The following is a 144179-nucleotide window of genomic DNA, read 5'->3' on the forward strand; positions in this document are numbered from 1 at the left end:
GGCCCTTCATAAAGAGGATTGTTAGTCACCATGGATCTGACAGCCCCCACTCCCCCCTCGTGGGGGATGGAAGTGTATAGACTGTCAACATCCATGGTGACCAGCAAATCATCTACACATAGATCAGTATAACTCCGAAGAGTTTGTATCAAACTTGCTGAATCCTGTAGATATGCCGGGATGCCTTTAACTACAGGTTGTAGATGGAAATCAATGAACATAGATAGACTGGATAATAGAGAATCCCTGGCAGACACAATCGGTCTGCCAGGAGGATTATCTAGAGTCTTGTGCACTTTTGGCAACAAGTATAGCACAGGAATCTTAGGATGGTTAGTAATTAAAAAATCACTTTCCTGTTCAGAGAGTATCCCTGATTCCAGACCCATATATATCTGTTGGTCTATAATTCTTTTATAAGTAGCTGTTGGGTTACCTTTAAGTTTCAAATATATCCCTGTATCCGAAAGCTGACGTAGAGCTTCTGCCCTATAGTTAGTGTAATCCTGTATGACTATAGAGCCACCTTTATCCGCTGGGCGGATGATAATAGAATTATCATCTCTCAGCGATTTAATTGCTAATCTTTCCTCAGCATTTAGATTGGGATATATTGTGCCTGTTTTAGAGTTATTGATGTCATGACATATCACGTGATGACGTCAGGGGGTAGATGGAAGATCTGCAGGAGCGGGAAGATGTGAATGTTAATGGGTATATAAGGCTGCATTTAAATGTATGTTGTTAGCGATTTTCTACTTTGGGAACATGTTTGTCCTATATTGGTGATGTTAGCAGAACATTTGACAAAGATGTCATAACGACATCGAAACGTTATGGATGTAATTGCTTTTTAAATCTATGAATTAAAAGTTGTTTTTTACTAAAAAAGACCAGTGAGTGCCTTCTTGCAAACGAGAAATAGATACAATTTATATTTGAAGTGCACCCTGGCAGTTGTGGTAATGTAAGACTGTGCTTATCTCTCTTTGGAGGATATTTGTATTTTGTTTTTTGAGATGAGGCACTCCACTTTTCTAAAATAAGATATTTGTGATATAATTAAAAGTGTTATCAGAGAGAAGAAATCACTAACACTGTTTTGGCTTGTTTCGCCTGTGCTTGTTTGCAAACCCTGACAGACATCCACTTCAACATGGCGACTGGTATACCGGATATGGAACATCTTTATATGGACGAGGACTTTAATACAGAGGCTCTAGGATTCACAGATGAAGGCGCCGAAAGAATAAGAGTTGTGGATGACCTGAGTGAGTTAAGGGGAGATACCCCTATAAATATATACCATAAATTGTTAAATTTGAGAAAGAAAGAGATAGACTACCACTTGCATGCGGTGTACCTCTCGGGGTATCACCGAAAAAAAGTATATACCAAGGGGCTTCAGAATAAAAAATGTACCTACACTAGGCCGCCAGAATATGGAGTTCTGCAGAAAGTGGTGTGCAATATTGAATAAGTGCTCCTATGACTTATTACTTTTAGTCATAGAGGAGGTCAGCAGACTAGAAGCGAAAATCAAAGTGGAAATTGAGACCACTAAACTGCAGAACTACCAGATTATGGTGGAGGATAGCTCACAGGATTGGGTTACCAAACTTGACAACATGGTAACTAAATACAGGAATGAGCTAATAATGTTTAAAAATAAGAAACTGAACACGGTAGAAAATGATTACAGAGATAGACATGTTTACCGTTGGTTATATGGTAAGGATGAACTGCCCAGACACAAACGTAGAAACACACGTGGTAGGAATGCACTCAGTATTGTTGATAGTAGTGGGGGGGATTCATCTGGCAATGAGAGTTCAGGGGCCAATGCAAAAGGGTCCTCACAACAGCAGTCTTTTTCCGGGGTGGCTACGAGATCCGCGGCAAAGCCGCCGTTACCCGGCCAGAGGGATATAAAAGAAAGAGAAGACCACACAGTAGGCGAGGGAGACACGCGCAAAAAAGGAACAAAGAAAAAATAAACATCATCTTTAATCTTAGCTCCAGGGAATTGAGTAAAAGTGAAATATCTGTCCTTAATCGAGGTCTCTCTTTTATACCTACCCCTAAGTGTGACACTTTCAACACTATGGTAGATATTCATAAGTTTCAGAGACAACTAAAACTGAAAGAATTTTTTAAGAATGAGACCATGGAACCAGTGTCCACATTCAGGAAACCATCTTCTTTTGAACCTCCTGGAACTCATCATTCTATCAGGGGATTCACAAGAATGATATGTCATGACATCAATAACTCTAAAACAGGCACAATATATCCCAATCTAAATGCTGAGGAAAGATTAGCAATTAAATCGCTGAGAGATGATAATTCTATTATCATCCGCCCAGCGGATAAAGGTGGCTCTATAGTCATACAGGATTACACTAACTATAGGGCAGAAGCTCTACGTCAGCTTTCGGATACAGGGATATATTTGAAACTTAAAGGTAACCCAACAGCTACTTATAAAAGAATTATAGACCAACAGATATATATGGGTCTGGAATCAGGGATACTCTCTGAACAGGAAAGTGATTTTTTAATTACTAACCATCCTAAGATTCCTGTGCTATACTTGTTGCCAAAAGTGCACAAGACTCTAGATAATCCTCCTGGCAGACCGATTGTGTCTGCCAGGGATTCTCTATTATCCAGTCTATCTATGTTCATTGATTTCCATCTACAACCTGTAGTTAAAGGCATCCCGGCATATCTACAGGATTCAGCAAGTTTGATACAAACTCTTCGGAGTTATACTGATCTATGTGTAGATGATTTGCTGGTCACCATGGATGTTGACAGTCTATACACTTCCATCCCCCACGAGGGGGGAGTGGGGGCTGTCAGATCCATGGTGACTAACAATCCTCTTTATGAAGGGCCACCTGTGGAATTTTTATGTGAATTGATTATGTTATGTTTAGACAAGAACTACTTCAGGTTTGAACGTGACTATTACTTACAGATCTCTGGGACAGCCATGGGTTCAAACATGGCACCCTCATATGCAAATTTGTACATGGCATGGTATGAACAGCAGGCCATGAAACCACATGCCCATCCCCACATCAGGTACTATGTACGTTACATTGATGACGTGTTCCTGGTGTGGAGAGGGGATGCAATTGAGTTAGAGCAATGGGTGTCAGGTTTGAACTCCATGGACTGTCCCATCAGATTTAAACTGGAGTACAGTGATACGGAGTTACATTTCTTGGACCTTAATATAATTAAGGTATTAAATGATGAGCAGTGTATATTTGGTACTTCCTTATATACTAAGGAAACTGACCGGAATTCCTTATTGGAAGCCAACAGCTTTCACCCTAGGCACCAGAAAACAGGGCTTATTAAATCACAACTCACTAGGGTCATCCGCAACAACAGTGATGTACCCACGATGCTAAATCAACTAGATGAGATGGAGGAGAAGTTGGTAAAGAGGGGTTACAACAGTAGAATGGTCCATAACACAAGAGTGGAGTTATTGGAGGGCACGGCCACCAATGTTAATAAACCAAAACACATTACCACAACTCAACAGAATTTTATAAGCACTTATACTCCTATGAGTACAAAATTGACCAGATCAGTACGTCAACACTGGTCAATCTTGGAAACGGACACGACACTCCCTTTTTATGGCACCAGGCCACCACGTATGGTGCACAGACGGGCTGAGAATTTACGGGATCTATTAGTGAAGACTGATCCAGTCAGCTGTTACCAGAAAGATACATGGCTAAAGCCCTCAAGCAAGGGCTGTTATACCTGTGGAGGCTGTACGACGTGCAATGGCATGATAAGAGGGAAGACCTTTCAACATCCACACACGAACAAGCGTTACACTATCCGTCATCGGCTGACTTGCACCAGCACACATGTCATTTACATGTTGATTTGCCCATGTTCCCTGGTGTACATTGGGAAAACTGTCACGAGCTTCAGAGATAGGATGGCAAACCATCGATGTGCCATCCGCGAAGCCTTAAAATCGGGTGAATCGGATCAACCTGTGGCACGCCATTTCGCACAACACAGACACAGTGTTTCAAGTATGAAAACGATGGTCATTGATCATATTCCACCATTACCAAGAGGTGGCAACAGAGCAAATCGATTGCTCCAGAGAGAAACTAAATGGATCCATATGCTGGACACGGTCATACCAAAGGGATTGAACACTAATCTGGACTTTGGACCATTCTACACTAAATAACCCATAAATTGAACATGGACATATATTTTCATCTACCATCCCTATATGCAAGAATATATTCCAGAAGTCCACATGAATCTTCATTCTAGTGGGTACACACTGGTTTCTATCCATTCCAATCAGGCATGAAGGCGATGGTTTTTTATGCATCAAAAAATTATGCTGACGTGGAGTTTAATGTACATACCAGAGATAATGTTTTATCAGGGAATATAGTGTTAACTTTGTCAGTCAGGGGTTGCAAACTATTAGCATGGGCGATATCTGCGAAACAGTTACATTGTTTTTAAGATTGTATATATTCAATGTGTCCCTTTATTCTTGGGCTGTTATGTGTGGGGATAGTATCGATCACGGCTAAACCACTCGTGGATTTGTAATTGAAAGGCACAGTTGTGCTTCATATGAAGTTTACCTTCATCCGCAAGTTGTCAGATCGTTTGATACCTATCTTAACACATACGCATTATATTGGGACTAACACAGTTTGTTGGTGTTTATGTTTTTCTTCCTGGTTGTAGGTTTCCATGACAGCCGCCTGATGATCAGCCTATATGATTAGGCTATAGTCATGTAGTCACATGATGACAACAGTGGGAGCGGCTAAGAAAAACACAGTGCAGTGTGTTTACAAGCGGTTGCCATGGAGACACATGGCCAATTGGAAACGAGTGACGTCCCACGCTCACGCTCGCGTCTGAGCGTGATGACGTCAGGGGGTAGATGGAAGATCTGCAGGAGCGGGAAGATGTGAATGTTAATGGGTATATAAGGCTGCATTTAAATGTATGTTGTTAGCGATTTTCTACTTTGGGAACATGTTTGTCCTATATTGGTGATGTTAGCAGAACATTTGACAAAGATGTCATAACGACATCGAAACGTTATGGATGTAATTGCTTTTTAAATCTATGAATTAAAAGTTGTTTTTTACTAAAAAAGACCAGTGAGTGCCTTCTTGCAAACGAGAAATGGATACAATTTATATTTGAAGTGCACCCTGGCAGTTGTGGTAATGTAAGACTGTGCTTATCTCTCTTTGGAGGATATATATATATATATATATATATATATATATATATATACATTTATTTTTAATTCACAGGGTGTTTTTGGACACTTATTATGTGCTTTCGATTTCTTCCGTGCATCTGATCCTCCCGTTGCACCGATTTACAAGTTGTTTACCGTTGCCTTGACAACGGGTTGTCTCTGGTCAAAGACAGAGTCGGATCAGGATGACGTCCTACGCAGACGTCGATGACATCTTTGGTGACAGTCAATGTGGGGAGCGGAGGCTTGGAGTGTGATCGTGAGTAACGATGTAATGTGCTCATTAAGGTGATTAGTTAGGGTATATAAGTTGGGTATGTATATTGTAATTTTATGTCTGCACGGTCTCCATTGAGAAAGGCTCCAGGAGGAGCCAAAACGTTTGGAAAAGGCTTTTGTCTTGTTTGTTATTAAACAGCTGATTTGAAAATGTATCCCTGTCTGCTGTGCCTGTTTTAAGTATCTCCACACACAGTGGCTAAGCGTGAGATTCTTTGGGACTGCATGTATACATTATCTAACAGAGCACCAGTGTCTGTACTTGCTGGAGTGTGCCATTTCCCATTTTGCTTTTTTATATATACATGTCTATATATGTGTACATGTGTCTGTAAATACATAAATACACATTTAAATACATATGCACACACATATAGACAAATTATATATATATATATATATATATATATATATATATACACATACATACAAAAAACTGAAGGGGACTGCACTCCAAGACCGGACCGGGTACACATCCCATGACCCAGCAACATGCTCAGCCCTGGGTGCTCAGTGGCACTCACAAAAAGCTGTGCTGTCACAGGGTCACAGGCAGTTAACCCCAGACAGGAGTGGGAGCAAGAACCATAGGGAAATTGCAAAACAAATTAATACAACACATAAAGAAAACCCTGCACTCACCAGCAAGCTCACAGTAAAGATTTAAAAGCAAAAATGGAAAGGTTAGTTACCGTATCTGGCTAAATGGGACAAGCTCAGGTACCACGCCAAGGTCCTTTCCAATACCTGAGTCCCTAACACAGCCACACAATGCAAGCTCTCAAATCCAAACAAACTGGGAACAAGGAAGGGGTGCACAGGCATATGTAATCCCCCAGAAATATACAAAACACGGACGGGGACTGCAGTCCAAGACCGGACCGGATACACATCCCATGACCCAGCAACATGCTCAGCCCTGGGTGCTCAGTGGCACTCACTGATCTTTAGAAAGTCCATATAATGGCGAGAAAAACGGTATATAATAAATGTGGGTACAGTAAATGAGTAAGAAGAAAATTACAGCTAAACACAAACACCGCAGAAATGTAAAAATAGTCTTGGTCCCAAACGGTCAGAAAATGGAAAAGTGCTGTGGTCCTTAAGGGGTTAAGTAATGTTAGCTTTTTTATTTTAATTGTTTGTAACTTAGTATTTTTTATTTAGGTAAGTGGGTTAATTTAGGGGGTGTTAGGTTAGGGCGTGTTAGGTTAGGGGACTTAGTAATTTAATTAGTTATTTGCGTTGTGGGGGTTTGACGGTTTAGGGGTTAATAGTTTTATTAGGATTATTGTGTTGTGTGGGTTTGGCAGTTTAGGGGTTAATAGTTTTATTAGGATTAATGCGTTGTGTGGGTTTGGCGGATTAGGGGTAAATTGACTTATAAAGTTTGTTGCCATGTGGGTTAATAGTTTTAATAGGTACTTTGCGATGTGGGTTATGGCAGATTAGGGGTTAATAGTTTTAATAGGGACTTTGCGATGTGGATGAATTGCGGATTAGGGGTTAATACATTTATTAGGTAGTTTGCGATGTTGGGATTGGCAGATTTAGGGGTTAATACTTTTATTAGGTAGATCGCGATGTGGGTGAATGGCGGATTAGGAGTTAATAGTTTAATTAGGCATATTGCATCCCCCAGGTTTTCGGTTTAGGGGTTAATACTTTTATTAGTTCCTATGTGGGTTTGATAGCAGATATAGGGGTTTTATGTGTCAGGTTTATTTTTGGGAGGCGGGTTAGACTTTCACTGGAGATTTTACTTTTTATTTTCTTAGGCGCCGGCAGTTTCTAAAGTGCAGTAAGTCACTGGCGACTCCAGAAATTTGTACTTATATTTCTGGTCATCGCTAGTTTATCCGACTTACGGCACTTTATGAACTGCCAGCAGGGTTTATGTGATACCCCGATGTGCGAGGTGAAATTATGGGCGGCGCAGGTTTCAGCAGTTGCGATGAAGCTTGCGCCGCATATGTAATCTCGCCCCCAGTCGTAATCTGGCCCATAGTTTGTAATGACAAGTAATAATATCTAATAATAATATATATTACCAAAATCAAGGGAGTCTAACACCCTTATAATAATAATAATAATAAAAATAACTGGATGCATAATAAATACACCATAAATAACATAAATACTAAGTGAACCTAATTGTGGAATGTTATATCTGTGGTATCTGTGTAGATGTGAAAAAACAACCCATAAATAAATAAAAATAAATAAAAAATAATTGAATATAAATGTCTATGAATGAAACCAAAGTTGCTAAAGGGAACCTTGTTTATTGTGGATAATGTATTTTATCATATATAAAGGTATAAGCACATGTAAGGGTTAATCACTATCCTTTAGAAAAAAAAAACCCATATCTATAAAGTAAAGATTGTGATTGACCCCTTAAAGGGTCATGAAACCCCCCAAAAATTATTTCATAAATCAGAAAGAGCATACATGTTTAAGCAACTTTCTAGGTTTCTTCTATTATATATATTTGCTTCATTTTCTTGTTATCCTTTATTGAAGGAGCAGCAATGCGCTACTGGGAGATTGCTGAACATATTAGTAAGCCAATAACAGGCATATATGTGCAGCCCAAAATCTTGCTTTTCAACAAAGGCTACCAAGATAACAAAGCATATTAGAGAATCAAAGTAAACTGTAAAGTTGTTTAAGGTGAGTCATGAAATAAAAAATGTTGTGGTTCATGTTTCTTTAATTACCTGTTATTTTAAAAGATTTTTTACATAATGTTGCCAGTTTAATTTGAGTGGTTTACAGGGGATCTTCATTTCTCAGCTGATAATCACTAGGCTGGCTGTTTCATAGGAGTTCTCATTTTCTTCGTGACATCAGCCTGTTGCTGTGGGAATGGCTGGTATTTCACAATATATAATCTACTAACACACAGACTGAACCGCAGAAAGACGAAGCACTAAAAAAACACAAAAAAACACAAGAGCAACTGCAAAAGAACAATATTTCCTGCATCAATGCCTTTTTGGAGAGGACAGATTGACTTAAAAAGCAGTACAAGGTGAGTGTTTCTTTTTAACGTCCTTAAATATCAGAATGTTGTTAAGGTATATTGGTGCTACATTAAAGAAACGGTTTCAGATTCCTTGTGGTATACTGTAAAAAGGAGACTAGAAAATGAGTGTTTGATCTTTATTTGGACTTGACAGATATGTTTGGTTTTTCTTAGGGTATTAATTTATTTAAAAAGATTTGTTTAAGCTACAGCAAATACCTACTCATTTAATGTTATTGTTATAATCAATAAAATGAAAGGTTCCTTTTATATTTATCACTTTGCATTGCATAACATACATATTAAAGGGATATTGCACTGTAAAATATTATTTCCTTGAAGGGACAGTAAAGTCTAAATTAAACTTTCATGAGGACATGTAATTTTAAATAACTTTTCATTTTGCGTTTATCATCAAATTTACTTTGTTCTTTTGGTATTCTTGTTTGGAAGCTAAACCTAGGTAGGCTCATGTGCTAATGTCTAAGCCCTTGAAGCCCGTCTCTTATCCAAATGCATTTGACAGTTTTTCACATCTAGAGGGAATTAGTTAATGTGTGCCATATAGGTAACGTGCTCACTCCCGTGGAGTTCTTTATGTCAGCGCTGATTAGCTAAAATGCAAGTCTATCAAAAGAACAAAAGATAAGGGGGGCAGTCTGCAGAAGCTTAGATACAGGGTAATCACAGAGGTAAAAAGTATATTAATATAACAGTATTGGTTATGCAAAATTGGGAAATGGTAAATAAAAGGGGTTATCTATGTTTTTAAACAATAATGTTTTTGGTGTTCACTGTCCCTTTAAGTGTGTTTCCAATGATTAGTTTTATTAACTGTACTGTAGTGTGGTTGTGTACAAATAGCTCATGTATTTTGTACTTTTGAAACAGCTATTTTTCCCTATTGAAGTCCCCTATTCTGAACATTTCAATACTTGAGTACTGTCTAGAAAAGCTATGCAAACAATAGGCAGTAGTAAAAACCCAACTCCTAGTGGAAGGTGGAAGTGAGAGAGCACAGACCTATGAAAGATGTTGTTACAGCTTCTTTGAATACATTGAATTCTTATCAGATGCTTAACTGAGTAAAATGTCCCTTTAATACTATTAAAGTTATTGCTAATCCTGTTAAATGCTTTCACGTTGTTTATTTATATGGAAGGTTATTTTTGTGGAATGTCCCTTTTAATACTGTTAAAGCAATTGCTAATCCTCAACAAAACATTGCTGTTTTATGCAATTCATTTGTGTGGTCTATTTATATGTGAAAGTTATTTTTATACCAAATGTCTGGTGAATACAATTTTTTTTTCACTAACAAAGGTGGAAGTGAGATAGATACATTGAATTCTTATCTGCTGTTTGCCTGGGTACAATGTTGCTTTAAGTTATTGCTAATCCGAATAAAAACATTGCTGTTTCATGCAATTCATTTACCTGGTCTATTTATATGTGAAGTTTATTTTTATACTAAATGTCTGCTGAATAAAAATTTGTTAATTAACAGTAATATAAAGTAATTAGAAGTAATACAAGTCAATGTTACATAACATGAAGACTTCAGATGGTTCAGCGGGCACTGCATATAAACAAAGATAGCAAAATATATTAAACTAAATTTGTGTTGCAAATTTGACAATGTTGCCACTTGTACCTTATTCAAATACTTAAATGTCTACTATAGCTGCTGATGTATTATATGGTCTGTGGGTTCCATATAAATCATTAAAGGGACACTAAATCCAATTTTTTTTTCTTTTGGAATTCAGATAGAGCATGCAATTTTAAGCAACTTTCTAATGTATACCTATTATCAAATTGTCTTCATTCTCTTGGTATCTTTAATTGAAATGCAAGAATGTAAGTTTAGATGCCGGCCCATTTTTGGTGAACAACCTGGGTTGTTCTTGCTCATTGGTGGATAAATTCATCCACCAATAAACTAGTGCTTTCCATGGTCCTGAACCAAAAAAATAGCTTAGATGCCTTCTTTTTCAAATAAAAAAAAGCAAGAGAACGAAGAAAAATGTATAATTGGAGTAAATTAGAAAGTTGCTTAAAATTGCATGCTCTATCTGAATCACAAAAGAAAAATGTTGGCTTCAGTGTCCCTTTAAGCTGTTTTTTTAAATTAGATTTTTAATAATTTCTTCATGAACTACCTTTATCCACATATATAATTGCAACACAATAGGGCAACCATAGTTTAACTTCGGTCAGGCAGTCTGTTTTAAAAACGTTTTTCTCAAATACAAAAAAACTCTTGATTGGCTGGACAAGTATGGCAGGGTACCACTGTCTGACTTTAAAAAGGACCCTGTGTGCAATATAAAACATTTTAGGCAATGCTATGGCCCAAATTGCTGCACAAATCTTCAGGGGATTGGTAGGGAGTTAGTTCTATTGCAACATAATATTCTCAACTTTATTTGGTTAAAATACACTCAGTAGATGCAGGAATTTAAAGCTTCAAAGTCATTCGGCTACATTACGAGTTGTGCGTTAGGCTTAAAAAGCAGCGTTGGCCGGTTCCAATGCTGATTTTTAATGCCCTCTGGTATTACGAGTCTTGAAATGACAGGCTCACCGCTCACTTTTTTGGCCAGACTTGGAAATACCGCAAATCCACTTACGTCAATTGCGTATCCCATATTTTCAATGGGACTTGCATAGCGCCGGTATTACGAGTCTGACCAAAAGTGAGCAGTAGACCCTCTCCTGTCAAGCCTGGTAGAGTTTTACACTACAATGCCGTAGCATAAAACTCTTAACTAAAGTGCTAAAAAGTACACTAACACCCATAAACTTCCTATTAACCCCTAAACCGAGGTACCCCCACATCGCAAACACTAAAATAAATATTTTAACACCTAATCTGCCGAACCGGAAATCGCCGCCATTATAATAAATATATTAACCCCTAAACCGCCGCACTCCCGCATCGCAAACACTAGTTAAATATTATTAACCCCTAATCTGCCATCCCTAACATCGCCGACACTTACCTACATTTATTAACCCCTAATCTGCCACCCACAATGTCGCCACCACTACTATATTAAATGTATTAACCCCTAAACCTAAGACTAACCCTTACCCTAACACCCCCTAACTTAAATATAATTACAATAAATCTAAATAAAATTACTACAATTACCTAAATAATTCCTATTTAAAACTAAATACTTACCTATAAAATAAGCCCTAAACTAGCTACAATATAACTAATAGTTACATTGTAGCTATCTTAGGGTTTATTTTTATTTTACAGGCAACTTTGTATTTATTTTAACTAGGTAGAATAGTTATTAAATAGGTATTAACTATTTAATAACTACCTAGTTAAAATATCGACAAATTTACCTGTAAAATAAAACCTAAACTAACTTACACTAACACCTAACACTACACTATAATTAAATAAATTAACTAAATTAAATACAATTAATTACAATTATTATATTTAAAGTACGAAAAAAGAAGTCTTCATGCAAGCCGGGCAGAAGAGGTCCTCCAGATGGGCAGAAGTCTTCAAGACATCCGACGCGGAGCATCCTCTTCATCCAGAGCCTTCTTACTAAATGACGGTACCTTTAAGTGATGTCATCCAAGATGGCGTCCCTTCAATTTCGATTGGCTGATAGAATTCTATCAGTCAATCGGAATTAAGGTAGAAAAGATCCTATTGGCTGATGCAATCAACCAATAGGATTGAGCTTGCATTCTATTGGCTGATATGGACACGCTCTGTACCGGATGGATGAAGATAGACGATGCCGTCTGGATGAAGACTTCTGCCCGTCTGGAGGACCTCTTCTGCCCGGCTTGGATGAAGACTTCTGCCCGTCTGGAGGACCACTTCTGCCTGGTTGGGTGAAGACGTCTCACGGTAGGGTGATCTTCAAGGGGTTAGTGTTAGTTTTTTTTAAGGGGGGATTGGGTGGGTTTTAGAGTAGGGTTGGTTGTGTGGGTGGTGGGTTTTAATGTTGGGGGGGTATTTGTAATTTTTTTTACAGGGAAAAGAGCTTTGGGGCAATGCCCCGCAAAAGGCCCTTTTAATGTCTATTTGTAATTTAGTGTAGAGTAGGGCTTTTTTTTTTATTTTGGGGGGCTTTTTTATTTTGTTAGGGGGATTAGAGTAGGTGTAATTAGTTTAAAAATCTTGTAATTATTTTATTATTTTCTGTAATTTAGTGGGGTTTTTTTTCGTACTTTAGATAATTTTATTTAATTGTAATTAATTTATTTAATTTAGTTAACTTATTTAATTATAGTGTAGTGTTAGGTGTAATTGTAACTTAGGTTTTATTTTACAGGTAAATTTGTCTTTATTTTAACTAGGTAGTTATTAAATAGTTGATAACTATTTTCTAACTATTCTACCTAGTTAAAATAAATTAGTTATATTGTAGCTATCTTAGGGTTTATTTAATAGGTAAGTATTTAGTTTTAAATAGGAATTATTTAGGTAATTGTAGTAATTTTATTTAGATTTATTGTAATTATATTTATGTTAGGGGGGTTAGGGTTAGACTTAGGTTTAGTGGTTAATAACTTTATTATAGTGGTGGCGAGGTTGTGGGCGGCAGATTAGGGGTTAATAAATGTAGTTAGGTTGCGGCGACATTGGGGGCAGCAGATTAGGGGTTAATAAATATAATGTAGGGTTCAGCGATGTTGGGGGCAGCAGATTAGGGGTTCATAACTATAATGTAGGTGGCGGCGGTGTCCGGAGCGGCAGATTAGGGGTTAATAATATAATGCAGGTGTCGGCGATGTCGGGGGCGGCAGATTAGGGGTTAATAAGTGTAATAATAGGGGCGTTTAGACTTGGGGTTCATGTTAGGGTGTTAGGTGTAGACATAAAAAGTATTTCTCCATAGGAATCAATGGGGCTGCGTTAGGAGCTTTACGCTGCTTTTTTGCAGGTGTTAGTTTTTTTCAGCTGGCTCTCCCCATTGATTCCTATGGGGAAATCATGCACGAGCACGTTTTAGCAGCTCACCGCTAACGTAGGCAGCGCTGGTATTGAGGTGAAATGTGGAGCAAAATTTTGCTCTTCGCTCACTTTTTTGCAGTTAGCGCCAGGTTTCTAAAAACCAGTAATACCAGCGCTGTCTGTAAGTGAGCGGTGATCTTAAACTGCTTGTTAGCACCGCACCCCTCCTAATGCAAAACTCGTAATCTAGGTGATTGTATTTTAATGTAACTTACACATGCACAGTAGAAAATATGAGTTAGTTGTCATGAAGCTGATTGACAGCGGATAACTTATTTTTATTTGGTTTAAAATGTTATGGTGACCTGAAAAAACAATTTATTTTTTAAATTACTATTATCTGAAACTGATATATCAACATTAGAAGATATTTTGATATGATTAGTTCATTCAGTTGTTTTAACTGTACGAAGCCTAAGGCATTGGGAATTTCTATGCAATTGAAAATCAAAAATAGTTTAACTGGATTTTTTAATATATGGTATGAGCACAGATTTCTATGGGTGTTTATTTGCACAGAGATCTCATTTGTGTACCTGTGTCTAAGATGGACCATGTGTCCAATTCATTAAGTGACTACATTGTGAAACAGAAGACAGCTACAGAAATTCTCAGGAGTCAGAACAGTTCTTGAAAAAAAGCACTTAACTTCAATTTTTAATGGTTGTGCACTCAAAGCAAATCAAGACATGCTCATTACCAATTTGCTAACAAATGTTTATAGGAATTGTAGTTTATGGGAATTGTTGTTGGTTATTGGTATGTATGGTCCTGTAGCCTTGGCAGGAAATGAGTCCCTTCAAGTGTGTCATGTAGTGTGTGTATATACATAAGTGCTACTCACACACACACTTCACTACACTTAAACACCAAACACCTTTGCACACACATTTATACAATATTTATACATTTATGTAGATGTATTTTTTTTTTTTCTTTATTAAATTTTTATTAGAATTTTCAGTAATGAATCAAATAAAAAATAAAAAATGCAAAAACGTTGTGATTACACAGTATTTGACAGAATAATAAAAGAATAAACAGACTCAAAGTCATTAAAATGTCCATTATGGTAATTCAACTTCTGTAGTCTGAGTCTTCCTTCACAGTTCAATAAATGTATGGCTCCAGAAAACATATTATATATCTACTACTTCAATGTGACTCTGAAGCTTGAATTAACCGTGATCACATTGTTCTTAATAGTATTAACGAGTGAGACAGAAACATTCTTAAAATAACATAAATATAAACAAGAAACAACAACCTACTGCAGAGCACGCCTAATCTTTTTCTTTACCTATCTAGAAATTTTGAGAGGGATGTCATAATAGTACAAGTTAGTTAGGACATATATTTGGGTTTAACTATTCAGATGGGTATAAAATATATTGTTTTCACTATGTGGGTTTAAAGGTATTTAATAGAGCCGATATAAGATTCCCAGTAAAACAGCATATCGTTATATAATGACATCTGGTTTGTTTTAAAATAGTAGTATCTCTCTAACAACAGGGCTCCATTCACCTTCTCTCTCCACTCAGCTAATGTAGGAATCTTGTCAGATCGCCACGCAGCTGCTATAAGCTGTTTAGCTGAATTAAGCATGATATGCCCAATGTTCCTTCTTATTTTACATTTGATATTGCCTAACATATTAAATAGGCAGCCTTGAGGGGAGAAAGCAACACTACACGACAAAGCCAATTTTATCTCGTCTAGTATCCTCCTCCAATATGTGTTTATTTTAGTACAAGACCACCATATGTGACCCATAGTACCCTCCCCCTTCTTACATCTCCAGCATTTTTTATTAGCTGATGGGAAGAGATGTTTCATTCTATTTGGTGTTAGATACCAACGAAACAATATTTTGTAATTTGTTTCTAATTCTGCAGTTGTGTGCGCTGAATGAGCTATGGTCCTAAATATATTTTTCAATGTAGATGTATTTATATTGTTACTCTATATAGTATAATGAAATTTCTCCTAGAGCCTCCATTGTAGTAATGAATCATAGTTACAATAATTGCAGTGTAATTAAACTGAGGGTTAATGGGCTATTTAATGGGGTCAGAAACTCCATATTGTCTGGTTATTGCAACCAGCCTTCTGGTACTGCTATTATTTATGGAGCTGTCATGGTGCATTGTCACTAAATAATATTGTGCCAATATGATCCAGTTCTGATAAAAAGACAGAGTTTCAAAACAGAATCAAAGTAAAAACTTCTTTTTTTTAATGAAAAAAATTAAAATACTTAAACATGGTTAACACTAGTAAAGTACAAATACTTTTTACTTTTGCTTTAGGCCTTAGGCCATATTCCTATACTTTGACTATGGCCTTATAACCAAAAAGACACAGTTTTTGAGTGCTGTAAACATAATAGTCAAATGCCAAATCAGCATCTATGTAATTAATACTTGGAGCACTCTAAGAGGATATACATTTGGTATTTCACCAAGAGCATCTATTGATTTATTATTTATTTGTTATAGGCACCATGTAAAACATGGGTGGAAGTGTACTTGTAAGCATTACAATGGATGGATGTCAGGACCGCACTGCAAATAAAAGACCAGCCCTATTTTATATATATATATATATATATATATATATATATATATATATAAAATTATTTTTTTACATTTAAACATCTCTTTATTGAAAGTTCTCCAGATTAAAGAAGCTGTTTACACAAACAGGTTATATTCAAATATCTTCACATTTGATGTTCTGTACCAAGCTTACTTTTACAGATGTATTTTTCTAACAAATAAAACTCATTTAACAAGTAAATTAAAGATACAAATACTCAACTGTCAAAACTTAAAACTTACAATAATGTCCCAAGTGGAATGCCAGACTCCTGGTCAGATCTTTTGAACCAATATTTTGATGATGCTAAATCATAACATTCTAAGGCCTGTCCTCTCCCCCTCTTGAAAGCAATCCATCACATCCACTCCCTCAAAGGTACAACAGGTCGCTACAAACCCAATAGGCCTGTGCCCAGTTTATAAAGTGTAAGAATTTGGGGAGGTCCTAGATCCTTACAATACAAGGGATTTTCCTTCCTCAACGGGTTGTGGGTCTAAGGTGGAGTCGTACCAAATACATTTTATATCTAATAAGGTATTTAACTTCTGTCTTTTAAAATAGCCAAACTCTTCTAACAAAATTAGATCTGACACTCTTGATTTCCAGACTCCCACTGAAGGTATATCTGGGGTTTTCCATTTATGGGCTATAGACGCTTTTGCTCCATTTAGACCTATCTGTAAGAGGGTTAGTCTTAATCTACAAGGGAAGACTGGCATTTCATTTAATAAAGCCATCTTTGGGGTTAGGCAAACTTCTCTTGTTAATATACTTTTGAAATGTGTTTCTATTCCCTTCCATAGTGGTTTCAGCTTTTCGCATTCCCACCACATGTGGATGTAGTTACCTCTTGCTGCACACCCTCTCCAGCACTTCTCATTTGCTCCTGGATAAATTGAATGCAGCCTGGCGGGGGTCAGATACCATCTTAATAATACTTTGAAATTAAGTTTGAGCATTTTTGGGGACTTTTTAGTGCTTGTGAAGATTTTTTTCCAGCTGTCTATGTCTATATTAATACCTAGTTCTTCCGGCCACCTGACAGAGTAAGTGGGGAGTTGTGTGGCTTGAGGTGCCTGTAATACTTTCTGGGATGTTGATAATGCATGAGTAATAATCTCCTTTCTGGAGCAGAGCTGTTCAAAAGGAGACAGAGGTCTCAGATAGATAGTCTGCTTTGTGGGGCGAGGTATGTATAAAGTGTGAAAGTTGGTGGTATTTCAACCAATGTGCATAGTTTCCCATAGCTACCTCCCTAATTTCCTCTCTGTTTCGAAGTCTACCCTCACTAATGAAGCTGGCAAGGGGGGTTGTATATCCCCATTCTGCTAATCTTTGGCATCCCCTGTCCAACTCTCCTATCAACTCTGCATTCATAGGTATGGGGAAAAGTGGTGATCTAGCACCGGTAATATGGGGCCTGCGAGAAATGATCCCATCCCACGACTCAAACATCTAATTATGTACATCTAGCCTATGACACAGAGGTGGTCTCAGGTTTTTGGGTATCCAGCACAATGCCCCGACCTTAGGTACCTGCATTATATGAGAATCTATGGTGACCCATGCCTTGCTGTTGCCTGCTCCGTACCAATCTAGCACTCTCTGCAAAGTGACTGCCTCAACATAGTCTGAAATACGAGGTACCCAACCCTCCATTTATCAGAGATTTGTACATGGTATCCTTATTTATGCTTGGTCTGCTTTGACCCCATATAAATGTATTTATCAATTTTTGTAACCTGTCTAAAAACCATCTTGGGAGAGCTAGGGGGAGTGTCTGCTAAATATAAAGTATCGTAGGCAGTGTGGTAATTTTAATACACTGAATTCTCCCCCACCATGAGATAGGTTTACTTGCCCAATTATGTAAGTCGCGTTGTGTGCCTTGTAATAGGACTGTATAGTTTTTTTCAAATAGGGTTTTAGAATTCGGGGAGAGGTGAATACCCAGATATTTTAAGGTTCCAGTTTGTAATTTTAAAGGACAAATGGATGCCAATGACTGAAAGGTTGAGATTGGTAGATTAACATGTAAATTCTCTGACTTAAGGGGGTTTACCAAAAAATTTGAAAATTGGCCAAATATTAAGATTTCTTTCATAATTTCTGGTACTGATTGAGAGGGTTTAGTTACAGAGAAAAGCACGTCATCTGCATATAGCGCAATTTTAAAATCATGTGGTCCTATTGCAATTCCTTTGATGTTTTGTTTTTTCCTAATTCGTGCTGCAAAAACATCCATCGTTAAAATAAATAATGTCAGGGAAAGCGGGCAACCTTGCCTCGTACCATTATTAATGTTAAATTTATGGGACAGTAAACCGTTTGCTTTAACTTGGGCTGAGGGTTTTTTAGAAAGGCTGAATATTCTCTAAATCATCTTAGGTTCAATTCCTATCTCTCCTGTCTCCCGTCAGAAATCTCCAATCTATCGGATCGAATGCCTTTTCAGCATCGTTCACCAGGAGTATGGATGGTATTTTATTATGCTTGGTGTAGCTCATCAGTGTTAGGGCTTGGAGGGTATTGTCCCTCGCTTCTCTCCGAGGCATAAAGCATACTTGATCGGTATGAACTATGTCCTGCATTATATTATTGAGTCTTTTGGCCAGTATTTTCCCTAAGATTTTTATATCTGTGTTCAGGAAGGAGATGGGGCCATAGCTGCCTGGGTCAGTGGGTGGCTTGTTGGGTTTGGGTATAACCGAGATATGGGCTGTTAACATGTCTTTGGGCAAGACCTGAGAGCTGTCAATGGTCAGGAAAAGGGATTGTAAATGGGGTGCCAAGATGGTTCTATATTTTTTGTAGTAAGCATAAGAAAAGCCATCGGGGCCTGGGCTCTTCCTAGAGGGAAGTTCCATTATTGCCTTTAGTATCTCCTGAGTCGAGATCGGGCTTTCTAAGTTATCCTTTTGAGTCCGATCTAACTTCGGAAGATTTGCACTAGCAATGTAATCATTCAGCTGGGCCGTATGTGTATGTGATTGAGTGGAATCCAGGTTGTAAATTTTAGCGTAGAATTCCCCGAAAAGATTGACTATATCTCTACTGTCTATGAGTTGTTGATTATTTGGTGTGATGAGTTTGTCAATCTGTGATTAGCCTATTTGTGCCCTCAGTAATTTAGCTAAGTATGAGCCCGATCTGTTACTCTCGTAGAAGTATGTTTTCCTTAACGAAAGCGCCTTCCTCTGAGCCTCTTTAGTTAGAATGTCGCGTAATTCTAGTCTGGTTTTAATGAGGAGTGTCAGTGTGTCGCGGTCTTGGGGGGAGTTTTTATGCTGCAATTCTAATGAGTTAATTTTTGATGTCAAAGTGGTTGTAGTGGAATTATATATTTTTCTCCCGTGTGCTCTTATCTTAATACATTCTCCTCTTATTACTGCCTTATGTGCTTCCCATCTACAACCTGGCAAAATTTCTTTGGAGTCATTGTGTTGGAAGTATTCCGTAAAAGAGAAAAAACTTAGACATATTCCCACTGCAGGACTGGTGGTGTCTCAAGGAGGTTTGTTCATGGATCCATTGGCACTCGGTGAGGGGTGGTGTAGGTTTTTCTTCCTTTTAGCCACTGTCACCCATTCCTGGCGCTGGGGTTTCGGAGCTGAATTCTTTTGGGGTAAGTTGTTGGTAGTCTTTTCTGATAATCTCGGTAGAGATGGAGGAGGGATGTTTAACTGTACACAGAATTGTTCCAAGTCTTCTGTATCTCTATAGATAAAAGTCTTATCCTCTTTAACACTCTAATGGAGAAAGGAAAGCCCCACCAGTAAGGTATCTCCAAGTCTGTTAAGTGTAGTGTGAGGTATCTTGCTTCTTTCCTCTTTGCAAGGGTGATGGGGCTGAGGTCCGCATAGATCTGAAGTGTGTCTTCACCAAATTTCAGCAGGGATATATTTCATGCTGCTTGCAAGATTTTTTCTTTATCGATTTATTTATGGCACCTTAGTATTATATCCCTCGGCGGGGCTGTTGCTGCAGGCTTTGGCCTCAGGGTTCTGTGCGCTCTGTCCAGGTAAACGATGTCCTCTCCCGCACTGCTTAGCAGATATTTAAATATATTTTGTAAATAGGATAGGATTTGAGCTGCCTGAATAGTTTCTGGGACCCCTCGTATTCTAAGGTTTTGACGGCGGCCCCTATTATCTAAATCCTCTACTTGCGATTGTAGTTTCACTATGGCCTCGTTTTGTTGCTGTATTGCTGTGGTCATTGAGTCTGAGCATTGTGTATTTTCCTCCACCTGTTCTTCAAGGTGCACCAGTCTAGTGTCAAGATCTGCAACATCCCTCTTTATTTCTGCCAGGCCATCTTTAATTAGTTTACTAACTTGTGTCATGAACGATGAGAGGTCTGCTTTAGTCGGTAGTTCTTGTTGTAAGTCAGCTTTAGTAATGTATCTATCCTGTGCATTATCAATTGTTTCTGGGCCTTCCAGCTCCTCTGATGCATCCTGTGTGGAGAGATCTGTGTCCACTGCCTGGGCCGACTCAAATGGTTTGAAAAAGCTATTTAGTTTGCCCCCCCCCCCTGGGAAGGGCCCTTATTGCCCTTTTCTGGGCGGTTAGCCCTTCTTGCTGCCATTTTGATACCCACGAACCGGTGAATTTCTGTTTTCCTGTTTTACTCCCCTTCTCACTCCAGTGCTATGTCAGAAGATCAATTATAAGGGGTTCCAGTGTGACGTCGCTCTGTAAATGGTGTGTTCAAGTGTTTAAAGTTAATGGTGCAATGCCCTGTTAAGGAGTTGATGCCAGATCTGACCAGGGGAGTCCAGGTGTGCTTCCACTTTGTTGGTTTAAAGCCCTTAGAAGCCTTTTTGTGTGACAAATATGGAGGCTGTTAAAGTGGTTGTAGTGGAGTTATATATTTTCCTCCCTTGTGCTCTTATCTTAATACATTCTCCTCTTATTACTGCATTATGTGCTTCCCATATACAACCTGGCAAAATTTCTTTGGAGTCATTGTGTTGGAAGTATTCCGTAAGTGTTTTAAGTATGGTTTCCGATGAGGATGGAAAGTGGAGTATGGATTCATCCAGTTTCCAAAGAAACGGGGTCTGTGGCTTATCTGGCCACTCCAGCTGTATGGAGATCTCTGAGTGATCTGACCAAACCGTAGCCCGTATATCTGAATCTTTCAATTGTGATAGATGGGCCCTGTCTATATAAATGTAGTCTATACGTGTATATACCGACCAAGGGTGGGAATAAAAGGTGTAATTTCTTTGTGTTGGATATTGCACTCTCCATGTGTCTATGAAGCCGAATAGCTGTATGAATTTGTATACCATGTCGGGGGGTCTAGTTCGGGTTTGTAGGGAACCAGTAGATGTGTTTAGTGTTGAATCTATAGTTATGTTCAAGTCCCCTACCACTATCAAAAGTCCTTTTTTGTGTTTGGAAACCAATGCTAAGAGACGCTGAAAAACCCCCTGACGTCTGCTATTTGGAGCGTACACATTGACCAGTGTGATCAGTCTATTAAATAGAAGGCCCACCAGGATTAGTATCCTCCCCTCTGAGTCAGTGATTCTATTTAGGAGCTGGAAGTGTAGATGTTTGTAGAATAGTATGCCTACTCCATTTTTTTAATGGAGTGTGAATGGAAATATCCTAGTGGGAAAGCTCTTGATTTAAACTAGGGTTACTTTTCGGCCACAAAGTAGGTTTCCTGCATAAAGATTATTGAATCCTTATGTTTTGTTAGAGCCCTAAGTGCTATAGCTCGTTTAGTGGGTGAATTAAGGTCCTTAACATTTTGGGAGATTATGTTAACAGTGTGGTTATCCATAGTTGGTATGGGGTGTGTAAGCTGTGAGTGTATAGTATAGGCTTACCCATTCAGACCCCGGTTCCCACTTTTCTGAATTTCGATATAACAACAGGCAGGACCAGGCAAGTTGCAGGATGAAAAGGCCAGGTGACATATCCCTTCTGATATTTGAGAATAAGTGAGTACGTGAGAAAAGAGTAACAAAAAAACATAAACAACAATGAACATAACAAAACAGTTGAAAAATCAATAACTGTGATGCATGGTAATTTAAGTAAACAAATATAAAGCACATATTAGCTCTAACCATGCATACATTTTGGTGTGGAGGATAATGGAATGATCTCATTTCCATTCAACTCAGAGTGGGCAATTAAAAAATAATGTCAAACATGTGTTCAGTGTAACGACAAATTGTTATTCTATGTCAGTTCTTACTTTCCTTATCTTAGGGAAATAAAAGAGAAAAAACTTAGACATATTCCCACTGCAGGACTGGTGGTGTCTCAAGGAGGTTTGTTCAAGGATCCAATGGCACTGGGTGAGGGGTGGTGTAGGTTTTTCTTCCTTTTAGCCGCTGTCGCCCATTCCTGGCGCTGGGGTTTGGGAGCTGAATTCTTTTGGGGTAAGTTGTTGGTAGTCTTTTCTGATAATCTCGGTAGAGATGGAGGAGGGATGTTTAACTGTACACAGAATTGTTCCAAGTCTTCTGGATCGCTATAGATAAAAGTATTATCCTCTTTAACAACTCTAATGGAGAAAGGAAAGCACCACCGGTAAGGTATCTCCAAGTCTCTTAAGTGTAGTGTGAGGTATCTTGCTTCTTTCCTCTTTGCAAGGGTGATGGGGCTGAGGTCCGCATAGATCTGAAGTGTGTCTTCACAAAATTTCAGCAGGGATATCTTTTGTGCTGCTTGCAAGATTTTTTCTTTATCAATGTATTTATGGCACCTTATTATTATATCTCTCGGCGGGGCTGTTGCCGCAGGCTTTGGCCTCAGGGCTCTGTGTGCTCTGTCCAGGCAAACGATGTCCTCTCCCGCACTGCTTAGCAGATATTTAAATAGATTTTGTAAATAGGATAGGATTTGAGCTGCATGAATAGTTTCTGGGACCCCTCATATTCTAAGGTTTTGACGGCGGCCCCTATTATCTAAATCCTCTACTTGCGATTGTAGTTGCACTATGGCCTCATTTTGTTGCTGTATTGCTGTGGTCATTGAGTCTGAGCATTGTGTATTTTCCTCCACCTGTTCTTCAAGGTGCACCAGTCTAGTGTCAAGATCTGCAACATCCCTCTTTATTTCTGCCAGGCCATCTTTAATTAGTTTACTAACTTGTGTCATGAACGATGAGAGGTCTGCTTTAGTCGGTAGTTCTTGTAAGTCAGCTTTAGTAATGTATCTATCCTGTGCATTATCAATTGTTTCTGGGCCACTGCCTGGGCCGACTCAAATGGTTTGAAAAAGCTATTTAGTTTGCCCCCCCCCCCCCGGGAAGGGCCCTTATTGCCCTTTTCTGGGCGGTTAGCCCTTCTTGCTGCCATTTTGATACCCACGCACCGGTGAATTTCTGTTTTCCTGTTTTCCTCCCCTTTTCACTCCAGTGCTATGTCAGAAGATCAATTATAAGGGGTTCCGGTGTGACGTCACTCGGTAAATGGTGTGTTCGAGTGTTTAAAGTTAATGGTGCAATGCCCTGTTAAGGAGTTGATGCCAGATCTGACCAGGGGAGTCCAGGTGTGCTTCCACTTTGTTGGTTTAAAGCCCTTAGAAGCCTTTTTGTGTGACAAATATGGAGGCTGTAATCATGGCCGTAGCATGTGTGAGCTTTCCTGGACGTAGTCTATTTTAGGCAGGCAGCTTCCCAATGAGGTCCATTGCTTGAGCGAGGCACAGACAGCTGCTGTCCACTGGCAGTTGTAATATCGTCAGATATTTGTCTGAGAACTAGCACTAGGATTGTGCACTAAAATGTTTTCTAGCATGATTCAGATAGAGGATACAATTTTAAACAACATTCCAATTTACTTCTATACACTTTAATTTTTAGATATACTTTTTTTCAGAAGTAGCAATGCACTTGGGTGAGCCAATCACAAGAGGAATCTATGTGCATCCACCAATCAGCAGCTACTGTGCCTATCTAGATATCAAAGGATATCAAGAGAATAAAGCAAATTAGATCAAAGAAGTAAATTGGCAAGTTGTTTAAAATTGCATGCTTTTTCTAAATCATGAAAGAAAAAATGTGTGTTTCATGTCCCTTTAAGTTATACCAGCTATATCCCTTCTTAGGTGTATAGTATGTAATAAATAATAGGTACAAATTTGATTCTCTCCAAGATGATGACAATATGGCATCATTTACTTTTCTAATAGAGCTGCCAATAGTATAACCATCTATATCTCCAAATATATTTTGCCATTTAAAAGCAATATTATTTAGATTTCTATCTCCCTTCAATGAGGAGAGGATTTTGTACCATGCGGATATAGAAAAAAAGATATTTAACCATTCCGATCCATGAATCTAGCTTACCCCAGCTCCAGTCCCCACACACATAAAGATATAATATTTGAAATATAATGCCTTATCTGTAAATATGAAAAAAAGTCTTTGTTTTCCAGGGGGAATTCCTTTTTTTTTTTTTTTTGCAACATGTAACAGTAAAAAAAATTCTGTTAATCATGTCAACTTACACTTAAAATGAGAAAGGGACAACCACTCCTGCACTGTGTGACCAAGGAAGGAATACAGTGGCTGATATGATCAAGCACTCATTTGTTAATGTTTAGAAAACATAGCACAGGCCTGCACATGGTATATACATGACTATGTCACTTTAAATTACTGCACCGCAGTCTGCAGACTATCCACACTTCTGTCACTGACTGTCTCGCTCTCTCTGCTCCTCATGCAAATGAAATGGTGGGTACAGGGCGGAGGAGGAGTCTCTAATACTGCCTGGTGCTTGCAACAGTCTGTAATTATTTAAAGGCTGATGACTGAAACCCTATGCATTGTGTAATGCAGAGCAGATACAGTATATTATTACTGAGTTAATACCTGGGTTGGGCTGTATTGGAGAACATATCACGTGATGTTTGTGTTAGTGTCACTCATCTATTCACTATCAGAGCTAGAGCTTCTATACTTTATAACTGTCATAACATTCAAATTAACTAGAAATTTAAAAGTCTATTTAGAGGATTAATATTTATATACTTCTAGTGCAGTATCAGTTGATGATAAATATTAAAGGGACAGTCTACACCAGAATTTTTATTGTTTAAAAGGATAGATAATCCCTTTATTACCCATTCCCCAGTTACATAACCAACACAGTTATATTAATATACTTTTATCTCTGTGATTACCTTGTATCTAAGCCGCTGCAAACTGCCCCCTTATTTCAGTTCTTTTGACAGACATCCATTTTAGCCAATCAGAGCTGGCTTACTGGAACTCCACGTGCATGAGCACAGTTTTATCTATATGACACACATGAACTAACACCCTCTAGTGGTGAAAAAACTGTCAAAATGCACTGAGAGAAGAGGCGGAGGCGGCCTTCAAGGGCTTAGAAATTAGCATAAGAACCTCCTAGGTTTAGCTTTAAAATAAGAATACCAAGAGAACAAAGCAAAATTGGGGATAAAAGTATATTGGAAAATTGTTTAAAATTACATGCCCTATCTGAATCATGAAAGTTTAATTTGGACTAGACTGTCCCTTTAACTATTAAATCTAGATGAGCTGTTGAGTATATTTGGGTTTAAATTTAAGTAGTTTTACTTTATTTTATACAGAATGGAAACATTTTAGGGAGACAAGTGAGGTCTTGCTAGAGGGGTTAGAACATAAGTTGAATAAATGTAAACAAGTGTAAATACAAAGTGTGAACAAACAGTTAATATAAGTAAATACAAAAATCCTTTTTTTTACTATTTAATAAATTTTCGTTACTGTTAATGCCCTGATTGGTTGCATCGCTCTCCTCTCTTCTTACTGATTGGTTATTGCGATGTCACTAAATAGTGTCACACAATTGCAGCTATATACAAACAATGTCACAAAGCCACTGTAATATACATAGGGTGTGGACAACTGCACAAAGTCACACAGCCACTTTCATACAGACACTGAACTCAATGTAACACGGCCACTGTCATATACACATGTAGTGTCACACAACCACTGTCATAAACACATGCATGTCACACAGCCACTGTCATGCACAGACACTTCACACAAGGTCACACAGCCCCTATCCTACACACATTCATGAACAAAATGTCACACCACCACTGACAGGACAGCCCTTGGATTTCTCACCATATTCAGTAGGCTCTGGATCTTTTTGGAAAGTGAAATGTGCTACTGTCCTGCTCGGGGCTCTGAAGTTAACTTTAGGACATTGTAACACTTGGCAACACACAACACTCGAACTGCTGCTATGATCAGACACTATTCACAAACTAGCGCTGGGGCATGGGATATACATTGCTAGAATCATGATTGGCTACACTCTAGGGAGGCAGGTAATGGCCTGCCTCCCTTGGTAAATGACAACCAATACTAGCAAGGGGGGATGTCTGCAAGTTGTCCTTGGCGACAAGAGTTTTTTGGACTGTTTCAGGTTTAATATGAAGCCAGATTACGGTATTGATGTGATTTGGAGAATTGCGGTGAAGTTTTCACTTGTCTGACAGATTGTAAATGTGTTTCACTTAATGCTTGGGAATGTGTTGAACTTAGTTTTCCCAACATGGGATTTAAAAATTCAGTATAAAACCTTTTAAAAAACTTACTTAGAAATCCCCAGTTTTACACTGTTGACGAGGTTAGGCTGGGACACACATTAAAACAGGCTGAGAAAGCAGGAAAAGCAGAGTAGGAGAGCTGGGTATAGTGTGTGATCTGGGCTGGTATTGACTTGTAGGAGGGCAGAATGGGAGGCGATATGGGTAGGACAACCCACCTATGCAGAGTGAGTCCCACTACCACCAAGCAGCATTTTCTTATCCGGTGAAGCAGAAAGCACAGAGGATACCTCCCACCATGAATAGAAAGCTGGTTAGCAGGATGCATGGACTCTGCCCAAATAAAATGGAGTATTTGGGCGCAGACCGTCTTTCTATTCACGGTGGGAGGGAGCCGCTGTACTTGCTACTGCACTGGACAAGAAAACGCTGCTACTAGACTAGTCCATTCAGCACAGCATGGCCATCCCTCCATCCATAGCCGACACGGCTGCCCCCTGGCCCCCCTCAGCCTGAGCTCAGTCACCGTTGTGCTTGCCTTGCCTGAGCCTCCTCTATGTGGCTGACACTCCAGTCTCACTGCCGCGTTGCATACTTCTACTGACTAGACTACACTTGCTGTCAATCAGGAGGAGGAAGTTCCAGGTGGCAGCTGGAAGATCAAAGAAAGTTTGTGCTGGAAGGAAAGTTTGGAAACAAAAAAAAATTAAAATGAAAAACTAAACAGAACCTGAAGTTGTGACCCCCTGAGGGAGGGACCTCTTTGGCCCGGTCGCAGTCATGACCTCTGTATCACTGGTAGTTCGTCACTGCTGGGTGAAATATTTATACATTGAGCTAATTTAGTGAGTCCCATTAGGGCCCATCTATTAAATACCAATGTATGAATTCCTGCTGGAAAATCAGGGTTTCCCCTTATAACTTGATCATTAGAAATATTATAATTAATACCTAATAGGCAAATCTTGCGCCAAGCTATTAGTAAATTATATATGGAATTTAAGTTTTTAATTGTTTTGGGGAGGGACTTGGGGTTACAATGAAGAATAGATATAAGTGAGTATGGATATATGACATTCTCTTCTAATTCAAGATGTGAAAAATAGTTAGAATTTCCAAGCCACCCTGCTACAATTTTCTCCAGTGAAATTAAGTTGTATAGCTCTATGTCTGGTAATGCCATTCCCCTGTACTTTTTAGGGAGAAATGTTTTTTCAACTCTATTCTGGGATTTTTCCCCTGCCAAATAAGTTAAAGAGACACTCAATCAAAATTAAACTTTTATTATTCAGATAGAGCATGCCATTTTAAACAACTTTCCAATTTACTTCCATTAGCAAAAGTGCACAGTCTTTTTATATTTAAACTTTTTGAGTCACCAGCTCCTACTGAGCATGTGCAAGAATAAGTGTGTATGCATTTGTGAATGGCTGATGGCTGTCACATGGTACGTGTACGCATTTGTGATTGACTGATGGCTGTCACATGGTACAGGGGGAGTGGAAAAAAACATAACTTTTAAAATTGTCAGAAAAAATATATACTACTCATTTGAAGTTCAGACTAAGTGCTATTGCATTGTCTTGTTATCTTGCATTTGTTGATTATGCAAATCTACTGTGTTGACTGGTCCTTTAAGGTAAATCTGAGTAAAAACTTTGTATATCTTTTTTTAAGACACAATGGGATATTTTGTAAAATATAAAGAATTTTAGGAAAAGGGCTATTCGTCTTGACAGAGACAGAGGGAGATTATGCTAGTTCTTCATATCCTCCCTATGCTTATGGTGTTTAGCTGTGAGATATGAATTTCGAGATATTTAAAAGATTAAATTGCTGTTTCAAATGGTATAGTCATCTTAGAATTGTGTTCTTTCTTTAACTAGAACATTTCTGATTTTGTTGCATTTACCTTATATCCAGCAAATAAAGTAAATTGATCAATACTTTGTAAGAGCTGTAGAATATTTTTAGAAAGATTAGAGATGTAAACTAAAAGATCACGTGCATAAAGGACGACATTTGACATTTGCCCAAAGGGATGTAATATTACAAAAAATAGCCTCAGATAATGAACTTACAGAGATTAATGTTTTTCCCAATACCCCCACAAATTTGAATGATTTATGTGTCAACTTAGAGAATCTCCTAATAAAAGAACTTAAAAACACTATAGAAATCAAATATACACAAAAATATATTGACAATAACATGGTCCATAGAGGACTGAGGCTTAAGAAAAATTGTACTTTTACCCTCACTGAGGAACTATCAAACGATTGGTTTGAAGTTCTTGAAACAGCCTCTATAGACTTAATGAAAATCATTGTCAAATCCAGGAATATATCACTAAAAGAGACCAAAGCTGAAATTGACCTACATAAAAATAATTTTAAAACATTTGAGAATAACCTAGAATTTCAAAATATCCAAAAAGATATATTTAAGAACATCTCTACCTTTAAAGAAAATATTCTAGAAAGTAAATTGTCCAAATATAATAGAGATTTGGAAGATTACGCACAAGATATACAAGAAATAGAAATTTCAAATAATATTGATCTTAACAATGATAATTCAGATAACCATAACATAAGTGCTAGAAAAGATATAGCTCATATCTTTGGTAAAAATAACCAACACAGCATTAAACATTCCACTTACCCCTCACTTAACACCTCAAAACAAAAGAACCCATTTGAGAAAAATAAAAACATCCCCATTAGACATAATGAAGAAAAAACAAAAAATTATCACAAAAAACCTTATCCAACTTATAATACCTCTTATAACCATCCAGAAAATCCAAGAACATATAACGATCAATATTATTTTAATCAAAGAACTGAAAGAAACACTATACAAACTGAAAATAGATCAAGCAGAAAACCTTCATATAACAACACATATGATTCCTATCCAAATAAAAATTGGTCGTATGATACTAGAAATGACTATCCCCAGAGAAGGAACTATAACCAATATAATAGAAATTATGGAGATAACAACTCCAATTTCAGAGACAACCACAATCATAGATGGAGGAGTCAAGATCATTATAAAAAAAAAAACAAGGAAATTACCATAATTATAACCACATGCACAACTATAATTATAGGCAATACAACCAACCTACATATAAACCATATTCCAACTCCAACCATCAGAGTAGAGATCACTCTAGTACAAACCATGATTGGAGAGTACCAGTCAAAAATAGATTTCAACCCCTGGAGAATGAACAAGAAAACCCAAATTCTCCTGACTCTCACGAGATGCATCAGAATGTTTTTTTTAGAGAACACCCCTTTGGGGGAAGGTACCTCAAAAACCACCACTTATCATACAACATTTCAAAGAAATTTAAGAAGCAAAAGGGGGTTAGAGGCAGGAGGAACAGAGGACATTGTGGACAAAACACCAAAAAGACAGAAATAACACAAACAGGAATATTTAACATAAGCAAATATCCGTTAGATACAGCACAAGAAATAATTCTTAGTAAAGGTCTGTCTTTTGCACCCTCTTGCAAATTAAATAAGTTTGAAACTCTAATCAATATAAACCAATTCATCCGCAAACTTACTCTAAAAAGATACTTCATTAAAAACCTGATGGAAAATAAAATCCTTAAAGAAAATGAATCTAGATATAAACACACTGATTTAAAAGCTTCTTCTACCTTCTTTCCTACAAGTGAAAAAAGTGAACATATAAAATTGTTTGAAGAAATGATAAAGAGAGATGTGGATAAAATAGACCAATCTAAATACATAAATGGGAATATGACACAGAAATAACTTAATATTGTGCAAGAACATAAAAATAATAAAGACATTACAATAAAGCCTGCTGATAAAGGTGGAGGCATTTCTACTCATGGATACCTCCTATTACTTAGAAGAATCTTACAGACTTCTACAAGACACTACCACATACAAAAAACTGTTACACAACCCTATTCAGAACCAAAAAGAAAAATTAGGTCAATTACTAGAAGAAGCTTTTGATACAGGATTACTAACAAAAAATGAATTTGATTTTCTTAATATAAAAAACCCCATTACACCAACATTTTACATACTTCCCAAAATTCATAAACATCTCATTAAACCCCCAGGACGACCAATCATATCAGGCATAGGATCATTAACTTCAAACCTTTCCCAGTATGTTGATTAGTTTCTGCAAAATTATGTCACACAACTCCCCTCTTACCTCAAAGATTCCACTCAGTTGCTAAACATCTTAAAAACAACAGTATGGAAAGATAATTATCGCTTAGTGGCATGTGATGTCAACTCTCTATACACCAAAATAGACCATCAAAAAAGCCTTAAAGCAAAACAACATTACTTGGACCAAGACCCTAATTTACATCTAGAACAAAATAAATTAATATTAAATTGTATTAACTTTATTTTTGTATAATAATTCTTTTCTTTTTAATGGAGACATATACTTACAACATAAAGGTACTGCTATGGGTACAAGGTTCGCACCCAGCTATGCTAACCTATTTATGGGTTATTTTGAGAACATCTTTATCAATAATGGCCAGTGGGGGGCGAACCTTGTGCACTATTATCATTATATAGATGACCTCTTTATCATTTGGAGAGGTGATCTAGATCTACTTGAACTCTTCATAGAGGATATGAATACAAATCACTTAGGACTCAGCTTCACATATGAACATAGTACAAACTTAATTCATTATTTAGATATTGAGATAGAAATAATTGAAAGAGAAATTACGACAAGAACCTTTTTTAAGAAAACTGACGCCAACAACTATATCCACAATAATAGCTGTCATCTATCCAAATGGAAGTCAAACATTCCGAAAGGTCAGTATCTTAGAATCAGAAAAAACTGTTCTGATATTGACCGTTTCTCATCACAGTCTGAAATATTAACAAAAAGGTTCAAAGAAAAATGTTATAATCCATTATTTCTGGACATAACCAGATTAGAAGTCCTGGAAATGGACAGAGACACTATACCTAACCCTATACCAAAACCCTGTTCTAAACTCAAAAACAAAGACCCATTTTTCATTCCATTCATAACACAATACAGTTCACAGCATAATGAGATTAGAAAGATTCTTACTAAACACTGGCACTATATCCAACAAGATCAAATTTTAGGACATAGAGTAAAAAACAGACCAGATATCATTTTTAAAAAGGCAAACAATTTGAAAAACATATTAGCACCAAGCGAGTTCAAAAACTCCAAAGACTCCAGTTTCTCAATAACCAACCTTAAGAAAGAAAAAGTAGAAGGTTTTTTTCCCTGTCTGTCATGCAAGTCTTGCAAACATAGCACAAAAACCAAAATAATCAAATCTAATAATAACACTAATTACATTAATATTAAAGAGATCATCCGATGCTCCAACAAAAATGTAATCTATTGCATTCAATGTTTATGTGGCCACCAATATTTCGGACAAACAACGCGAATGCTGAAAGATAGGATTAGAGAACATCTCTACCACATTGAACATAAAACAACAAACACAAAATTATATAAACATTTTTCAGAGCATCACAAAGGCAATACTAAGCACATGAAATTCAGGGGAGTTAAAAAAAGTTTTTTTAAATCCAAGAGGAGGTAATATAGAAAATCTTCTATTAAGAAAAGAAGCAGAATATATATATGCTTTTAAAACCCTATATCCACATGGACTTAATAGTGAGTTTGACCTAAATTTTCTAATTTAAATTTAAACTTTGAAACATCTGTCAAAGGGGAGAACAATTTTCCTCTAACAGTTCCCTATACTAAGATCTTTTGTGAACTTATGTTCTAAATACTATTTTTTTTATAATTTCCAATATGATTATAAGTAAGTGCATTTATATTTGAGAATAGAAACCCTCCCCGTTCTACTATTAGTACACTTCACCCTACCTTTATACAAATTATTCCAATATTAAATATTGAATACAGCTAATCTATTTTTATATAGTTATTTTTATATAGTCACTTTTTATATAGTCATATTTTGATAGTATTCTATTCATATATATAATTTTTATTTCCATTTTTTTAATTTCCATTTTTATTTCTCTAAAAAATATTTTTTCTATATACTTAGGTACCAATAACAAATACCCATACCTACAATATTTAAATCAATCTGGATATTTTATTTTAGTTAATCCATATCATTAGGATCGATATCTGATTCATTTTAAAAATATACATTTACAATTGACTAAAAAGGCTATCAAGAAGAGATACATATACATATATATATATATATATATATATATATATATATATATATATATATATATATATATATATATGTATATAAAAATGGTGTTTATAACAAATAAACAGAAATAAGACTCTGAACTAAAAACTTCAGGACATTGCATTTTATTCACATAAGTAGGTCTGATATCATACATCATTTTAAATACACATCCACAACTTACAAAAAAACATGTACATATTAGATCATACATCTCACTTTATTCAGATAGATTGTTCATTAAAATTACCCATTTTTTAAAGATGTTTTAACACCGCTTTTTGCATAAATGTATTTATTTAATTTGATACATAAAAAAATTCTTTTTATTTTAAAAAATAGAATATCGATAAGTTAAAATGTATCCTTTAGATAAAAATTAAATATTGTTTAAGATTTTATTGATCGTATCATATATATTCATGTCCTTTTTTATTGTTCATTATTTCATATTATTGTTCAATACAAAAAGAAACTTTTTTATACACATTTTATAAATTCTAGTAATGTAAATATATTGTTTGATATGACAGCGCTCTGAAAAACCACTATGAAACCAACATCACCTGTAACACAATCAATTACAATCTAGGAAGGAAACTATAGGCTGAAGAAAAAATTGTATCTGACCAATAGGATACCTTCTAAGCCTTTAAAAGAACCATTAACGGACAATTTGGGCATCTTGATAAAGGCTACGGCCGAAACGCGTAGATTTGCCCACAATCATTGCCAAGTCATTTGGTACTTTGCCCAAAAGGAACTTTATACTATCATATAAGCTATCATAGCTTTCTATCTACAGATTATACTAAAGTGTAACGCTAAATGCTAATTGCTCTAATCGTCCAAACCTGTTACTTAGAGCATACAGCAGCTCTGTTTGGAAAAACATATGCAAACCCTGCAAAGGGAGGATTCTGTTTCACCCAGACTGCTTGAATTCATGGAAAATAACAGCTCCATTTGAAAACTGGCACCGCTGCAAACCTTATGAAGGTGGTTTTTTTGCAGCCCGGGCAGGATCCCAACTCATCCAGGTCGTCTGGATTTTGGATAATTTACAAGCTCCTTGAAAAACTAAAAAAAACTTCAAATCCTTTAACAGACACGTCAGCTAATATGATTAGCTTTTGGACTGCACCTGGAGCAACATAACAACTATCACTTTTTGTTACACAGCATATCTCTCACTCCTCAATATAGAGGCTAAGCGGTCTTCACCAATCAGGTAATACTACCATCTAAAATATGGACTGGTCAAATCATCTGTGACCCGGACTCAAAACTGTGAGTACACTTGTTTAAAATCTGAAACGAGTATTACTGAATTCAGAACTTCTATACTTCTTAACCACATTTGAGAAACACTCACCCTAGAGCATAAGCTCGAATTTGTAAAGAACCAACTTTGAATTACCTTATATATTAAAAAGCGCATAAAAGCACTTTCTCTTAACAACACTAAGACTTTTCGGCAGCTAGAATTGCAAACCTTAAAGAAGCATATACAAGAGCATGTTCTTACGATACTAAGACTATAAACAGCATTTTATCTATATAATTGCTATTTATCCGTTTTTTTATCCAATTTTTTACCTAAAAATCTTTTTTATCCACTGCAGTGAGGTCCACTTTTTATCTATTAATAATCTATATTATTATATTTTTTTTTTCCTCTGAGCTCAACTTATTTATTTATTATATGTAATAAAATTGTAATTCTTAGCATATTGCATCTGTTATATGTATTTGCCTATATCGCACTTTTTTCAAATATAATTCCTGATACACCCCTAGAAGGTTATTATGAACTCCTACCAATTATTGGTTTCATTTTCCATATCCTACACCGTTTTATTATCCTACTCAGAGTACAATAAACATTTGTACTTAGGAATTTATATACACCATTTTTTTAGAATTTTTTAGATTTAATATTCACAATTACTCTCTCCCTATTTTCTAATAATCAATATATTCTTCACTTTTTTCTTTTCACGTACCAAATATTGTACACAAAATTTCACACATTGATTATTGTACATAAACCAGCTCCCCTTACCTGCCATTTTATTATCATAAAGAGCGACATTAACTTCCTTTTTTACCTATCTTGATACCATCAATTTGTTGTTGTATAGTAATGGCAAGAGATTCTATAGCTAAAATGAACAGAAGAGGAGTAAGTGGGCAGCCTTGACGTGTGCCTTTATTTAATGTGATATTCTGGGACAGTTGTCCATTTATTAATAATGATGTCTTAGAGTTGCTATAGATATTTTCCACAAATTATGAGAAATGGCCTTGAAAACCAAATCTTTTTAAGGAGAAGAATATGTGATCATAATATACTGAGTCGAACGCCTTCTCTGCATCCAGTGAAATAACAGCCATATCTTCCATAGGGGCCAGGTCTATTTTTTCTTTTGTTTGAAGATAATCTATTATCAGCAGTAATATACGTAATCTTTGCTGAAGCCTTTCTAACTTTAAGAAAACCCACTTAATCTTTTGTATTCGTTTAACCAAAATTGATGTTAAAATTTTATAGTCAGGGTTGAGTAGAGCAATTTGTCAAGGATGCAGAGAAAGCACTTGAACAAGGTTCACCATCTATAAAATAGCTATTGTAGAGAGGTAAGATTGGGTTTCAAGATAAAACTCATTAGGCAGGAGATAAGGGTCAGGGAATTTATTTAAAGACATTAAGTCTATAGTATCTGAGATTTCTTTTTCTTTGATTGGAGTATTCATTTTGGATAACAATTGTTCAGAAGAAATGTAAGGATTCCTAATTTTGTCACAAAATTTTGATCTGTTATCATGATCAACTTCCTTATAAGAATATAGATGTAAAATTTGTCCTGTTTCCTACAAGTTTTGTTATCATTGTTTTATCTAAATGAATTGTATCCATGGACAGCGCTGCGGAATATGTTGGCGCTTCATAAATAAAGTATAATAATAATAATAATCTAAGTAATAGAATGAAAAAAGAGATAACATTTATTTAGAATTCTTATACAAATTGCCATTGGATTGAATAGCCTCAATACCTCTATTTTTAGACTGATTTTTAACCAATCTAGCCAAAAGCTTACCCAATTTATTCCCATACCTGTAATATTTCGCTGGTAGGCTTAATTCCTTTTGTGTATTAGAATAAATCACAAAGGTATCTCGCCCTAATATATTTATCTCAGTTCTCCTTGGGGGGTTTAAAATAAAGGTGTTGTATGAATTGACTTTTCTCTCTTCCTAAACTTATTTTTAAGGCCAATTTATAAGCAGTGATATCCACTGTTAAAACTGGCTTTTCCACTTGCCAAAAACGCTCAGCTTTATCCATATGAACTTTGTTAAAAAAACCAATAATCATTCCATTTCTTAATTAGGACATCTTTAAATTTTAAATCTTTAAGTAGATATTTAGGGAAATGAAAGCGATGAAAAAAGGAATTAAAGGAATAAAAATACCCAAAATAATCAGGGCATGATCTGATCGACAGAATGGTGAAATGGTTGCATTAATTCCAATATTTATTAAGCTGTTGCTAGCTAGAAGTATATCTATTCTTTAAAGTGAATTATATTTTTTAGACATGCAGGAGTACCCTTTGATGTCTGGGTTTTGTTCCCTCCATACATAACTCCAAGGTTAATAAAAGGTTTCCTAAACTGTCTGTTTTCATTTTTATCCCTATTAGTTTTAACCTGATTTTTACCTTGTCTTAATTTATCTATAGAGTATTGAGGTTCCATATTAAAGTCTCCTCCTATAATAAGGTGACCTTCTACAATATTTAGTAGTTTAATCTGAAGGGAGTCCGAGAATGTTCGATTAAACTGATTAGGTGCATATAAGTTACATAATGTATATAGTCCATCTTTAGTTTTTATCTTTAATATAATATATCTCACTTCTTAATCAACAAAAGAAAAAATAATTTACATTCCAAATTTTTCCTGAACAAGAAGACCACTCCCCTTTTTCTTGCAATTGAAGGGGAGACAATCACCTCACCTACCCAATGAGTCTCAAGTTATTAAGGCTTCCACCACCGAGTTTCTTGCATAACAAGCAATTTCAGAGTGTATTTTTTTAAGGAGTCGCAGGATAGCCTTCTGCTTATTAGGGAAAGTTATGCACCCACATTCCAGAATGTAATTACAAGTCTGCTTTCCCTATCCATTGATTATCTCGAACAGGAGATTAATGGAAGAAGGAGGAGAGAACCAGAAGAAGAAGAGAGAGGAAGAAAATAAATTAATAATAATAATGCCCATAACTCTAAAATAATCATATACAACCCCCACACTATGTTCCAACCCATAGCTAAACCTTTCAAGAGCAATTAAAGCATTTTTCCATCAAATTACCTCGGTACTTTTCTTTGAATTTAAAAATCATTCTGCATCTTTGGTGTTTTAATAAAAAGTGGAATGTGTTATTATCAATAACTTTCAGTGTCGCTGGGTATATGACTGTAGCCCTAATGCCTTCTTTTAACATTCTACCAGATATTGGGGTTAACTCCTTTCTCTTACTTACTGTTTCATATGAAAAATCTTGGAAAATCCTTATTTGAACATCCTCTATTTGAACTAACTGCTTCTTTCAAAAATACTCCAACAAATTTTTTTTATCTTGGAAGATTAAACTTTTGGCAATGACTGGTCATCTTTGTTGGTTAAAATTTTACAAGTTCTATGCGTTCTTTCTACTGTAATTGGAGTACATGAGGCAGGAGTTTCTAATATAGAAGGACGTGTGGCAGAAACAAATTTAACTAGATCTTCATATAAATTGGATTCCGGGACCCCAATAATGCTAATATTCCTTCTGCTGCGATTCTCAAGATCTTCTAAGTTTGAAGAAGACCAACCCTATTTTCTGTTGAGTCTGCAAAACGTATATGCACCATTTTTCTCAAGATGATTATTGTGATACTCCTTCCCCCATTAGTTTTGTTCAGAGCTAAATTATATTAGTTTATAATAAAATAAAATGCAAGATCAATGTTATATAGGTATCCTACAACCCAATTTCATCCATGAAATAATTATCCTTGGTGTGATCTTGAGAAGACACTCAAAACAGTGTGTCACTATGTTTCACAGTGTGACTTGACTAGACACTAAAAACCCCTCAAAGGAGGCTACTAACATGGTACATGGTCTAGGAAATAAAACTTAAAAGGAAATACTTTGTGACCATAATATGTATAGCTCAGAGGAGAAAGTAATAGCGTTGACAGAACTGCATCACCTCACCAGCACCACCCCCTTTTAATTGTAGCGGACCAGCCCCAGCTACTGCAGCCCACTGGGAAATGTGGTGGTGTCCTGGTAGGCTTATTTAGTCTTGATGGATCTAATGAGACTGTGGTGGGCAGAAATCTAGGAAATGGAGCAGTAGGAGGCCCCTGATGAAAAATATGGACATTGTAGGGTGATGGATGGTGTGCTTCAGCTTAGTGTGTATAGAATATTTGGTCTATGACCCAAGAGGGTACCACAACTGTGGGCTGTATGTATTAAGCAGCAAATGATGCAGTGAGCAGGCTCGCTCATGTGAGCCTGATTTCTGCAATTAAAGAAACAGTGGTTATCCCACTGCTACTTCTTTCCATTGCCGTCACCTCTGAGTTGGAGTATAGAAATTACCCTGCACACGTTCTTTCGGGGTAATTGAGAGGCCTGTACAGTGTCCACTGCTCATTCACCATGAAGACAGGCAATCTCGTCCCCTTGCAGCATAATACATGGGCCCATACGTAAACAATATACGAGTATAATTGTCAAGGCTCAAACTACAGGCTCTGAAATTCTTAAACTTGATGTTAGCACAGGCTGATACACTGCAAGATGAGATAATGCACACAGACACATACAGGGAAAACTGCCATGGCAAGCTAAAGAGACAACAGTCAAAATGAAACAATCTTGTTTTAAAAATACTTTCCTATTTACTTCTATTATCAAATTTGCGACCTTCCTTTGTTGAAAAGCATACCTAGGTTGTGACAGGAGCAGCAATGCCTGGGGCTAGCTGCTGATTGGTGCCTGCACATATTTGACTCACCTGATGTTTACAACTAGTTCCCAGCAGTGCATTGCTGCTCCTTCAACAAACAATACCAAGAGAATAAAGCTGGTTTTACAATAGAAGTAAATTGGACAGTTGTTTAAAATTGTATGTTCTATCTGAATCATTAAAGGGACATTGAACACTTTGAGGTGGTAATATAAAATTATAAATTGTATATATAAAACAACTCTGCAATATACTTTCATTATTTATTTTGTCCTCTTTGCCTGTAATTCCATTCTGAAATTGTGAGCTTTTCAGTTCCTGTTAGAAATGGAAGTGCAGAACACTGTTAAATCCAGCACAACCATTGGCTGCACATTCTAGTGACCTATTTATAACTGACCCTAATTGGCCACAGCAGAGAAGGTAACACAAGTTACAACATGGCAGCTCTCAGTGTTTTAGACACACTAAAACTTTACACTTATTTTGTCACTTTTTAAACAACTAAGGAAACTTTAAAAAATACATCTACATGTTAGTCATGGACTAATCTTTTCTTTGAATGCATCATTCTATCTAGCATGTATTTAGTGTTTAATGTCCCTTTAAAGAAACAAAATTGGGTTTCATGTGCCTTTAATTTTCTATGTATATAGAAAAGAAGCTGTAAGATAATATAGATATGTAAAAGAGAAACAAAATCCACTACAATTTCTCCATACTACAAGGTGGAGAAAATATGGGAATATCATATTTACTAGTTGGTAGACAACTTGTTGAGTTACTTAGCCTATCCATATTTGTGACTGGATGGAGCTATTTAGGCAATAAGCAAACAGGCCAGAATACAAACAAACCAGAATCTCAATGCTCCATATAACATCTTTCAATGGGCCAGGATTGTATTGCACTGGCATATGTATTGCTGTGCGAGAATATAGAAAACATTGCATGTTTTTATGACAACTACAGAGTCTTCTGCTATGCTTAGATGAGACTCCCTTCATTGTGAGCGAACTGACCTTTAAGTGGCTTGTAGACCTGTCACCAGTTATGCAGGAGGCCCCAAATGTATCCGAGACCTCAATGTGTTTCTCTTGCTTACTTCTCTCGATTCTGAGGGCAACTGTGAAATCTAGAATGTCATTGTCTTGTCCTCACTATATTAATAGGGAGGAGCATGGTATAGGTAAAGTAAACACACAAACACAAATATATATATATGTATATATATATAACAAGTTGCTGGGGGATTCACACTCTCACTTCCTCAAAAATAGCCAGGTTGTCACGAACAGAGGTATCAATAATGAAGAAAAAGATCCAAACTCACTGGACTTTCAAACATCAGGTGTGGTTTATTGTAACATTTCGGGAATCAAACCGTCCCCTTCATCAGACCAAACTTAAGTGAGCAATAGTGTGGGCTTAAAAAGGCCAATAACACTTCCCTCCGGAAGTGACATAATAAGGTATCTCTATGGTAATCACTATAGTAACACTGATTGTAACAAAATATATAGTGCACACATCAAAAATACATTATGTATCGTATGAACAGTGCTACTAAGAGAAATCAACATAATCAAATAATGCATATATAACACAGATACTGGGTATCCATACAAATCAACACATTGTCTTTAGTATAATGATGCATTTAGGATCGGATTGTATGAGATCATCATTAGTTTATAATCACATTACCCCCCCTGAGAAATCTTCTGGCTATACTGGGCATATCTTATATGTGTATAATGAAATATGTCTAACAATGCAGCTCATACCTTTGCTATCGCTCTGCTAGAGAAGCTGACAGGCAGTTCACAACCGGATTTGGCGTGTCTTCCATTCCGTGATGTGAGGATACATTTCCATATAAGCCCCTCCAGCCAATGAGGAGTAACCAGCCTCCTTATGTGAACATAAGACACTCATTACACTGTAATTCATGTGCAAACATACTTTGGGTACTATATTGCTAATGTTAGTTCTATTATGTGCATCTATTACTGTATTTAAACGGAACATTGTTTATAAGTAACCTGTAGCACTTCAATAGATTAGCTGTATGGTTGGTCATTAGATGTCGTCTGGGAATTGGTGTCTATCTTATATGTACACACAAATAATCATTTAACCGGGTGCCCCCATATGTCTGTAATGTTTTTACTCTGTCATATCCTAATAGCCTAAAAATGATTTATTTAAGACTATTCACAGAGCTCACATTCATAGACCAAATAAGTAATATCCACATGACTTAAAACATTATTATTATGCTTTAAAGAAATTCTTATCATTGCCAAATATAGATGGATATAAGCACTATTTATAATTGACTATATGGCAAAAGGTATGTGTTACTGGCCCATCTGGTAATCAGAGTATATAATTATACGGTTGTGTCATATCAGGTTAGACTTAATCAGCATCTGCTTGCAGATGTTCAATATAGAAAGGATAATAAGGTAGATCATATTGAAATAATATGTATACAGTTATACACAGAGTCAGCATTACTCATTATTTGTTACCCATCTTGGACATAACTATAGAAAGCAATGCCAATCAAGATTGATGTTCAGTCCATTAGGTTGGATAGTGTTCAGATGGTAGATCCATCTGGCCTCTCTCCTGAGCAATAATCTCCCTCTAGCTCCCCCTCTCTTAAGGAGAGGGAAGTGATCAATCAATCTAAAACATAGATCTGATACTGAGGCCTCTAGTTATCAAGCTGTCAACCACAAATACGCTGGAATTCTGCAGCGTATTTGTGGCGAGCCTGATTTGCCTTAGTTATCAAACCCTACAGACCGCTAAAAGTAGAATATAGTGACGTAACATACGATCCGCCGGACTCAGTCCGACACAGATTGATGCTTACATTACTACAGATGTTCCGAACGCAAGTTTGGCACAATCTGACTACTTTTGCTAGTTATTAAATAACTAGCAGGTACGCTCACCACTATTCCGGCCCAGCGTACCTGGTTTTCAATCCGTCGCCCTGGAGGCCGCGGATTCCTTAGGAATCAATGGGAGTTGGAAAGCAGTGAAAGCTCATGTTCGCTGCTGCCCGATATCCCATTGATTCCTACGGGAATGTCTACACCTAACACCCTAACATGTACCCCGAGTATAAACACCCCTAATTTGCCCCCCCTACACCGGAGCCACCTACATTAAATTTATTAACCCCTAAACCGCCACTCCCGAAGCCCGCCACAACTAAATAAAGTGTTTAACCCCTAAACCGCCGCTCCCGGAGCCCACCGCCACCTACATTATATTTATTAACCCTTAATATGCCCCCTACACCGCCGCCACTATAATAAACATATTAACCCCTAAACCAAGTCTAACCCTAAACCTAACACCCACTAACTTAAATATAATTTAAATAAATCTAAATAAAATTACTATCATTAACTAAATTATTCCTATTTAAAACTAAATACTTACCTATAAAATAAACCCTAAACTAGCTACAATATAACTAATAATTACATTGTAGCTAGTTTAGGGTTTATTTTTATTTTACAGGCAACTTTGTATTTATTTTAACTAGGTACAATAGTTATTAAATAGTTATTAACTATTTAATAGCTACCTAGTTAAAATAAATACAAAAGTACCTGTAAAATAAAACCTAGCCTAAGTTACAATACACCTAACACTACACTATAATTAAATAAATTCCCTAAATTAACTACAATTAAATAAAATTAACTAAAGTACAAAAACAAACAAACACTAAATTACAGAAAATAATAAAATAATTACAAGAATTTTAAACTAATTACACCTAATCTAATCCCCCTAATAAAATAAAAATCCCCCCAAAATAATAAAAAGCCCTACCCTATACTAAATTACAAATAGCCCTTAAAAGGGCTTTTTGCGGGGCATTGCCCCAAAGTAATCAGCTCTTTTACCTGTAAAAAAATGACAATACCCCCCAACATTAAAACCCACCACCCACACACCCAATCCTACTCTAAAACCCACCCAATCCCCCCTTAAAAAAACCTAACACTAACCCCCTGAAGATCACCCTACCTTGAGACGTCTTCACCCAACTGGGCCGAAGTCCTCAACGAAGCCGGACAGAAGTGGTCCTCCAGACAGCAGAAGTCTTCATCCAGGCGGCATATTCTATCTTCATCCATCCGGAGCGGGTCCATCTTCAGGACATCCGACGCGGAGCATCCTTCCAGGCCGACGACTACCCGACAAATGAATATTCCTTTAAATGACGTCATCCAAGATGGCGTCCCTTGAATTCCGATTGGTGTGATAGAATTCTATCAGCCAATCAGATTTAAGGTAGGAAAAATCCTTTTGGCTGATGCAATCAGCCAATAGGATTGAGCTTGCATTCTTTTGGCTGTTCCAATCAGCCAATAGAATGCGAGCTCAATCCAACTGGTTGATTGGATCAGCCAATAGGATTGAACTTCAATCCTATTAGCTGATTGCATCAGCCAATATGATTTTTCCTACCTTAATTCCGATTGGCTGATAGAATTCTATTAGCCAATAGGAATTCAAGGGATGCCATCTTGGATGATGACATTTATAGGAATATTCATTAGTCGGGTAGTCGTCGGCCTGGAAGGATGCTCCACGTCGGATGTCTTGAAGATGGACCCGCACCGCTCCGTATGGATGAAGATAGAAGATGCCGTCTGGATGAAGACTTCTGCCTGTCTGGAGGATCACTTCTGCCTGGCTTCGTTGAGGATTTCGGCCCGGTTGGGTGAAAACGTATCAAGGTAGAGTGATCTTCAGGGGGTTAGTGTTTTTTGTAATTTAGTATAGGGTAGGACTTTTTATTATTTTGGGGCCTTTTTTAATTAGGGGGATTAGATTAGGTGTAATTAGTTTAAAATTCTTGTAATTATTTTATTATTTTCTGTAATTTAGTGTTTTTTTGTACTTCGGTTAATTTTATTTAATTGTATTTAATTGTAGTTAATTTAGGGAATTAATTTAATTATAGTGTAGTGTTAGATGTACTTGTAACCTAGGTTAGGTTTTATTTTACAGGTATTTTTGTATTTATTTTAACTAGGTAGGTATTAAATAGTTAATAACTATTTAATAACTATTGTAGCTAGTTAAAATAAATACAAAGTTGCCTGTAAAATAAAAATAAACCCTAAGATAGCTACAATGTAACTATTAGTTATATTGTAGCTAGCTTAGGGTTTATTTTATAGGTAAGTATTTCGTTTTAAATAGGAATAATTTAGTTAATTATAGGAATATTTATTTAGATTTATTTAAATTATATTTAAGTTAGTGGGTGTTAGGTTTAGGGGTTAATATGTTTATTATAGTGGCGGCGGTGTAGGGGGGGCAGATTAGGGGTTAAAAAATATAATGTAGGTGGCGGTGGGCTCCGAGAGCGGCGGTTTAGGGGTTCAACAATGTATTTAGCTGCGGCGTGCTCCGGGAGCGGCGGTTTAGTGGTTAATAACTTTATGTAGGTGGCGGCGGTATAGGGGGCGGCAGATTAGGGGTTAATAAGTACAATGTAGGTGGTGGTGGGCTCGGGGAGCGGCAGTTTAGGGGTTAATACATTTATTAGAGTTTAGGGGTTAATAACTTTATTTTGTTGCGGGGGGGTCCAGGAGTGGCGGTATAGGGGGTAAACAGTATAGTATAGTGTGGGTGTTTAGTGACAGGGTAGCAAGAAAGCTGTGAAAAAGCCGAAGAGCAGCAAGATCGATGACTGTTAGTTATCAACAGCCTGCTGCTCATCTCCCCGTACTTGGTGCACGGCTTTTTGACAGCTTTTTTGATAATTTTGGAGAACGTATTCAGGTCCACGGCAGCGATGCTAGGCGAACTTAGGCGAGCGTATTGGTGTCGTCGAATGCAAGAAAGTCGATGGCTTGATAAGTAGGGGCCTGAATGTCTATGTTCCAGGAAGTTCCTAGCCACTGGCTGGTCAGTCTTGCCCTTGTCAATGGCTGCCCGAATGGCAGAGCGATGGTTTGGTATTTAATATTTACATTTAGCATGATGTATATTTTATTGACATGTTGGATGATTACAAGTATATTATGCAGAGCAAAAGGGCAGCATCTTTTTAAAGGGATGGTAAATAATATATCTATATAATTTAAAATCTAATTCCTTATAATTTAAAGGGACAGTCAAGTCTAAACTTTCATGATTGGTAGGGTATGCAATTTTAAACAACTTTCCAATTTACTTTTTCAGCGAATTTGCTTTGCTCTCCTGGGGGTCGATCCGATAAAAATCGTCGCCCGCAAAAGCCGGCGACGCCAATAATTGCGCGGATTTGGTATCCTATATACGGCGTAAGCTAGAAGTTACGCGCGTATATTTCTGCCGTCGCCCGCAGTTTTTTGGGCAATAGGCAGGTATACCAAACCCGCGCAGTTTGGTATCCAATATGCAGCGTAAGGACTTACGTGGCGAAAATGGAGAAAACTTACTCCATTTTCACCTCGCCACAAAAAGCAGCCGTAAGAAGCCTTACGCTGACTATTGGAGCCCCGTAACTCCCTAAACTAACTAGAAAATAAACCTAACACCTAACGCATGCGCAATGTCTATCTCCCTGTCAACCGCGATCTGCTAAAATAATCCTAACACCTAACGCATGCGCAATGTCTATCTTCCTGTCAACCGCGATCCCCCCCCCCCCCCGAAATCCCTAATAAAGTTATTACCCCCTAAACCGCCGCTCCCGGACCCCGCCGCCATCTACATAAACTAACCCCCTACTGTGAGCCTCTAAAACCGCCGCCATCTACCTTATCTATCCCCTAATCTGACCCCTTACACCGCCGCCACCTATATAAAAATTATTAACCCCTAATCTAATCCCCCTATACCGCCGCCAGCTATATTAATATTATTAACCCCTAATGTAAGCCCCTTACACCGCCGCCATCTCTATTAAAATGATTAACCCCTAATTTAATCTACCTACCCCGCCGCCAGCTATATTATCTATATTAACCCTAAGTATATTATAGTTAATATAGTTATTACATTATATATATTAACTATATTAACCCTAATTATATTAGGGTTAATATAGTTACTATAGTATTTATATTAACTATATTAACTCTATCTAACACTAACACCCCTAACTATATTTATATTAAATTAATCTAATTAATTTATAAACTAAAATATTCCTATTTAAATCTAAATACTTACCTATAAAATAAACCCTAAGATAGCTACAATATAATTAATAATTACATTGTAGCTATGTTAGGGTTAATATTTATTTTACAGGTAAATTGTTAATTATTTTAACTAGGTATAATAGATATTAAATAGTTATTAACTATTTAATATCTACCTAGTTAAAATAATTACCCAATTACCTGTAAAATAAATCCTAACCTAAGTTATAAATACACCTACACTATCAAACAATTAAATAAAGTACAAACATCTATCTAAAAATACAATTAAATTAACTAAACTAAATTACAAAAAAAAACAAACACTAAATTACAAAAAATAAAAAAAAGATTACAAGATTTTTAAGCTAATTACACCTATTCTAAGCCCCCTAATAAAATAATAAACCCCCAAAATAAAAAAAATTCCCTGCCCTATTCTAAATTAAACATATTTCAAAGCTCTTTACCTTACCAGCCCTTAAAAGGGCCTTTTGTGGGGCATGCCCCAAAGAATTCAGCTCTTTTGCATTCAACAAATACAATCCCCCCCCCCCCCCATTACAACCCACCACCCACATACCCCTATTCTAAACCCACCCAAACCCCCCTTAAAAAAGCCTAACACTACCCCCCTGAAGATCTCCCTACCTTGTCTTCACCACACCGGGCCGAACTCCTGATCCGATCCGGGCGATGTCGTCCTCCAAGCGGCAAAGAAGAATTCTTCCTCCGGCGACGTCTTCCTCCAAGCGGCAGCAAAGTCTTCTTTCTTCCGGCGGCATCTTCAATCTTCTTTCTTCGCTCCGCCGCCGCGGAGCATCCATCCCGGCCGACTGCTAAACTTGGAATGAGGTACCTTTAAATGACGTCATCCAAGATGGCGTCCGCCGAATTCCGATTGGCTGATAGGATTCTATCAGCCAATCGGAATTAAGTTAAAAAAATCTGATTGGCTGATTGAATCAGCCAATCAGATTCAAGTTCAATCCGATTGGCTGATCTAATCAGCCAATCAGATTGAGCTCACATTCTATTGGCTGATCGGAACAGCCAATAGAATGCGAGCTCAATCTGATTGGCTGATTGGATCAGCCAATCGGATTGAACTTGAATCTGATTGGCTGATTCAATCAGCCAATCAGATTTTTTTAACTTAATTCCGATTGGCTGATAGAATCCTATCAGCCAATCGGAATTCGGCGGACGCCATCTTGGATGACGTCATTTAAAGGTACCTCATTCCAAGTTTAGCAGTCGGCCGGGATGGATGCTCCGCGGCGGCGGAGCGAAGAAAGAAGATTGAAGATGCCGCCGGAAGAAAGAAGACTTTGCTGCCGCTTGGAGGAAGACGTCGCCGGAGGAAGAATTCTTCTTTGCCGCTTGGAGGACGACATCGCCCGGATCGGATCAGGAGTTCGGCCCGGTGTGGTGAAGACAAGGTAGGGAGATCTTCAGGGGGGTAGTGTTAGGCTTTTTTAAGGGGGGTTTGGGTGGGTTTAGAATAGGGGTATGTGGGTGGTGGGTTGTAATGGGGGGGGGGGGATTGTATTTGTTGAATGCAAAAGAGCTGAATTCTTTGGGGCATGCCCCACAAAAGGCCCTTTTAAGGGCTGGTAAGGTAAAGAGCTTTGAAATATGTTTAATTTAGAATAGGGCAGGGAATTTTTTTTATTTTGGGGGTTTATTATTTTATTAGGGGGCTTAGAATAGGTGTAATTAGCTTAAAAATCTTGTAATCTTTTTTTTATTTTTTGTAATTTAGTGTTTGTTTTTTTTTGTAATTTAGTTTAGTTAATTTAATTGTATTTTTAGATAGATGTTTGTACTTTATTTAATTGTTTGATAGTGTAGGTGTATTTATAACTTAGGTTAGGATTTATTTTACAGGTAATTGGGTAATTATTTTAACTAGGTAGATATTAAATAGTTAATAACTATTTAATATCTATTATACCTAGTTAAAATAATTAACAATTTACCTGTAAAATAAATATTAACCCTAACATAGCTACAATGTAATTATTAATTATATTGTAGCTATCTTAGGGTTTATTTTATAGGTAAGTATTTAGATTTAAATAGGAATATTTTAGTTTATAAATTAATTAGATTAATTTAATATAAATATAGTTAGGGGTGTTAGTGTTAGATAGAGTTAATATAGTTAATATAAATACTATAGTAACTATATTAACCCTAATATAATTAGGGTTAATATAGTTAATATATATAATGTAATAACTATATTAACTATAATATACTTAGGGTTAATATAGATAATATAGCTGGCGGCGGGGTAGGTAGATTAAATTAGGGGTTAATCATTTTAATAGAGATGGCGGCGGTGTAAGGGGCTTACATTAGGGGTTAATAATATTAATATAGATGGCGGCGGTGTTAGGGGCTCACTTTAGGGGGTTATAGATATAATATAGCTGGCGGCGGGGTACGGGAGCGGCGGTTTAGGGGTTAATAACTTTATTAGGTTGCGGCGGGGTACGGGAGCGGCGGTTTAGGGGTTAATAGCTTTTTTATTGTTAGGCTAGTGAGGGGGGATAGCGGATAGAGGGTTAGACAGTGCGGGCTATGTTAGGGAGGCGTGTTAGACAGTGCGGGCTATGTTAGGGAGGCGTGTTAGACAGTGCGGGTGTTTTAGACTTTAGTCAGGTTTTATAGGCGCCGGCAGATTCTAACGTGGCGCAAGTCACTGGCGACGCCAGAAATTTGTACTTACGCAGATTTCTGGACATCGCTGGTTTGTGAGACTTACGGCACGTTAGCATCTGACGGCGACCTATATGGGATGGCTCGAGTTGCGAGCCATATAGGGTTAATATTTATTTTACAGGTAAGGTTAGATGAGACTCCCTTCATTGTGAGCGAACTGACCTTTAAGTGGCTTGTAGACCTGTCACCAGTTATGCAGGAGGCCCCAAATGTATCCGAGACCTCAATGTGTTTCTCTTGCTTACTTCTCTCGATTCTGAGGGCAACTGTGAAATCTAGAATGTCATTGTCTTGTCCTCACTATATTAATAGGGAGGAGCATGGTATAGGTAAAGTAAACACACAAACACAAATATATATATATGTATATATATATAACAAGTTGCTGGGGGATTCACACTCTCACTTCCTCAAAAATAGCCAGGTTGTCACGAACAGAGGTATCAATAATGAAGAAAAAGATCCAAACTCACTGGACTTTCAAACATCAGGTGTGGTTTATTGTAACATTTCGGGAATCAAACCGTCCCCTTCATCAGACCAAACTTAAGTGAGCAATAGTGTGGGCTTAAAAAGGCCAATAACACTTCCCTCCGGAAGTGACATAATAAGGTATCTCTATGGTAATCACTATAGTAACACTGATTGTAACAAAATATATAGTGCACACATCAAAAATACATTATGTATCGTATGAACAGTGCTACTAAGAGAAATCAACATAATCAAATAATGCATATATAACACAGATACTGGGTATCCATACAAATCAACACATTGTCTTTAGTATAATGATGCATTTAGGATCGGATTGTATGAGATCATCATTAGTTTATAATCACATTACCCCCCCTGAGAAATCTTCTGGCTATACTGGGCATATCTTATATGTGTATAATGAAATATGTCTAACAATGCAGCTCATACCTTTGCTATCGCTCTGCTAGAGAAGCTGACAGGCAGTTCACAACCGGATTTGGCGTGTCTTCCATTCCGTGATGTGAGGATACATTTCCATATAAGCCCCTCCAGCCAATGAGGAGTAACCAGCCTCCTTATGTGAACATAAGACACTCATTACACTGTAATTCATGTGCAAACATACTTTGGGTACTATATTGCTAATGTTAGTTCTATTATGTGCATCTATTACTGTATTTAAACGGAACATTGTTTATAAGTAACCTGTAGCACTTCAATAGATTAGCTGTATGGTTGGTCATTAGATGTCGTCTGGGAATTGGTGTCTATCTTATATGTACACACAAATAATCATTTAACCGGGTGCCCCCATATGTCTGTAATGTTTTTACTCTGTCATATCCTAATAGCCTAAAAATGATTTATTTAAGACTATTCACAGAGCTCACATTCATAGACCAAATAAGTAATATCCACATGACTTAAAACATTATTATTATGCTTTAAAGAAATTCTTATCATTGCCAAATATAGATGGATATAAGCACTATTTATAATTGACTATATGGCAAAAGGTATGTGTTACTGGCCCATCTGGTAATCAGAGTATATAATTATACGGTTGTGTCATATCAGGTTAGACTTAATCAGCATCTGCTTGCAGATGTTCAATATAGAAAGGATAATAAGGTAGATCATATTGAAATAATATGTATACAGTTATACACAGAGTCAGCATTACTCATTATTTGTTACCCATCTTGGACATAACTATAGAAAGCAATGCCAATCAAGATTGATGTTCAGTCCATTAGGTTGGATAGTGTTCAGATGGTAGATCCATCTGGCCTCTCTCCTGAGCAATAATCTCCCTCTAGCTCCCCCTCTCTTAAGGAGAGGGAAGTGATCAATCAATCTAAAACATAGATCTGATACTGAGGCCTCTAGTTATCAAGCTGTCAACCACAAATACGCTGGAATTCTGCAGCGTATTTGTGGCGAGCCTGATTTGCCTTAGTTATCAAACCCTACAGACCGCTAAAAGTAGAATATAGTGACGTAACATACGATCCGCCGGACTCAGTCCGACACAGATTGATGCTTACATTACTACAGATGTTCCGAACGCAAGTTTGGCACAATCTGACTACTTTTGCTAGTTATTAAATAACTAGCAGGTACGCTCACCACTATTCCGGCCCAGCGTACCTGGTTTTCAATCCGTCGCCCTGGAGGCCGCGGATTCCTTAGGAATCAATGGGAGTTGGAAAGCAGTGAAAGCTCATGTTCGCTGCTGCCCGATATCCCATTGATTCCTACGGGAATGTCTACACCTAACACCCTAACATGTACCCCGAGTATAAACACCCCTAATTTGCCCCCCCTACACCGGAGCCACCTACATTAAATTTATTAACGCCTAAACCGCCACTCCCGAAGCCCGCCACAACTAAATAAAGTGTTTAACCCCTAAACCGCCGCTCCCGGAGCCCACCGCCACCTACATTATATTTATTAACCCTTAATATGCCCCCTACACCGCCGCCACTATAATAAACATATTAACCCCTAAACCAAGTCTAACCCTAAACCTAACACCCACTAACTTAAATATAATTTAAATAAATCTAAATAAAATTACTATCATTAACTAAATTATTCCTATTTAAAACTAAATACTTACCTATAAAATAAACCCTAAACTAGCTACAATATAACTAATAATTACATTGTAGCTAGTTTAGGGTTTATTTTTATTTTACAGGCAACTTTGTATTTATTTTAACTAGGTACAATAGTTATTAAATAGTTATTAACTATTTAATAGCTACCTAGTTAAAATAAATACAAAAGTACCTGTAAAATAAAACCTAGCCTAAGTTACAATACACCTAACACTACACTATAATTAAATAAATTCCCTAAATTAACTACAATTAAATAAAATTAACTAAAGTACAAAAACAAACAAACACTAAATTACAGAAAATAATAAAATAATTACAAGAATTTTAAACTAATTACACCTAATCTAATCCCCCTAATAAAATAAAAATCCCCCCAAAATAATAAAAAGCCCTACCCTATACTAAATTACAAATAGCCCTTAAAAGGGCTTTTTGCGGGGCATTGCCCCAAAGTAATCAGCTCTTTTACCTGTAAAAAAATGACAATACCCCCCAACATTAAAACCCACCACCCACACACCCAATCCTACTCTAAAACCCACCCAATCCCCCCTTAAAAAAACCTAACACTAACCCCCTGAAGATCACCCTACCTTGAGACGTCTTCACCCAACTGGGCCGAAGTCCTCAACGAAGCCGGACAGAAGTGGTCCTCCAGACAGCAGAAGTCTTCATCCAGGCGGCATATTCTATCTTCATCCATCCGGAGCGGGTCCATCTTCAGGACATCCGACGCGGAGCATCCTTCCAGGCCGACGACTACCCGACAAATGAATATTCCTTTAAATGACGTCATCCAAGATGGCGTCCCTTGAATTCCGATTGGTGTGATAGAATTCTATCAGCCAATCAGATTTAAGGTAGGAAAAATCCTTTTGGCTGATGCAATCAGCCAATAGGATTGAGCTTGCATTCTTTTGGCTGTTCCAATCAGCCAATAGAATGCGAGCTCAATCCAACTGGTTGATTGGATCAGCCAATAGGATTGAACTTCAATCCTATTAGCTGATTGCATCAGCCAATATGATTTTTCCTACCTTAATTCCGATTGGCTGATAGAATTCTATTAGCCAATAGGAATTCAAGGGATGCCATCTTGGATGATGACATTTATAGGAATATTCATTAGTCGGGTAGTCGTCGGCCTGGAAGGATGCTCCACGTCGGATGTCTTGAAGATGGACCCGCACCGCTCCGTATGGATGAAGATAGAAGATGCCGTCTGGATGAAGACTTCTGCCTGTCTGGAGGATCACTTCTGCCTGGCTTCGTTGAGGATTTCGGCCCGGTTGGGTGAAAATGTATCAAGGTAGAGTGATCTTCAGGGGGTTAGTGTTTTTTGTAATTTAGTATAGGGTAGGACTTTTTATTATTTTGGGGCCTTTTTTAATTAGGGGGATTAGATTAGGTGTAATTAGTTTAAAATTCTTGTAATTATTTTATTATTTTCTGTAATTTAGTGTTTTTTTGTACTTCGGTTAATTTTATTTAATTGTATTTAATTGTAGTTAATTTAGGGAATTAATTTAATTATAGTGTAGTGTTAGATGTACTTGTAACCTAGGTTAGGTTTTATTTTACAGGTATTTTTGTATTTATTTTAACTAGGTAGGTATTAAATAGTTAATAACTATTTAATAACTATTGTAGCTAGTTAAAATAAATACAAAGTTGCCTGTAAAATAAAAATAAACCCTAAGATAGCTACAATGTAACTATTAGTTATATTGTAGCTAGCTTAGGGTTTATTTTATAGGTAAGTATTTCGTTTTAAATAGGAATAATTTAGTTAATTATAGGAATATTTATTTAGATTTATTTAAATTATATTTAAGTTAGTGGGTGTTAGGTTTAGGGGTTAATATGTTTATTATAGTGGCGGCGGTGTAGGGGGGGCAGATTAGGGGTTAAAAAATATAATGTAGGTGGCGGTGGGCTCCGAGAGCGGCGGTTTAGGGGTTCAACAATGTATTTAGCTGCGGCGTGCTCCGGGAGCGGCGGTTTAGTGGTTAATAACTTTATGTAGGTGGCGGCGGTATAGGGGGCGGCAGATTAGGGGTTAATAAGTACAATGTAGGTGGTGGTGGGCTCGGGGAGCGGCAGTTTAGGGGTTAATACATTTATTAGAGTTTAGGGGTTAATAACTTTATTTTGTTGCGGGGGGGTCCAGGAGTGGCGGTATAGGGGGTAAACAGTATAGTATAGTGTGGGTGTTTAGTGACAGGGTAGCAAGAAAGCTGTGAAAAAGCCGAAGAGCAGCAAGATCGATGACTGTTAGTTATCAACAGCCTGCTGCTCATCTCCCCGTACTTGGTGCACGGCTTTTTGACAGCTTTTTTGATAATTTTGGAGAACGTATTCAGGTCCACGGCAGCGATGCTAGGCGAACTTAGGCGAGCGTATTGGTGTCGTCGAATGCAAGAAAGTCGATGGCTTGATAAGTAGGGGCCTGAATGTCTATGTTCCAGGAAGTTCCTAGCCACTGGCTGGTCAGTCTTGCCCTTGTCAATGGCTGCCCGAATGGCAGAGCGATGGTTTGGTATTTAATATTTACATTTAGCATGATGTATATTTTATTGACATGTTGGATGATTACAAGTATATTATGCAGAGCAAAAGGGCAGCATCTTTTTAAAGGGATGGTAAATAATATATCTATATAATTTAAAATCTAATTCCTTATAATTTAAAGGGACAGTCAAGTCTAAACTTTCATGATTGGTAGGGTATGCAATTTTAAACAACTTTCCAATTTACTTTTTCAGCGAATTTGCTTTGCTCTCCTGGGGGTCGATCCGATAAAAATCGTCGCCCGCAAAAGCCGGCGACGCCAATAATTGCGCGGATTTGGTATCCTATATACGGCGTAAGCTAGAAGTTACGCGCGTATATTTCTGCCGTCGCCCGCAGTTTTTTGGGCAATAGGCAGGTATACCAAACCCGCGCAGTTTGGTATCCAATATGCAGCGTAAGGACTTACGTGGCGAAAATGGAGAAAACTTACTCCATTTTCACCTCGCCACAAAAAGCAGCCGTAAGAAGCCTTACGCTGACTATTGGAGCCCCGTAACTCCCTAAACTAACTAGAAAATAAACCTAACACCTAACGCATGCGCAATGTCTATCTCCCTGTCAACCGCGATCTGCTAAAATAATCCTAACACCTAACGCATGCGCAATGTCTATCTTCCTGTCAACCGCGATCCCCCCCCCCCCCGAAATCCCTAATAAAGTTATTACCCCCTAAACCGCCGCTCCCGGACCCCGCCGCCATCTACATAAACTAACCCCCTACTGTGAGCCTCTAAAACCGCCGCCATCTACCTTATCTATCCCCTAATCTGACCCCTTACACCGCCGCCACCTATATAAAAATTATTAACCCCTAATCTAATCCCCCTATACCGCCGCCAGCTATATTAATATTATTAACCCCTAATGTAAGCCCCTTACACCGCCGCCATCTCTATTAAAATGATTAACCCCTAATTTAATCTACCTACCCCGCCGCCAGCTATATTATCTATATTAACCCTAAGTATATTATAGTTAATATAGTTATTACATTATATATATTAACTATATTAACCCTAATTATATTAGGGTTAATATAGTTACTATAGTATTTATATTAACTATATTAACTCTATCTAACACTAACACCCCTAACTATATTTATATTAAATTAATCTAATTAATTTATAAACTAAAATATTCCTATTTAAATCTAAATACTTACCTATAAAATAAACCCTAAGATAGCTACAATATAATTAATAATTACATTGTAGCTATGTTAGGGTTAATATTTATTTTACAGGTAAATTGTTAATTATTTTAACTAGGTATAATAGATATTAAATAGTTATTAACTATTTAATATCTACCTAGTTAAAATAATTACCCAATTACCTGTAAAATAAATCCTAACCTAAGTTATAAATACACCTACACTATCAAACAATTAAATAAAGTACAAACATCTATCTAAAAATACAATTAAATTAACTAAACTAAATTACAAAAAAAAACAAACACTAAATTACAAAAAATAAAAAAAAGATTACAAGATTTTTAAGCTAATTACACCTATTCTAAGCCCCCTAATAAAATAATAAACCCCCAAAATAAAAAAAATTCCCTGCCCTATTCTAAATTAAACATATTTCAAAGCTCTTTACCTTACCAGCCCTTAAAAGGGCCTTTTGTGGGGCATGCCCCAAAGAATTCAGCTCTTTTGCATTCAACAAATACAATCCCCCCCCCCCCCCCATTACAACCCACCACCCACATACCCCTATTCTAAACCCACCCAAACCCCCCTTAAAAAAGCCTAACACTACCCCCCTGAAGATCTCCCTACCTTGTCTTCACCACACCGGGCCGAACTCCTGATCCGATCCGGGCGATGTCGTCCTCCAAGCGGCAAAGAAGAATTCTTCCTCCGGCGACGTCTTCCTCCAAGCGGCAGCAAAGTCTTCTTTCTTCCGGCGGCATCTTCAATCTTCTTTCTTCGCTCCGCCGCCGCGGAGCATCCATCCCGGCCGACTGCTAAACTTGGAATGAGGTACCTTTAAATGACGTCATCCAAGATGGCGTCCGCCGAATTCCGATTGGCTGATAGGATTCTATCAGCCAATCGGAATTAAGTTAAAAAAATCTGATTGGCTGATTGAATCAGCCAATCAGATTCAAGTTCAATCCGATTGGCTGATCTAATCAGCCAATCAGATTGAGCTCACATTCTATTGGCTGATCGGAACAGCCAATAGAATGCGAGCTCAATCTGATTGGCTGATTGGATCAGCCAATCGGATTGAACTTGAATCTGATTGGCTGATTCAATCAGCCAATCAGATTTTTTTAACTTAATTCCGATTGGCTGATAGAATCCTATCAGCCAATCGGAATTCGGCGGACGCCATCTTGGATGACGTCATTTAAAGGTACCTCATTCCAAGTTTAGCAGTCGGCCGGGATGGATGCTCCGCGGCGGCGGAGCGAAGAAAGAAGATTGAAGATGCCGCCGGAAGAAAGAAGACTTTGCTGCCGCTTGGAGGAAGACGTCGCCGGAGGAAGAATTCTTCTTTGCCGCTTGGAGGACGACATCGCCCGGATCGGATCAGGAGTTCGGCCCGGTGTGGTGAAGACAAGGTAGGGAGATCTTCAGGGGGGCAGTGTTAGGCTTTTTTAAGGGGGGTTTGGGTGGGTTTAGAATAGGGGTATGTGGGTGGTGGGTTGTAATGGGGGGGGGGGGATTGTATTTGTTGAATGCAAAAGAGCTGAATTCTTTGGGGCATGCCCCACAAAAGGCCCTTTTAAGGGCTGGTAAGGTAAAGAGCTTTGAAATATGTTTAATTTAGAATAGGGCAGGGAATTTTTTTTATTTTGGGGGTTTATTATTTTATTAGGGGGCTTAGAATAGGTGTAATTAGCTTAAAAATCTTGTAATCTTTTTTTTATTTTTTGTAATTTAGTGTTTGTTTTTTTTTGTAATTTAGTTTAGTTAATTTAATTGTATTTTTAGATAGATGTTTGTACTTTATTTAATTGTTTGATAGTGTAGGTGTATTTATAACTTAGGTTAGGATTTATTTTACAGGTAATTGGGTAATTATTTTAACTAGGTAGATATTAAATAGTTAATAACTATTTAATATCTATTATACCTAGTTAAAATAATTAACAATTTACCTGTAAAATAAAATAAACCCTAAGATAGCTACAATATAATTAATAATTACATTGTAGCTATGTTAGGGTTTATTTTATAGGTAAGTATTTAGATTTAAATAGGAATATTTTAGTTTATAAATTAATTAGATTAATTTAATATAAATATAGTTAGGGGTGTTAGTGTTAGATAGAGTTAATATAGTTAATATAAATACTATAGTAACTATATTAACCCTAATATAATTAGGGTTAATATAGTTAATATATATAATGTAATAACTATATTAACTATAATATACTTAGGGTTAATATAGATAATATAGCTGGCGGCGGGGTAGGTAGATTAAATTAGGGGTTAATCATTTTAATAGAGATGGCGGCGGTGTAAGGGGCTTACATTAGGGGTTAATAATATTAATATAGATGGCGGCGGTGTTAGGGGCTCACTTTAGGGGGTTATAGATATAATATAGCTGGCGGCGGGGTACGGGAGCGGCGGTTTAGGGGTTAATAACTTTATTAGGTTGCGGCGGGGTACGGGAGCGGCGGTTTAGGGGTTAATAGCTTTTTTATTGTTAGGCTAGTGAGGGGGGATAGCGGATAGAGGGTTAGACAGTGCGGGCTATGTTAGGGAGGCGTGTTAGACAGTGCGGGTGTTTTAGACTTTAGTCAGGTTTTATAGGCGCCGGCAGATTCTAACGTGGCGCAAGTCACTGGCGACGCCAGAAATTTGTACTTACGCAGATTTCTGGACATCGCTGGTTTGTGAGACTTACGGCACGTTAGCATCTGACGGCGACCTATATGGGATGGCTCGAGTTGCGAGCTGAAACTGCGGCGCAAGCGAGGGAACCGGCGTCGCCCGCAGTTTCAGCTCGCAACTCGAGCTATCCCATATAGTTCGCCGTCAGATGCTAACGTGCCGTAAGTCTCACAAACCAGCGATGTCCAGAAATCTGCGTAAGTACAAATTTCTGGCGTCGCCAGTGACTTGCGCCACGTTAGAATCTGCCGGCGCCTATAAAACCTGACTAAAGTCTAAAACACCCGCACTGTCTAACACGCCTCCCTAACATAGCCCGCACTGTCTAACCCTCTATCCGCTATCCCCCCTCACTAGCCTAACAATAAAAAAGCTATTAACCCCTAAACCGCCGCTCCTTTACCCCGCCGCAACCTAATAAAGTTATTAACCCCTAAACCGCCGCTCCCGTACCCCGCCGCAAGCTATATTATATCTATAACCCCCTAAAGTGAGCCCCTAACACCGCCGCCATCTATATTAAAATTATTAACCCCTAATGTAAGCCCCTTACACCGCCGCCATCTCTATTAAAATGATTAACCCCTAATTTAATCTACCTACCCTGCCGCCAGCTATATTATCTATATTAACCCTAACTATATTATAGTTAATATAGGTATTACATTATATATATTAACTATATTAACTCTAATTATATTAGGGTTAATATAGTTACTATAGTATTTATATTAACTATATTAACTCTATCTAACCCTAACTAAATTTATATTAAATTAATCTAATTCATTTATAAACTAAAATATTCCTATTTAAATCTAAATACTTACCTATAAAATAAACCCTAAGATAGCTACAATATAATTAATAATTACATTGTAGCTATGTTAGGGTTAATATTTATTTTACAGGTAAATTGTTAATTATTTTAACTAGGTATAATAGATATTAAATAGTTATTAACTATTTAATATCTACCTAGTTAAAATAATTACCCAATTACCTGTAAAATAAATCCTAACCTAAGTTACAAATACACCTACACTATCAATAAATTAAATAAAGTACAAACATCTATCTAAAAATACAATTAAATTAACTAAACTAAATTACAAAAAAAAACAAACACTAAATTACAAAAAATAAAAAAAAGATTACAAGATTTTTAAGCTAATTACACCTATTCTAAGCCCCCTAATAAAATAATAAACCCCCAAAATAAAAAAAATTCCCTGCCCTATTCTAAATTAAACATATTTCAAAGCTCTTTACCTTACCAGCCCTTAAAAGGGCCTTTTGTGGGGCATGCCCCAAAGAATTCAGCTCTTTTGCATTCAACAAATACAATCCCCCCCCCCCCCATTACAACCCACCACCCACATACCCCTATTCTAAACCCACCCAAACCCCCCTTAAAAAAGCCTAACACTACCCCCCTGAAGATCTCCCTACCTTGTCTTCACCACACCGGGCCGAACTCCTGATCCGATCCGGGCGATGTCGTCCTCCAAGCGGCAAAGAAGAATTCTTCCTCCGGCGATGTCATCCTCCAAGCGGCAAAGAAGAATTCTTCCTCCGGCGACGTCTTCCTCCAAGCGGCAGCAAAGTCTTCATTCTTCCGGCGGCATCTTCAATCTTCTTTCTTCGCTCCGCCGCCGCGGAGCATCCATCCCGGCCGACTGCTAAACTTGGAATGAGGTACCTTTAAATGACGTCATCCAAGATGGCGTCCGCCGAATTCCGATTGGCTGATAGGATTCTATCAGCCAATCGGAATTAAGTTAAAAAAATCTGATTGGCTGATTGAATCAGCCAATCAGATTCAAGTTCAATCCGATTGGCTGATCCAATCAGCCAATCAGATTGAGCTCGCATTCTATTGGCTGTTCCGATCAGCCAATAGAATGCGAGCTCAATCTGATTGGCTGATTAGATCAGCCAATCGGATTGAACTTGAATCTGATTGGCTGATTCAATCAGCCAATCAGATTTTTTTAACTTAATTCCGATTGGCTGATAGAATCCTATCAGCCAATCGGAATTCGGCGGACGCCATCTTGGATGACGTCATTTAAAGGTACCTCATTCCAAGTTTAGCAGTCGGCCGGGATGGATGCTCCGCGGCGGCGGAGCGAAGAAAGAAGATTGAAGATGCCGCCGGAAGAATGAAGACTTTGCTGCCGCTTGGAGGAAGACGTCGCCGGAGGAAGAATTCTTCTTTGCCGCTTGGAGGATGACATCGCCGGAGGAAGAATTCTTCTTTGCCGCTTGGAGGACGACATCGCCCGGATCGGATCAGGAGTTCGGCCCGGTGTGGTGAAGACAAGGTAGGGAGATCTTCAGGGGGGTAGTGTTAGGCTTTTTTAAGGGGGGTTTGGGTGGGTTTAGAATAGGGGTATGTGGGTGGTGGGTTGTAATGGGGGGGGATTGTATTTGTTGAATGCAAAAGAGCTGAATTCTTTGGGGCATGCCCCACAAAAGGCCCTTTTAAGGGCTGGTAAGGTAAAGAGCTTTGAAATATGTTTAATTTAGAATAGGGCAGGGAATTTTTTTTATTTTGGGGGTTTATTATTTTATTAGGGGGCTTAGAATAGGTGTAATTAGCTTAAAAATCTTGTAATCTTTTTTTTATTTTTTGTAATTTAGTGTTTGTTTGTTTTTGTAATTTAGTTTAGTTAATTTAATTGTATTTTTAGATAGATGTTTGTACTTTATTTAATTTATTGATAGTGTAGGTGTATTTGTAACTTAGGTTAGGATTTATTTTACAGGTAATTGGGTAATTATTTTAACTAGGTAGATATTAAATAGTTAATAACTATTTAATATCTATTATACCTAGTTAAAATAATTAACAATTTACCTGTAAAATAAATATTAACCCTAACATAGCTACAATGTAATTATTAATTATATTGTAGCTATCTTAGGGTTTATTTTATAGGTAAGTATTTAGATTTAAATAGGAATATTTTAGTTTATAAATTAATTAGATTAATTTAATATAAATATAGTTAGGGGTGTTAGTGTTAGATAGAGTTAATATAGTTAATATAAATACTATAGTAACTATATTAACCCTAATATAATTAGGGTTAATATAGTTAATATATATAATGTAATACCTATATTAACTATAATATACTTAGGGTTAATATAGATAATATAGCTGGCGGCGGGGTAGGTAGATTAAATTAGGGGTTAATCATTTTAATAGAGATGGCGGCGGTGTAAGGGGCTTACATTAGGGGTTAATAATATTAATATAGCTGGCGGCGGTATAGGGGGATTAGATTAGGGGTTAATAATTTTTATATAGGTGGCGGCGGTGTAAGGGGTCAGATTAGGGGATAGATAAGGTAGATGGCGGCGGTTTTAGAGGCTCACAGTAGGGGGTTAGTTTATGTAGATGGCGGCGGGGTCCGGGAGCGGCGGTTTAGGGGGTAATAACTTTATTAGGGATTTCGGGGGGGGGGATCGCGGTTGACAGGGAGATAGACATTGCGCATGCGTTAGGTGTTAGGTTTATTTTAGCAGATCGCGGTTGACAGGGAGATAGACATTGCGCATGCGTTAGGTGTTAGGTTTATTTTAGCAGATCGCGGTTGACAGGGAGATAGACATTGCGCATGCGCTAGGTGTTAGGTTTATTTTCTAGTTAGTTTAGGGAGTTACGGGGCTCCAATAGTCAGCGTAAGGCTTCTTACGGCTGCTTTTTGTGGCGAGGTGAAAATGGAGTAAGTTTTCTCCATTTTCGCCACGTAAGTCCTTACGCTGCATATTGGATACCAAACTGCGCGGGTTTGGTATACCTGCCTATGGCCCAAAAAACTGCGGGCGACGGCAGAAATATACGCGCGTAACTTCTAGCTTACGCCGTATATAGGATACCAAATCCGCGCAATTATTGGCGTCGCCGGCTTTTGCGGGCGACGATTTTTATCGGATCGACCCCCTGGTATTCTTTGTTGAAAGCTAAACCTAGGTAGGCTTGTGCTAATTTCTAAGACATCTAAAGGTGCTTCTTATCTCAGTGCATTTCGACAGTTTTGCACAGTTAGACACTGCCAGTTTGTGTGCCCCATATAGATAACATTGTGCTCACTCCCAAGGAGTTATTTATGAGTCAGCACTGATGGTCTAAAATGCAAGTCTGTGAAAAGAACTGAGATAAGGGGCAGTCTGCAGAAACTTAGATACATAATAATGAGAGAGGTACAAAGTGTGGTAATAAAACAGTGTTGGCTATTCAAAACTGGAGAATGAGAAAAACCTAACAGCCTACTCGCACACAAACCCAATCACATTTTCTCATGTGTGCTAACTCGACATGAAAATATGAATATTTCACATTCCAATTAGTATTTTGGTACAATATATATATATTCTGCACTCCATCCTTTTCGTCTTTTTCTGTAATGCCTGGGTGACTCCTCAATAACTCTTTATACACATCCATATGAAAAATAGAGGGCACTCACAGGTCTTTTTATAGTTGATTATTTATTCAGTAAAAAAATGACATATTTCAGGTCGACGTTTCAGCTCCACAATTGAGCCTTTCTCAAGATAATCTACAATGTAAATATTTATATATAAGTAAACATATACTGTATTTGTTAAAATACAAAATGTGAAATACAAAATACAAAAAAACACTGTTTTATTCCCTTTACTGTAACCATTATAGTGCTCACAATATTTGCAAAACATTTCTAAAAAAGTTCATTTTTTTAATTACAATTGAAAAGTTTCCCTATTATATTTGGTAGTTTTAAGTAATGCATATTCATGTGAAAACTGTTAAGCACATGTTAAAATTGATTGGTTCAGCCAATAGGATTGAAGTTCAATCCTATTGGCTAATTGGATCAGCCAATAGGATTTTTTCTACCTTAATTCTGATTGGCTGATAGAATTCTATCAGCCAATCAGAATTGAAGGGGCGCCATCTTGGATGACGTCATTTAAAGGAACATTCATTCTGTTTAAAGACGTCGCCAGAAGAGGATGCTCCGCGTCGGATGTCTTGAAGATGGACACGCTCCGCGCTGGATGGATGAAGATAGAAGATGCCACATGGATTAAGACTTCTGCCCATCTGGAGGACTTCTTCTGGCCTGTTTTGATGAAGACTTCTGCCCGTCTGGAGGACCACTTCGCCCGGCTTCGTTGAGGACTTCGGCCGGGCTGGGTGAAGACTTCTCAAGGTAGGGTGATCTTCAAGGGGGTAGTGTTAGGTTTTATTAAGGGGGTATTGGGTGGGTTTTAGAGTAGGGTTGGGTATGTGAGTGGTGGGTTTTAATGTTGGGGGGGGGGTATTGTTTTTAATTTTACAGGTAAAAGAGCTGATTACTTTGGGGCAATGCCCCGCAAAAGGCCCTTTTAAGGGCTATTTGTAATTTAGTATAGGGTAGGGCTTTTTATTATTTTGGGGGGCTTTTTTATTTTATTAGGGGGAATTAGATTAGGTGTAATTAGTTTAAAAAACTTGTAATTATTTTATTATTTTCTGTAATTTAGTGGGGGTTTTTCGTACTTTAGATAATTTTTTTCAATTGTATTTAATTGTAGTTAGTTTAGGTAATTAATTTAATTATAGTGTAGTGTTAGGTGTAATTGTAACTTAGGTTAGGATTTATTTTACAGGTAAATTTGAATTTATTTTAACTATGTAGCTATTAAATTGTTAATAACTATTTAATAACTATTGTACCTAGTTAAAATAAATACAAAGTTGCCTGTAAACTAAAACCCCCCTAAGTTAGCTACAATTAACTATTAGTTATATTGTAGCTATTTTAGGGTTTATTTTATAGGTAAGTATTTAGTTTTACATAGGAATAATTTAGTGAATGATAGTAATATTTATTTATATTTATTTAAATTATATTTAAGTTAGTGGGGTTAGGGTTAGACTTAGATTTAGGAGTTAATAATTTTAGTATAGTGGCGGCTACGTTGGGGACGACAGATTAGGGGTAAATAAGTGTAGGTAGGTTGCGGCGACATTGGGGGCGGCATATTAGGGGTTAATAAATATAATGTAGGGTTCGGCGATGTTGGGGGCAGCAGATTAGGGATTCATAAGTATAATGTAGGTGGCGGCGGTGTCCGGAGCAGCAGATTAGGGGTTAATAATATAATGCAGGTGTCGGCGATGTCGGGGATGACAGATTAGGGGTTAATAAGTGTAAGATTAGGGGTGTTTAGACTCGGGTTCATGTTAGTGTGTTAAGTGTAGACATAAAAAGTGTTTCCCCATAGGAATCAATGGGGCTGCGTTAGGAGCTTTACGCTGCTTTTTTGCAGGTGTTAGGTTTTTTTCAGCCGGCTCTCCCCCATTGTTTCCTATGGGGAAATTGTGCACAAGCACGTTTTGCCAGCTTACCGCTAACGTAAGCAGCGCTGGTATTGAGGTGAGATGTGGAGCTAAATTTTGCTCTACGCTCACTTTTTTGCGGCTAACGCCGGGTTTCTAAAGACCCGTAATACCAGCGTTACTGTAGGTGAGCGGTAAGGAAAAACTGCTCGTTAGCAACGCACAGCATTACCGACAAAACTCGTAATCTAGGTGTTAGTTTGTGTGTGTGTGTGTGTGTGTGTGGCTTGTTCACATCGCCATTATCCAAATGCTGTATGGTTTAATCAATCCACAGCTGATTTAAATACCCACAATGGCCAAACCTCTATGATGCAGAATGCATCACTACTAAAGGGGCGTGAAGATATTGCAGAGTGATACAAATCATTAAACCACTGATCTAACTTATTATGCCAGGCTGAATATATCAATATTTTGACAACTGCTTATTATATTTTATGCTTATGTGTGGATAGTAATATTGCCTCATACTGAAACAATGTATGTTTATTACGGTTTCATGTTAAAGCATCCATTTCCTACAATTCATAAATTCTCTTAATAGCCCATTCTAAGATTCACAGTCTATCATGCATTGTGTAATGTTAAAACTGGAACAATATTGCATGTGCATAAACCTCTGTATCCTCCAACGTAAAAATGCTCTCAACATTTCGCTTTAAGATAGTAGGTAGATCCTAGGATTAATGAACAACGATATGTCACAGTTTACCATGTTGTTTTAGCTTAAAAAATTGGGTATTTTGAAACTTTAAATTCTAACTTTTACATTTTACTGGTTACTAATAGTCCCTAGGGACTCATAGAAAATATTTAAAGTGATAATTCACATGTTTTGGAACTCTACATCACAACAAATGATAATACCAGTATGGATGTATAGAAATGTGAGTATAGAAATATAAGTATTAGACACCAATCTCAGAATACAATATCTGACCTAGTAAAATAGTGAATAATCTAAATGCATATTTAGACCCTTAGGGTACATAGTATCCAATCTGTGTATCCACTGTTCCTTTTTCTTTTTTTAATAATTCAACATCCCTATTTCCTCCTTTCTTTAAAGGGGGTATTCTATCTATTAAAGGGACAGTCTACACCAGAATTTTTATCGTTTTAAAAGATAGATAATCCCTTTATTACCCATTTCCCAGTTTTGCATAACTAACACATTTTTACTTTTAACCTCTGTGATTATTTTGTATCTAAGCCTTTGCAAACTGCCCCTTTTTTCAGTTCTTTTGACAGACTTGCAGTCTAGCCAATCAGTGCCTGCTCCCAGATTACTTCACGTGCACGAGCACAGTGTTATCTATATGAAATATGTGAGCTAACACCCTCTAGTGGTGAAAAACTGTTAAAATGCAATCTGAAAGAGGTGGGCTTCAAGGTCTAAGAAATTAGCATATGAACCTCCTAGGTTAAGCTTTCAACTAAGAATACCAAGAGAACAAAGCAAAATTGGTGATAAAAGTAAATTGGAAAATTGTTTAAAATTACATGCTGTATCTGAATCATGAAAGTTTATTTTGGCCTAGACTTTCCCTTTAACATAGTCCTAAGCATGGAAACAGTATGTTTGTTTTCAAGGAAATGACGGGTTACTGGTTGATCACTAATCCCATCCCTATATGCAGCCCTTATTGCACTTTTGTGATTCGCTAAATGTTCTCTGAACGGGGTGCACGTTTTTCCAACATAAAATTTCCCACATGGGCAAACAATTATATAAACAACGTAATCTGATGTACTTGTTAGTCTATGTCTGATGCCAATTTTTTTAAAATTATGACGATGAGAGAATTTATTGCCAGCTATTAAAGTATTACATGTAACACAGTTTCCACACTTAAAACATCCTACCTTGCCTTTGGGTAACCAATTCTGAGATTCCTTAGGAACATCATGCTTAACCAACAGAGTTTTTAGGCTTTTGCCTCTTTTATATACCAGAGCTTTTTTTTACTATAGAACTTTCTGGTGTGTAGGTAGTGATATAATTAATCTGATTATTTTCACCCTGTTCCTTTTTAGGTTTGGCTTTATTAATAAGCATTTGTTGATCAAATTGTACAATTTCTGTCCATATTTTTGTGATATCAGTTTCTTTATACCCCCTTTGTACAAATATATTTTTCATAATATTATACTGTGCCCATTTATCTTGTTCACTAGTGTTATTCCTAATGACTCTCATTAGCTGTTATTTCAAAATGCCCAGTTTTTATTGTGGTGGATGCTAGCTTTGGAATTTCAGAACGGTATTCCTATCAGTAGGTTTAGAGTATAATTTAGTATGTAGATCACAGCCTGTGTATGTATACATTTTATAGATACATACATCTAGATACTTAATTTCATGTTGGTCATATTCCATGGTAAACTGTAGATTTGCCAAATGTCCATTAAGATTTTTATGTCATTCTTTGAGTTCTGTCTCATCGCCTCCCCAAATTATAATCAAATCATCAATATATCTCTGATAAAATAAAATATTGTGATTATTTTCTAAAAAAACATATCTATCCTCATACTAGGCCATGAAAAGATTGGCAAAAGAGGGGGCCATTGGTGAACCCATCGCTGTACCGATAAGTTGTAGGTAATAGGTGTCTTCATACCTAAAATAGTTAGGAGTCAGGCATATATTTAAAAGTTTAATAATTCATTCTATAGGGGGACCCATGTATTCCGGATCTGTTGCTAATTTTTGTCTAACTGCCTTCAATCCCAAGGCATGTGGTATAATTGTATAAAGACTAGAAACAGCTAATGTAACCAGTATAACATCTTTATTAAATGTGTGTTGTTGAAGTAATTTAATCAGATCCATTGAGTCAAGTAAATAAGCTTGTTTTTTTTAACAGTATCCTGTAGATGGTAATCCACATACTGTGCCACACTCTGGTATAGGGAGCCTATTGCCGAATGAACAGTGCTTTTTTATTTATTTTTGTATTTTGTATTTCACTTCTTGTATTTATAAATATATATATGAGTATATATAGGTATAGAAATATACATATATATACAGTACACCCCTCACATTTTTTAAATATTTTATTATATTTTTTTATGTGACAACACTGAAGAAATGACACTTCGAACAGCTTGTATAACAGTGTAAATTTGTTGTCCCCTCAAAATAACCCAACACACAGCCATCAATGTCTAACCCCACCATTTTTTTCAAGCACTGCCTTAACCCTCTTGGGCATGGAGTTCACCAGGGCTTGACAGGTTGCCACTGGAGTCCTCTTCCACTCCTCCATGACGACATCACAGAGCTGGTGAATGTTAGAGATCTTGGTATTCATGGTTCATGTTGGCATTCATGGTTACCTCAATGAAATGTAGCTCCCCAGTGCCAGCAGCACTCATGCAGGGTCAGACCATGACACTCCCACCACCATGCTTGACTGTAGGGAAGACACACTTGTCTTTATACTCCTCACTTGGTTGCCGCCACACACACTTGACACCATCTGAACCAAATAAGTTTATCTTGGTCTCATTGGACCACAGGACATGGTTCCAGTAATACATGTCCTTAGTCTGCTAGTCTTCAGAAAACTGTTTGCGGGCTTTCTTGTGCATCATCTTTAGAAGAGGCTTCCTTCTGATGACAGCCATGCAGACCAATTTGATGCAATGTGTGATGTATGGTCTGAGCACTGACAGGCTGATCCCCCACCCATTCAACCTCTGCAGCAATGCTGGCAGCAGTCATACATCTATTTCCCAAAGACAACTTCTGGATATGACGCTAAGCACATGCACTCAACTTTTTTGGTCAAACATGGCGAGGCCTGTTCTGAGTTGAACCTTTCCTGTGAATCCGCTGTATGGTCTTGCCCACCGTGCTGCAACTCAGTTTCAGGGTCTTGGCAATCTTCTTATACACTCGAAATCAATCCTAGGATTGAAGAATTGTACACCTAGGTAGCACTCTTCCCCTTATTCACGGGTGGCACAATTGGGCAGAGACTGGATATCTTGGGAGAGAGAGTGCTAGGGGATATTTAAAATATAACCTTTATTTCTTAATTTAAAACAAAAACAAAAAGTTTACACACAATTCACATATATACTATGTTTAAAAACACAGGATTTGGTCGGATTTTAGGTAATCCAATATTTTATATTTACATATAGTGGTTGTCTTTTACATTGAACGTTTATTAATATTTCTTAAGTCAGAGATATCTGTAGGGATCAGTAAGAATCTGATTTTCTTGTAGAATAATAAATCTGTTGTTCCTGAACTTGTGGTTTAGGTCACAAATTGGGTGGTCTTATTGGATATTCTGTGGGTGAGTACACAGTAATGCAATTTTTGTAGGAACTGCTCTGAGATTATAAGCAGCAAAGTCTGGTTTGTTATTCTGTCTTAATGCATGTATTGGGATTTGGATTTAGCAAATCTAATATTACTGCTTGATTGAAAAGAAAATATATATGCAGTATTAGTATAGATATAGAGTAGATGTTGTTCTTAGCTTATGTTATTGAGCTAAATCTACTATTATAGCAATTTTAGTTTGAATATACAGAAATCGTGGTTAGATATATTAACAGACTGTGAGATTGGACTATTGTGACTGCTATCTATATGTGTTCAGGGTTTTGCCTAATATATTTCTCTTGAAACAACAATGTATTTCTTTACTGTTGTACTGAACTTTAATGTTTTATAGCTGGTTCATTTAAACCTAATTATTGGCAAAAATGCTGTTAGTCACATTTTTCTCATTCAGCGCTACTTGAATTTACTTTGCTTATAAAGTCCTATAAGTAATAGGTCGGCTGAGATAGATATTCTCACTGTCTTGTTCGTCTAGTGTAGACTCAGTTTTGCTGCTGAATTCAATACTTATTCTATTGGTTTCTAATGTTCCATATAAAGATTGCTACATATATTAACATATGTGTGCTCAAACAGTTACTCGATAATCACTAATTGTGCCACAACTTCTGATTAAGTTACACGTAAAAATCTCTATGAAAACTACAAGATACTGCAATATAGCTGCAGCGGTAAGAGGGATTCGTTCTGATACTTATAGTAAATCTAGTATTTTGTTTTTATTAATATCTGTATACTTTTTTTCTACCGGTAATCTCTGAGTATATTTCTAAGTTTGTACAGGCACGGCTTGCGGTTTGGCGTTTTCGGTATATGTAACTTATTGAATATTGGGGTATTATATCTAAATCCCCGATTTTAGTACTGATATACTTATATTGCCGCCGTGCCGCAACTGCCGATTACTCGTGTAAAATCCACGGTACTAAATAGAGCCTTGTTTAAGAAATTCTAAGCTGTAGTCTAAATGTTTAACAACCCACAAACTTCATACTGTTATTTACAATAAGGACCAAATGTCCTGCTAGTTAAAAAAGTTTTTAGGAGGCATTCACAACAATCGTTTCCCTAACATGTTTCGCCACTAACGTGGCTTTTTCAAAGGGTACGGCGCGGCCGGGTTTGTGTCTTTTTATTGGCTCGCACTCGTTCTCCTATTGGTTGTTCTTTTGACAAATCAAGAGGTCCGTTGCAAGGAACCTATCACTCGATGCAAAATAACTTGTACATATGTGCAGTTGGATACGATTGGAAGAAAATCTTTTCTCAGTCTTACTATGTGTATTCTTTTGAATCTGTATGAATGAAGATTCGTAGGACATAAGTACAATTATAATTCGTTTCTTATGTTATTTGTAGCGTGAGATCTTATGAGCTAAAAGTGTATATAAAGAATGAGAATTTATTAATTGATTGTATGTTGTTTGTACTGATTGCAAGTACTGATTTTTGATGATGACAGATATTATCCAGTGGTAATTTGGATACAAAGTTTATGGCACAGAACAAGTTACTTATAAGGAATTTTTCTAGAGAGAGAGTTTAAGAATCAATATATGTTTTTGAGCTTATCATATTATATTAGCCTTGTTATTAGTCTAGTTAACCCAGATGGGATATAATAATGTTGATAAATTTAAACGTAAATAGATGTACTGATTTTAGCTAGTCATTTTAGCCTTCAGTATAATGACACTAATGATAGTGTGTGACAAAATAAAATAAATAGTGATGAATAAGAGATTTTAGTGAGATTGTTTTTGTAATTACAGTTGTAATTGCATGTTTTGACAAATTGTCATATATATGTATTTATTTAAATAATAAGTTGTGTACTTTTATTACTATATATATAGGTGCACCTTATAAGTGTGAGGATAGTATCTACTTATATATCGATGTACTACATTTCAATCTTAATATTTTTCTGCAATTGTGTTGTGACATTTTTGGGGTTGGGGAAAATGAATAAATAGAGACAATGCTTCTCAGTGATATTTTGAATCATTTCAAATAATAGTGTGTCTGAGTATCTGACACAGATGTGAACATTCGTGAATAATATTGTTTTGTGAGAACAAGTTATAAATACGTGTTCTTATAAGAAGTGAGGATAATAGAATAGTTTAGTGGCATTGTAAGTAACTGTGAATTTGGTGTCTAGTAGGTGGAAACTCTGTGGCAGATGGGTCAGTGGAGATGTGAGTGTAGAATTAATTAAGATTTGTGAATTATTTCTGGTGCTTGAAAATTCTAATTTTAATTGTTGATCTTGTTTTATTATTTACTCAGATTTGACTTATTATTCATATTTATAAATATGAAAAGTAATTATTGTGCTCATTAAGGCCATTGGGTTGTATAGAGTTAAGTAGATATATCCATCTACTTTCGTGTTGGAGCAAGCTGGTTTCTTTGTCTCCTCCTCTGATTCCAAAGTTGACTTTTTGTATACCACAACATTTTAGCCCATCTGGTTTGCCTTGATGGAATTTGTAAAAGTGATGGGCTACTGATGAAATGGTCTTTTTGTTCTTTAAATCTTTGGCTGCATTTCGGATATTGCGCACATGTTCCTGTACCCTCGTGCGTAATTTGCGTGTTGTCATTCCTACGTAGATTTTTGAACATTGACATTGTAGGACATAGATCACTCCAGTGGTATTACAGTTGATGAAAGATTTGATTGGATGCTTTTTATCAAATCTGTCCGTGATAGTTGTTGTTTTTTTCAGAAATTTACAACTGATGCAATTTCCACAAGGGTAGGAGCCAGTTTGTATGCTGCCAGCCGTAGTTTTCTTTTTGTGAGTATAGTGGCTGGGGCTTACTAAGTCTTTTAGATTTTTTGTGCGTCTATAACTGATATCTACTTTGGGTCCTATGAACTGACCCAAAGTATTGTCTGCTTGCAAAATGTGCCAATGTTTGTTGATTATTTCGATTACATCCTTGCTTTGTGCATTATAGGTTAATATTAATCTGGTTTTGCTGTCATTTGTGCGAATCTTAGGTTTCAATAACTTCTCACGTTCTGTTTTTCTTGCCTTGTTCTTTGCCTTTTTGATCAAAGATTTACTGTACCCCCTCTGGCTAAGCCGATCTGTTGTTTCTTGAGCTCTGATTTTATATAAATCTGGTTCTGAACAATTTCTTTTGACCCGCAGAAATTCTCCAGTGGGGAGAGATTTGATTGTGCTTGGAGCATGTGCACTTGTATTATATAGAATAGTATTGGTTGCTGTTTTCTTTCTATACAAGTCTGTCCCCAACATGCCATTACTTTTTTTTAAAATTCTCAAATCTAGAAAGGAGATTTCTGTTTGGCTGGATTCATAAGTTAATTTTATATTCATGGTATTCTGGTTTAACCTCTTTAGGAATATGTCCAGTTTTTCTTTGGGTCCTTCCCAGATTAGTAAGATGTCATCTATGTATCTTAGCCAGAGGGGGATGTGTTGAGTAAACTCATCATTCTCATCAGTGAAGACAGTATTGTGCTCCCACCAACCCAGGAATAGGTTGGCGTAAGTGGGTGCACAAGCTGTCCCCATCGCTGTCCCCCTTGTCTGCAGATAGAATTGATTGTTGAAAATGAAATAGTTCTTCTTTAGTACAAATTCTAGTAATTTCATCACAAAATTATTGTGATTTTCGTCCTCTTCTGTTCCTAAATTCAAATAGTATTGAACTGCTTCTAGTCCTAGCTCATGTTGAATGCTAGTATAAAGGGCCTCAACATCTGCGGTGACAAGCCAAGATGTGGCTCCTAATTGGATGTCTTGTAAGTGCTGAAGTGTCTCCATAGTATCTTTTATATATGAAGGTATTTCTGTTAGGAATTCCCTTAATCGCTGGTCAATATATTTACTAGCTTTCTCTGTCAAGTTTTCATTGCCTGATACTATGGGACGGCCGGGTGGATGTTTGGCATTTTTATGTACCTTTGGGATCAGGTAAAAGGTGGCTACTTTTGGATGATTCACAGTCAGGAATTTTTTCTCTTTTTCACTGATAATATTGTTCATCTTGGCTTGAGTAATGAGTTCTTTATATTGTGTGAGAAATTGTTCTGTTGGATTGCTCCACAGTTTTTTGTAACAGGTTTCATTAGTTAGCTGTGTATTCGCCTCTTTTAAATACCTCTCTGTAGGCCAAAGGACAATATTGCCTCCTTTATCCGCCTGGCGGACTATTACATCATCCTGGTCTGAGCACTGACAGGCTGATCCCCCACCCATTCAACCTCTGCAGCAATGCTGGCAGCAGTCATACATCTATTTCCCAAAGACAACTTCTGGATATGACGCTAAGCACATGCACTCAACTTTTTTGGTCAAACATGGCGAGGCCTGTTCTGAGTTGAACCTTTCCTGTGAATCCGCTGTATGGTCTTGCCCACCGTGCTGCAACTCAGTTTCAGGGTCTTGGCAATCTTCTTATAGCCTAGACCATCTTTATGTAGAGTCACAATTCTTTTTTTCAGATCCTCAGAAAGTTCTGTGCCATGAGGTGCCATGTTAAACTTTCAATGACCAGTATGAGAGAGTGTGAGAGCGATAACACTAAATTTAACACACCTGCTTCCCATTCACACCTGAGACCTTGTAACACTAACAAGTCACATGACACTGGGGAGCAAAAATGTCTAAATGGGCCCAATTTGGACATTTTCACTTAGGGGTGTACTCACTTTTGTTGCCAATGATTTAGACTGTGTGTTGAGTTATTTTGAGGGGACAGCAAATTTACACTGTGATACACTGTACACTCACTACTTTACATTGTTGCAAAGTGTCATTTCTTCAGTGTTGTCACATGAAAAGATATAATAAAATATTTACAAAAATGTGAGGGGTGTACTCACTTTTGTGGGATACTGTATATAGGAATATCTATTTAAAATACTTAGAACATATCCTGCTTTGTGCGGAACATTGGGATGTCAAATATTTACATTGAAACACAGTATAACACTTTATTAAACATGAATATTGCATAAATATGCTTTTACATGTTTTTATCTAGTTAACTGCAAAGGGTTCCAATGCAATTTTATATATGTTTATATGTGTGTACATATTACGAGTTGTGTCGGTATTGCTATACCGCAAGCATTTTAGCCTGTAACGCAACGTCCATTCCACACTCAAAAAAATTACGTTTTTTGTGGGATTTTCATAGCGCCGGTATTACAGGTTGTGCGGTCCGGCTAAAAAGCTTGCTTTACAACCTATACTGACACGATCCATACCGCCATCTGAGAGCAGTAGTTATGAGTTTTTTGTACCGCCATTCTTTGAGTTCTGTCTCATTGCCTCCCCAAATTATAATCAAATCATCAATATATCTCCGATAAAATAAAATATTGGGATTATTTTCTAAAAAAACATATCTATCCTCATACCAGGCCATGAAAAGATTGGCAAAAGAGGGGGCCATTGGTGAACCCATCGCTGTACCGATAAGTTGTAGGTAATAGGTGTCTTCATACCTAAAATAGTTAGGAGTCAGTCATATATTTAAAAGTTCAATAATGAATTCTATAGGTGGACCCATGTATTGTGGATCTGTTGTTAATTTTTGTCTAACTGCCTCCAATCCCAAGGCATGTGGTATAATTGTATAAAGACTAGAAACATCTAACGTAACCAGTATAACATTTTTATTAAATGTGTGTTGGTGAAGTAATTTAATCAGATCCATTGAGTCAAGTAAATAAGTTTGGTTTTTTTAACAGTATTCTGTAGATGGTAATCCACATACTGTGCCACACTCTGGTATAGGGAGCCTATTGCCGAATAAACAGTGTTTTTTTTATTTTTTTTAGTTTTGTATTTTGTATTTCACATATTGTATTTTAACAAATATGATATGTTTACTTATAAATATTTACATTGTAGATTGTCTTGAAAAAGGCTCAATTGTGGAGCCGAAACGTCGACCTGAAGTATGTCACTTTTTACTGAATAAATAAAGAATCAACTACAAAAAGACCTGTGAGTGCCCTCTATTTTTCATATGGATGTATATATATATACAGTATATATGAGTATATATAGGTATAGAAATATTACATTTTTGTAAATATTTTATTATATTTTTTTTTATGTGACAACACTGAAGAAATGACACTTCGAACAGCTTGTATAACAGTGTAAATTTGCTGTCCCCTCAAAATAACTCAACACACAGCCATTAATGTCTAACCCCTTAATGGAAATGTCCAAATTGGGCCCAAAGTGTAAATATTTTGTGTGGCCACCATTTTTTTCCAGCACTGCCTTAACCCTCTTGGGCATGGAGTTCACCAGAGCTTCACAGGTTGCCACTGGAGTCCTCTTCCACTCCTCCATTATGACATCACGGAGCTGGTGAATGTTAGAGGCTTTGTGCTCCCCCACCTTCCGTTTGAGGATGCCCCACAGATGCTCAATACGGTTTAGGTCTGGAGACATGCTTGGCCAGTCCATCACCTTTACCCTCAGCTTCCTTAGCAAGGCAGTGGTCATTGGAATACTGCCCTGCGGCCCAGTCTCCAAAGGGAGGGGATCATGCTCTGCTTCGGTATTTCAGAGTACATGTTGGCATTCATGGTTCCCTCAATGAAATGTAGCTCCCCAGTGCCCGCAGCACTCATGCAGGGTCAGACCATGACACTCCCACCACCATGCTTGACTGTAGGGAAGACACACTTGTCTTTGTACTCCTCACCTGGTTTCCGCCACACACACTTGATACCATCTGAACCAAATAAGTTTATCTTGGTCTCATCAGACCACAGGACATGGTTCCAGGAATACATGTCCTTAGTCTGCTTGTCTTCAGCAAACTGTTTGCAGGCTTTCTTGTGCATCATCTTTAGAAGAGGCTTCCTTCTGACGACAGCCATGCAGACCAATTTGATGCAGTGTGCGGTGTATGGTCTGAGCAATGACAGGCTGATCCCCCACCCCTTCAACCTCTGCAGCAATGCTGGCAGCACTCATACGTCTATTTCACAAAAACAACTTCTGGATATGACGCTGAGCACGTGCACTCAACTTCTTTGGTCGACCATGACGAGGCCGTTTCTGAGTGGAACCTGTCCTGTTAATCTGCTGTATGGTCTTGCCCATCGTGCTGCAGCTCAGTTTCAGGGTCTTGGCAATCTTCTTATAGCCTAGACCATCTTTATGTAGAGTAACAATTCTTTTTTTCAGATCCTCAAAGAGTTCTGTGCCATCTCCATCCAGGCAGCGAGAAGTCTTCATCCAGGCTGCAACATCTTCATCCATCGCGGGGACGTCTTCTATCTTCATCCCGGCGGTGCGGAGCAGAGCGGCGAAGACATCCGGCGCAGAGCGTCCTCTTTATACGGTCCCCAACGTACACTGAAGCTTCAATGCAAGGAAGCCATTTTAAAATGGCGTACCTTGCATTCCTATTGGCTAATTTGATTCTTCAAATTCAAATCAGCCAATAGGATAAAAGCTACTGAAATCCTATTGGCTTTTCAAAACAGCCAATAGGATGAGAGCTACTGAAATCCTATTGGATGTTCAAATCAGTTTAAACTTAACTTTTGTTTCTCCATACACATCAATGATGTTGCATTACGGAGATTTTTCATTCTGCACTTCAGGTTTTTTTCTAACACTCTCTCCCCATTGATGTCTATGGGGTAAAGCATGCAAGAGCACATCAAATCAGCCCTTGTATTTTGTGCGGTATGGAGCTTAACGCTACCATATCACACGCACAAGAAGGCTTTTAAGTAATGACAGCGTTATGGAGAGTGAAATAACGCAACTTTCTTTCATGTAATTAGCAAGAGTCCATGAGCTAGTGACGTATGGGATATACATTCCTACCAGGAGGGGCAAAGTTTCCCAAACCTCAAAATGCCTATAAATACACCCCTCACCACACCCACAATTCAGTTTTACAAACTTTGCCTCCTATGGAGGTGGTGAAGTAAGTTTGTGCTAGATTCTACGTTGATATGCGCTCCGCAGCAAGTTGGAGCCCGGTTTTCTTCTCAGCGTGCAGTGAATGTCAGAGGGATGTGAGGAGAGTATTGCCTATTTGAATGCAGTGATCTCCTTCTACGGGGTCTATTTCATAGGTTCTCTGTTATCGGTCGTAGAGATTCATCTCTTACCTCCCTTTTCAGATCGACGATATACTCTTATTTATATACCATTACCTCTGCTGATTTTCGTTTCAGTACTGGTTTGGCTTTCTACAAACATGTAGATGAGTGTCCTGGGGTAAGTAAATCTTATTTTCTGTGACACTCTAAGCTATGGTTGGGCACTTTATTTATAAAGTTCTAAATATATGTATTCAAACATTTATTTGCCTTGACTCAGAATGTTCAACATTCCTTATTTTCAGACAGTCAGTTTCATATTTGGGATAATGCGTTTGAATCAATCATTTTTTCTTACCTTAAAAATTTGACTTTTTTTTCCCTGTGGGCTGTTAGGCTCGCGGGGGCTGAAAATGCTTCATTTTATTGCGTCATTCTTGGTGCGGACTTTTTTGGCGCAAAAAATCTTTTCTGTTTCCGGCGTCATACGTGTCGCCGGAAGTTGCGTCATTTTTTGACGTCCTTTTGCGCCAAAAATGTCGGCGTTCCGAATGTGGCGTCATTTTTGGCGCCAAAAAGCATTTAGGCGCCAAACAATGTGGGCGTATTATTTGGCGCCAAAAAATATGGGCGTCGCTTTTGTCTCCACATTATTTCAGTCTCATTTTTTCTTTGCTTCTGGTTACTAGAAGCTTGTTTATTGGCATTTTTTCCCATTCCTGAAACTGTCATTTAAGGAATTTGATCAATTTTGCTTTATATGTTGTTTTTTCTCTTACATATTGCAAGATGTCTCACGTTGCATCTGAGTCAGAAGATACTTCAGGAAAATCGCTGTCTAGTGCTGGAACTACCAAAGCTAAGTGTATCTGCTGTAAACTTTTGGTAGCTATTCCTCCGGCTGTTGTTTGTATTAATTGTCATGACAAACTTGTTAAAGCAGATAATATTTCCTTTAGTAATGTACCATTGCCTGTTGCAGTTCCCTCAACATCTAAGGTGCAGAATGTTCCTGATAACATAAGAGATTTTGTTTCTGAATCCATCAAGAAGGCTATGTCTGTTATTTCTCCTTCTAGTAAACATAAAAAATCTTTTAAAACTTCTCTCTCTACAGATGAATTTTTAAATGAACATCATCATTCTGATTCTGATGACTCTTCTGGTTCAGAGGATTCTGTCTCAGAGATTGATGCTGATAAATCTTCATATTTATTTAAAATGGAATTTATTCGTTCTTTACTTAAAGAAGTACTAATTGCTTTAGAAATAGAGGATTCTGGTCCTCTTGATACTAATTCTAAATGTTTAGATAAGGTATTTAAATCTCCTGTGGTTATTCCAGAAGTTTTTCCTGTTCCTAATGCTATTTCTGAAGTAATTTCCAGAGAATGGGATAAATTGGGTAATTCATTTACTCCTTCTAAACGTTTTAAACAATTATATCCTGTGCCGTCTGACAGATTAGAATTTTGGGACAAAATCCCTAAAGTCGATGGGGCTATTTCTACCCTTGCTAAACGTACTACTATTCCTACGTCAGATGGTACTTCGTTTAAAGATCCTTTAGATAGGAAAATTGAATCCTTTCTAAGAAAAGCTTATCTGTGTTCAGGTAATCTTCTTAGACCTGCTATATCTTTGGCTGATGTTGCTGCAGCTTCAACTTTTTGGTTGGAGACTTTAGCACAACAAGTAACAGATCATGATTCTCATAATATTATTATTCTTCTTCAGCATGCTAATAATTTTATCTGTGATGCCATTTTTGATATTATCAGAGTTGATGTCAGGTTTATGTCTCTAGCTATTTTAGCTAGAAGAGCTTTATGGCTTAAAACTTGGAATGCTGATATGGCTTCTAAATCAACTCTACTTTCCATTTCTTTCCAGGGTAACAAATTATTTGGTTCTCAGTTGGATTCCATTATCTCAACTGTTACTGGTGGGAAAGGAACTTTTTTACCACAGGATAAAAAATCTAAGGGTAAAAACAGGGCTAATAATCGTTTTCGTTCCTTTCGTTTCAACAAAGAACAAAAGCCTGATCCTTCATCCTCAGGAGCAGTTTCAGTTTGGAAACCATCTCCAGTCTGGAATAAATCCAAGCCTTCTAGAAAGGCAAAGCCTGCTTCTAAGTCCACATGAAGGTGCGGCCCTCATTCCAGCTCAGCTGGTAGGGGGCAGGTTACATTTTTTCAAAGAAATTTGGATCAATTCTGTTCACAATCTTTGGATTCAGAACATTGTTTCAGAAGGGTACAGAATTGGTTTCAAGATGAGACATCCTGCAAAGAGATTTTTTCTTTCCCGTGTCCCAGTAAATCCAGTGAAAGCTCAAGCATTTCTGAATTGTGTTTCAGATCTAGAGTTGGCTGGAGTAATTATGCCAGTTCCAGTTCTGGAACAGGGGATGGGGTTTTATTCAAATCTCTTCATTGTACCAAAGAAGGAGAATTCCTTCAGACCAGTTCTGGATCTAAAAATATTGAATCGTTATGTAAGGATACCAACGTTCAAAATGGTAACTGTAAGGACTATCTTGCCTTTTGTTCAGCAAGGACATTTTATGTCCACAATAGATTTACAGGATGCATATCTGCATATTCCGATTCATCCAGATCATTATCAGTTCCTGAGATTCTCTTTTCTGGACAAGCATTACCAGTTTGTGGCTCTGCCGTTTGGCCTAGCTACAGCTCCAAGAATTTTTACAAAGGTTCTCGTGCCCTTCTGTCTGTAATCAGAGAACAGGGTATTGTGGTATTTCCTTATTTGGACGATATCTTGGTACTTGCTCAGTCTTTACATTTAGCAGAATCTCATACGAATCGACTTGTGTTGTTTCTTCAAGATCATGGTTGGAGGATCAATTCACCAAAAAGTTCATTGATTCCTCAGACAAGGGTAACCTTTCTGGGTTTCCAGATAGATTCAGTGTCCATGACTCTGTCTTTAACAGACAAGAGACGTCTAAAATTGATTTCAGCTTGTCGAAACCTTCAGTCACAATCATTCCCTTCGGTAGCCTTATGCATGGAAATTCTAGGTCTTATGACTGCTGCATCGGACGCGATCCCCTTTGCTCGTTTTCACATGCGACCTCTTCAGCTCTGTATGCTGAATCAATGGTGCAAGGATTACACAAAGATATCTCAATTAATATCTTTAAAACCGATTGTACGACACTCTCTAACGTGGTGGACAGATCACCATCGTTTAATTCAGGGGGCTTCTTTTATGCTTCCGACCTGGACTGTAATTTCAACAGATGCAAGTCTCACAGGTTGGGGAGCTGTGTGGGGATCTCTGACGGCACAAGGAGTTTGGGAATCTCAGGAGGTGAGATTACTGATCAATATTTTGGAACTCCGTGCAAATTTCAGAGCTCTTCAGTCTTGGCCTCTTCTGAAGAGAGAATCGTTCATTTGTTTTCAGACAGACAATGTCACTACTGTGGCATACATCAATCATCAAGGAGGGACTCACAGTCCTCTGGCTATGAAAGAAGTATCTCGAATTCTGGTTTGGGCGGAATCCAGCTCCTGTCTAATCTCTGCGGTTCATATCCCAGGTATAGACAATTGGGAAGCGGATTATCTCAGTCGCCAAACGTTGCATCCGGGCGAATGATCTCTTCACCCAGAGGTATTTCTTCAGATTGTTCAAATGTGGGAGCTTCCAGAAATAGATCTGATGGCGTCTCATCTAAACAAGAAACTTCCCAGGTATCTGTCCAGATCCCGGGATCCTCAGGCGGAAGCAGTGGATGCATTATCACTTCCTTGGAAGTATCATCCTGCTTATATCTTTCCGCCTCTAGTTCTTCTTCCAAGAGTAATCTCCAAGATTCTGAAGGAATGCTCGTTTGTTCTGCTGGTAGCTCCTGCATGGCCTCACAGGTTTTGGTATGCGGATCTTGTCCGGATGGCCTCTTGCCATCCGTGGACTCTTCCGCTACGTCCAGACCTTCTGTCGCAAGGTCCTTTTTTCCATCAGGATCTCAAATCCTTAAATTTAAAGGTATGGAGATTGAACGCTTGATTCTTGGTCAAAGAGGTTTCTCTGACTCTGTGATTAATACTATGTTACAGGCTCGTAAATCTGTATCCAGAGAGATATATTATAGAGTCTGGAAGACTTATATTTCTTGGTGTCTTTCTCATCATTTTTCTTGGCATTCTTTTAGAATTCTGAGAATTTTACAGTTTCTTCAGGATGGTTTAGATAAAGGTTTATCCGCAAGTTCTTTGAAAGGACAAATCTCTGCTCTTTCTGTTCTTTTTCACAGAAAGATTGCTAATCTTCCTGATATTCTTTGTTTTGTACAAGCTTTGGTTCGTATAAAACCTGTCATTAAGTAAATTTCTCCTCCTTGGAGTTTGAATTTGGTTCTGGGGGCTCTTCAAGCTCCTCCGTTTGAACCTATGCATTCATTGGACATTAAATTACTCAATAAGCATTATTACTATAGTATCATTTCTTGATATTGTCTGACATAGTATTATTATCCACCTTACTGTCACTTTAAATTTTCGCCTAGCAGTATTTATATATATTTTTCAATTTTCTTTTTTAACTTAATAATCATTTTATTTAAGGGTAACAGGTGGTTTATTTATTATTCATATTATATATATTTTATTTTTTATTGCTTAACATGTTTGCAGTGTTATTTGTTTTGTTTTTCCATATGGCAAATTATCATATGTATTACCTGTTTCCCTATTAAAGTTTAAAGACCATGGATTGTGAACTGCTCTCACGCATCACTCCTTACTGCACACCCACTTTTTTCAGCCAGTATAGGTCCTCTTACTATTGGACCGGCAATTAAATGGGAGTGTTCCCTGCCTAGATATAAGGCTCTATTCAGTCTGTGTGCAGTATGGTCACTGATGAATATGTGATATATCCACAGGAAACGCGTCTGACCTTATTAACTTTTATTCCCGGTGGAGCCAGCCACCATACACTTCTGGCCTTGTAATGTGATGTTTATTTATGCATTGCATTAAATCTACCTTTTGAGCATTTTACTGTGTGCCTTCAGTTTCTTTAACGCCGGGTGCGCTGACTCCTTGTGTTTGACATTAAATTACTTTCTTGGAAAGTTTTTTTCCTTTTGGCAATCTCTTCTGCCAGAAGAGTTTCTGAATTATCTGCTCTTTCTTGTGAGTCTCCTTTTCTGATTTTTCATCAGGATAAGGCAGTGTTGCGAACTTCTTTTGAATTTTTACCTAAAGTTGTGAATTCTAACAACATTAGTAGGGAAATTGTGGTTCCTTCATTATGTCCTAATCCTAAGAATTCTAAGGAGAAATCATTGCATTCTTTGGATGTTGTTAGAGCTTTGAAATATTATGTTGAAGCTAATAAGTCTTTCCGAAAGACTTCTAGTTTATTTGTTATCTTTTCTGGTTCTAGAAAAGGCCAGAAAGCTTCTGCCATTTCTTTGGCATCTTGGTTGAAATCTTTAATTCATCTTGCCTATGTTGAGTCGGGTAAATCTCCGCCTCAAAGGATTACAGCTCATTCTACTAGGTCAGTTTCTACTTCCTGGGCGTTTAGGAATGAAGCTTCGATTGATCAGATTTGCAAAGCAGCAACTTGGTCCTCTTTGCATACTTTTACTAAATTCTACCATTTTGATGTATTTTCTTCTTCTGAAGCAGTTTTTGGTAGAAAAGTACTTCAGGCAGCGGTTTCAGTTTGAATCTTCTGCTTATGTTTTTCATTAAACTTTATTTTGGGTGTGGATTATTTTCAGCAGGAATTGGCTGTCTTTATTTTATCCCTCCCTCTCTAGTGACTCTTGCGTGGAAAGATCCACATCTTGGGTAATCATTATCCCATACGTCACTAGCTCATGGACTCTTGCTAATTACATGAAAGAAAACATAATTTATGTAAGAACTTACCTGATAAATTAATTTCTTTCATATTAGCAAGAGTCCATGAGGCCCGCCCTTTTTTTGGGTTGGTTATGATTTTTGTATAAAGCACAATTATTCCAATTCCTTATTTTATATTCTTTCGCACTTTTTTAACACCCCACTTCTTGGCTATTCGTTAAACTGAATTGTGGGTGTGGTGAGGGGTGTATTTATAGGCATTTTGAGGTTTGGGAAACTTTGCCCCTCCTGGTAGGAATGTATATCCCATACGTCACTAGCTCATGGACTCTTGCTAATATGAAAGAAATGAATTTATCAGGTAAGTTCTTACATAAATTATGTTTTTTTGGCGTTAGTTTCACACCCTGTTTAGCGCAAAACTCGTAATCTAGGTGAATGATTGTAACTGTATTTTGTAATGTATTTTTTTGTCACACTTTTTTGTTTTGCAAAACAGTTAAAGGGACAGTAAAGTCATAATTAGACATTCATGATTTAGACTGAGCATACAATTTTAAAAAACTTTCCAATTTACTTCTATTATTTAATTTAATTCATTCTCTTGCTATCCTTTGCTGAAAGTTTATCTAGGTAAACTCAAGAGCAGCAAAGAACCTAGGTTCTAGCTGCTTATTGGTGGCTGCATATATATGCTGATGTCCTTAAAGGTATATTTACAAAATGTATTTACATCTTTAAAAGAGAAATATAGTTTAACAGATTGAAAATAAATTAAAAATAGAATAGATACATATATGCAACAGTTAAAGGGACATTAAACCCAAAATGTTTTCTTTCATGATTCAGACAGAGAATACTATTTTAAACATTCCAATTTACTTCTATTATCTAATTTGCTTCATTCTTTAGATATCCTGTGCTTAAGAAATAGTAATGCACATGGGTGAACCAATATGTGAAGAGACCAATCTAGATATGCTTTTCAGCAAAGATATCAAGAGAATGAAACAAATTAGATAATACAAGTAAATTAGAAAGTTGTTTAAAATTGTATGCTCTTTCTAAATCATGAAAGTAAAAATTTGGTTTAAGGTCCCTTTAATGTTTTATAAAGAGGTTAACATTCATTTGGGAATTTAACCCATACGGGATCTTCGTTTTTAAATGATCCATACGGGATCTTGGTTTTTAAATGAAACATCCAAAACATCTAAAAAATGAAGATATTTTACCTCAAAATATTATTGGTAGCCACATCCCACTGTAAAGGGACTTTGAGCAACCAGTCATGATGCTTGTCCTGGGAAACTGCAAGGGACCATGCATGTGGCAATGTGCAGCACAGTCACGTTGTTTCCCTCCTCAGTTTAAAGAGGTTTACTGTGAAATCTCACAAGATCACAGTGAAACAAAGTGTTAAAGGGGCAGTGTAAACACAATAGATCATTTTGATTACTTATTGTTACATACCAGAGAAACATCCTGCAACCAATCAGACACCTATAAGCTTGCAAGAAGTACATTTAAATATTCATGGTTTGTTATGAGTCGAAAATGCCCGCCAAGCTCCACCCACCTACTGCATGTATATTTTGGTATGTTAAGTTTCTCCAATCACGATCAACAATTAAATAAGTTTTCCTACTTGCACATGCTGATTTGTGCATGTGCAATTTGAAATAGCTAACTGAAAAATATTAAACGTGCACTGCTAAACTGGCATGCAAGAAAACAGCCAACTGGCCAAGAAGAAATCTGAGGGCGGGGCTTGGCAGACATTTTCAGCAGCTAACAATGTAAAGAGCAAGTATTGGGTCTAGACTGTCCGTTTAAGTATATTTACATTGGAGTTTAGAGGATATGAGTGTTCCATTCAGTTGACACAAGGTCAAGAATTGCTTTAAGCACTGCTGAAGCTGATTGGCTGTTGTTTTTGTTGTTTTATTTTTGTTTTAACAATGCAGATGGCATTTAAAATAGTAGATATGAATCACAGAGCACTTACTCTGGTGAGCTGAAGAAGTTTAGAAGTAAAATACCTTCTTCTACTTTACACGGATTGCTTCCTGTCAAATATAGTTTTGCAGACACTACTTATAATTTATAACATTAGGGGATTATATTCTTTTTGTATAAAAAAAATACCAGAAGCTGTCTGAATCCCAACAAATAATTTTGTTTACCCACCTTTGCCTGGCAAGAAAAGCATTCTATTGCTTTGATAGTCATAATGTGCTCTCTTTTCAAAAGCAGATACATTAGAAAAGCTGTGTTACTAATCTAATAATACAATATGACTCAACACTTATAGTCACTACAAAAAATGTATATTTTACATTGTTCCCTGGCAACTGTTGATGAGAGAGGCATGCTGGCGCTTAAGTTTTTTGCAGTGTATTTTAACATAAATCTAGAAGATATAAAATATTATCCAGATAAAAGTAAATATGACCTTAATGAAGTAAATTAAATCATACTTAAGCTAGAAAATGAGATTTCCAATCAGAGTGAAACATATAATTGATGACAAATGTCACAGTGATATTCTTCTATGTAAATGAAAATGTGATTATGCACATTTTCTTGACTATTGTGCATTTTATTTGTATAAATGTTTACTTTCTGCTGATAGCTTGCTGTGTAAATCCAGTGGGAAAATAACTTGAAATTCTAAATACTAAACAGTAGATTTGAATAATTGACAAAAGCAATAAAAATACAATGCAATCGCACTTACTTTGAATTTGAAATATTTTCTTGCAAATTTCAAAGTTAGTCTAATCCCCACACCAAATCATGTGAGAGCCATCAACCAATCACAAAATGCATATATGTATATACTGCACACTTTTACACATGCTTAGTAGGAGATGGAACCTCAGAAAGTGTGTAGATAAAAGAATAAACACATTTTTATCATGAATGTATATTAGAAAGTTTTTTTTTCTAAATTGCATGCTTTATCTGACTAATGACTTTCACAATTATTTAAAGGTACAATGATGTTTAAAAAGCATTTAAAAGAGATCATTTAAAGGGACACAAAACACAACTTTTTAATGATACAGACAAAGATTGTTATTTTAAACAACTTTTCAATATACTTATATTATCTAATTTGTTTTGTTCTCTTGGTAATCTTTGCTAGGCTCAGGAGCAACAATGCACTATTCAGAGCTAGCTGCTGATTGGTGGCTGCACACATATGCCTCATATCATTGGCTTACCTAATGTGTTCGGCCACCTCCCAGTAGTGCATTGTTGCTCCTTCTTCAAAAGATACCAAGAGAATTAAGCAAATCTGATAATAATAGAAATCAATTGGAAAGTTGTTTAAAATTGAATGCTTTGTCTAAATCATGAACGATTTGGGGTTTCACATCCCTTTAAATTTTACAAACAATTTTGTTCATGAAGATGAGGTATTTGAAGTCTTGATAATATAATCTGATTGACCTATAAAATGTTTTTACACAAGGATGTGCTAATTAAGCATTCACAATATGCACCAAGTTATTGTTATTACCAAATTAAACATATTCCTCTTAAAACAACATATCGTCCAACCATCCCAGATATTGCTAAATTATCATGGGTGGGGTTGAGACATCTTCCTGCTGTCCCTTCCGCAGCTTCACTTGTCAGGGCAAATGTCCTGGTTTCCAAAGACTGCCCCAGGTCGCCACATGACTCGCAACCCCACCCATGACAAGCCTGGCACCACCCACGAGACTCCAGTGGTGCTCTTCTCCTGTAGAGGCTCAATTCACAAACTACAGGTGTGCCACTTTCTACAAGTCTTCCTCACTTTCCTCTCCTGGCAAGCATCTAGGAAATGTTGAAAGGTATAGACCAGGGCTGCCCAAAATATGACCCAAGGTCCACATCCATCCCTCCAGTAGTGCATTGCTGCTCCTGAGCCTATCTAGGTATGCTTTACAACAATGGCTACCTAGATAAAGATGCAAATGTTTATAGCAGAATCATGTGACAATAATGTGATGCATCAATAATATACTCTGAATATGTGACAAGTTCTGGACTTTTTGTCACTGAATCTTTGATACTTGATGGTGGCTTTCTGAGCTCATCTGCAGGGCTGGAATTGGGCCACCGGGACACTGGGAAAAATCCCAGTGGGCCGGCAGCTGCACAGGGCTGGATATTGGGCCACCACATAGACAAGAAAGATAGTAGGCTCAAGCAGCTCAGCTGCAGATTTGGCCGCCACCACCGCTCCGCCTCCACTCCAATAGGCAATGGCATTAGGAAATGCAAGTGTGGGAGTCAGGGGGTGGGGTGGACCTATGTAGTGAACATCACATCGGCATCGGCCCTTGCAGGAGCGTGGCGGCATGGCTCGTTGGATTGCGCCTTCTCTGAGCCACATGCAGAGGATACTGCAGTCCAGCAAACTTTCCATGCAAGCTGCCTCACTTGGCTTTATATAGGATGTTCATATTCAAAGCCATTCTAATCAATTTGAAAACGCTATGAAAACTCATGCATTCATGGCACGTTATCACTCCCTATATGTTGAATTTTCGACATAATCCCCTAGAAAACACTTTTTGAGCAGCTTTTGAGAAGATTGTTGGACTTTTCTAAATCAAAAGCTTTAAACAAGCAAACAGGTTCTTAATAAAGCAGCATTTCAAAGGCACTCAGGATTAATAAAAACTAACTTTTGTTAATACATAAAAAAAGATAGCAGCATGCCATAGTTAGACAGTAATGGGCGGTGCTGCATTATTGCCAATTAGATGTGCAGCCCACTTAAAAATGCACCTTGCAAGGGGGGCTGGTGGATGGCCCAGGAAAACATAAGTTAAAAAAAAATACTTGCCATATTTATACATTTTTGAGAAAAAGTGATCCATGCATAAAGAAAAAAAATATTATTTCTGCTCTTGAAATGGATATTCTTTACTACTACTTTAACTTTAAGTGATTTATTGAGTCAGCAAAAGCAAAAAGGAAGTTTAATATTGGAGAAGGAAAATCCTTTCTCTGCAGCAAATCAAATCACATCATTTTGCAGTAAAGAACAAAGTAGCCAAGGAATATTCCAGCCAAGGAATATGCCGAAAAGGACCGTTATTTGCCTAGAGGGGTCCTAAACAAACAGACAACATTTCAAGCTACTATCTGGCACTTAGTCATGTCTCTTGGCGGGATTACTTTGTTCTTTGATGTCATTGGGGGTGAGGTATCCACTGTCTGCATGTTAGAGAAGAGATTAAGGTTTGGTGCTGTTTTACATTCTTAAGAGATAAACTTCCTATGTTAACTAGCATAACTACTCAATAAACAAACAACAACAGGTTTTGGGCTAAAGATCAGTCATGGTCACTATTATTGTATAAATAAACTCCTTAATTACGGCTAAATATGCCAATCTAGGCAACTCTTTATTAAATAACAATAGAACTTGTATCAAGTTCTTAAACTGGTGGCGGCAACAAAGTAATAGCTTAACACCTACGGCCAGGGCCCTACTTGGTGTCTGCAGCGTGGCACGGATTGCACGCGCCCAAATGGCAGACAGAGAGTCAAAATTAGTAGAGCTATTTGGCCTACGATTCGTATGGGGAGTAACCCCTAGGTCAGCACCTAGCAGGCGTCACCTCCCCCATCCTAGGGCATCACTCTTCTCTCTCCCTGCCCGCTCTCTGGGCCCTGACTGACCACCAGCTAGGGCATAAACAACCATCCTAGCAAGGCGACCTCCTCTAGCGAGTCGTAAAAACACGCAAGAAACAGGTGGAAGGCTACAATTAAAGCCTGGGCTTAGAGGGCTAGCTCACATAAACCTACCCATGCCAGTGTAAACCCTAAAAACACTTTTTTTTTTTTTTCCTAAGAACAAATTGTTTCCCTTATATTTATATATATATATATATATATATATATATATATATATATATATATATATATATATATATACAACTGCTAAAAGAGCTTTTCGGATTTCCCCAAGGAAAATGTCCAATCCAACATCCATTAGATGGACTCCATCGGGCGATAAAGAGCCTTGTTTTCAGCCGTTACTGCATAATGCCCTATGACAAAGCCATCTAACGCCGTGATCGTTCTCCCTATTTCCCTGTTCAACTTTTTCCGCACATTGTACGCTGCCCTCTGTGTGACAATATACCTCCAACATAGTTGTGCAATTATGTTGGACCACCCAATTTTAATATTCTGGAGCCATGCACACACCCAACGGAGATCTGACACTATTTTCCTAATTAAATCTAGAACCGGAACTGACCCCAGATCATTGCCTCCCAGGTGCAAAACAATAATGTGAGGTTGCCCCCACCTCCTATGAGCGTCCTGAAGAAGGGCTAGAAACTCGTTCCCAGTTAAACACCTGCGGCCCAGCCACCGAATGCTAGCTCTGGATGAGGGAAATCCTAACTGCTGCCCGTCTGGCAAACGCAGAGCCCTGATGAACACCTAATGCACAAATGAGTGCCCTATTATGCAAAATGCGTACCGGGGGAGAATTCTTCCCTGGAATAACAGGATACACAAGCTCAACTACAAATGCTAACCCCTACTCCAGCATCAGAATTTTCAAATTCCCCTTCTGCCTAAGACAATAGCTAGCCATGTCCCACAAGAAAACTTGTGTATTAATTCTGAGCACCAGCTAACGGCCGAATATATAACTTATATCTGCCTGATTTCCACCGCCCCAACCGCTAGATATCTGCACCAGTGGAACCACTGCTATCCGCGATTGTGGCTGCCCCTATCCTGAATGAATGGGAAGCTACTTTCGACGGGTCAAGGCCCAATTCTGCTGCCGCCTTAGCGAGCACATTCTTAAACTGGAAAACCGATAAGGAAGAACCCACCTCATGTATGAATAATTGAAGAGGACCCTGCGGCCTCAATTGACAATATTCCTCAAAATTTCACTCAAGACAACATTCAGGAAGTTCGTGCATAGTCAAAGGAAGAGTTAAGTCCCCTTTTCCTCTTGATCAGTTTTAGATCTAGGAAACAACAGCATCAATCCGTTCTCCGCTGGCCTGACGTGTTCCCATTTAATTCCCCCAGTATTGCCTGCTTGAGAGGAAGCAACTAATTCCCCTACTTTCAATGCTCCTGCAAAAGCAAAAGAGAACGCCATTCGAAAAAGCAAGGTTTCGAACACTGATGAGCACACTACCTGCAACTTCCCCACCAACTCCCGTAAACATAAAGGCGTGATGGGCTACCTATGATCCTTGCTGCGTGGGATCAGCCACTCCCACCCTTTCAGGACCTGCCTCACCAGGAATGTACCCAAGAAATCAGCTATGTCAAACGTCTTATTGAAGAAGGAAACTGCAAACAGCCTACACCGCACAGCTAATCTAAACACCCCAGCCTTGCACAAGCATGCCAACCAATCCAGCAAATGTACCTGGGTAGCCACCTGCACCAGGAACCCCTGCTGCCTGGCAAAACTGTCCCAAGCCCTCCAGTGGTTTTCATAGGTTCTCCATGTCTTGGGAGCCAAAGACTAGGGGGATAATATTTTTTCAGCCCCGTCATCTGCCAAAGAAAAGGTGGGCAAGTTAGTCCTGCCTGTTCGGCCCTTGGGGCAACCTTTCTAAATTGATCCCAGTTAAACCTAGACAACGCATCAGCAATCACATTTTTTACCCCAGGCACGTGACTAGTGGTGAAGCTAATATTCAACTGTAAGCAGCGCACCAGCTGTCTCAATTATGTGACTACCTTTGGTGATGATGCGGACAAACAATTTATGGCATACACCACACTCATGATATTCAACCAAGAAATAACTGACCTATTGGCCAGTTTATGCCCCCACAGCTCAATTGACACGATGATTGGAAAAAGCTCCAATAGCGTCAGGTTCCTCGTGAGACCCGCCGAAACCTAGTCTAACAGCCAAGGGGCCGCACTGTTCAGGTAGGCCCCATACCCAACTCCTCCCACTGCATCCATAAAAAAGGTGCAGCGATTGGTTTAAAATAGGGTCCTTCCTCCATAAACAGATACCATTGAATTTCTTCAGAAATTCCTCCCAAACTATGAGATCCTCCTTCATCTCACTGGACACCCTAATCTGGGACCTTGCCCCTCTTGGCCCCTGAAGTTGACTCTCCAACCTCCTATTAAAGATCCTCCTCATTGGTATTGCCCTACCAGCAAAGTTCAACAGACCCAGCAGGGACTGTAATTCCTTAAGGGAAATAAAATCCGGACTTGCCACTGACAAAATCACCTGAAGCAGGTGGTCGACCTTGTCCCATGGAAGTCTGCAAACCGCAGCCCGTGTGTCAATTTCAATGCCTAAGAAAGTGAGACATGTGCAGGGTCCCTGCGTTTTATCCCCCGCCAAAGATACCCCAAATCTTCTCAACATATCCTGCATGATTGCCATCAACTGAGCACATTCATCAGAATCAGCCCTTCCCACTAGCAGGAAGTTGTCCAGATAGTGGGCTACGGCCCCACCCCCAGACATCTTCTGTACTACCCAGTGCAAAAAGAAGGTAAAACTTTCAAATTGAGCACAAGACAGCGAGCACCCCATCGGAAGACATAAATATTTTGGGGAGTACTCTGTGCAGATGATTGGGCCCCTGAGGGGTTCCCTGCAATCCCGCCCTGATCACCTACCACACACATACCCAGAGCAGCCGCAACCGCCCTCCGAATCACCTCTTCATTCATACCATCATTTTGGCTCTGCACCAACATAATGCCATCCCTATTCGCACCTGCTGCAGTCCCCTGTGCCACAATATTACCAGCCTCCCCCCTCATATTTGAAATGCCACTTTTCCCACCATACACATCCATTACACCCGTGCCCGATAACATGCCCTCTTGTTCCACCACAGTTATTCCCCTGTGGTTCCAACTGCCTGTGCTTGCCACATTTCTCCTTTTTTAGCTATTGTTGCTCTTCTCCCCCCCCCCCCAGAGTTTTTCCTGCAGCCTTGCGACCCTGCACTCTGCCCCCCCCCCCTCCCACTAGGAGCCCCATTCTCTACATGAAGCCTCCCCAACTTACTAGGGATGGCTCCGTGCGACAACAGACTCATGCTGCGGGTACCACTCGCCCGGAAGGGGAGAGGCCAATACCCGATGGAGGCCCAGTGATGCCTGCAGACTCTGCACTACCACCACCCCACCCCCCAAACTCAGCCCCGCCCACACCAGCAGAGCTCCCAGGGGACAACGTCCCCCCAGGGGTTTCGTGTTTATTTTAACTCCACTCTGTTAATTTCAGACTATCCACTAATTGATATTTTTATTTGTTGTTGTAACATTTGTTGTAACATTTGGGGCATATTGTGGGAAGGATGGCGAAGGGATATATAGCATATTTAGTTTAAAAAAGTGGCTTATCTACCCTAATATATGGCAATACAGGAAATAGTTCCTAAATAGAGGCTCTTACATTTACCTAATATCGTTGATTTTTTCCCCTCCTCCTCATATGTGATAGACAACCTAAAATCCGCAACATTGAAGTACTTTATGCAAGTCACAGTTACAGAGTTGTATTTTTAACTATTTTTCTGGCACGCTAGATACCACTTCTTTTTCTGCTGCCTTTTTTAACTATAACTAGTAAAATTTAAATTTTAAGTGGAAAAATATATACTTTATGTGTAGAAAGAGCATACTTTTCCCTATTCTCTTAATATGGTTTTTTCCATGATTTAATGTTGTATTATGCTCTAAGCACACTCCCTGCCAGTTACCTCCTTCTATAATATAGACAACAAGGTCAGCTGGGAGACAATAGAATGTTTTGCCTTTTCCAGCAAATCTGGGATCACTTCCCTTTGTTTTGTTACCCATAACATCTCCCTCTTTTAGTGTTAATAAATCAATATTGTGAAATTTGGATGAGTCCTTGTAATAACACATTCTACAGGTTAAGTCTCTTGGGTGGTTGTGAATGTCTGCCACTACGGGTGAAGGCTGGCCCTCCTTGTACAAAGAGTTTCTTAGCCCTCTCTGAGGTTACTGGGCTCTTCTCAATACTTGCTGGCATGCTCTGTGCTTGGCTGCCATGAGGTATACCTGCTTAATCAGGACTGTCATTAATATTAGTCTGTGGCATCACCTCTGTACATTCCTTACTGCCAATGTGTGAGTGTGCCCTTATAATATCAGATGAGTCTGGTCTGTCAACTGGATATTGAGAATCAGGCTGCTCAGCCACTCGCAGATCCACACGATTGCGGCGATAGAGGGCTCCTTCAATGTCCACAAGATAGGTCTTTTTGCAGACAGGTCCCCATTCTCCAACAACTTGTTTGATCTCCATGCAGTGCTTTCATACAGATTCGTTCCCCAATATTCAATTCAGGAAAATCTCTGGCAGATGTGTCATATCGTGCCTTGAACACTTGCCTCTTAAGTCGTAACTTTTCTGGTATACCATGTATCACAGAGGGTTCAAGTAGCTTGTTGGCAACTGGTAATGAGGTCTTTAATCTCCTTGACATCAGTCTCTGTGCCGGACTACTATCCATGCCCTCGGTTGGAGTGTTTCTCAAATGTAAGATGGCTTTCCACAGGTCTTTACCATCACTTTTTGCTTTCTTGCATACATTTTTAACAATCTTCACAGCAGATTCAGCTTTGCTGTTAGCCTGTGGATGATGTGGTGAAGAAGTCACATGCTCAAACTCCCATTCAGTGGCAAATTTCCTGAATTGTAAGCTTGCAAACTGAGGGCCATTATCAGAGATCACTTTATTTGGTTGTCCATGACTTGCAAACTGAGCCTTGCACCTCTTAACTGTAGTTTCAGTGGATAAGTCAGGAAGAAGTTCAATTTCCCAGAAGTCTGAGTAATCGACTAATATCAGACACTCTTTTCCTGTGTAGTTGAATAAGTCTACACTGACGATCTGCCAAGGACGTGTAGGTATCTCATGTGACATCATGGTCTCTTTTTGTTGCAAATGTGCATATTCATTGTAAGTGGGACAATTGCTGACAAAGTCTTTGATTTCACCTTGCATGTTGCGCCAGTAAAGAGTATCACGAGCTTGTCTGTAGCATGCCTCACCCCCAATGTGACTTGAGAGTATGCATAATAAATAACATCTCTGCTCTAAGTGACTTTGGTATTATGACTCTTGGACCTTGTATAGGATAACATTTTGTATGCTGATCTCATCTCTGAAGGACTAATATTCCTTTACAATTGCAGGTGCTGCATCCTTTTCATCCGGCCACCTACTCAGAACAATAGACTTCAGTGCTTGTAAAGTTGCAACTCTGTCTGTGTGCTGTATGAGCTGATGTAGCCGATGATCCATGACATTTAGATAGTCCGCTTGATTGATTTCAGAAAAGAAAGTTTGTTCCTGTTGCAAACAAACTGTATGATGCTCATGCTCACCTCCGGGTGCCACATGGTCCATTGTAGCTCTACTCAGGGTATCACTGATATACATTTCACATCCTGGCTTGTAGACAACATTGAGGTTGTAATGCTGCAATGTAAGCATCATGCTCTGCAAACGCTTGGGAGCACATAAAAGGGGCTTTTTGAATAAGGCTATAAGTGGTTTGTGATCAGTTTCAGCTCTGATTGTATCCCGGCCATAAAGGTAATGATGAAAACGCTGGCAAGCAAACACATTGCTTAAACATTCCTTTTCAATTTGAGCATAATTCTGCTTTGAGCATAATTCAGACAAGTGCGGCATGAATTTCGCTAGGTATGTGACAAAGCCAATAAAACACTGTACCGATTTGGCGTCACCAGGCTGTGGCATGTCCACAATGACTATAATCTTATCTGAGTCAGCTTTTAAGCATTGTGAGGACAGGATATGTCCATGCAAATGAACTTCTTGCACCTTGAACTGCAATTTATTTACGCTGAGTCTCAGCATCACCTGCCTGCAACAATCCAGTAGCGCTGTTAGCTTCTCATCATGGTCATGCTCAGCTTCTTCATCTGTATTACCACAGCCAACTATAAGAATGTCATCAGTTATTGGCTCAATTCCATGGAGCCCACATAATAGTTCATGCTGCTTTCGCTGATACACCTCCTGTGCTACAGAGACTCCAAATTGCTGTTTCAGCCATCTCTTTCTGCCCCAACGAGTCCAGAAGGTGGTCATGTAGCTACTCTTTTCATCCAGTTTGCACTGTAAAAAGGCATCTCTCGCATCAACAAGCGTTAAAACCTGTGCTTTGGGTAGTTTGTGCACAACTTCGTAAAGTGTTGCCACTAAGTAGTATGACCGTTTCAGGGCCATGTTCAGAAACTTGGGATCAATGCAAATTCTTATCTTCTCAGGCTTCCTAATAACTACCATGTTGCTTATCCAATCCGTAGGCTCTAAAACTGAAGTAAGATGTCCTTCAGCTTTATACTTATTCAGTTGTGCTTTGACCTGCGGCTTAATGGCTACTGGCACATTGCGTGGGGCACATTTTACTGGTGGAATGCTAGGATCAAGTTCAAAATGTACCTCTCCTGGAACAGATACTACTGGGCCATCAAACACATCACTATAGACACTTAGGATTTGCTGTTTTGTCAGGGATTTTGCAGGCTGATTTATCGGCATTGTGTAGCTCAGCAGGAATGGTGAACTGCATCAGACCCAGGCACTCACATGTTGAACCAGACAATAGTGGTTTCTGATTGGCCTCAACAATCTCAAATTCAAGTTTGTGAATACGTTCACGTATGCTGCATTCTGTTTGGAAAAGTCCCAATGAATCCATTAGTTCCCCTGAATATAACTTCAATTTAGTGCTACTTGGCTGAAGAGGTACTCTAGGTGACAGTTTCATCTTGTCTTTTAAACTCATGACATCACATGTTGCACCTGAGTCCAGCTGACAGGGTTGGCATATATTATTTAGTCTGAGATTTACAAACCATTTTTGGCCCTTAAATTTTACAGCACCAATGCATTTTTTTGAGTAAACCACCTTAGTGCTATGTAAATGTACATCCTCAGAATCTTACGTTTGCTCAATTGTGTGCAGCTTTCTTGCTTCCATTCTACTTGACAGACATACTCCAGCAAAATGATTTAGTCTACCACATGCTCTACAGATTTTCCAATAAGCAGGGCACTGTTCTTTCTCTCGTACATGCACACTGCCACAGTACTTGCAGGATGCAGGCTTGCTCATAGGTGAGTTGCGTAGGTGATTTTTGTGCTGAAACTTGTGCTGGTGGTTCTTTAAGCTTAGCTGTTGCTTGGAGGCTGCTTTGATACTGTCAGTCTGTTTATCCTGCTCCATAGCTCTCATATGTTTGTCAGTAAGTTCTGCAGTGCAACATATCTTAATTGCTGCTTGTAGGTTGGAGTGTGCTTTCACTATTGATACCTAGAACTATTTTGTCATGAATAAGTTAATCTCTCAGAGAGCCATACTCACAGCTTGCAGCTTTTTCTCTTAGCCGTGTGACAAAGTTGTCTATTGCTTCACCATCTTCTTGCTTGCAGCTGCCAAATATATATCTTTCATATATGACATTTTTAGAAGGTCTGAAAAAAGCTTATAATGCATCTAGGATGGCTTTTGTGTCCCTCTTTTGCTCCTCTGTGAGGTTCAAATTATGCTTGTAAATATGGTGGCATTCACTGCCCATCACCCTCCTCAGTGTGGCTGCTTGCACTGCTGCAGGCTTCTCATTTAACCCTGTGGCTAGGGAGTGTGATGAGAGCAGGATGTGATGTCACTAGCATGTGGGCGGGGCTTAGGTCCGGTGTCTGTGTCACAGTTAGTTTAGTACAATCAACCTGTCTGGATGTGTATTGCTATGCTCTGTAATAAAATAGAGTTGTACCATCATTGCTGTGTCCTGCATATGTCCTGCATCTCATGACATGGTGTCAGAAGTTCTGGACTGCGCTTCTGTTCCTGATCGATTGCAATGTCAAAGTTTACCCCACCTGAGCCTTTTGACTTTTCTCAGCCTGCAGCTTGGCCCACATGGCGTCAGCGGTTTCAGCGCTTCAGGATTGCATCCAAACTGAACAAGGAGAGTGGTGAAGTACAAGTTAATTCTCTTTTATACTCCATGGGGAAAGATGTAGAGCCAGTGTTCAATGCTTTTACTTTGCAAGAAGGGGAAGAAGTTAACTTTGATATAGTTATGGATAAACTCAGTGCCCACTTTGTGCCCAAAAGAAATGTGATTCATGAGAGAGCTTGTTTTCACAAACGTAATCAGCGTGTGGGAGAATCTGTGGAGTCATTTGTGCGCAGCCTGTATGAATTAGCTGAATTCTGTGAGTTTGGTGTTGCTAAAGAAGAGCAAATCAGAGACAGAATAGTTATTGGAATTGCAGATGCTGAAGTCTCCCTGAAGCTGCAGTTAGAGCCTGATTTAACGCTAGAAGGGGCTATTAGGATGGCCCACCAGAGTGAACTGGTGAAAAAGCAAAGTGCTGATCTGAGGTCTGAGAGTATTGTGGATGAAGTGCAACAGTCTAGAAAAATTACTAGTGAAAGGCACAGTGTGAGCGGTAGATCAAAAGTACTGGAAAGGCCTAGAAGTGGATGGGCGCAACATGGCCGATGCACACGGTGCTACCGGGCTCATGATCAGAGTGCCATATGCCCGGCCAGAGATAAAAGATGCAGAAAATGTAACAGAATAGGCCATTTTGAAGTGGTGTGTAAAACTGAATACATTAAGGAGATGCAGGTGGACAGTGACCAGGAGGGTCAGGAAGTGTCTTTTGTGGGGTCTGTTGTGGAACGGACAAGCTCAGAGGAAGATTGGAAAGTTACTTTTACTGTAATGGGAGCCAATGTTGATTTTAAGATTGACACAGGAGCTGATATCACTGTAATGTCTTTTGCTGAATTTATGAAACTGCCTCGACAGCCCCAGCTGGCGAAGGTTACGACAAACGTCCATAGTCCTGGTGGCCGCATTGATTGTGCGGGGAAATTTCTCGCCAGCTGTGAGTACAAACAAAAAAAGTTCACCATGTGGGTGCATGTGATCCGAGGTCAGTGTGTTAACAGTTTATTGAGCAGAAAAGCAGCCTGTGACTTGGGCCTCGTGGCCAGAGTGAATGAGGTCTCTGAAGATATGTTTGGCGAGTTGGGCCTACTGAACTGCAAACCTGTCCGTATAGCACTTAAAAGTGATGCAGTCCCATACAGTATTTCTACTCCTCGTAGAATTCCGTTCCCGCTCATGCCTCAAGTGGAGAAAGAGCTCATGCGCATGAAGTCTATGGGGGTTATTGAAGAGGTTGTTGAAGCAACTGATTGGTGTGCCCCCATTGTTCCAGTTGCAAAGAAAAATGGGAAGGTGCGCATCTGTGTGGACCTGAAAAGGTTGAATGAGGCAGTGAAGAGGGAGAGATTTGTGCTGCCGACGTTGGAAGATATAGCCCCGAAGTTGGCTGGGGCGAAGTTCTTTTCCACATTAGACGCTTCTAGCGGCTTTTGGCAGATCCCCCTGGATCCAAAGTGCCGCAAACTGACTACCTTTATCACTCCGGTAGGTCGGTTCTGCTTCTGCAGGCTTCCCTTTGGGATATCCTCCGCTCCTGAGATCTTTCAAAGGGAAATGAGTTCTCTCCTGAGTGGCCACGTGGGCACAGCAGTCGTCATGGACGACATTCTAGTGTATGGGTCTACAGTGGAGGAGCATGATCAGCGTTTGAGTTGTGTGCTGCAGGCTATCAAAGAGTCTGGGCTGAAGCTGAATAAAGAAAAATGTCATTTTAGGAAAACTGAATTATGCTACTTTGGGCATATCATCAACGGGGATGGCATCAAGCCGGACCCCGAGAAAATTCGGGCTATCGAACAGATGGAAAGCCCTTCTGATGTACATGAGCTGAGACAGATATTGGGCCTTGTAAATTACGTGGGCAAGTTTCTTCCAGATTTATCTACAGTTTTACACCCTATCACAGAGTTGCTTAAGAAAGATGTTGCCTGGGTCTGGGGACCCTCACAAGAAAAAGCGTTCCTGCATGCTAAGTCCCTGCTGGGGTCTGCCCCAGTGCTGGGGTTCTACGACCCTTCAAAAAAGACTGTGGTTAGTGCTGATGCAAGCAGTTATGGGTTGGGGGCTGCACTCCTGCAGCTGAATGACAACAAACTACAGCCCATCGCCTACTGTTCCCGCACACTGACGGCTGCGGAGTCAAAATACGCTCAAATTGAGAAAGAGTGCCTGGCTGCAGTTTGGGCCTGTGAGCGCTTTCAGCGTTATCTAGTGGGTTTGGAGAAATTTAGTCTGGAAACTGACCACAAACCGCTAGTCCCTCTTATCAATTCTTATGACATCGACAAAACACCCTTGAGATGCCAGAGACTTTTAATGAGACTGCTCAGGTTCAATGTTCAGGCAGTGCATGTGCCGGGGAAGCAGCTGGTTGTGGCAGATACACTGTCCAGGCTCCCGCTGGCTGCTGCTGAAGAATCCTCCACAGAGTCGGATGTAAAAGTGTATGTTGATTCAGTTCTGGCCTCTAAGTCCATTTCTTCAAGGAAACTGGAAGAGATAAAGAAAGAGACATATTTGGACACAGATCTGCAAGAAGTTATAAGGTACATAAGAGATGGCTGGCCCGAGAGCCGGGCAGCCTGGATGTCTTTAAATGCTTACCAGCCAGAGAGGTCGCAGCTCACGGAGCTGGAGGGGTTGGTGCTGTTCCAAGACCGTATTGTAATTCCTGTCAGCATGAGGAAGGAGATGTTAAACAGGATTCACGATGGCCACTTAGGCATTACAAAGTGCAGAGAAAGAGCAGCTACAGCTGTGTGGTGGCCTGGGATCAGCTCCGACATTGCAAATCACGTGTCTAAATGTGCCTTTTGCCGGGAACGCCGGCCTACTCAGAGAAGGGAGCCCTTAATGTCTACTCCGCTGCCTGCGGGGCCGTGGCAGAAAATAGCTGCTGATTTGTGCGAACTGCACGGGAAAAAGTTTCTTGTTGTTATCGACTACTATTCCAGGTATTTGGAAATAGCACCCCTGAATGATATCACAAGTCAGGCCGTTATCATTCGCCTGAAGAGCTTGTTCGCCTGCTGGGGCATTCCAATGGAGCTGGTGAGTGATAATGGCATGCAGTTCGCTTCTACTGAGTTCAGTGCTTTCAGCAGGGAATATGATTTTGTACATTCCACGTCAAGTCCACATTATCCGCAGGCCAACGGAATGGCTGAAAGGGCAGTTCAAACAACAAAATTCATTCTAAAGCAATCTGAACCGTACCTAGCCCTCTTGTCATACAGGGCGACGCCCATTCAAGCCACCGGGTTTAGCCCGGCACAGCTGATGCTAGGACGCCAGATTCGCACCACTTTACCCTCAGTGGGTGTCTTCAAGCCGCCTGGCCCTGTTCCTCGGGACGAAGTCCTTAGGAGGGATGAAGAGGCCAAAAAGGGTTATCGTTTCTTCTACGACAGGAGACATTCTGTCAGGCCTTTACAGGAACTGAAAGCGGGCCAAAGTGTCAGAATTAAACTGGATGATGAGAAGAAATGGAAGACGCCTGCTACGGTAGTGGGCCGCTCTCCAGAACCAAGGTCTTACACAGTCCTTACAGAGGGAGGGACGGTTACACGCCGTAACCGAAGACATCTTCAGCCTGTACCTGAGAGTCTGGAACCGGATACCTCAGTACCACCGCCGGTGGGATCCCCTGTTCTAAGAGAGGTGCCTTCCCCTCAGCAAGATCATAGCGGGGATATATCTTTGCCTCCAGCAGACTCTTGTTCACCATCTTCTGTATCAGAGGACAGTTCATGCAAAGTTACATCAAGCGGAAGAGTGGTGAAACTTCCGGCCCGATACAGGGACTGACTTTAGCTAGAACAGTGACCAGAAGTATGGGCAGAATAATCCCATGGTCACTGTGGACTAGGGTAGTCTACCCCGATGTCCAAGTCAGGATGTAATTTATTTGTTCATGTTTTCTAATCTATCTGTTTTTATAATGTTCAAAAACAAAATGTTGTTGTATACCCTGTTGGTGTACCTTGTTATTTAATATATGCGAATGTATGCTTTGCCTTTGAAAAAGGGGAAGATGTGATGAGAGCAGGATGTGATGTCACTAGCATGTGGGCGGGGCTTAGGTCCGGTGTCTGTGTCGCAGTTAGTTTAGTACAATCAACCTGTCTGGATGTGTATTGCTATGCTCTGTAATAAAATAGAGTTGTACCATCATTGCTGTGTCCTGCATATGTCCTGCATCTCATGACAGGGAGTAATCCTCAAACTCAGCTCTGAAGTTGTCCCAGTTACTGCTGCAATCCCCACTCACCCTCATTGCCTCAGGCAGTGGAATGCTGTTAGCAGCTGCCATGATACTGTTTTTCTTGCTTCCAGTGCTCAGCTTTCAGCACAGGACTGCAATTGCTACAGGAAGCACAATCGGCTCTAAAGTCTCTCACTGCAAGACTGGCAAATTCTTAGCATCAAATGTGTAAAAACAGCGCAGATTCCGATACTTCTGACACCATGTTACATGTGTAAATGATAACAGTACAAGGTATTAGTGTACAGAAGCCATGATATTAGCAGAGGATTAACAGGAACAGGAAATGCAAAACAGGAAACAAGTGCAATAGAAATAAATCATAGAGTTGCATATAAGCTAAACATAACACCCATAACAGGGGCTGCCGGGGGCCTAGCTGGAGGGGTAGGGGCTACCACATCCTCGGATTCAGATCCACCACTTCCTCTTGCAGATCCCCGCATGCCCGGCACCTCCTGCACGACCTCACAATACCGCTTTGTTGGCACCGACTTCCTCCTGGAACACTCCATCTCTGTAGCACTGAAGAATAGAATGAAAGCTCCCTTAAAGTCTAGAACCAGGAACAAAAGAGGCCAGATCCACTGCAACCAGAACTTATAAAGGTAAGCAGAAACACCCGCCCCCACACTTGCAACAATGTACCAGACCTAGTACACTCCAGACTTCAAGGGGCCTATTTATTATGTGTCTGTCCGACATGATCCAATCAGCGGATCATGTCTGACAGACATCGCTGAATGCGGAGAGCGTATTCAGCATTGCACCAGCAGCTCTTGTGAACTGCTGGTGCAATGCCACCCCCTGCAGATTCGTGGCCAATCGGCCGCTAACAGGGGGGTGTCAATCAACCCGAACGTATTCGATCGGGTTGAATTGCGGCGGTGTCTATCTGCCTCCTCAGAGCAGGCGGACAGGTTATGGAGCAGCGGTCTTTAGAAACACGAGGCTTTAAGCTCCATACGGAGCTTGATAGATAGGCCCTTTATACTTCCTTTCAAACTCCAGTGCCTGCAATTATGAGTAGGGTGGCCATATTGCCGCTTTTAAACAGGACACGTATGAAAATTACATATGTCAGGGTTCTTATAATGAAACATTATTCAAAACTTTTCTTTAAACAGCCCTGACATATGTATTTTTCCTAAGTGTCCTGTTTTAAAGCGGCAATATGGCCACCCTAATTATGAGCCACCCCAGTGATTAACAAGTTCCTAAAGTAAAACCTGGCCTAGGCAGATACTCCATGCCTGGGATCCAGAACACAGTTTACAAATGGCACAGTTTTAAACATTTTTTTCCTCCTGGGGTTTTTGACAGAAAAGGGGATACTACATATAATGCTTGTTCTTATCACAAATGTCATTGAATATCTCAATCATTAACTACATGCACCACAGCTTGTATACAGCACTAATAATCAGTCAGTCCTTTCACTTCATCTGTCTGTTGTACAACAGACACACTTCATTCTTGTCACTGTTCCTTTGGCTCTGAACGCAAAAGATCTTTTATCTTTTAAGTCAAGTATGAGCTCTATCACATCTTCACTATTCTGTACCTCGCTCTAATCAATGTAGCAGGCTGGCAGGTTTGTGATGGAGAGTGAGGTTTGTACATAGCCCCTGCTTCTGTTCTGAGGGGCCTCATTTTGTCTTATTAATACATGGTAAGGTGGAAAATGTTGACCTCAGATAAAAGAACCGTGGGATTTTCTACTAATAAATGATTTTTCCTTCTCCACTCTGCTTCTATAATTCTCTAATTGTTTTTTTTTTTCAAAGTAATGACATTGATTTGGGGTTTTGTCTTAATCTGTTCAAGAATTCAAAATAATAGAGAATAATAATGGGGGTAAGGCAGACAAGGTTTGACACTTAAACCCATAAGCAAAGGCACATTAGTTATTTGATTCATAGGGAGTCTCTTTTCTTGGTGCTTCATATTAGAACCAAATACACCACTCTGTAACTTATGTGCTTGGTGTTTCTTCAGTAAGTGTAATAGCAATGTGGATAACTAGGAACATAAATGGGACTAGGTTTGCCACCTCAGCTATGTTTTCCTGGACACATATGAGTTACACATTCTTCAGGTTATGCTGGGAGGAACAGGAATAGCGCTGTCCAGGGTCACTAGTCATGTGCTGTTTAGGTGCACAAGGCATGTTGTCCTCTGCACAGCCTGCAGAATGTGTAACTCATACGTGTCCAGGACAAAATGGCCGAAGTGGCAACCCTTCTTGGGATTTAGCACCTTGCTTTCAGCCTGCTAGTGTTTTTATCTTGCTGTTTTCTAGGTGGCGGAGAATGTAAAGGACCACTTAGAACAATGTTGAACTTAAACTGTGTTCAAAAAAGTTCTCTTACTTGAAGAGAATAATACTCATATGCTAAATCACTTAAAACTGATGCAGTATAACTGTAAATGGCTGACAGGAAAATATCACCTGAGCATCTCTATGTAAAAAAGGAAGATATTTTACCTCACAACTTCCTCAGCTCATCAGAGTAAGTGCTGTGCAAAAAGTTATACTTCAGCTGCTGCCCAGCTGCAGGTAAAAAAATAAATGAAGAAATGAACTGCAGCCAATCAGCATTAGCAGTGCTGAGGTCATGAACTCTTTTACTGTGATCTCATGAGATTTCACTTAACTCTCATGAGATTTCCTAGTAAACTTTCTTAAACTGAATAGGGCAATATAACGTGAGTGTGCACAAAGCTCGCTCCTTTGCCTGTCCTGGAACAGACATACTGATTTGCTGCTTAGAAGTCCTTTACAATGGGATGTGGCTACTGAGGAACTTTTGAGGTAAAATATCTTTCTTTTTTACATAGAGATGTTCAGGTGATATTTTCTGGTCAGCTTTTCAAGTGTTTCAACATTTGGGTATCATGGCCCTTTAATGTTGAAAATAATATGGTTTTGTACTTTCTACTAATTCAGCTGTCTCTGCTATATTGGTGGAGATGGGTAATCTTGTGCAAGTATGAAACACAAATGGTTGTCTTTTAGTTCAGTGTTTCTCAACTCTAGTTGTCAAGTACCCTAACAGGCCAGATTTTTAGGATATCTGAACTAGGGCACAGGTGAAATAATCACCTGATCAGTAACCATGGTTATTAACCTACTCTCACCCATCAGCTGATTATTTCACCTGTGCTCCAATTAAGTTATCATGTTAGGGGAACTTGAGGAATGGAATTAAGAAACACTGTTTTAGTTGATGTAAAATAAAAAGTTAACTAGCATGTCCCTTTAAGAAACCTACAGTAATGTTATGGTATATCTTCATCTCAGTAAACATCTTCAAATTGCTATGTACAAGACTCAAATAATATTACAAAACTATTTTCATTTTCAGGCAGAAACATTCAAACTTATGAACTTTGATAGCTAGTATCTTTCTCTTCCAACATTTGTATCTATGTCCAATCAATTGCAGATACGCTATGAGTGCTTGCTCTGTAGGCTCTGTTCACAGTAGTCATTTTACTGCCTAAAAAACAACAAAAGGGATTATGTATTGAAGGTATGCAAGGGATATAATATTCAAAAAGCTCTATATAAATGGGTTTGAAGAATTGTGTCTACGTTTATATACACCCGGATGATCTTAAAGGGACATGAAACCCAACATAATTCAGATAGAGAATACAATTCTAAAAAACTTTCCAATTTACTTCTATTATTTAATTTGCTTCCTTCTCTTGTTATCCTTTGCTGAGAGGTTTATCTAGGCAAGCTCAGGAGCAGCAGAGAACCTAGGTTCTAGCTGTTGATTGGTGGCTGCATATATATATTGATTGTGATTGGCTCACCCATGTGCTGAGTTAGAAACCATTAGTGCATTGTTACTCCTTCAACAAATGATACCAAGAGAATGAATCAAATTAGATAATAGAAGTAAATTAGAAAGTTGTTTAAATGTGTATTATCTATCCGAATCAGGAAAGAATTAAAAATTTGGGTTTTGTGTCCCTTTAAGATGTGTGCGCTTTTCAGAGCACAGATCTTTAACCTTTTAAAGCCGTTATGCTGTTCAATTCCGTCATAATTAGACTGGGCTTTAAAGCCGTTATGACGGAATAGAACGTCATAGCTAACGGCTGTCCTGAAGCCTTCTGTGCTGTCAGGATTTGATCGCGGTCTAGAGGGCGTTCCTAGGGTTGTAGGGACGCCCCCCAGATGCGATCCAATAATTGAAATCTTGCGATCGTGTCTTGCGATTTGTCTACATCGGAACAATTGTACCGATGTAGGCACTTTAGCCCTGACACAAAAGGGTTAAAAGATCTGTGATGTTTCTTTCAGTCGGGTTAAAAGGCATAAGTAAGCAGGGAGCAAATTATCTTCCTGCTTTGTTGTGCGTTGTCCCAGCAGCCCCCTGGACCAATCAGTGGAGCTGTAATATATTACACTATGTCGGTGAGCAAAGTAATAAAATAGAATAACCTTGGGGAAATGTTTAGGGGAGCTGCACCTCTGTCAGTTGCAAAGAGAGGAGGAACCAAAACTTGAGACAGAGAAGAGCAGTTTTAAAGACAAAAGAAAAAGGACATAAACATTCCCAAGGTGGAATTTCTTGATTGGAGACAGCCTGGAGTCAGTAGAATTACTTCACAGAAAATGTCAGCATAGCAGGATATCTGTCTGTTGTGGTGCACAGCTTGTAAAAATGTTCATAACAAACTCATAAACACAAACTCATACACTTAAAGGGACAGTAAAGTAGAAAACAGATTGATTGGATATAGCATGACATTTTAAACAACTTTCCAATTGATTTCTATGATTAATTTTGCTTTGTTCTTTTGATATCCTTCTTTTGCTATCCTTTGTTAAAGAGTAATTCAAAGTGAGCTCAAGAGAGTGCATGTGTCTTTAGCCTTCTGGCAACAGTGTTTTCAACAATGGTTATAGCAATGTTATACACTGTTGCAAATGCTGCTGACATAGAATACAAAAGATACGTGCACACTCCTAAGCTCCTATAAGCAGACTCAGGTTTACTCTTCAACAAAGGATAGCAAGATAATGAGGCTTATATTATAGCAATGTTATACACTGTTGCAAACACTGCTGCCATAGAATACTAAAGATACGTGCACACTCCTAAGCTCCTATAAGCCTACCTAGGTTTGCTCTTCAACAAAGGATAGCAAGAAAATGAGGCCTATTTGATAATACAAGTAAAATGGAAAGTTGTTTAAAATTGCATGCTTTGTCTGAATTATGAATGTTTAATTTTGACTTTACTGTCCCTTTAAAGGTAGTTTTATGGGTCAACACATTTTATACATGTGTCCTCATATGCTGTGGAATGCTTACAAAAAAGGATCTGCCATTTTTAAATGTGAAGGAAACAGTAAAACAAAAGTGGAATCAAACAGGTGTATTAGAAATATGATTCCTATGATATTTGTGGTGATTTTATTATTATTATTATTATTATTATTATTATTATTATTATTATTATTATTATTATTATCTGTAATTTATAGAGTGCCAACAGATTCCGTAGCGCTAATTGTTTTTTTCATTGTAACTGTACTGAATTCACTAAAATGGCACTTTATGTTAAGTCTAAATATGTTCCTAATAACTTGTTATACCAGCTAGTCCAGCTACATACTGTTAAATATTTTGTTAAACTTTAGGTTTATTCTTACAATTTAAATAACGTGTTTTGCTCATTGAAACACAACCACCTGACCCATAGTGAAAATGTTAGTACCTAAGTATTTGCCTTTGTGCATATAAATAGTGTTACGTTAAGCAAGTCTGCTCTTCCTGCAGGTGTATCCCATTTGAATGGGCATGTTCATGAAAAAAAAATAGGTTGTGGTACCAATGAGCAAAACCAGCAATTCTAAATAAAAAATAAACTAAAAAGAGCCATTTCCCCATGCATGTATTAAACTGCAGCATGTATAAGAAGTCACTGGAAACACATTAAGGAGAAACACAATTACAGTACAGTGTCCTTTTTAAAGAGACATTAAACACTTTGTGATGATAATATAAAATGATAAATCATATTTATATAAAAATCTCTACACTATACTTTCATTATTTATTTTGTCCCCTTTTCCTGTAATTCCATTCTGAAATTGTGGGCATTTCTGTTTCTGTTAGAAATGGAAATGCAGGACACTGTTATATTCCACACAACCATTGGCTGCACACTCTAGTGACCTATGTATAACTGTCCCTAATTGGCCACAGCAGAGAAAGTAACCTAAGTTACAACATGGCAGCTCCCATTGTTTTATAGGCATTACAACTTCACACTTATTTCTCCAACATTGGTGTGTCCGGTCCACGGCGTCATCCATTACTTGTGGGAAATATTCTCCCCCACAGGGAAAGGCAAGGAGAGCACACAGCAAGAGCTGTCCATATAGCTCCCCCTCTGGCTCCGCCCCCCAGTCATTCTCCTTGCCGCTCTGAACAAGTAGCATCTCCACGGGGATGGTGAGGAGTTTGTGGTGTTTAGTTGTAGTTTTTATTCTTCTATCAAGAGTTTGTTATTTTAAAATAGTGCTGGCTTGTACTATTTACTCTACAACAGAAAAGTGATGAAGATTTCTGTTTAAGAGGGCTATGATTTTAGCACAAGTAACTAAAATCCATTTCTGTTACCACGCAGGACTGTTGAAACCAGAGAACTTCAGTTGGGGGTAACAGTTTGCAGACTTATCTGCTTCAGGTATGACTAGTCTCCTAACAACACAGGCTAATGCTAGATGACAGTCATTTTTCCCCTCAGGGAAAACGGTAAGCCATTTTTCTTTCACCTCAGCAAAAAAGATAATAGGCTTCCCCTTTTTGATTTTTCTGCTGGTAGACACTGTCAGGGGCCAAATCGATTGTTTTTTATTACAATATGATGGCAATTGAAATGTTTTATAAGCTCATATACACTTGGGGACGTTTTTTATTGATCTGGCTTGCTTTAGACACCTAAATCTAGTCAGGAAGGCCCCTTCACTCTAGTGTACTGAGGGAGGAGGCCTCATTTTGGCACTTCAGTTAATTTCAAGGCAGTGCATGCAGTTCCATGTGAGAGGGTCCTGTGGCTCAGAAAGTGACTCCAGAAGGCTTATTTCTGTGGATGATTGACCCCTAAGAAAGGTAAAAGCTGCAGCAATGCTGTAAGCAGGGATTGTGGTGTATAAAAACGGTTAAATCCAACAATTAGCTCCGGTTTGCTTGTTTTAAGAGCTAGAGTCTCCATATTTGCTGTGCAATACTTTCTAAGCATTAAGACACTGGGGTCCAAAATTCAATATTAAACAAGTTCCTCAGTGTTCCATCCTTCAAAATGGAAACCATTCGGACAATCTTGCCGACAATCCAGCAGGGTCAATATTTGACTACCGTGGATCTAAAGGATGCGTATCTGCATATTCCAATCCACAAAATTCATCATCAGTTCCTGAGGTTCGCCTTTCTGGACAAACATTACCAGTTCGTGGCTCTTCCATTCGGTTTAGCCACCGCTCCCAGAATTTTCACAAAGGTGCTAGGGTCCCTTCTAGCGGTCCTAAGGCCGAGGGGCATCGCTGTAGCACCTTATCTAGACGACATCCTAATCCAAGCGTCGTCTCTTTCCAAAGCAAGGGCCCACACAGACATTGTGTTGCCTTTTCTCAGATCTCACGGGTGGAAGGTGAACATAGAAAAGAGTTCACTGTCACCGTCCACAAGGGTTCCTTTTCTGGGAACATTAATAGATTCTGTGGAAATGAAGATCTTCCTGACAGAAGTCCGAAAGCTAAAGCTTCTAAACGTTTGTCGAGTTCTTCATTCTATTCCTCAACCCTCCATAGCTCATTGCATGGAAGTAATAGGACTAATGGTCGCAGCAATGGACGTGGTTCCTTTTGCTCGAATTCATCTAAGACCATTACAGCTGTGCATGCTCAATCAGTGGAATGGGGACTATACAGACTTGTCTCCCCAAATTAAAGTAGACCAGGTAACCAGGGACTCACTTCTCTGGTGGTTGACCCAGGATCACCTGTCTCAGGGAATGAGTTTCCGCAGACCGGAGTGGGTCATCGTCACGACCGACGCCAGCCTCTTGGGGTGGGGCGCGGTCTGGGACTCCCTGAAAGCTCAGGGCCTATGCTCTCGGGAAGAGTCGATTCTCCCGATAAACATTTTGGAACTAAGAGCAATATTCTATGCGCTCCTGGCTTGGCCTCAGCTAACGGAAGCCAGGTTCATAAGATTTCAGTCGGACAACATAACGACTGTTGCGTACATCAATCATCAGGGGGGAACAAAGAGTTCCCTAGCGATGAAGGAAGTAACCAAGATTATCCAATGGGCAGAGAATCACTCCTGCCATCTATCTGCTATTCACATCCCAGGAGTAGACAACTGGGAGGCGGACTATTTGAGTCATCAGACTTTCCATCCGGGGGAGTGGGAACTCCACCCGGAGGTCTTTGCTCAGTTAACCCAATTATGGGGCATTCCAGACATGGATCTAATGGCGTCCCGTCAGAACTTCAAGATTCCTTGCTACGGGTCCAGATCCAGGGATCCCAAGGCGACTCTAGTGGATGCATTAGTGGCGCCTTGGTCGTTCAACCTAGCGTATGTGTTTCCACCGTTTCCTCTCCTTCCCAGGCTCATAGCCAGGATCAAACAGGAGAAGGCCTCTGTGATTCTGATAGCTCCTGCGTGGCCACGCAGGACTTGGTATGCAGACCTGGTGAATATGTCATCGGCTCCACCATGGAAGCTACCTTTGAGACAGGATCTTCTAGTACAAGGTCCATTCGAACATCCAAATCTAGTTTCTCTGCAGCTGACTTCTTGGAAATTGAACGCTTGATTTTATCCAAGCGTGGGTTTTCGAATTCTGTGATAGATACTCTGGTCCAAGCCAGAAAACCTGTGACTAGAAAGATTTACCATAAAATATGGAAAAAATATATCTGCTGGTGTGAATCCAAGGGATTCTCCTGGAGTAAGATTAAAATTCCAAAGATTCTCTCCTTTCTCCAAAAAGGTTTGGATAATGGGTTGTCAGCTAGTTCTCTAAAAGGACAGATTTCTGCTTTATCTGTCTTGTTACACAAACGACTGGCAGCTGTGCCAGATGTACAAGCTTTTGTTCAGGCTTTGGTTAGAATCAAGCCTGTTTACAGACCCATGACTCCTCCTTGGAGTCTAAATTTAGTTCTTTCAGTTCTTCAAGGGGTTCCGTTTGAACCTTTACATTCCATAGATATTAAGTTATTATCTTGGAAAGTTCTGTTTTTGGTTGCTATTTCTTCTGCTAGAAGAGTTTCTGAATTATCTGCTTTGCAATGTAATCCACCCTATCTGGTTTTCCATTCAGATAAGGTTGTTTTGCGTACTAAGCCTGGTTTTCTTCCAAAAGTTGTTTCCAACAAGAATATTAACCAGGAAATAGTTGTTCCTTCTCTGTGTCCGAATCCAGTTTCAAAGAAGGAACGTTTATTACACAATTTAGATGTTGTTCGTGCTTTAAAGTTCTACTTAGAAGCAACAAAAGATTTTAGACAAACCTCATCTTTGTTTGTCGTTTACTCTGGTAAGAGGAGAGGCCAAAAAGCTACTGCTACCTCTCTCTCTTTCTGGCTGAAAAGCATTATCCGATTGGCTTATGAGACTGCCGGACGGCAACCTCCTGACCGAATCACAGCTCACTCTACTAGGGCTGTGGCTTCCACTTGGGCCTACAAGAACGAGGTCCTCTCTGCACACTTTTGCCAAATTCTACAAATTTGATACTTATGCTTCTTCGGAGGCTATTTTTGGGAGAAAGGTTTTGCAAGCCGTGGTGCCTTCCATTTAGGTAACCTGATTTGCTCCCTCCCTTCATCCGTGTCCTAAAGCTTTGGTATTGGTTCCCACAAGTAATGGATGACGCCGTGGACCAGACACACCAATGTTGGAGAAAACAGAATTTATGCTTACCTGATAAATTACTTTCTCCAACGGTGTGTCCGGTCCACGGCCCGCCCTGGTTTCCTAATCAGGTTGAAAATTTTTTTTTCTTTATACACTACAGTCACCACGGCACCCTATAGTTTCTCCTTTTTCTCCTAACCATCGGTCGAATGACTGGGGGGCGGAGCCAGAGGGGGAGCTATATGGACAGCTCTTGCTGTGTGCTCTCCTTGCCTTTCCCTGTGGGGGAGAATATTTCCCACAAGTAATGGATGACGCCGTGGACCGGACACACCGTTGGAGAAAGTAATTTATCAGGTAAGCATAAATTCTGTTTTTGTTACTATTTAAACAACTAATGGAATAGTTATTCTTATACTAATCTTTTGGATCAATGTATCATTCTATCTAGCATCTATTTAGTGTTTAATGTCCCTTTTAATATAAGCGTAATTATCACTGATTACCTTACTGTAGTATTCACAAATAAAGAAAAAAAATTGTATCTGCTATGGCAAAAATCAAAAGCATCATGCAAAAAACTTGCAGCACGGTAGCTCACTATTTTCGAATTGATTTATTTTTTCTTAGCCATTCAAATCTATTAGAATAACAACTACTTCCTTCTAATGTTCATTAGCTGTTAACTACTAATGTTCATGGCAAATCAAATAACCATTAGCAGGATATTCCTTCCAACCAATGAATCTTAGCAGCTAGGTAGCAAAATATAAAACTGGTTCGGCTTTATTAGGTTCAAATGATATTTGAAAAAGCTTTTACATCAGGCAAAAAAAAAATTACCATGTTTAATGATGCACTTTCACATGAATATCAAAAACAAATACAGTGTCCCTTTAAAGGGACAGTCTACACCAGAATTTTTATTGTTTTAAAAGATAGATAATCCCTTTATTACCCATTTCCCAGTTTTGTATAGCCTGTACTGTTATATTAATATACGTTTTACCTCTGTGATTATCTTGTATCTAAGCCTCTGCAAACTGCCCCTTTTTTCAGTTCTTTTGACAGACTTGCAGTCTAGCCAATCAGTGCCTGCTCCCAGATAACTTCTCGTGCACGAGCACAGTGTTATCTATATGAAATACGTGAACTAACATCCTCTAGTGGGGAAAAACTGTTAAAATGCAATCTGAAAGAGGTGAGCTTCAAGGTCTAAGAAATTAGCATATGAACCTCCTACGACCTACGTTAAGCTTTCAACTAAGAATACCAAGAGAACAAAGCAAAATTGGTGATAAAAGTAAATTGGAAAATTGTTTAAAATTTCATGCTCTATCTGAATCATGAAAGTTTATTTTGGCCTAGACTGTCCCTTTAATGCAAAAACCACGATAAACAAACATTTTTACAGGCTTTGTAAAGGGATTTTGCATGGATTATCAGAGGCCTTCATATAAGCAAAAATAGGAACCAATAATAGGCAGATTGATTTTTTTTGTTTGTTTTAATTGAATTTTTAAAGTGTTTAAATTAGCATATAAATACAATAATATAAAATAACAATGTCATCATGCAATTATACAAGTTGTCATATATGGAATGCAAAATCAATGTTTAAAGGGACATTAAGCACTAAACAAATGATAGATAGAGTGATGCATTCAAAGGGCTCCATGAATGAAGTAGCATCGACTGCTTCGGAGCCCTTGCATGGCAGGTTCGCAAATGCTTCCCGCAATGTAAGAAGCAGCGGTCATTAGAGCCGTTGCTTTTTACACTCTTCTCCACTCCTGAGGTGAGCTTGGGGATTTACAGTACCTTCTCTCACACAATTGGTTGGGCAAGTGAAGGGTTGGGTATTACCAGGGGCAAAACTACAGGGGGTGCAGAGTACGCAACTGCGACTGGGACGCAGAGGGTGGGGGCCCAGCTTAAAAAAAAAAAAAAAAAAAAAAAAAATTGAATAAAAAACATTGACCTGCCACTGCCTGCACTGATATCATGTGAGTGTGACATGATGCTTCACTAGTGTCTCTGACTACAGGGGTTAGTGTTTCTGTTTTACCCATTGGTGTTTATGTGTGTGTGTGTATTTATGTATGTGACTGTGTGTGTATTTATGCATGTATGTGTGTGTGTGTGTATGTATGTATGTGACTGTGTGTGTATTTATTTATGTGACTGTGTGTGTATTTATGCATGTATGTGTGTGTGTGTGTATGTATGTATGTATGTATGTGACTGTGTGTGTATTTATGCATGTATGTGTGTGTGTATTTGTGTATGTGACTGTGTGTGTATTTATGCATGTATGTGTGTGTGTATTTGTGTATGTGACTGTGTGTGTATTTATGCATGTATGTGTGTGTGTGTGTGTATGTATGTATGTATGTGACTGTGTGTGTATTTATGCATGTATGTGTGTGTGTGTATTTGTGTATGTGACTGTGTATTTGTGTATGTGACTGTGTGTGTATTTATGCATGTATGTGTGTGTGTATTTGTGTATGTGACTGTGTGTGTATTTATGCATGTGTGTGTGTGTGTGTATGTATGTATGTATGTATGTATGTATGTATGTGACTGTGTGTGTATTTATGCATGTATGTATGTGTGTGTGTATGTATGTATGTATGTGACTGTGTGTGTATTTATGCATGTATGTATGTGTGTATGTATGTATGTGACTGTGTGTGTATTTATGCATGTATGTGTGTGTGTGTGTGTATGTATGTGACTGTGTGTGTATTTATGCATGTATGTATGTATGTATGTATGTATGTGACTGTGTGTGTATTTATGCATGTATGTATGTGTGTATGTATGTATGTGACTGTGTGTGTATTTATGCATGTATGTATGTGTGTGTGTATGTATGTGACTGTGTGTGCATTTATGCATGTATGTATGTGACTGTGTGTGTATTTATGCATGTATGTATGTGTGTGTGTATGTATGTATGTATGTGACTGTGTGTGTATTTATGCATGTATGTGACTGTGTGTGTATTTATGCATGTATGTGTGTGTGTATTTAAGCATGTATGTATGTGTATTTGTGTATGTGACTGTGTGTGTATTTGTGTATGTGACTGTGTGTGTATTTATGCATGTGTGTGTGTGTATGTATGTATGTGTGTATGTGACTGTGTGTGTATTTATGCATGTATGTGTGTGTGTGTGTATGTATGTATGTATGTGACTGTGTGTGTATTTATGCATGTATGTATGTGTGTGTGTATGTATGTATGTATGTGACTGTGTGAGTATTTATGCATGTATGTGTGTATGTATGTATGTGACTGTGTGTGTATTTATGCATGTATGTGTGTGTGTGTGTGTGTATGTATGTGACTGTGTGTGTATTTATGCATGTATGTATGTATATATGTGACTGTGTGTGTATTTATGCATGTATGTATGTATGTATGTGACTGTGTGTGTATTTATGCATGTATGTATGTGTGTATGTATGTATGTGACTGTGTGTGTATTTATGCATGTATGTATGTGTGTGTGTATGTATGTGACTGTGTGTGTATTTATGCATGTATGTATGTGTGTATGTATGTATGTGACTGTGTGTGTATTTATGCATGTATGTTTGTGTGTGTGTATGTATGTATGTATGTGACTGTGTGTGTATTTATGCATGTATGTGACTGTGTGTGTATTTATGCATGTATGTGTGTGTGTATTTAAGCATGTATGTATGTGTATTTGTGTATGTGACTGTGTGTGTATTTGTGTATGTGACTGTGTGTGTATTTATGCATGTGTGTGTGTGTGTATGTATGTATGTGTGTATGTGACTGTGTGTGTATTTATGCATGTGTGTGTGTGTGTATGTATGTATGTGTGTATGTGACTGTGTGTGTATTTATGCATGTATGTGACTGTGTGTGTATTTGTGCATGTATGTGTGTGTGTGTGTGTGTGTTTGTGGAACCAGCAAATTACAGACCTTGTTACTACAGCATGAGAGGCAGGGGGTAAACAGTGTCACTATACAGTACCACTATATACAGTTAGGGTTGCCACCTCAGCCATGTTTTCCTGGACACTTATGAGTTACACATGCTGCAGGGTGTACAGGGAGGAACATATATTATGTTTCTAGACGGCACTATTCATATTCCTCCCTGCACAGCCTGCAGCATGTGTAACTTATAAGTGTTCTTCTTAGATTCTTGCACCTGGACCCTGTGGTTTCTAATTACGCCTCTGGGTGTTACACACTCATCGGAGTGTGTAATTCTGTATACTGGCAAGCGGACAGATCTGATGCCCTTATGCAGCGAAGGCGTGCGGACACATTCTCAAGTTGAGAAGCTGTCCACATGCCTATTAATACATGGGGCCCAAAGAAAAGACGACTGAGAATAACATGTAGATATATTTTTTTAAAAGATTCATTATCTGTTTAGATATTTACAAAATAAGTGTAAAGTTTTAGGGGTAGATTTATAAAGTAGCGTATGCTGCATTCTACGTCCATCGTTTCAGGCTCACCTGCTGCTCCTTAACTTCTCTGCCACCTTTTAGGTGGCGGACTGAAATCATCCCGATCAGATACATTCTGGATTATTGACACCCCCTTCTAGTGGCTGATTGGTCACCGCTGAGCAGGGGGCAGCATTGCACAAGCATTTCAATAGAATAATGAAACCTTTTTTAGCATCCAGACACTTAAAGTGATGGTAAATTTCAGACTTTAAGAATGTTGTAATGAAAAATGTATTAGAATACAAGCAAACCCCACGTAATTATTTTTAAAAAAGTGTATATATATTTTTTTATAATAAAAGATTTATAATCTTACATTGTATCTTCTGTTCCTCCGCCCCCTTCATTTTCTCTTTTGGCTGGGCTGTGACATAGAGCGCAGTCCCACCCACTCTCTTCATAGGCTTCCTAAGGGCTTTCAAAAATGTCATATGACATACACATTGATTGGATTTTCATTGGAATTGTCATAAAAAAAGAGTTCATCCTAGTGAGCCGGCATAAAATTGTAATAGAAGCATTACTATAGGCACAGAATTAACCCTTTTCACGGATAGATTTAAAAAAAAGAAAAAAAGGTACACATATACTTTTTAATGGCAAAAATTTCATTTTTGGCATTTGATTAGCTAACGAGAGATCAGGAATAAAGTGAAAGGTTAAAGAATTCACAGAGAGAAGGAAGAGGTTAAAGTTAAGTTAAAGCCAGAGGGGTTAAAGGGGGAGACAAATAGGAGTCAGAGGCAAATGAGAGTAAGAGGAAAGAAGAAAGATAGAGGTCTCAGAAGAAGTGATAGTGAGATAGTTCATAACAAGGACCTGCTGATCAAAAACTCACCAGCATGGAGACAAATTAAACAAAATTGTTGGGAGCTTGTTTGACCATTATATTGCGAAGTGAGATTTCCACCTTCACATCCAGAACCCTCCCTAGGTAGATAGCCAGCTCTCAAGTTAAACATTTTTGATGGACCTCACAGTACTGATTAGAATTATTAGATAATCTCAGCAAAGTGAAGACCTTTAGAGTGCCTAAAGGAGTTGCAGAAAGGGATCAGATCTAGAGCTAGAGCGAAGTCATAGAAAGAGAAAAGTATGAGTAGAAAGAGAGAGCAGGAAATAAAGCGTGAGGAGTTAAGAGGTCAAACAGGGGTAAAAGAAACACAGAGAGGCTTCAGACAGATATAGATTAGATTAAATAGATGAAACCGTACTATATGTCGTATCAATTGAACATAATTATAACTCTTTTGAGAAATTACAAAGCCACACCTTGGAACATAGTGTGTGTGTATCTCTATCTATGTACAGTTTTGTAAATTTCCAATTAACTAAGTGTAAATTTTCATTGACAGCGTGATATATACTGGTCATATATCCAACACATCATTAAAAAGGGCAGTCCATATTTATAAAAGTGAGGAATGAATTGTGTTTTTTTTTTTTTGTCAGAAGAACCGTATCCTTGTCAAATCAAATCTGTTTCCCCCATACCTTTGGTTTATGACTTAACTATTTATTATTTCATATATTACAAAAGATAAGAGTGCGCTCCAAGGAGCTCTACCATTCAATGCTCAGCATTAACAAAATAAAACCCAATATATATATGGTCTTATTTATTTCACATAAAAAAAATGTAAAAACTTATTTAATATTACAATACATCAATAACATAAATAACATAAACAAATGTGATTTATAATAAGGTGCACCTTTTAAACAACAAAATTAAGAATAAAACTAAGAGGCTTGTTTCAGCGTGTTACTTTTTTAACCATATAGTGCAATTATTTGCAGTGATACTTTTCTATCAAAATCTCGCTACTTATTGTAGCAATAATTGATACAAGAATATGACAACAATGTTGTGAACGATAGTTATATCTCAAACTGACTTTTTCGAATATTAAAAGTGTACAAATGCTTGAAAGTCTGTATTGAGGCAATGTTATAACCTTGTATCCCTTGCTTGCCAAACTTTTATGTACAAGTAGTAAGTCAATATTTTATGACACAATGATAAGTTCTGTTTTCTTTTGTGTGCAGCAATAAATTCCGTTTTAAAGATCTTTTTTACGAAGCCCCAAATGGGTACACAAACTCACCAGAATCCGAAAGGCAAATATTTTTAAAAACCTTTCCCTGACCTCTCCAGGTGTTGGCGTCTTCTGAGTCAGCCGTTAGCTCCGGCTGTGACGTGTAACATTCACGTGATACCACTTCTCCGCCAATAGCTCAGTCAGGTTACCGGTAGATTGCTTTTTCAAATAAGATCTCAAATGGGGATAGATCCAATTGCTATGATTCCATATAGCAGAGTTTTGCTTATGCACAACAGGTCTCTTCCGTGATTTTTGATCACTGTAGTTGCCGTTTAACTTTTTTCAATTATACAGGATAGAGCGTTCAATAAGGCATAGATAGAGCTGGCCAGCTTCCACAGGTCCGATTGGCCAGCTCTATCTATGCCTTATTGAACGCTCTATCCTGTATAATTGAAAAAAGTTAAACGGCAACTACAGTGATCTAAATCACGGAAGAGACCTGTTGTGCATAAGCAAAACTCTGCTATATGGAATCATAGCAATTGGATCTATCCCCATTTGAGATCTTATTTGAAAAAGCAATCTACCGGTAACCTGACTGAGCTATTGGCGGAGAAGTGGTATCACGTGAATGTTACACGTCACAGCCGGAGCTAACGGCTGACTCAGAAGACGCCAACACCTGGAGAGGTCAGGGAAAGGTTTTTAAAAATATTTGCCTTTCGGATTCTGGTGAGTTTGTGTACCCATTTGGGGCTTCGTAAAAAAGATCTTTAAAACGGAATTTATTGCTGCACACAAAAGAAAACAGAACTTATCATTGTGTCATAAAATATTGACTTACTACTTGTACATAAAAGTTTGGCAAGCAAGGGATACAAGGTTATAACATTGCCTCAATACAGACTTTCAAGCATTTGTACACTTTTAATATTCGAAAAAGTCAGTTTGAGATATAACTATCGTTCACAACATTGTTGTCATATTCTTGTATCAATTATTGCTACAACAAGTAGCGAGATTTTGATAGAAAAGTATCACTGCAAATAATTGCACTATATGGTTAAAAAAGTAACACGCTGAAACAAGCCTCTTAGTTTTATTCTTAATTTTGTTGTTTAAAAGGTGCACCTTATTATAAATCACATTTGTTTATGTTATTTATGTTATTGATGTATTGTAATATTAAATAAGTTTTTACATTTTTTTTATGTGAAATAAATAAGACCATATATATATTGGGTTTTATTTTGTTAATGCTGAGCATTGAATGGTAGAGCTCCTTGGAGCGCACTCTTATCTTTTGTAATATATTTCTAGTACTAGTGTGACGATTGGGGATTATCACACTTAAAGAGTAGCTATATTCTACCGACTGGGTATATCTTGTTTTAATTATTAATTATTTCATATCAACCATATGAAATCTAGAGGCTTTATGCAGTGTATGTAATTATTTTCTCCCGGCTTCGTTGAGGACTTAAACCCGGCTTGGATGAAGACATCTCCCGGTAAGTCGATCTTCAGGGGGTTAGTGTTAGGTTTTTTTAAGGTTGTATTGGGTGGGTTTTATTTTTAGGTTAGGGACTTTGGGCTGCAATAGAGCTAACTGCCCTTTTAAGGGCAATGCCCATCCAAATGCCCTTTTCAGGGCAATGGGGAGCTTAGGTTTTTTTAGATAGGTTTTTATTTGGGGGGTTGGTTGTGTGGGTGGTGGATTTTACTGTTGGGGGGGTTGTTTGTATATTTTTTTTTTTACAGGTAAAAGAGCTGATTACTTTGGGGCAATGCCCCGCAAAAGGCCCTTTTAAGGGCTATTGGTAGTTTATTGTAGGCTAGGGGTTTTTTTTATTTTGGGGGGGGGGCTTTTTTATTTTAATAGGGCTATTAGATTAGGTGTAAATAGTTTAAATATCTGTAATTTGTTTATTATTTTCTGTAATTTAGTGTTTGTTTGTTTTTTGTGCTTTGGCTAATTTAATTTAGGTAATTGTATTTAATTTAGTTAATTTATTTAATTATAGTGTAGTGTTAGGTGTTAGTGTAACTTAGGTTAGGTTTTTTTACAGGTACTTTTGTATTTATTTTAGCTAGGTAGTTATTAAATAGTTAATAACTATTTAGTAACTATTCTGCCTAGTTAAAATAAATACAAACTTGCCTGTAAAATAAAAATAAACCCTAAGAAAGCTACAATGTAACTATTAGTTATATGGTAGCTATCTTAGGGTTTATTTTACAGGTAAGTATTTAGTTTTAAATAGGAATAATTTAGTTAATGATAGGAATATTTATTTAGATTTATTGTAGTTATATTTAAGTTAGGGGGTGTTAGGGTTATTAGGTTTAGGGGTTAATAACTTTAATATAGTGGCAGCAACTTTGGAGGCGGCAGATTAGGGGTCAATAAATGTAGGTAGGTTGCGGCGACATTGGGGGCGGCAGATAAGGGGTTAATAAATAGTATGTAGGTGTCAGCGATGTCGGGGGTGGCAGATTAGGGTTAATAAGTATAAGATTAGGGGTGTTTAGACTCGGGGTTCATGTTAGGGTGTTAGGTGTAGACATAAATTTTATTTCCCCATAGGAATCAATGGGGCTGCATTCAGGAGCTTTACACTGCTTTTTTGCAGGTGTTAGACTTTTTCTCAGCTGGCTCTCCCCGTTGATTCCTATGGGTAAATCCTGCACGTACGACCAGCTCACCGCTGACTTAAGCAGCGCTGGTATTGGAGTGCGGTAATGAGCAAAATTTTGCTCAATGCTCACTTCTTGTTTTTTAACGACGGGTTTCTGAAAACTCATAATACCAGCGCTGTAGGAAAGTGAGCGGTGAGGGAAAACTGCTCGTTAGCACCACATAGCCTCTAACGCAAAGCTTGTAATCTGGGCCATAGTTTTTTTAATAATGCTAAAATAGTGAAATTAACTTTCAAGTTATTTTTTCTTTATGTATTTTATGTTGTAAATATTAAAATAATTTATAAGTGCCGGGTGGTCACTATTTACCTATGGAACTGAAACCAGGGAGCCAGCTTGTTTGTAGAAATGACCATGCTTGAGATTAACTGAAAAAAAACGTTGTATTGAAAGTCTAGATGGAGCTGTGTTGTGCAGAAATGGTAAATTGCTTCTCAACAAGGTGGAGGTCTTTAGAATGACAAAACTGAGGGTTCTGATGGATTGAATACGTTATAAAAATGTCTGAAAGCCTTTTTATATAAAAAAAGATAGCAATAGCTGAAAATTTCATAAGGGCACATCACAATAAAGTTCATTAGAAAGATTGCCTTCTTTTCCTGTGTTTGCATAAAGCAGTGATCTCAAAGTATAGGCCCTGGGGCCATATGTGGCCCTCAAAATAGTTTAATCTGGCCCTCCCTGGTTTATTAGGTAAATTATTCATTTGGCTCATCCCATTTTAGGGTTATAAGAGCAGCAAGTTGATCTATATAGTCACTCACAAGATAAATATAAAAACAAGCATGCATTTTCCAATGTAGACTCCCATTATGCACTGCTTGGATAAATGCCACTTTTTATTCAGTTCCAGAATGATCCCTTCACTTGGCACTAACAAGATAAATATATACTGTGCATGTCTATTGTGGACTAGAACTCCTCATGCACTACTACTTGGGTAAATGTCACTTTAAGTTTCTAGTATATCCCATTCACAAGCACTCACTCTGTTCAAGTGGCCCCCATGGGAGAATAACACTTGGCTAGTGGCCCCCAGATACAATTTGATCCCCCTGGCATAAAGGAATCAAAGTGAGTAAATGATAACCTAAAAAAACTAAATTAAAAAGATAATATACCATTACACCTAAGTTTATAATACATGGATATTATCGCTTTAATGATTTTTAGTATGTTAGGTATGTACCGGCAAAACAATTTGTGATTCTAATTGTGCAGGCATAAGTATGGGGAGTCCCATGAAAAAATAATAAAATTTCCTTTAAAAAAAAAAAAATCAGTTATTCTATTTGACTCTAGACAATGGGATCATGTCCACCCGATATTGCTAAATGCCGACAGCATACGCTGTCAGCATTTAACATTGAACAAGCATTTCTAGTGAAATGCTTCTGCAATGCCACCCCCTGCACATTTGCAGCCATTCGGCCGCTAGCAGGGGGTGTCAATCATCCTGATCATATCCGATGGGAATGATTGCTGTCCGCACCCTTAGAGGTGGCAGATGAGTTAAGAAGCAGGGGTCTTATGACCGCTGGTTCTTAACTTTTGTTTAACTTTTGTGTTGTATTATTTCTCTCTGTGTTGTATTAATTTGTTTTGTAATTTTCCCTATGGTTCTTGCACCCAGATCTGTCTGGGGTTAACTGCCTGTGACTCTGGGGACGGCACAGCTTCCTGTGAGTGCCAGTGAGCACCCAGGGCTGAGCATGTTGCAGGGTCAAGGGATGTGTACCCAGTCCGGTCTGAGAATGCAGCCCCCTTCCATGTTTTGTATATGTCTGGGTGATTACATAAGCCTGTGCACCCTTCACTTGTTCCCAGTTTGTTGGATTGAGAGCTTGCATTGTGTGGCTGTTTTAGGGTCCCAGGTTTTGGAAGGGACCTTGATGTGGTACCTGGGCTTGTCCCATTTGGCCAAATGCAGTAATTAACCCTTCCATTTTTGCTTTTAATCTTAGCTGAGAGCTTGTAAGTAAGTGCTGGACTTTCTCTGTGTGTTGTATTAATTTGTTTTGTAATTTCACCTAGGGTTCTTGCACCCAGATCTATCTGGGGTTAACTGCCTGTGACTCTGGGGATGGCATAGCTTCCTGTGGGTGCCAGTGAGCACCCAGGGCTGAGCATGTTGCAGGGTCAAGGGATGTGTACCCGGTCCGGTCTGAAAGTCTAGTCCCCTTCTGTGTTTTGTATATGTCTGGGTGATTACATAAGCCTGTGCACCCTTCACTTGTTCCCAGTTTGTTGGATTGAGAGCTTGCGTTGTTTGGCTGTTTTTTGGTCCTAGGCTTTTGGAAAGGACCTTGACGTGGTACCTGGGCTTGTCCCATTTGGCCAAATGCGGTAACTAACCCTTCCATTTTTGCTTTTAATCTTAGCTGAGAGCTTGTAAGTGAGTGACTTTCTCTGTGTGTTGTATTAATTTGTTTTGACATTTTCCCTAGGGTTCTTGCACCCAGATCTGTCTGGGGTTAACTGCCTGTGACTCTGGGGACGGTGAGCACCCAGGGCTGAGCATGTTGCAGGGTCATGGGATGTGTACCCGGTCCGGTCTGAGGGTGCAGTCCCCTTCCGTGTTTTAGATAGATAGACAAACATATAGGTTTTTTATTTTTTGCTGTGAGGCATTACTACTTGAAAGTAATCTAGTCTAGTGGGCCGAATGATCAAGCTCTGAATGGAGCTTGATGCCCATGTTTCAGCGAGAGCCTTCAGGCTCGCTGCAAACAGCAGTTATGAAGCAGCTGCTTCATACCTGGTCCTCCTGCTCTGAGACTGCGGACATCAATCCACCCGATCCAATACAATGGGACTGATTAACACCCCCTGCTAGCGGCCAATTGACCTCGAATCTGCAGGGGGGAGCATTGCACAAGCAGTTCACCAGAACTTCTTGTGCAATGATAAATGCCGACAGTTTATGCTGTTGGCATTCATCGACTTCTGTCGGACATAATCCGCTGAGTGGATCATGTTGGACAGACCGATAATAAATCGGCCCCTAGAGCTTCACTTGTGCCATTTGGATTGCACAACATAAGTAATTTTAAAGGGACATTAAACTGCTGAGTACAACTACAGTAGCACAGTTACCAGTACCTACAAGTCTTCTAATCCATTCTCTTATTTTAACCTCTGACAGAAGCCAGTTGGTAAAGTATTGCATCTTTATACTAGGTGCCGCCATGTTGGTACGCACATATTATTGTATCCTGTGACAGAAGCAGTACACTTTCACAGATCAGTAATGTTACTGTTTTTTTTTGCAGCTGTACATTACACTTTGGATTAATCTGCATAATTTAAAAAGTTACTATATATATATATATATATATATATATATATATATATATATATATATATATATATATCAATAACAAAAATCTCTGGAGAAATAAAGAGCAATGCAAAAACATACAACTCCCTCTTTGTATAGTGCACACTAAACTGAAGCACATAATATGACTTATCAAGAAAAGAATAATATTACTGATCTGCGAATAAGCACCACTTCTGTCAGTCAGGGTACAAGAATACATAAATTCCAAGATGGCAGCACCCAGTGCAAAGATACAGAACTTCATTAATCAGTACTTTTAAAGGAATCCTTACTCTACTCCAAGAGTATCCTTTGGATTCACACCAATACAAGTATTTACGCCAGATCTTATGGTAAATCCTGTGAGTCACAGACTTACGAGCCTGAATCAAGGTCTCAATGACCGACTCTGAAAATCCACGCTTAGATAAAACTAAGTGTTCAATCTCCAAGCAGTCAACTTCAGAGAAACGAGATTTGGATGAAGGAAGGGACCCTGAAGTAGAAGGTCCTTCCTCAGAGGCAGTCTCCAAGGTGGAAAGGATGAGATTTCCACTAGGTCTGCATACCAAATCCTGCGAGGCCACACTGGGGCTATGAGAATTACAGACGCCCTCTCCTGCTTGATTCGACCAATGACTCTTGGAAGGAGAGCGAACAGAGGAAACAGGTATGCTAGACTGAAGTTCCAAGGAACTGCCAGAGCAACGATCAGAAATGCCTGCAGATATCTTGACCTTGAGACGTATCTTGGAAGTTTGGCATTCTGATGAGAAGCCATGAGATCCAACTCCTGCTGCCCCCACTTGAGGGTCAAGCTGAAAGACACATCTGAATGAAGTTCCCACTCCCCGGGATGAAAAGTCTGTCTGCTCAGAAAATCCGCTTCCCAATTGTCCACTCCTGGGATGTGGATCGCAGAAAGACAGCAGTTGTGGGTCTCCGCCCACTGAATAATTCGGGCCACCTCCGTCATGGCCAAAGAACTCTGAGTTCCCCCCTGGTGGTTGATGTAGGCCACCGAGGTTATGCTGTCCGACTGGAATCTGATAAACCGGGCTAAGGCTAACTGAGGCCAGGCCAGAAGAGCATTGAAGATTGCTCTCAGCTCCAAGATGTTTATGGGCAGGACTGACTCCTCCTGGGTCCATAAGCCCTGAGTCTTCAACAAGCCCCATACTCCTCCCCAACCTAGAAGGCTGGCATCCATGGTCACAATCACCCAGGAGGGTCTGTGGAAGCAAGTACCCTGGGAGAGATGATCCTGAGAAAGCCACCACAGAAGAGAGTCTATTGATGCCCGATCTAGATCTACATTCGGAGACAGGTCCATATAGTCCCTGTTCCATTGTCTGAGCATGCATAAAAGCAGAGGTCTGAGAAGGAACCGAGCAAACGGAATGATGTCCATGGAAGCCACTATCAGACTGATACCTCCATACATTGAGCCACTGACGGACGTGGTGAGGACTGAAGGGCAAAACAAGAGTCAAAAATCTTTCTTTTTCTGACCTCCGTCAGGGAGTCTATTATGGTCCCCAAAAATATGACCCTTGTAGCTGGAACCAGAGAACTTTTTTCCCAATTCACCTTCCATCCGTGGGATTGAAGAAAAGAAAACAAGATCTCTGTATGAGATTCTGCTTGTTGAAAAGATGGCACCTGAACCAGAATGTCATCCAGATAAGGTGCCACTGCAATGCCCCGAGATCGAAGCACAGTTAAAAGAACCCCCAGAACCTTTGAAAAAATTCTGGGATCTGTGGCATAGGCTGAATGGAAGGGCAAAAAAGGGGTTTGTCCCTGTGTGGTGTGTCACAAGGTAAATAGGAGCTAAAGTCACTGTAGTGAATATAAAAACTTCACAGACCCAATTGGATAATTTATGTTCAAACAGTCGTGTCTGATGCAAATGTGACCCCCTCCTCTCACCTCTGTTACGTCCGGTCCTGGGGGCAGGAACACTGAAACCTGTCGGCGGTATGCTCGTTATGCCGGTGGCTCTTTGCCTTCAGCCTATCCGGTAAAGCTTTCAAGCTGCATCCGCTGATGGTGCCTGTACTCCCTCGTCAGACGTGTCAGGAGGTAGGGGGGCGGGAACCGGCAAACTCTACCCTGTACTTTCCTTTTGATGTGATTGGTCCAGAAGACGTCCTCTATTCAGACGCTCCCTCCTGATTGGAGTGAAATCGATTTCAGCCAATCCTCAAGTGAATAGGGGAAGCCCGGCTGCAGGGTCTGTTCAGCAGTGTGGAAGTTAGGGATAGTGTGAGGAGCAGTCTCCTCTCTCAGTGCTCACGCTGATAGGTCACAGAAACAGAGCAAAAAGGAGATGCGGAGCACTGAGTAAAATAAAATAAAAAGTCTCTTTATTATTGTAGAATTATTAAAAGACGAAAAAATTCAAGGAGTTAGGGTGCTATTCCTTGCAATTGGGTTCAGCTCAAACAGCTGCTGACATGTTTCGGCATTCCGCCGTTATCAAAGCTGCTGGACTGTGTAGGGAAAAGCCCTCTTTTAAAACACAATGGCTGAATCCAATTGGGCAATAGTAAAAAGGGGAAGAATTTCTTATTAACCCCTTATAGCCTGTACAAAAAAGGGTAAATAATAATACTTCACAAATACAGATAATTGTAATAAACCATGAGCACATTTTTGTACACACTTTAGCAATAGTAACATACAAAAACCATAAAGGATCAGTGTTACAGGAATATAATCTGCATTTTGCATATAAACCCAAAATCATATATTCACTATTTGCTTATAAATTTGCAATAAACCTTATGATCATTTGTGGGATTGTACACATTTATGTCATATGAACAATCCTATGTAAAGAATATTAAACTAGTCTGTACCACTTTAAGGTTAACTCCTGGGAGTAAGTGTCCGGCAAATCTATCCTAGAACAGTTAACTCCCTACATATGTTACTATTCAGCCAACTTGAATGCACTAAAAAGAGTGGTTATTGTGTGTCATAAATGAATTAAAGGGATTTCTGAGTGTCAAAAAAGAAAAAAAAAATATATATATATAATAGACATCATAAAAATATGAAAATATAAAGGGATAATGATCCTGTACTTATAGAAGGACATGAGACCCCTACTTAGTTTATTGTAAAAGTGAATGAAAGATTTAAAGGGGTAGGAGTCTGAGTATAATTATATTGGTAATACATATATGTACCAGTTAAGGATACGTAATTTACAATCTAACAGATTGATGGATAGTGTGGAGTTGTGTTAAGCATCTAGTTCACTCCCAATGGTTGATCAGATCATACATTGAATTTAACCCTGTTGGGTGTCTGGTCTTCAATGTAAAGATCCAAAAGATCTCTCGTTTGGATAATAGTTTATCCCTGTCACCTCCTTTGGGTGGTTTTAGGACTTTCTCTATGCATGTCCAACGAAAGGTTTCAGAACTTTTATTGTGTATAGATGTAAAGTGTTGGACCAGGGGGGTGCTTGCTTTTCCCACCCTTATGCTTGAGAGATGTTCCCTAATTCTTGATCTGACTTCCCTGGTTGTGAGTCCAATATATTGTTTGGCACACTCTGTGCATGATGCCAGATAGATCGTGTAGGTAGACCTACAGTTGAGACACATATTAATAGGAAAAGAGTGACCAGTTACAGAGGATCTGAACTGATCACCCATTTCCACTTTTTCACAGGCAACACAATCTCTCTTGTGGCATTTGAACATTCCCTTCTGGGTGAGCCAAGAAGACTCATTCCTTATGGTATCCTTCCCAATTCTGGTTGGAGAGACCATATTCCCTATTGTTTTACTTCTCCGGTAAGTGAAGTGGCAAGACTTGGGGGTTAGATCCGCCAATCCTTCATCAGCTCTGAGCATAACCAGATGTTTCTTGATTATCTCACAAATCTGAGGATACTGCTCTGAATGGTCAGTTACAAAGTAAAGGTCATTCTGCATGTCATTCCCTCTGCTCTGCTTTGTTTTGGGATATAGTAAATCCCTTCTATCAATCTTCCTGACCTCATTCAATGTTGATGTTATGCAATTGTTAGCATAACCCCTTGCCTTGAGCCTATCCGATAGTTTTTTCGCTTCAACCTCAAAGTTGTCTAATTCTGAGCAATTCCGTTTTAAACGGATGAACTGACCCTTGATGATGCCTTTAAATACGCTTTTGGGGTGACAGCTTGTTGCATGTAGCAATGTGTTGCCAGAAATTGGCTTTCTAAATGCTGTGCTACGTATTTTTTCACCAATTACCCCCAAAAGGGTTACATCAAGGTAGTTGATGCTCGTATTGTTGGACTCCGAAGTAAAACTCAGTCCCAGGTCGTTTTCATTGAGGAGATCAAGAAAAGTGGATAACTCATCTGTGCTCCCTTTCCATATGAATAGGAGGTCATCAATGAACCTCCTATAAAAAACCACTTTAGAGCAGAGGGGGTTCCCACCTCCATAGATGTGGTCCTGCTCCCACCAACCCATGTATAGGTTGGCATAGGAAGGGGCAAATTTTGCCCCCATCGCAGTCCCACAAATCTGGAGGTAGAACAACCCCTCAAACTCAAAGTAATTGTGGGATAAGAGAAACTCAGCCATGCGGAGCACATATTCACAAAAATCAGGCTCCTGGCCATGGTACTTGTGAAGGAACCAGGACAGGGCCTCTAGACCCTTAGTGTGTGGGATTGACGAATACAGTGACTTAACGTCAACTGTTAGCCAGATAAAGTCTTTTTCCCATTTGATATTCTCAAGTAGTTTCAGAATATGCATAGTGTCTCTTGTGTAGCTCCATAAATTAGGAACCATAGGTTGCAAGACCTGGTCTAGCCACTCCGAAGTATGTTCCAGGAGAGAGCCTATGCCACTGACGATGGGCCTCCCTACCACATTGTCAAGCGACTTGTGGACCTTTGGTAAAAGGTTAAAGGTTGGGACGGTGGGAGTATTTACCGATAGATAAATACTGGTTTCTTCATTCAAGAAACCTGCCTCTATGCCATCATCAATCAAATTATCCAGTTTTTTCTTGAAGGTGGTAGTGGGATCCATGCTTAATACCCGATAGTCATGGGCATTATGCAGTTGTCTGTGTGCCTCATTAATGAAGTCTGTTTTATTCATTACCACCACAGACCCACCTTTGTCCGCTGCTCTAATCACAAGGTCGGGATTGTTTCCCAAGGCAGCCAAAGCCTCCCTCTCCCTAATGGTAAGATTGTGTTTTTTATTTTTATCCGTGTAGTGGAGCCTACTTAAGTCAGCCTCTACCCTATTTTGGAACTTTTCGATAATGGATCCCCTAGCATGTATGGGGTAAAATCGTGAGGGACATTTGAACTTGGGGAATCTATTAGAAGAATGTGTTAGTATATCAGTCTCAGAAGTATTTAATGCTTCTAGTGTTGACAATCCACAGAGGTCTTGAAATTCCAGACCTTCTGCAGTGTTGGGGTTAATGGTAGCCATAGCTCCCACAGCATCAACTTCCACTGTATCCATGGCAGACCTGGTGGAAAAATATTTCCTCAAGGTAATTTTTCGTATCAGTCTGTTCACATCGATCAAAGTGTTGAACAGATTAAAAGTATTAGTAGGAACAAATCCTAATCCAAGGCTCAGCACCTTGATTTCTGTGGCATTTAAATTGTAAGCAGATAAGTTAATTACTGATATCTCGTCTTTCTCTGGCCCCTCTGGTTTCTCCTGAGCGTGTACCCCCCCTTTTTTGGTGCTTTTGCCCCTTCTCCCCCCCCGTCGCCTTGCGGGGGGGGAAGGGAAAAAACCTGGTGAATTTCCACACTTTCTGAATTGTTAGGTGCTTCTTTCATTTGTACAGTATCAGATGTTTGCGAAATGTATCTAGAAGGTGGTGCAGCATTTTTTAATATGGGTGGTGGTAATAATACTGTCTTTTCTGGAGGTATAGTGGGCAGGTTAAACACATTGGTATGTTGACCTTGATTTTGTTTATATTGATTAGGTGGGGCACTGGGTACAGTACTGCCATGAGGAAAAGGCTCTGGAATAAATCCTTCATCTTCCCCTGATGTAGAACTCTCTCCCCCTGAGTCAGCCTCACTGTCAGAAAATCTAATTCTTCGTTGCTGTCTACCTCTGCCCCTACCCCTGCGTCTGCCTCTAAAACCTCTACCCCTATTGGGGACCCCATGATTGTGGTTATTCTCTCTATATTTTTGTGCTCTTTCCCTTTTATTCCAAATATACATTGTGTTGTTATTGAAATCTGTCTGATCTCTAATGTATTTTGAGTGTTTTATTTCAAGTAAAAGAGATTTAGCTTCTGCAACAGCTTCTTGTAGCAAGTTATCAAACCTAGCAAAATCAGTGTGATCACATCTCTTATTCAGCTCCTCTTGAACCTGACTAATTTTAATAGTAATTTCTTGAATCTGTTTATTTTTGTATGTAATGAGGAGCCGCATGAGATTCCAGGAGCAATCTGACAGAGTCTCATTCCATGCATTTATAAAGTCTCTGTCCTCTGTATAAAAAGTGGGGTATTTATTGATTCTCAAGCCTCTCGGTATAAGTTTAAGCTTTAAATAGTTTTCCATAGTCCAAACATCCCACTTGTATTTGTTCTCATTATTTATTAAAAGTTCCATTTCTTCAAAAAGGGTATTAAGTCTTTGTTGTGTCCTGTCCATTGTAAAAAAGTTTTCAGCAAGATCAAAATTAGAATCCCTCTCACTAGCATTTCTCAGTGAGTAAAAGTTCATGGTGACAATGTTTCCTGTATTGGTTTCTGTTAACACCCTATTCTCCATTATCCCTAACACAGTGGTTAGTATCAGAAATAGTCCCACACTGCACAGTGTTAAAGCCTTCACTAGATAGCCCAAGTACAACAACACAGACAGGGACCGAGAGGGCTTGACCTGTGAGCCCAAATATGAATACAAAAAAGGGGTTTGTCCCTGTGTGGTGTGTCACAAGGTAAATAGGAGCTAAAGTCACTGTAGTGAATATAAAAACTTCACAGACCCAATTGGATAATTTATGTTCAAACAGTCGTGTCTGATGCAAATGTGACCCCCTCCTCTCACCTCTGTTACGTCCGGTCCTGGGGGCAGGAACACTGAAACCTGTCGGCGGTATGCTCGTTATGCCGGTGGCTCTTTGCCTTCAGCCTATCCGGTAAAGCTTTCAAGCTGCATCCGCTGATGGTGCCTGTACTCCCTCGTCAGACGTGTCAGGAGGTAGGGGGGCGGGAACCGGCAAACTCTACCCTGTACTTTCCTTTTGATGTGATTGGTCCAGAAGACGTCCTCTATTCAGACGCTCCCTCCTGATTGGAGTGAAATCGATTTCAGCCAATCCTCAAGTGAATAGGGGAAGCCCGGCTGCAGGGTCTGTTCAGCAGTGTGGAAGTTAGGGATAGTGTGAGGAGCAGTCTCCTCTCTCAGTGCTCACGCTGATAGGTCACAGAAACAGAGCAAAAAGGAGATGCGGAGCACTGAGTAAAATAAAATAAAAAGTCTCTTTATTATTGTAGAATTATTAAAAGACGAAAAAATTCAAGGAGTTAGGGTGCTATTCCTTGCAATTGGGTTCAGCTCAAACAGCTGCTGACATGTTTCGGCATTTCGCCGTTATCAAAGCTGCTGGACTGTGTAGGGAAAAGCCCTCTTTTAAAACACAATGGCTGAATCCAATTGGGCAATAGTAAAAAGGGGAAGAATTTCTTATTAACCCCTTATAGCCTGTACAAAAAAGGGTAAATAATAATACTTCACAAATACAGATAATTGTAATAAACCATGAGCACATTTTTGTACACACTTTAGCAATAGTAACATACAAAAACCATAAAGGATCAGTGTTACAGGAATATAATCTGCATTTTGCATATAAACCCAAAATCATATATTCACTATTTGCTTATAAATTTGCAATAAACCTTATGATCATTTGTGGGATTGTACACATTTATGTCATATGAACAATCCTATGTAAAGAATATTAAACTAGTCTGTACCACTTTAAGGTTAACTCCTGGGAGTAAGTGTCCGGCAAATCTATCCTAGAACAGTTAACTCCCTACATATGTTACTATTCAGCCATGGCTGAGTTTCTCTTATCCCACAATTACTTTGAGTTTGAGGGGGTGTTCTACCTCCAGATTTGTGGGACTGCGATGGGGGCAAAATTTGCCCCTTCCTATGCCAACCTATACATGGGTTGGTGGGAGCAGGACCACATCTATGGAGGTGGGAACCCCCTCTGCTCTAAAGTGGTTTTTTATAGGAGGTTCATTGATGACCTCCTATTCATATGGAAAGGGAGCACAGATGAGTTATCCACTTTTCTTGATCTCCTCAATGAAAACGACCTGGGACTGAGTTTTACTTCGGAGTCCAACAATACGAGCATCAACTACCTTGATGTAACCCTTTTGGGGGTAATTGGTGAAAAATTACGTAGCACAGCATTTAGAAAGCCAATTTCTGGCAACACATTGCTACATGCAACAAGCTGTCACCCCAAAAGCGTATTTAAAGGCATCATCAAGGGTCAGTTCATCCGTTTAAAACGGAATTGCTCAGAATTAGACAACTTTGAGGTTGAAGCGAAAAAACTATCGGATAGGCTCAAGGCAAGGGGTTATGCTAACAATTGCATAACATCAACATTGAATGAGGTCAGGAAGATTGATAGAAGGGATTTACTATATCCCAAAACAAAGCAGAGCAGAGGGAATGACATGCAGAATGACCTTTACTTTGTAACTGACCATTCAGAGCAGTATCCTCAGATTTGTGAGATAATCAAGAAACATCTGGTTATGCTCAGAGCTGATGAAGGATTGGCGGATCTAACCCCCAAGTCTTGCCACTTCACTTACCGGAGAAGTAAAACAATAGGGAATATGGTCTCTCCAACCAGAATTGGGAAGGATACCATAAGGAATGAGTCTTCTTGGCTCACCCAGAAGGGAATGTTCAAATGCCACAAGAGAGATTGTGTTGCCTGTGAAAAAGTGGAAATGGGTGATCAGTTCAGATCCTCTGTAACTGGTCACTCTTTTCCTATTAATATGTGTCTCAACTGTAGGTCTACCTACACGATCTATCTGGCATCATGCACAGAGTGTGCCAAACAATATATTGGACTCACAACCAGGGAAGTCAGATCAAGAATTAGGGAACATCTCTCAAGCATAAGGGTGGGAAAAGCAAGCACCCCCCTGGTCCAACACTTTACATCTATACACAATAAAAGTTCTGAAACCTTTCGTTGGACATGCATAGAGAAAGTCCTAAAACCACCCAAAGGAGGTGACAGGGATAAACTATTATAAAAACGAGAGATCTTTTGGATCTTTACATTGAAGACCAGACACCCAACAGGGTTAAATTCAATGTATGATCTGATCAACCATTGGGAGTGAACTAGATGCTTAACACAACTCCACACTATCCATCAATCTGTTAGATTGTAAATTACGTATCCTTAACTGGTACATATATGTATTACCAATATAATTATACTCAGACTCCTACCCCTTTAAATCTTTCATTCACTTTTACAATAAACTAAGTAGGGGTCTCATGTCCTTCTATAAGTACAGGATCATTATCCCTTTATATTTTCATATTTTTATGATGTCTATTATATATATATTTTTTTTTTTTCTTTTTTGACACTCAGAAATCCCTTTAATTCATTTATGACACACAATAACCACTCTTTTTAGTGCATTCAAGTTGGCTGAATAGTAACATATGTAGGGAGTTAACTGTTCTAGGATAGATTTGCCGGACACTTACTCCCAGGAGTTAACCTTAAAGTGGTACAGACTAGTTTAATATTCTTTACATAGGATTGTTCATATGACATAAATGTGTACAATCCCACAAATGATCATAAGGTTTATTGCAAATTTATAAGCAAATAGTGAATATATGATTTTGGGTTTATATGCAAAATGCAGATTATATTCCTGTAACACTGATCCTTTATGGTTTTTGTATGTTACTATTGCTAAAGTGTGTACAAAAATGTGCTCATGGTTTATTACAATTATCTGTATTTGTGAAGTATTATTATTTACCCTTTTTTGTACAGGCTATAAGGGGTTAATAAGAAATTCTTCCCCTTTTTACTATTGCCCAATTGGATTCAGCCATTGTGTTTTAAAAGAGGGCTTTTCCCTACACAGTCCAGCAGCTTTGATAACGGCGGAATGCCGAAACATGTCAGCAGCTGTTTGAGCTGAACCCAATTGCAAGGAATAGCACCCTAACTCCTTGAATTTTTTCGTCTTTTAATAATTCTACAATAATAAAGAGACTTTTTATTTTATTTTACTCAGTGCTCCGCATCTCCTTTTTGCTCTGTTTCTGTGACCTATCAGCGTGAGCACTGAGAGAGGAGACTGCTCCTCACACTATCCCTAACTTCCACACTGCTGAACAGACCCTGCAGCCGGGCTTCCCCTATTCACTTGAGGATTGGCTGAAATCGATTTCACTCCAATCAGGAGGGAGCGTCTGAATAGAGGACGTCTTCTGGACCAATCACATCAAAAGGAAAGTACAGGGTAGAGTTTGCCGGTTCCCGCCCCCCTACCTCCTGACACGTCTGACGAGGGAGTACAGGCACCATCAGCGGATGCAGCTTGAAAGCTTTACCGGATAGGCTGAAGGCAAAGAGCCACCGGCATAACGAGCATACCGCCGACAGGTTTCAGTGTTCCTGCCCCCAGGACCGGACGTAACAGAGGTGAGAGGAGGGGGTCACATTTGCATCAGACACGACTGTTTGAACATAAATTATCCAATTGGGTCTGTGAAGTTTTTATATTCACTACAGTGACTTTAGCTCCTATTTACCTTGTGACACACCACACAGGGACAAACCCCTTTTTTGTATTCATATTTGGGCTCACAGGTCAAGCCCTCTCGGTCCCTGTCTGTGTTGTTGTACTTGGGCTATCTAGTGAAGGCTTTAACACTGTGCAGTGTGGGACTATTTCTGATACTAACCACTGTGTTAGGGATAATGGAGAATAGGGTGTTAACAGAAACCAATACAGGAAACATTGTCACCATGAACTTTTACTCACTGAGAAATGCTAGTGAGAGGGATTCTAATTTTGATCTTGCTGAAAACTTTTTTACAATGGACAGGACACAACAAAGACTTAATACCCTTTTTGAAGAAATGGAACTTTTAATAAATAATGAGAACAAATACAAGTGGGATGTTTGGACTATGGAAAACTATTTAAAGCTTAAACTTATACCGAGAGGCTTGAGAATCAATAAATACCCCACTTTTTATACAGAGGACAGAGACTTTATAAATGCATGGAATGAGACTCTGTCAGATTGCTCCTGGAATCTCATGCGGCTCCTCATTACATACAAAAATAAACAGATTCAAGAAATTACTATTAAAATTAGTCAGGTTCAAGAGGAGCTGAATAAGAGATGTGATCACACTGATTTTGCTAGGTTTGATAACTTGCTACAAGAAGCTGTTGCAGAAGCTAAATCTCTTTTACTTGAAATAAAACACTCAAAATACATTAGAGATCAGACAGATTTCAATAACAACACAATGTATATTTGGAATAAAAGGGAAAGAGCACAAAAATATAGAGAGAATAACCACAATCATGGGGTCCCCAATAGGGGTAGAGGTTTTAGAGGCAGACGCAGGGGTAGGGGCAGAGGTAGACAGCAACGAAGAATTAGATTTTCTGACAGTGAGGCTGACTCAGGGGGAGAGAGTTCTACATCAGGGGAAGATGAAGGATTTATTCCAGAGCCTTTTCCTCATGGCAGTACTGTACCCAGTGCCCCACCTAATCAATATAAACAAAATCAAGGTCAACATACCAATGTGTTTAACCTGCCCACTATACCTCCAGAAAAGACAGTATTATTACCACCACCCATATTAAAAAATGCTGCACCACCTTCTAGATACATTCCGCAAACATCTGATACTGTACAAATGAAAGAAGCACCTAACAATTCAGAAAGTGTGGAAATTCACCAGGTTTTTTCCCTTCCCCCCCCGCAAGGCGACGGGGGGGGAGAAGGGGCAAAAGCACCAAAAAAGGGGGGGTACACGCGCAGGAGAAACCATAGGGGCCAGAGAAAGACGAGATATCAGTAATTAACTTATCTGCTTACAATTTAAATGCCACAGAAATCAAGGTGCTGAGCCTTGGATTAGGATTTGTTCCTACTAATACTTTTAATCTGTTCAACACTTTGATCGATGTGAACAGACTGATACGAAAAATTACCTTGAGGAAATATTTTTCCACCAGGTCTGCCATGGATACAGTGGAAGTTGATGCTGTGGGAGCTATGGCTACCATTAACCCCAACACTGCAGAAGGTCTGGAATTTCAAGACCTCTGTGGATTGTCAACACTAGAAGCATTAAATACTTCTGAGACTGATATACTAACACATTCTTCTAATAGATTCCCCAAGTTCAAATGTCCCTCACGATTTTACCCCATACATGCTAGGGGATCCATTATCGAAAAGTTCCAAAATAGGGTAGAGGCTGACTTAAGTAGGCTCCACTACACGGATAAAAATAAAAAACACAATCTTACCATTAGGGAGAGGGAGGCTTTGGCTGCCTTGGGAAACAATCCCGACCTTGTGATTAGAGCAGCGGACAAAGGTGGGTCTGTGGTGGTAATGAATAAAACAGACTTCATTAATGAGGCACACAGACAACTGCATAATGCCCATGACTATCGGGTATTAAGCATGGATCCCACTACCACCTTCAAGAAAAAACTGGATAATTTGATTGATGATGGCATAGAGGCAGGTTTCTTGAATGAAGAAACCAGTATTTATCTATTGGTAAATACTCCCACCGTCCCAACCTTTAACCTTTTACCAAAGGTCCACAAGTCGCTTGACAATGTGGTAGGGAGGCCCATCGTCAGTGGCATAGGCTCTCTCCTGGAACATACTTCGGAGTGGCTAGACCAGGTCTTGCAACCTATGGTTCCTAATTTATGGAGCTACACAAGAGACACTATGCATATTCTGAAACTACTTGAGAATATCAAATGGGAAAAAGACTTTATCTGGCTAACAGTTGACGTTAAGTCACTGTATTCGTCAATCCCACACACTAAGGGTCTAGAGGCCCTGTCCTGGTTCCTTCACAAGTACCATGGCCAGGAGCCTGATTTTTGTGAATATGTGCTCCGCATGGCTGAGTTTCTCTTATCCCACAATTACTTTGAGTTTGAGGGGGTGTTCTACCTCCAGATTTGTGGGACTGCGATGGGGGCAAAATTTGCCCCTTCCTATGCCAACCTATACATGGGTTGGTGGGAGCAGGACCACATCTATGGAGGTGGGAACCCCCTCTGCTCTAAAGTGGTTTTTTATAGGAGGTTCATTGATGACCTCCTATTCATATGGAAAGGGAGCACAGATGAGTTATCCACTTTTCTTGATCTCCTCAATGAAAACGACCTGGGACTGAGTTTTACTTCGGAGTCCAACAATACGAGCATCAACTACCTTGATGTAACCCTTTTGGGGGTAATTGGTGAAAAAATACGTAGCACAGCATTTAGAAAGCCAATTTCTGGCAACACATTGCTACATGCAACAAGCTGTCACCCCAAAAGCGTATTTAAAGGCATCATCAAGGGTCAGTTCATCCGTTTAAAACGGAATTGCTCAGAATTAGACAACTTTGAGGTTGAAGCGAAAAAACTATCGGATAGGCTCAAGGCAAGGGGTTATGCTAACAATTGCATAACATCAACATTGAATGAGGTCAGGAAGATTGATAGAAGGGATTTACTATATCCCAAAACAAAGCAGAGCAGAGGGAATGACATGCAGAATGACCTTTACTTTGTAACTGACCATTCAGAGCAGTATCCTCAGATTTGTGAGATAATCAAGAAACATCTGGTTATGCTCAGAGCTGATGAAGGATTGGCGGATCTAACCCCCAAGTCTTGCCACTTCACTTACCGGAGAAGTAAAACAATAGGGAATATGGTCTCTCCAACCAGAATTGGGAAGGATACCATAAGGAATGAGTCTTCTTGGCTCACCCAGAAGGGAATGTTCAAATGCCACAAGAGAGATTGTGTTGCCTGTGAAAAAGTGGAAATGGGTGATCAGTTCAGATCCTCTGTAACTGGTCACTCTTTTCCTATTAATATGTGTCTCAACTGTAGGTCTACCTACACGATCTATCTGGCATCATGCACAGAGTGTGCCAAACAATATATTGGACTCACAACCAGGGAAGTCAGATCAAGAATTAGGGAACATCTCTCAAGCATAAGGGTGGGAAAAGCAAGCACCCCCCTGGTCCAACACTTTACATCTATACACAATAAAAGTTCTGAAACCTTTTGTTGGACATGCATAGAGAAAGTCCTAAAACCACCCAAAGGAGGTGACAGGGATAAACTATTATCCAAACGAGAGATCTTTTGGATCTTTACATTGAAGACCAGACACCCAACAGGGTTAAATTCAATGTATGATCTGATCAACCATTGGGAGTGAACTAGATGCTTAACACAACTCCACACTATCCATCAATCTGTTAGATTGTAAATTACGTATCCTTAACTGGTACATATATGTATTACCAATATAATTATACTCAGACTCCTACCCCTTTAAATCTTTCATTCACTTTTACAATAAACTAAGTAGGGGTCTCATGTCCTTCTATAAGTACAGGATCATTATCCCTTTATATTTTCATATTTTTATGATGTCTATTATATATATTTTTTTTTTTTTCTTTTTTGACACTCAGAAATCCCTTTAATTCATTTATGACACACAATAACCACTCTTTTTAGTGCATTCAAGTTGGCTGAATAGTAACATATGTAGGGAGTTAACTGTTCTAGGATAGATTTGCCGGACACTTACTCCCAGGAGTTAACCTTAAAGTGGTACAGACTAGTTTAATATTCTTTACATAGGATTGTTCATATGACATAAATGTGTACAATCCCACAAATGATCATAAGGTTTATTGCAAATTTATAAGCAAATAGTGAATATATGATTTTGGGTTTATATGCAAAATGCAGATTATATTCCTGTAACACTGATCCTTTATGGTTTTTGTATGTTACTATTGCTAAAGTGTGTACAAAAATGTGCTCATGGTTTATTACAATTATCTGTATTTGTGAAGTATTATTATTTACCCTTTTTTGTACAGGCTATAAGGGGTTAATAAGAAATTCTTCCCCTTTTTACTATTGCCCAATTGGATTCAGCCATTGTGTTTTAAAAGAGGGCTTTTCCCTACACAGTCCAGCAGCTTTGATAACGGCGGAATGCCGAAACATGTCAGCAGCTGTTTGAGCTGAACCCAATTGCAAGGAATAGCACCCTAACTCCTTGAATTTTTTCGTCTTTTAATAATTCTACAATAATAAAGAGACTTTTTATTTTATTTTACTCAGTGCTCCGCATCTCCTTTTTGCTCTGAATGGAAGGGCCACAAACTGGAAAAGATTGTCCAAAAATGCAAATCTCAGAAACGTGTGAAGGTCCCTGTGAATGGGAACATGAAGGTATGCATCCTTTAGGTCTTTGGTTGTCATGAACTGACCCTCTTGTACCAAGGGAAGAAAGGAGCATATAGGCTTCATCTTGAAGGATGGCACTCTTGTTTAAATTCTTGTTTAAACATTTTAGATCTAAGATTGGTCAAAAATTTCCCTCCTTTTTGGGACCTATGAACAGATTTGAGTAAAATCCCAGACTCCTTTCCTGAAAGGGAACTGAAAATATTACTCCCAGGGTGGCAAGGTCCTTGACACAATGTAAGAACGCCTCTCTTTTTATCTGGTCTACAGATAATCTGGAGAGGAGAAACCTGACTCTGGGAGAAAAGATTTGAAGTCTATTTTGTATCCCTGGGAGACAATGTCCACCGCCTAGGGATCCGATACATCTCTTATCCAAGCCTGGGAAAAAAAGAGAGAGTCTGCCCCCTACAAGATCCGCTCCCGGATCTGGGGCCAACCCTTCATGCTGAGTTGGAATCAGATGAAGGCTTTTTAGATTGCTTTCCCTTATTGCAGGACAGGTTAGGCTTCCAGGAAAGCTTGCAAGAAAGGGGAGGAAGACTTGCCTTTAAAGTTACAAAAGGAACAAAAATTACTCTGACGTCCCTTCTGCTCATTCTTTTTATATTGAGGAAGAAAAGAATCCTTCCCTCCAGTAATATCTGAGATAAATTCTGTCAAACCAGGTCCAAACAAGGTCTTACCCTTGTAAGGAATAGCCATGAGATTAGATTTAGATGAAACATCCGCAGACCAGGACTTCAACCACAAGGCCCTGCGGGCTAAGACCGCAAAACCAGACATTTTGGCTCCCAGTTTAATAACCTGTAAGGAAGCATCTGTAATAAAGGAATTGGCTAACTTGAGAGCCTTAATCCTATCCTGGATATCATCAAAAGGGGTATCCGTCTGAAAAGATTCAGACAACGCATCAAACCAGTAAGCCGCAGTGCTGGTAACAGTATTCTAGCTTAAATCTGAAGGATACCACTTCAGCATTAGAATAAGAAATTACACTGTCGGAGTCTGAGATTTTCTTCTTCCTCAGGCTTATGGGAAGGGACACTCTGGATAGCCAGAACTTGATCAGAAACCTTACTAACTGTTTCCCTAAATTTCCTTTTACACCTTCCCTACAACATGGGGATACCGCAAGGGATACCTGGGAAGCAATGTCTTGTAGAGAAAATCCTACAGGATTGCAAGAGGAAACACAGGGCACTGTATGTGGAGACTGAAAAAGTTGGGACGCTTGAGGAGAAAGCTGCGGTATATCTGCAACAGGAGACACCTGAACAGCATTTGCCTGGGATAATGATGGCTCATGGTCAAATATTTTATCTCTTTAACTTAAAGTTCTCTCAATGCATGAGAAACAAAAAGGAACTGGGGGTTCCACCTGAGCATCAAAACATAACTGACAAGCAGCAACATCGCCTGGGATAATGGTTTGAAAAGCCTCTTGATCCATCTAATGTAATAAATAAGGATAAAGTGTAAAAATTATTTGAAAATAAAAAATAAATGTGTACTGTGTCTTTAACCCTTTGGCTGCTAAGCCATTTCCCACCTGGGTGCTAATATTTTCTTTTGATTTTTTTTATTTTTGAATTTTTTTTTTTTTTTTTTACAGACCCCCAAGACTTACACTGTTGGAAAGGTTAGGCGATTACCTTTCTAACAGTGGGTCTTGGGGGTCTGTAGCTGCTTAGATGCCTGAGATATACTTAACATTGTTAAGTATAAATAAAGTTGCACGGTGACGTCATCACGTAATTGCCCGTGACGTCTCCACGCATCACGTGAAGCCCCGGTGATGCCTGTCACTCTACAGGCACGATCGCCGGGGTAGGAGCAGTAAGAAACCCCCAGCTCTTCCTCAAGGTGGGAGAGTGCTCATGACGGCTCTGAGCCGCCATTAGCACCGGAGTGAGAAACTCTGTGATGGCTCAGAGCCGTCATTAGCACTCAAAGGGTTAAATAGAAATGTGTATAAGCGCAACAAACCAAATAGACCTCAGGCTACCTATACACCTCAGTAGCTTTACTGAGGTGCCTACCTGTCCTGCAGCTCAGAGAGTGATTTCCCTCACAGAAGAAACAATCCCCTTTTCAAATACAGAGTGGTTACAGAGCCCCAACCGCTGGATAAAACAGCTTACAACAGTAATCTCCATGACCAAAAGTTAAAGTATAAAAACTACTATAACGCACTGAGCCACCAAAAATCACCTCACAGTCTCAATGCCCAAACTGCCTAAAAGAAACCCCAAACATGAAGGTTTAATAAAGTCCCATATTAAATAAGACAGCTTTTAGCTGTATTATGTAAATATACCTGCTTCTTTATCATACATCTGTCCATAAACCAATCACCAATACTTGGAAAGAACAATGGGAAATTAACATTTTATTACCTTATCTCTTCTATAACCCACTGAGAGTGGCCTCAAGGCCAAAAACTTTCAGGATGGGTGGGGATACCACAGGCTAAATAAACTATTTCAAATGCCAATATAAGGGTAATGGAAATACCTGTAAACAATTAAATGTACTCCAGTAGGTAAAGTGGATCATTGGGAACAAATTAAAGGGGAGAACATTTTTAAGTAAAACTTCCATTTCTAACAGAACTAAAAAAATCACAATTTCAGAATGGAATGACAGGAAAAGGGGACAAAATAAATAATGAAAATATATATTTTATAAAGTTTTTTTAATATATACGATTTATCCTTTTATATTACCATCTCAAAGTGTTAAATGTCCCTTTAATATCTTATTTATTTCATACAACCAAAGCTTTGCCCTTTTCCCTTTGATATAACATTAGCAAGTGTAGATACATGGGGGTATATTTATCATAGTGCAAGCAGACATGATACGATGTAGTGTATCATGTCCGCCGCACATCAATAAATGCCGACAGCATATACTGTCGGCATTCATCATTGCACCAGCAGTTCTTGTGAACTGCTGGTGCAATGCCGCCCCCTGCAGATTCATGGCCAATCGACCGCTAGCAGTGGTGTCAATCAATCCGATCGTATTCGATCGGGTTGATTTCTGTCCACTGCCTCAGAGCAGGCTCGTGCGGATACAGGGGGATAAATCGGCCCCATATTACAGTGATAAGTACAAGGCCCCATTATTTTCAGTAAATCAGTTTAAAAATAGCACATAATCTCTTGTGCCAGAAAAAAATCAGATAATGTATTAGGATTCAGATTTTTTTTTTTCTTGGGAAACACTGTATCAGGCACCTAAAAAAAAATATCTCTTTTCTTAGAAACCATCAGATAAACAGCTATTTTTTTCAGTACGTCTTTCATCTGTGAAGGATAAATTAATTACCTGTTAAATCAGAGAATACTATTAAAACTTTTGAAAACATTACATGTTTGTTTGTAGTGGAAATATTTTAAAACCATATAATGTTTTTATTTTCAGTTGTATGTCATGAAAATAAGGACAAAGGACCGTTTACAATAGGATAACATACTCCTAGATTTGGAGTTTTGCGTTAGCCGTCAAAACCAGCGTTAGAGGCTCCTAACTCTGGTTTTGGCCGCCCGCTGGTATTTGGAGTCAGTCAGGAAAGGGTCTAACGCTCACTTTGCAGCCGCGACTTTTCCATACCGCAGATCCCCCTACGCCATTTGCTTATCCTATCTTTTCAATGGGATCTTTCTAACGCCGGTATTTAGAGTCTTGGCTGAAGTGAGCGTTAGAAATCTAACGACAAAACTCCAGCCGCAGAAAAAAAACAGGAGTTAAGAGCTTTCTGGGCTAACGCCGGTTTATAAAGCTCTTAACTACTGTGCTCTACAGTACACTAACACCCATAAACTACCTATGTACCCCTAAACCGAGGCCCCCCCACATCGCCGCCACTCAATTAAATTTTTTAACCCCTAATCTGCTGACCGCACACCGCCGCCTCCTACGTTATACTTATGTACCCCTAATCTGACACCGCCGACCCCTATATTATATTTATTAACCCCTAATCTGCCCCCCACAACGTCGCCGCCAGCTACCTACAATAATTAACCCCTAATCTGCCGACCGGACCTCACTGCTACTATAATAAAGTTATTAACCGCTAATCCGCCTCACTCCCGCCTCAATAACTCTATAAGAAATAGTATTAACCCCTAATCTGCCCTCCCTAACATCACCGACACCTAACTTCAATTATTAACCCCTAATCTGCCGACCGGACCTCACCGCTACTGGAATTCAAGTTCAATCTGATTGGCTGATCCAATCAGCCAATCAGATTGAGCTTGCATTCTATTGGCTGATCGGAACAGCCAATAGAATGCGAGCTCAATCTGATTGGCTGATTGGATCAGCCAATCGGATTGAACTTGAATCTGATTGGCTGATTCTATCAGCCAATTAGAATTTTCCTACCTTAATTCCGATTGGCTGATAGAATCCTATCAGCCAATCGGAATTTGAGGGACGCCATCTTGGATGACGTCCCTTAAAGGAACCTTCATTCTTCAGTTGGATGTCTAACGAAGAGGATGGATCCGCGCCGGAGGTCTTCAAGATCAGCCGCTCGTCATCGGATGGAAGAACATAGAAGATGCGGCTTGGATGAAGATGTTTGCCGGTCTGGATGTCCTCTTCTGATAGGATGAGGATTTCTTCCCGAAGATGGACTTCTTCATTTGCCGCTTGGATCAAGACTTCAGCCGGAGGATGGACGTCACTCTTCAGCCCCCGCTTGGGCTTGGATGAAGACATCGGAGGCTCTTCTGGACCGATCGGTGAACCTGGTGTGGTGAAGACAAGGTAGGGAGATCTTCAGGGGCTTAGTGTTAGGTTTATTTAAGGGGGGTTTGGGTTAGATTAGGGGTATGTGGGTGGTGGGTTGTAATGTTGGGGGGGGTATTGTATGTGTTTTTTTTACAGGCAAAAGAGCTAAATTATTTGGGGCATGCCCCGCAAATGGCCCTTTTCAGGGCTGGTAAGGTAAAAGAGCTTTTCTATTTTAATTTTAGAATAGGGTAGGACATTTTTTTATTTTGGGGGGCTTTGTTATTTTATTAGGGGGCTTAGAGTAGGTGTAATTAGTTTAAAATTGTTGTAATATTTTTCTAATGTTTGTAAATATTTT

The sequence above is a fragment of the Bombina bombina genome, chromosome 4, assembly GCF_027579735.1.
Source record: "Bombina bombina isolate aBomBom1 chromosome 4, aBomBom1.pri, whole genome shotgun sequence".
Taxonomy (NCBI): Eukaryota; Metazoa; Chordata; class Amphibia; order Anura; family Bombinatoridae; genus Bombina; species Bombina bombina.